The 144179-nt window shown below is 39.8% G+C and overlaps 1 protein-coding gene across 3 annotated transcripts; it reads right to left on the bottom strand.

Annotated features, from left to right (window-relative positions):
* Positions 1-35711: 35711 nt before the first annotated feature.
* PRRX1 (paired related homeobox 1) lies at positions 35712-110016 on the bottom strand. 3 transcript variants are annotated; one of them, XM_032622734.1, is made up of 5 exons: positions 108720-110016; positions 53414-53589; positions 48596-48777; positions 44757-44828; positions 35712-39031 (listed from the first exon to the last, which is right to left on the bottom strand). In XM_032622734.1, exons 1-4 carry the CDS (start codon positions 108958-108960, stop codon positions 44774-44776), a joined length of 654 nt encoding a protein of 217 aa, XP_032478625.1. In that variant the 5' UTR covers positions 108961-110016; the 3' UTR covers positions 35712-39031; positions 44757-44773. The 3 variants fall into 3 exon arrangements, with proteins under 3 accessions (XP_032478625.1, XP_032478617.1, XP_032478634.1); XM_032622743.1 differs by having other exon boundaries at positions 38889-43901; XM_032622726.1 differs by lacking the exon at positions 44757-44828.
* Between the last annotated feature and the right edge of the window lie 34163 nt (positions 110017-144179).

The following is a 144179-nucleotide window of genomic DNA, read 5'->3' as shown; positions in this document are numbered from 1 at the left end:
TAAACAACATATTTTTAATATATAACTATTCTTTCTAAAGTAACTAAAAACTGTTTTCTCTTTTAAATTCCAATACATTTCCACAGGCTATAATCCACCCCTCTAATCTAGCAGATAGACATTTATGTATGTATGTACATGTATTATGTATGTGTAAATATCCCTTCTCTCTTAGCATGACAGGAATCTGTACTTATTTCCCAGATTATGGCACTGTCCTACCCACATGCATTTATAGCTATCAGAGCTGTGTAGAGGATGGGCAGGCTCCCCAAGCCTCAGCACGAAGCAGCTTTCCTGGAACACCAGATTCTCTAGCATTAGGGATTCCATTCTGGCTGAGTGACAGCCATGATAGCTACAAAACAGAAGTAAGGCGATAAGAACTGGATTCCACAGGACCTTCCCCTGGAGTCAAGTCTGCTGGGTTAAACTATAACAAACTACTAAGAAATATTAGTCTTTCTTCAATTAATTTTCTATATAGTAAATCAGAAATTGCTTTCTTCTGCTTAAATTAAAATGCTAGTGTACTGTAAAAGGTCACACTTATTCTACAGCTATAAGGAATGTTTCATGACCCCAAAAGTAATTCTACCAGAATATTTGCTTCCCTGGAATTGGACTTCTGGCCACTTATATACCACATGAATATCTTCAGACTCATTTGGAATTATATAGTGATGTAGTTGTATCACAATTATATAGTGATGTAACTTGCCTGTATTTTGCGCCTACTTGCTCATGGGAGACCTCTGGCTTCCATTCTCTCCCAATTATGTCTAAGAATCTCCAATCAGTGATGGATAGGCTCACAAGTCAGTCTCTCCACTACAGCCACTGTCACACAGCTGCTGGGTTTTTCCTGCCTAACTCCTTTCCTTCCCCCCGGCTCCTCCCCTATCAGTGGATGTCTTCTCACAAAGCCATGGATGGAACAGTTCTCCTTAGCTGCTCCCCCGGCTATCCATGGTGCTTTCACCTGTTGCTCCTCAATCTGTGCGTCTTCAGGGTTTCAGGGCTGGTGTGTTCTAAGTAAGCATGAGTAGAACACCTTTCTCCTCTATCTGAGTCTAGCTAGCATATGAAAGTCTACTATCCTAAAAGCTGGCACCAGATTTTCTCTTACAGAAAGAATTTTCTTTGTTTAAGAAAATACTCTAATAAGCAACCTGGAGTCCAAGGTAAGACTTTACAGTCATGGGGGTTGACTGGACAGAAGCCTGGAAACAAAGTGGCTAAATTCTTCTGCATGAGACTGTTTTATTCTGGAGAAAAATAATATTGACATGATTGATATTTGGGGTCAGATAATTCTTTGTTGTGTGGGAATGTTCTATACATTGTAAGATGTGTAGCAGAATCTCTGACCTCTACACTCTAGATGCCAGTAGCATTCCACCAATTGTGACAACAAACAATGTCTCCAGACTTTGCCAAATGTCTCCTGGTGGCAAAATCATTCCCAGTTAAGGACAACTGTCCTAGAGGAAGTTAAAAGAAAGATAAATTACTATTAAAATATAATTTGGGAAAGGCTAAGGAAGTACCAACAAACAATTGTCCTTATTGCCATTCTAGAACTTTATTTGTAAGAAATGAGCACATGTAATAACAGTATATGTTCTCTGAACAATATAGCTCTTGCCTAGTTTTCCAGAATCCTCACCTTCTACTGCACCATATATATCCTACAGGGCTAATTTGCCTGGAACCATCTTCCCACCATTGTTCTTACTCATCTTTAGGATTCTACTCAAAGATCTATTCTCTGTATCAATATCATTCTTTCATCAACCCCAACAGTAATCAAATGCCTACTCCTTATCCACTCGAATCTAGTCACTCCATTCTAGGTTTTCCAAAAAACTTTTATACTGGCTCTTTTGGCACTCATTTGTCTATTTCTAAATTATCTTGCATAGGTCTTCCATCACAAGTAGACAGTAGGGTCTTCCAGAGCAGGATATTTTTCTAACTCATCTTGTGTCCCTGATAACAGTAATAAGAGCAATAATTCTTAATATGAGTACAACACTTCACAATTTTCAAAGAACTTCCATAGACCGTGTCTCACTTTATTCTCACCACTTGATGAAGTATATATATTTAGAAGTTGAGGTCCAAAGGCCTTTAAGGAGACTCACTTTATAGCATAAAACTAATAAACTGTGGCTTTGCATCTAAAACATAGAATTTTTACTCTTAAAAAGGGAATTTGTTAAGAAATTGTTATAATAACAAGATTTTAAAGTCCATAAATTTAATGATTACAAAGTCATTGGAGATGTTCAAGAATATATTTGCTTTCTGTAGCATAGTTGGTAATAAGCCAGTTTTGAAAGTTCATAGTATGTCTTCACAGAGAAGCATTAGAAGGAGAAAGTTAACTTGACAATTTTAATAGTAAAGTGGAGAAAGATAAAAGATTAGGTTGATGGAGTTGCAGGTCAAGGGAATATTTTCAAGTCATAAATCTATTAACATATTGATATGTGTTAGGAGAGATTAAAGGGACAGGCTGAAAAAATTATATAAGCACAATGCAAGATGTATCTTCCTGAAGAGGTGATATGACAGAAGATCAAAAGAAAGAATAGGAAGCATATACAAAGAGAAAGTTTTAATATTTTTTAAAAATTGCATTTATGAAAAAATACTGAAGATACGGGTTTCAAAATGGAAAATACAATAGCAGATGTTTTACAGATGCATCTTATATTCATTCAACAGATATCGATGAAGTATCTGCTATATACTGGGCAGTGTTCTCCCATGAACTTATCTTCCTGGCAATGACTCTTTGAAGTAGTTATTTTGATCTTCACTTTTTCAATTAGGAAACTAAGTCTAGTAAGTGTATAATATTCTGAAGGTCACACAGTTAACCCTGGAACAGGCTGGTGTCTCACAGAAGCTCTCTCCAATATACTAGCCTGCCTTTCAGAGATGAAAGACACTGCCCTGTCCTCAAGGGATTTACCATCTCCTGGGTGAGAAAGACAAGTAAAGTGGGTGATTATCACACACCCAGTGCTGTGAGGCTCCTACCCATCTGGGGGCTATCAGAGAAGTTTTCATAAAACAGAATAGTTTAAAATACTTCTTTGAAATATTTAGGAAGCAATTTCTGATATTCAGCAAATTTCCTATTTTTAATTGCATCTGTTTTGTGAAATTCTCACAATGCCTTGGAGAAAGAGGCTGCTGGGGGGAAAACTGGTTGTAGACATTTTGTCTTCTCAGTGCAGTTCTTTCCGGAGCCACCATGTGGTATCGTTGTGCAGTTAAAACAACTGCTGCTTATAGCAATCTGGCCTTTCCCTGGACTAGTTCTAATCGAAAGAGTATGTTTCCTGAATCTTATCTGTCAGTTCTGTAATAACCATTTATATTCTCCCCGTGATGTAGGACTTTTCAAATATCTATGTTCTGAAATTCCTCTAGAAGCTGAGGGAAATGGGTGGCCAAATGTGTTTGTTCAGAAAAACCTGCCAGGCACATTTACCCATGTCATTGCTTCTAGGAGGAGCGACAATTCTATATTTGTTGGCTGCCACCTTTTATCACAGCACCACACGGAATAGCAGTGCTTGGCCCCCATTGTGAGAGACCCCCATGGCCTGTGCACAGATAGCACCGCTTGGACATACTGGATAGAACTAGTTCTTTGACGCTCTGCAGCTCTTCCATCATGAAAGCCACATAAAAGCACATGAAAAATTGGGTCTCACTTTATAACTCCCTAAGGGAGAACTATGGCTGGGGGAGGACAGTACAGTAGAAGGAGCACACTGAGCTTTGGAATTTGCATCAGAAGTCATGGAATCTCTTTGGAAACTTCTGGAAAATTCCAGGCCTTGAATTTCCCATCTGTGCTTAAAAGATTATCCGTCCTACCGATCACAATCACTATCATTACTGTTTATTACGCTTCATTTGACTTTTTTTTCTTTGCTGTTGTATCTAGACACCCTCAAGGACCAATGCTTAGACACCATCTAAGCTTGTTTTTGAAGAGACAAAAACCTCAAATCAAATAGAAAGGTGCACTTAAGGCAACGAATAATAACCCTGAATACTTTTATATTACTTGGGAATTTTCAAAGTGCTTCTCATACATTATTTTATTCACCCTCACAGCAGCTCTCTAAGGCAGGTATTACTAACTACAAATCAGGAAACTGAACTTCTGAGAGTTTCAGTGATTTTCCTCAAATCCCCAAATGACAGAGACAAGGTAGAAGTTGGGCTTCTGATTCTTAATATGTTGCGTTTCCACTGTACCTCGTCTAGCCACGCTAAGAGGCAGAATATAACAAACAAATGCATGCTCAATTATTAGAGTTTGGGATAAAAGACAAGGACAAGGGCATAACAAAGGGCAGAGAATTGGGGAAACAGAGGACTTCCATGACATGAGCGCGATTTTAAAAATCAAAACGTAGTACATGCTCTGAATCCTTTAGGCAGAATTTTTATAAAATAGCTTGGTAGGCGGCAGGAAAGCTGATTCTGTGGCTTAAAAAAAAACTCTCATCAGCTAATGTTTGTCATGATGTCTTTCATTTGAAAATGTGCTCTGCACATGCGACTGCCTAATAAATGCTAGCTGCTAATGACAATGAGGACTGATGAACTGAAATCACTTTGGCACCGAACTTGTCAGCTTTCACATGAGTAGCACATGATGAAGAATGCTGCATCCCATTAATAGCTTGCTGAGCATTTGTGTCTGTAATAGTAACTTTTTGAACCCACTGTGGTGGGAGTACAAGGGCTGATAACACAAGGCCCTATATACACAATGCCAATCATTCCAATGAAAATGGAAAAGTTCAGTCAATCGTCTGGGGATTTATCCATATGACACCTAACATCTGGATGACTGAATGTTTCCAGTTTTCACCAGGATGGTGCCATGTAGATGCTCAGGTCTACTCTTAGAGACCGGTAATGCTCTAAGATAAACAAACTTTTACATAGCATGGCACATTTGGGGGCCACAAGAGTATATTTCATTCATTTATTCTCTCAGTAAATATGTTTGTAAGAGAGAGTACTGTGTGTCACTAGTTCCTCTTTTGGTACAGAGACCAAACATGGACAAAGCACTCACAGTCCAGTGGAGGAAGATAGTGATTACAATGCAAGATAATAAAGGCCATCATAGAGACACAAATAAAATGTCAAGGGACCGCAAAGCAGAAATGAACTATCTGTGCCTAACAGAGTTTGCAGTGCTTCAAAGATGAGGTGGCATATGAACAAGTTCTTATGATACTCAACAGAGTGGGTGTGGGTATTCTAGGTGAAAAAGAAAGGCAGAGTGGTATGTATAAAGACAAAGATACTTAAAAACACTTTTTAGGGAAAAGGAGAAATTAGGCAGTGGGTAGTACATAGGATATATTGGCTGTACCTTCCTGAGGTTCTGTGTATTGCAGGACCAGGCTTCAGCCCTCCTCAACTACAAACCTTCCATGAAACAAGAAGACCATGAGCAAGAAGATATGCCCACCCAGAGCCCATGCCCACCCCCTATAACCTTCCTTCCCACCACTGCCCTTTGTAGACCCCACTCTGGTTTCCTGGAATCCAGAATTCCTTGCCCAAATGGCCCCAAACCTGCTTGAGGGCCTGCACAGACTTTTTCCCAAATTCATCTTCCCAAGGCAGATCATGCTGCTGATGTGAACTCACCTACACTGAAGTGAGGACAGCAGACAGGTATCTGGGGGGAGGTGTGGATGAGCCTAGGTGTATGAGCTAGAGGCCACATGGTATGTATGAGGCCCCTCACATTGTGGGCTGGAAATGGGATACAGTAACAGAAGGGGAGTAGGCTGCAAGCCTGAGGCTAGGAGCCAGCTGTTCCCACCCCACCAAGCTCAAGAGTGAAACTCCCGGGAGTCCAGGAAACCTAAATTAGAACCTAGCCTTCCAGATTGCCATAAAGATAGGATAATCAGTGCAGGATACTATGACAGATATTATTTAACAGTTTACTACTTTGCCTTATAAATTTTAAACATCTGAATACATGGTATGTGAGCCTCCATTAATACTTTTGACCTGGGTTTTTTTAAGTTTTAGGGACAGATCTGTATTTGGGGAAACAGGTTAGAGAAGAAGCTGGAAAGAAAGGTTGGGACTAGACTGTAGAGGATTTTACATGACAGTTTAGCACAGACATTTCTAAAACTAGATATTTGAGATAAGTGGCTCAAATCTTTCCCTTTCACATCTTCTCCAACTGTTCCTACTTTGAGATGTCTTTCTTTTCTAAACTACTATTACAGTTATACACAATATTCAACTTAGCTCTTCATTATGGAGTAGCTAATTGATTAATGAATATCATATTAACTCCCCAACCTGACTACAAGCTCTACTATAAGGTAACAAATATCTTGCTTCTTTTAAAAATCTTCCATGGATGTCTTGCATAATTTTAGGGTAAATAACTACTTAATGATTGATTGCAAAAAGTTGTTAATGAAAAACATTATGAATGAAATTAATGAAATTTCAATGTTACATTTGAGCTATGTTCTGATGCCAATCCTTTTTTATTCCTCTATCCCTTTGGGACTGACTATATAAATTGCAGCACGTGGTGCAAACTGAAAATGTGGGTCTTCTTGTTTAAAAATTATTCAGAGGAGACTTCTCTGGTGGCACAGTAGTTAAGAATCCGCCTGCTAATGCAGGGGGACACGGGTTTGAGCCCTGGTCTGGGAAGATCCCCCTTGCCACGGAACAACTATGCCCGTGCGCCACAACTACCAAGCCTGTGCTCTACAGCCCGCAAGCCGCAACTACTGAGCCTGTGCCTAGGACCCATGCTGTGCAACAAGAGAAGCCACCGCAGTGAGAAGCCCTCACACTGCAATGAAGAGTAGCCCCTGTTAGCCACAACTAGAGAAAGCCCATGTGCAGCAACGAAGACCCAAAACAGCCAAAAATAAATATTTTTTTTTAAATTATTAAGAATTTTAGGAGGGTGTCAGCAGAGTATTAAATCAAACATGAGACCCTTCTGAGCGTGGGGTCCTGTGTGACTTCACAGGCCTGTTTCCATTTACTCATTTAAGACAAAATGCCTTTCCTTAGGCTTTGTTAGTAAACTTAGTGAAAATGGTCTGTAGAACTCTTTCCCAAATTGTGGTCCAGTGGTAGGCAATATGATTTGAAATGGTACACAGATGGCCATTTGTTTACCATAATAGTTATGTACCAATGTGTTATGATATATGTAATAGTTATGCAAATGTGTTTTAGGGAAATAAAATTTGCACATCAATCAATAATTTCATGTTTATTATTGTTTGGGACAAGACTAAGTTAAAAATGGACCAAATTAAAGAAAAATATTAAAGAAATGAGTACGGATGGTATGCAGATGTTGTAGAAAGTATAATATAGTACTTAAATGATTGAAGTTGGAAACAGTGGAAAAACTGGTTGATTAAGGTGTCCTAATGACCTTAAATATTTGGGTAGCATTCTTGGGTCACATTTTTTTTCTTTATTTTTAAACGTTATTACAGAATACTGAGCAGAGTTCCCTGTGCTCTACAGTAGGTCCCTATTGGTTATCTATTTTAAATATAGCAGGGTGTACCTGTCAGTCTCTTGGGTCACATTTGATCTTTGATATTTTTGTTCTGGCTGATTCCTTTTTTGTGTTTTTCCCATTAGACTTTTTCTAGTATTGAAAAAGGAAGGACACTGAATCTGGAGCCTTGCTGGAGGCAGTCAGCAGAAATCTCCAGTATCTCAAAATCCATCAGCCATTCACCACACCCATTCCTGGTTCTATTTTGCAGATAGGGAAAATTATTAGGAGAAGAATACTTGGAACTAGCCACAAAGCTCTTTCTACCAATTTCCCAGTCAGTCTTGCAGTCCAGTTTTGGGTCTTCCCAATTTTATAGGGAGCACGCAAATTTTGGCAAGATTATTTGAGATAATTGGCTGAATTTATCTGAAGTGCGTAAAAGGGTACAAAGTGAAATTCTTAATCTTATTTGAGCTCATCAACGACCCAGTAAAGCGTTAGTATTTCCATATTGCCAGTGGCTTGCCCAAGGCTGTCTAGAGGACAAGCCTCTGAAAGACGGTTTTTAATCTAGCTCTTCTAATTCCCAAGTTCAAAACATTCTCACCACTCTTTGCTAAGGCACTGAATAGTGGAATTCAGTATTCTATTCGCGAATGATGTTTCCTCCTAGGTTCACCAAGGACTAGTGCTTCAAATTCCCGGCTAGTATTAATCTTAGGATTTGGGAACAAGAAATTAGAATTCCTGGGAATTCTTGAGAATAAGTCATAAGTTATTCATAAGTTATTCTTTTAAGTTATTCTTAAAAGACTTTTAGTACTCTGTACGCGCTTTACTTCTTATTATGGATATCTAAAACACATTTGTTTATAAATACATTAATTATTAATTATGACTTTATTAATCTTCATTATTAATAAATCATAGATAGATATTAAGTTTAATAGTACTAAAATAAACTACAGTCTATAACAAATATGCAAACACTGGAAAACACCAGAAAACATTATCGGGTGGGATTCAAATAATGTAACATTTACATCTTCTAACAAGGTTAATGGCAGTATACAAAATCACATGTCAACGTTATCAATTTAAGGACTTATTTTGTTTCTAAAACCTGTTATTTCCAGAAACACTACTCATACCAGTTGTATAAAATATTCCATGTGATTAAACTTACTATATTTATTTTATTTACAAGAAAGACTCACTCTTAGCAGCACACAGGGCCACGGTAACAGCTACAAGGAAGACTGATTAGACTGTGATCTCTCCTACGTGTTACTATCCTGGTACCAAAAATGCTGACCTTAAACTTCCACTCTGCATGTCACAATCTCCTGAGATTCCTTTGATTCAGCAACTTCTCTATGTTGTTTATTCAGTGTAATTCTCTCAGGAGATAATATTTTTCTTCCCATTTCCCAGATTATGCTTGGGATACAGAATTTAGAAAAGAATATAAAGGTAAAAGAGAGGCTGGAAAGAAATATCCACTTGGAAACACTACCTAGGACACAGGGATCGGGATCATGAGCGTTAGGGTGGAAGAGTTAGGTCAAATTATTTGTGTTGTGAGAAAGAGAAGGGCAACAACGAAGTAAGATTTATAACAGAACCTCCTCCTTTTTGAAATAAAGAGCCTTTTAAACCTTAAATTAGGTACTGAGTGTTCTACATAGATTTAAAATCCACTATCTTCCCAGGAAGAACTATTATTTAGGAGTTAATTGCTAGTTGCTTGTTTAGTCTTTCTGTGGCTGTCAGATTATTGCTGAGTGGGGGCCTCGTAAACAAGAAGCTCCTAGCTTGTCCTCTCCAGACCAAATGGACATGTGTTTCCCATTTAAACATTTCATTGCCCCAACTAAAAACAAATCAGCTGTGCCTTTGGGATGTTAAGGGGAGAAAATTGGGATTTATTCCTGGACAAGCCTGAGAAAAACATTAACCTAATGGATGAAATATGTTTGTACTAAAGACTTCTTAAAAGTGTTGAATTGGACTTTCCCAACTTGATCTCTCCCTCCTTGAAAAGAAAGAAAAGTCCATCAGTATTATCCTAGCTTTGTCATTAAATGAGGAGTAATGGATAAACCTTGCTTTGGTTTAGATAAGCATCAAAAGGAATAGTCACTGCCTCTAGAGATTATTCACACACCTTTGACAATGTGGTCTAGAAGTCCTTCTATCTTGGCCTTATACAGTAATAGAAACCCACTTCCTGTTTTCTAAAGCCAAATTCCTTCTTCAATTCAGTTTTTCCCAAGAAGGCGCTCACTGATTTCTCAATGCTCAGTGTGGTCAGCAAGAAAATTGGTTCTGGAAAAAATATTTGACTTTCTGCGTTGAAAATAATGGTCTCCTTAAGACTGCAAGCCTACTGTGGAGAAATTTTGGCTTATTCTGTGTTTTGTACCCTGATGGAGCACAGGAAATAGGAAAATAGATTATTTTCCTTGGCAAACCTGGGGCGTGTTTGGTTTAGCAACTGAACAATTTTTAGAGTTCAAGCTAGACAGTGCAACATGAAGCAACTCTCAAAACTGTGTGTTAAGTTCTCAAGCATAACTAGGAAAATTCATCAACACTAATGATTTTATTCTGAATCTGTGTGATAGGACTGCCCAGCAAGCAAAATACGTGAGGGTTGTTTTTTCTCCTTTTTGAGTCTAACTTTGCCACAAAAGGTTTGGAAACTCAAACAAACTTGAGAGCTGGCATACTCCACAGTGTACCCAAAGAACAGCTAGCTAACCAGAAGCTGGCATCTTGCTGGCATCTTACTCATATTTGTGCCATGCCACTCAGGCATTGAAAATATGTCATAATACTATTAAAAAGTATATTTTAATATTATCATCATGTGGATACCTAATTCAAAATTGGAATGAAATGTAGAAGTCACTTTTCCATTACCCAAATTGGTAAGCCTCCATCTGGAGAGAGTACAATATATAATTCTTGATTTAGGCTTTTGATCCTAGAACCAACCTGACTGTGTCTCAGCAGAGAACATTTTAGCATTAAGGATCAGTCTGTGGTTTTACCTAAGTTACTGTCAGGGCTTTCATATTCATAGTTTGATGTTCATCTTTGAATTTTGATTTTTTAAAGTAACACCTTACGTTTTCCTTATCGTCCTTCTGTGAGTTACAAAATGATTTACATTCATGTGAAATGGAAGCACACTATCTCATATTGGAAAATCATGTTCAGTTTGTATTTGGTACCAACATTATTATCTTCCAACAGTAGATTGTGTTTAAATTTCAGGAAAGTTTCATGTGAATGTATAGATATATTATTCACCAAGGGAAGTACAAATATAATCAAAAATAATAATTAAGGGGCTTCCCTGGTGGCGCCGCGGTTGAGAGTCCGCCTGCCGATGCAGGGGACACGGGTTTGTGCCCCGGTCCGGGAGGATCCCACATGCCGCAGAGCGGCTGGGCCCGTGAGCCATGGCCGCTGAGCCTGCGCGTCCGGAGCCTGTGCTCCGCAACGGGAGAGGCCACAATAGTGAGAGGCCCGCGTACCGCAAATAATAATAATAATTAAGATCATGATGATAGTTGTCATTGCTTGTTTGCAGACCCTAGTTCTGTATGCCTTCAGAGCAATTCTGAATACATAATATTCTCTGAAGTCACAATGGGAATTTTCTTTTGGTATGGATGCCCAATTAATTGAATTAACTAACACATACCAAAAGTTTGTTCATTGCTCTGCAGCTCAAGCCATTGATTAACAACTGTTCTTAGATCCCCCTTCCTGCAACTTAAACTTTTCATCACACAGTCATTCAAGGAGCTTCTACTGCTGCATGATTTATTGATATCTCCAACATTTTCTTAGAGTTCTACAATCATACTATTTTTTAATCTTTTTTGAAGCATAATTTACATACAAATACATAGTTTATGACTATGGTTTGATGAGTTTTAACATATGTGTGCCGTCATGGAGCCATCACCCCAGTCAGGGTAGAGGACTGTTCCATCCCTCAGGAAGATCCCTTGTAACCTTTGCAATCAGTCCTCCCAAACCCAGCCCTAGGCAACCCACTGAATTTCTATTCCTATAGATTAGATTTGTCTTTTCTAGAGTGTCATTTAATGAATTCATACATATATACTTTGTCTCCATCTTCTTGTACTCAACGTAATGTTTTTGGTATTCATCCATGTTGTTGCATGAATCAGTAGTTTGTTTCTTGTCATCACTGAGTAGTACTTAATTTTATAAATATACCACACATATGTTTGTTTATCCATTTATTGTGAGCATTTAAGTCATTTCCATTTGGGGTTACTATGAACAAAACTGCTATAATCATTTGTGTATAGGTCTTTACGTATATTTCTTTTCTCCTGGATAAATGTCTAGGAGTGGAATTTTTTGGTCTTATGGTAATTATATTTTCTTCTTGATAAGAAACTGACAAACGGTCCTCTAAAGTGATTATATCATTTTTCACTTCCACCAGCAAAATGTGTAAGATTTCCAGTTGCTCCACATCCTCACCAACAGTTAATATTGACAATCTCTTTAATTTTAGCCATTCTAAGGGGTGTGTAGTGGAAATCAGACTAAAGAAAGACGTTGCTTTAGGTAGGGTTTTTTTTCTTGAAATTAGGAGCCTACTAATCCATTATCTAATGTTGAAATGAATCCATCTTGAAATTAATCCTGTGACTCAAGTGTATTAGCTATTCTTTCAAGGCTTAGGTCATTTGAAATTTTGATCAGCATAACATTTTTCTTGCCTTTATACTAGCAATTGTTTAATATATTGAGCAAAGGTGAACCCACAACAAATTTCTGAAGTGTGCTAATGAAGAAAACACAATCTTTGGATACAATTATTCAGCCAGTCAAAAATTATATCCAACTCTACTATATCATTATCTATCTCTTATTTCTTTATATTTTTTCTGTTGAAAAATGAGAAACTTACTCAAAAATTCTCTGGGACATTTTCAACTTTCTAGCTACCAGTCCGAGGATAAAGTCATCAGGTGAAAGGTATAGAAGCCCTGCCATAATAAGTTTCCTAATTTTTAAAAGGCTTCCAGAAATGAGGATGAACAAGTACTTTGGAATATCCCAAACTACCAGTCTACAAATCCTGCCTATTTTAAAGAAGCATAAAGTACATGACTACATCCTGTCCTCTTGTGGCCATACTCTCTCTTTTTTTCTTTTTCTGAAAAAGCATTCACTCAGTAGTTTTCTGGGAAGCAAAGTCAAACAGGACTTATTAAGTCTTATTAGGGGGCTTAAACTGACAAAATATCAAACACAGACATTGCTCTAGGAAATCAAGCTGGATTCATTTTTCTAAAGGATCCTTAAGGAAGTTAGCGATGTCAGGATACACAGCACATTTTCCAGGACAGATGGAAGGGCAAATTTCTACACCCTAAAATCCTGCAGTTATGGATTATAAAGTCTAAGTGAATGAGGGTAATATCACTGTTCAGGAAACCCAGCATTCTGTCTTATACAGGCCAGAGGAAGTCTGAGCGTAGGCTAGTCGGAATATATGCCTGAGATCATCAAACTTATTGTTATATAATATATAATATTATTACTGAGAGCAGTTCAATATAGTACATTCAAGCATCTCCCTCAACCCCTGTAGGCCAACATGAGTTTAGTCCAGGTATGTCCCTGAACTCAGTACAGTGGGATCAGTACAAGGATCAATTGCTCTGATGTCTCCAGGAGCCCAGCTAACAGGACCTTTGACTGGTTGTAGGGCTTATCCCCTATACCCATATAAGTATAATGCCTGTTATCTCCCTTCCTTAAAATGTTGAAATATCTTCCTGAGCCTACTCTTCTGGAATACTGTCTGCTGTCTATGAATTTCAAAAATGGCCTATAATGTTTTCCCCATTATATTTCTTTTGCTAATGATATAGCATTTAATTAATTTACAATAAAAAGGTAGTTTATATGAGTTCTTTGAGATTTAAAATCTATCTTATATTATCAATATGTAAAAAGATGAAGCTTGTTCTTGTTCAACTCTTCTATAAGCTTTCTAATTTTCAATCTTTATCATTTACTGAGAGAAGTATGTTAAGATTTCCAATTGGTATCGTGAATTTCTAAATTACTTTTTGTAATTCTGTCAATGTATGGATTATAAATTTTAAGGCTGTGTCATTAAGTGTTGTTAAGTGTTATTTTACATCGTTAAAGTTTCATGTTGTTCTTTTACCATGTTGTGATGATTCTCCCTATCCCTAATAGTGCTCTTGGCCTCAAAGTCTGTATTATCTGTCATTAATATGTATACACCAGGTTTCTTTGGCCTAGTATTCAACTGATTTATATTTTCTTCAAAATTACATCCTTGTGTTTTGTGCATCTCTTGTCAACAGCGTATTTGCAGTATATTTTTAATCCCACCTGACCATCAGCAATTTATATGGTGTTGGGGTGAGGGAAGGAGTTTCATTCTTTCCCTACAAGGGCAGGGGCTGAGTTAGGTACCTAGCGACAGAGACAGCAGGGGCACTTGGGAGAAAGCTCCAGACTTCATTTTTTTGAAGCTTGAAGAAGGACAATTTTGTAATCATTTTTAGGCATCCACGGTGACTGCTGTTTTCCTCACTGACACAAAAATAGTTAACTTCAAGAAAACGCTTTGAAAACTCACCTGGAAACAAGAATGGAAAGTTTGGGGGTCAGGAGGAATAGGGAGTGCTGTCCAGGATGAGACAAGTTGTTCACAGCTAACCAGCATCAAACATTCCAGTCCTGACAAAAAGGGGCATTGCACAGACAAGCAGCAGTAGGGAAAGGGGATGGAAGCAAAATACTTTAGGGAATTTGTCTTCACTCAAAAATTAGCTCTGTGTACTACTACTTTGGAGCTGCACTATTTTGTGTTACAAAAGAGAAAAAAGAAATTCATCAGAACTCTCCTCACTCACTGTTCTGTAGAATTTCCAAAGGGGTGGGGAAAAGAGGCTTCTAAACTTTTCTTTTTCTTTTCTTTTTTTTTTTGAGGCTTCTAAACTTTGAGTTTCATTTTTGTATCCAAAGGAGGTGGGGGAAGCCAACTTCAATTTTAAGAGTAGCTAGACAACAGGAGAAATGTCTTGCATATACTTCTGGGAAAAGTAGGGCAGTCACACACATTCTGTACACTCCCTCCTTTCCTTTCCATGTTTTTCCTTCTCTCATTGGTTACCACACTTCTCCCATCTTTGAATCCCTTCTGCTATGTTGCCACACAGAGAGTCTGGGCCTCCTAGCCTACAAATCATGACTCTCTCCATTGAATCTGAGCTGTCCCTTGGAAGTACGGAAGAAAAAGGAAATCTATAATGTGATTCAAGTAGTATGTTAATCCTTCATGTATGTTGCCTTGTTTAATCCCTCCACCAGCCAATGGTGTAGGTATCACTTTACAAACAAAGAGAAAAGGCTCATAGGGGATAAATAACTTTCCAAGATTACACTGAAAATAAGTTAGTAGAGACTGGAAACAAGGTCCATGCTTTTCCCATTACATCATGTTATCCGCTAAAATTCCCCTCCGTAGAGTTCCCATCAATGTTTGCTATTCTGCAACAGGATTCCCATACCCCACACACATACTTCTCCACTGCCCCCATCACATACATCAAAACTATGCCCTATGCTTTCAACACCATGCAGGAGTTATAATGGCTAATAATAACTTCAAGGTATGGGTTACTTCATACAGCCCAGATAATGGGAGACTCCTGGAAACCCAAACAATAAAGGCAGAAATTTAGGTTTACAGTAAAATCCAAGGAAAATATTTTTGATACAAATCTTTAAGGGGCATTGCCTCTTCCATGCCTAGAAGCTTGATTGGGTGAGATAAGTTCTATGTAGGATTTTTTTTTTAAGTCTTCTTTAAAATGTATTATAGCATCTTTCCTCCCCCTCTTGGCTAGAGCAAAGTCTAGGATTACACAAACACACCCACCACAATCTTGCATGCCCCCCTGCTGAGGTTGTAAGATATACATGCCCATTATTTTTTCCCCACATTTAACAAATTTTGAAATATAATAAGCACAGAAAAGTACAGAGATCAGTATCTTGAACATACTGTGCTTGCCAGCCAGCTTTTGTCAAACTTTAATATTTGTCATATTTGCATCTCATATTTTTTCAACATCTTTGTTGAAGTATAATTGCTCTACAATGGTTCATTAGCTTCTGCTGTATAACAAAGTGAATCAGCCACACGTATACACATATCCCCATATCCCCTCCCTCTTGCGTCTCCCTCTCACCCTCCCTAACCCACCCACCTAGGTGGTCACAAAGCACAGAGCTGAGAGCACACACAGCGTGCCTCAGGCTGTTACAGCGTCACACCGGCCTCTGCTGCCACAGGCTCGCTCTGCATTCGGTATTCCACCTGGCCCCTCGGCCTGAGTGAGCCAGAGCCCCCAGATTAGCTGCTCCTTTAACCCCGTCATTTCTGGGCAAAGAACAGAAGCCCTCAGGCAACCTACACACAGAGGCAGGGCCAAATCCAAAGCTGAACCCCAGGAGCTGTGCGAACAAGGAAGAGAAAGGGAAATTTCTCCCAGCAGCCTAAGGAGCAGCGGATTGAATCTCCACAATAAACACTGCATCAGTGGAATACCTGAATAGACAACAAATCATCCCAAAATTGAGGAAGTGGACTTTGAGAGCAATGACATATACATATTTTTTTCTTTTTTGTGAGTGTGTATGTGTATGATTCTTTGTGTGATTTTGTCTGTATAGCTTTGTTTTAACCATTTGTCCTCGGGTTCTGTCTGTCCGTTTCTTTTGTTGTTTTTTGTTTGTTTGTTTGTTTTAGTATAGTTTTTAGCACTTGTTATCATTCATGGATTGGTTTTTTGGTTTGGTTGCTCTCTTCCTTTTTCTTTTTTCTATTACTTTTTAATTTTTTTTCTTTTCAATAATTACATTTTATTATTTTATTTTAATTATTTTATTTTATTTTATTTTATTTATTTTTCTCCTTTTCTTCTGAACCATGTGGCTGATAGGGTCTTGGTGCTCCGGCCAGGTGTCAGTCCTGTGTCTCTGAGGTGGGAAAGCTGAGTTCAGGTTTACCAGAGACCTCAGAGCTCCATGTAGTGTCAAATGGCAAAAGCACTTCTAGAGATCTCCATCTAAATGTCAAGACCCAGCTCCACTCAATGACCAGCAAACAACAATGATGGACACCCTATGCCAAACAACTAGCAAGACAGGAACACAACCCCACCCATTAGCAGAGAGGCTGCCTGAAATCATATTAAGGTCACAGACACCCCAAAACACACCACCAGACACTGTCCTGCCCACCAGAAAGACAAGTTCCAGCCTCATCCACCAGAACACAGGCACCAGTCCCCTCCACCAGGAAACCTGTGCCACCCACAGAACCAACATTAGCCACTAGGGGCAGACACAAAAAAAGACAGGAACTAAGAACATGCAGCCTGCTAAAAGGAGACCCCAAACACAGTAAGTTAAGCAAAATGAGAAGACAGAGAAACACACAGCAGATGAAGGAGCAAGGTAAAAACCCACCAGACCAAACAAATGAAGAGGAAATAGGCAGTCTACCTGGAAAAGAATTCAGACTAATGACAGTAAACATGATCCAAAATCTTGGAAATAGAATAGAGAAAATACAAGAAACGTTTAACAAGGACCTAGAAGAACTAAAGTGCAAACAAAAAATGATGAACAACACAATAAATGAAATTAAAAATTCTCTAGAAGGAATCAATAGCACAATAACTGAGGCAGAAGAACGGATAAGTGCCGTGGAAGATAAAATAGTGGAAATAACTACCGCAGAGCAGAATAAAGAAAAAAGAATGAAAAGAATTGAGGACAGTCTCAGAGACCTCTGGGACAACATTAAAGGCACCAACATTCAAATTAGAGGGGTCCCAAAAGAAGAATAGCAAAAGAAAGGGACTGAGAAAATATTTGAAGAGATTATACTTGAAAACTTACCTATTACGGAAAAGGAAATAATCAAGTCCAGAAAGCACAGAGATTCCCATACAGGATAAATCCAAGGAGAAACACGCCAAGACACATATTAATCAAACTATCAAAAATTAAATACAAAGAAAAACATTAAAAGCAGCAAGGGAAAAGCAACAAAAAACATACAAGGGAATCCCCGTAAGGTTAACAGCTAATCTTTCAGCAGAAACTCTGCAAGACAGAAGGGAATGGCAGGACATATTTAACGTGATGAAAGGGAAAAACCTAAAACCAAGATTACTATACCCAGCAAGAATCCCGTTCAGATTAGACAGAGAAATTATTATCTTTACAGACAAGCGAAAGCTAACAGAATTCAGCACCACAAAGCCAGCTTTAGAAAAATTGCTAAAAAAACTTCTCTAGGTGGGAAACACGAGAAGAAAAAGACTCACAAAACAAACCCAAAACAATTAAGAAAACGGTAATAGGAACATACATATTGATAATTACCTTAAATGTAAATGGATTAAATGCTCCAACCAAAAGACATAGACTGGCTGAATGGATACAAAAACAAGTCCCATATATATGTTGTCTACAAGACCCCACTTCAGACCTAGGGACACATACAGACTGAAAGTGAGGGGATAGAAAAAAATATTCCATGCAAATGGAAATCAAAAGAAAGCTGGAGTAGCAATTCTCATATCAGACAAAATAGACTTTAAAATAAAGAATATTACAGGAGACAAACCAGGACACTACATAATGATCAAGGGATCAATCCCAAAAGAAGATATAACAATTCTAAATATTTATGCACCCAACATAGGAGCATCTCAGTAAATAAGGTACATGCTAACGGCTATAAAAGGGGAAATTGACAGTAACAAAATCATAGTAGGGGACTTTAAAGCACCACTTTCACCAATGGACAGGTCATCCAAACAGAACATTAATAAGGAAACACAGGTTAAATGACAACATTAAACAAGATGACTTAATTGATAGTTAAAGGACATTCCATCCAAAAACAACAGAATACACTTTCTTCTCAAGTGCTCATGGAACATTCTCCAGGATAGACCATATCATGGTTAAAAAACCAAGTCTTGGTAAATTTAAGAAAATTGAAATCCTATCAAATATTTTTTCTGACCACAATGCTAGACTACATATCAATTGCAGGAAAGTAATCTGTAAAAATACAAAAACATGGAAGCTAAACAACACACTATTTAATAACCAAACATCACTGAGGAAATTAAAGAGGAAATCAAAAAATACCTGGAAACAAAAGACAATGAAAACACGACAACCCAAAACCTATGGGACGCAGCAAAAGCAGTTCTAAGAGGGAAGTTTATAGCAATACAACCCTCCCTCAAGAAACAAGAAACACCTCAGATAAATAACATAATGTTACACCTAAAGCAATTACAGAAAGAAGAACAAAAAAAAACCCAAAGTAAGAAGAAGAAAAAAAAATCATAAAGATCAGAGCAGAAATAAATGGAAAAAAAAATGAAGGAAACAAGAGCAAAGATCAATAAAAGTAAAAGCTGGTTCTTTGAGAAGATAAACGAAATTGATAAAACATTAGCCAGACTCATGAGAAAAAAAGGGAGAAGACTCAAATCAATAGAATTAGAAGTGAAAAAAGAGAAATAACAACTGACCCTGCAGAAATACAAAGGATCAGAGAGACTACTACAAGCAACCATATGCCAATATTATGGAAAACCTGGAAGAAATGGACAAATTCTTAGAAAAGCACAACTTTCAGATACTGAATCAGGAAGAAATAGAAAATAATAAACAGACCAAAAACAAGCACTGAAATTGAATCTGTGTTTAAAAATTTTCCAACAAACAAAAGCCCGGGACCAGATGGCTTCATAGGTGAATTGTAAAAAACATTAAGAGAAGAGTTAACACCTACCCTTCTCAAACTGCTCCAAAATATAGCAGAGGCAGGAACATTCTCAATCTCATTCTACGAGGACACCATCACCCGATACCAAAACCAGACAAAGATGTCACAAAGAGAGAAAACTAGAGGTCAATATCACTGATGAACATAGATGTAAAAATCCTCAACAAAATACTAGCAAACAGAATCCAACAGCACATTAAAAGGATCATACACCATGATCAAATGGGGTTTATCCCAGGAATGCAAGGATTCTTCAATATATATAAATCAATCAATGTGATACACCATATTAACAAATTGAAGAATAAAAAACAAATGATCATCTAAAAAAGATGCAGACAAAGCCTTCAACAAAATTCAACACCCGTTTATGATAAAAACCCTAGAGAAAGTAGGCATAGAGGGAACTTACCTCAACATAATAAAGGCCATATATTACAAACCCACAGCCAACATCGTTCTCAATGGTGAAAAACTGAAATCATTTCCACTAAGTTCAGGAACAAGACAAGGTTGCCTACTCTCACCACTATTATTCAACATAATTTTGGAAGTTTTAAGCACATCAATCAGAGAAGAAAACGAAATAAAAGGAATCCAAATCAGAAAAGAAGAAGTTAAGCTATCACTGTTTGCAGATGACTTGATACTATACATAGAGAATCCTAAAGACACTACCAGAAAACTACTAGAGTTAATTAATGAATTCAGTAAAGTGGCTGGATACAAAATTAATGCACAGAAATCTCTGGCATTCCTATACACTAATGATGAAAAATCTGAAAGAGAAATTGAGGAAACACTCCCATTTACCAATGCAACAAAGAGAATAAAACACCTAGGAATAAAAACTACATAAGGAAACAAAAGACCTGTATGCAGAAAATTATAAGACACTGATGAAAGAAATTAAAGATGATACAAATAGATGGGAGAGATATACCATGTTCTTGGATTGGAAGAATCAACATTGTGAAAATGACTGTACTACCCAAAGCAATCTACAGATTCAATGCAACCCCTATCAAACTACCAATGGCATTTTCACAGAAGTAGAACAAAAATTTTCACAATTTGTGTAGAAACACAAAAGACCCGAATGGCCAAAGCAATCTTGAGAAAGAAAAGCGGAGCTGGGATCCATGACTTCATACAATGCTACAAAGCTACAGTAATCAGGACAGTATGGTACAGGCACAAAAACAAATATAGATCAATGGAACAGAATAGATAAACCCAGGGATAAACCCACACACATATGGTCACCTTATTTTTGACAAAGGAGGCAAGAATATACAATGGAGTAAAGACAGCCTCTTCAATAAGTGGTATGGGGAAAACTGGACAGCTAAACATCAAAGAATGAAATTAGAACACCGTACACAGAAATAAACTCAAAATGGATTAAAGACCTAAATGTAAGGCCAGACACTATAAAACTCTTAAAGGAAAACATAGGCATAAATGTTTTGACATAAATGACATAAATCACAGCAACATCCTTTTTGACCCACATCCTAGAGAAAGGGAAATAAAAACAAAGATAAACAAATGGGACCTAATGAAACTTAAAAGCTTTTGCACAGCAAAGGAAGCCATAAACAAGACTAAAAGACAGCCCTCAGAATGGGAGAAAATATTTGCTGATGAAGCAACTGACAAAGGATTAATCTCCAAAATATACAAGCAGCTCATGCAGCTCAATATCAAAAAAACAAACAGCCCAAACCAAAAACGGGCAGAAGACCTAAATAGACATTTCTCCGAAGAAGATATACAGATTGTCAACAAACACATGAAAGGATGATCAACTTCACAAATCATTAGAGAAATGCAAATCAAAACTACAATGAGCTATCACCACACACCAGTCACAATGGCCATGATCAAAAAATCTACAAACAATAAATGCTGGAGAGGGTGTGGAGGAAAGGGAGCCCTCTTGCACTGTTGGTGGGTATGTAAATTGATACAACCACTATGGAGAACCATATGGAGGTTACTTAAAAACTAAAAATAGAACTACCATAGGACCCAGCAATCCAACTACTGGGCATATACACTGAGAAAACCATAATTCAAAAAGAGTCATGTACCACAATGTTCATTGCAGCTCTATTTACAATAGCCAGGACATGGAAGCAACCTAAGTGTCCATCGACAGATGAATGGGCAAAGAAGATATGGCACATATATACAATTATATACAAATTACTCAGCCATAAAAAGAAAAGAAATTGAATTATTTGTAGTGAGTTGGGTGGACATAGAGTCTGTCATACAGAGTGAAGTCAGAAAGAGAAAAACAAATACTATATGCTAACATATACATATGGAATTAAAAAAAAAAAAACGCTTACGAAGAACCTAAGGTCAGGACAGGAATAAAGTTGGAGATGTAGAGAATGGACTTGAGGACAGGGGGAGGGGCAAGGGTAAGCTGGGATGAAGTGAGAGAGTGGCCTGGACTTATATATGCTACCAGATGTAAAATATATAGCTAGTGGGAAGCAGCCACATAGCACAGGGAAATCAGCTTGGTGTTTTGTGACCACCTAGAGAGGCGGGATAGGGAGGGTGGGAGGGAGACACAAGAGGAAAGAGACATGGGGATATATCTTTATTCATAGCTGATTCACTTTGTTATAAAGCAGAAACTAACACACCACTGTAAAGTAATTATACTTCAATAAAGATGTTAAAAAAAAAATCAGCCAGCTGATCTCCCTGTGCTATGCAGCTGCTTCCCACCTGCGATCCATTCTATATTTGGTAGTGTATATATGTCTATGCGACTCTCTCACCTCATCCCAGCCCAACCCTCTCCCTCCCTGTGTCCTCAAGTCCACTCTCCACCTGTGCATCTTTATTCCTGTCTTGCCCCTAGGTTCTTCAGAACCTTTTTTTTTTTTTAGATACCGTATACATGGGTTAGCACACAATATTTGTTTTTCTCGCTTCACTCTGTATGACACATGCTAGGTCCATCCACCTCACTACAAATAACTCAATTTCGTTTCTTTCTATGGCTGAGTAATATTCCATTGTATATACCTGCCACATCTTCTTTACCCATTCATCTGTTGATGGACACTTAGGTTACTTCCATGTCCTGCCTATTGTAAATAGTGCTGCAATGAGCATTGTGGTACGTCTTTTTTTTTTTTTTTTTTTTTTTTTTGCAGTATCCGGGCCTCTCATTGTTGTGGCCTCTCCTGTTGCAGAGCAACAGGCTCCGGATGCGCAGGCTCAGCAGCCATGGCTCACGGGCACAGCCGCTCCGCAGCATGTGGGATCTTCCCGGACCAGGGCACAGACCCCTGTCCCCTGCATCGGCAGGCGGACTCTCAACCACTGCCCCACCAGGGAAGCCCCATGTCTCTTTTCGAATTACGGTTTTCTCAGGATATATGCCCAGTTGTGGGATTGCTGGGTCCTATGGTAGTTCTATTTTTAGTTTTTAAGTAACCTCCATACGGTTCTCCATAGTGGCTGTAATCAATTTACATTCCCACCAACAGTGCAAGAGGGCTCCCTTTTCTCCACACCCTCTCCAGCATTTATTGTTTGTAGATTTTTTGATGACGGCCATTGTGACTGGTGTGAGGTGATAGCTCATTGTAGTTTTGATTTGCATTTCTCTAATGATTTGTGAAGTTGAGCATCCTTTCATGTGTTTGTTGACAATCTGTATATATTTGGAGAAATGTCTATTTAGGTCTTCTGCCCATTTTTTGATTAGGTTGTTTGGTTTTTTGATATTGAGCAGCATGAGCTCCTTGTATATTTTGGAGATTAATGATTTGTCCATTGATTTGTTTGCAAATATTTTCTCCCATTCTGAGGGTTGTCTTTTAGTCTTGGTTATAGTTTCCATGCTGTGCAAAAGCTTTTAAGCTTCATTAGGTCCCAGTTGTTTATTTTTGTTTTTATTTCCCTTGCTCTAGTAGGTGGGTCAAAAAAGATATTGCTGTGATTTATGTCATAGACTGTTCAGCCAATGTTTTCCTCTAAGAGATTTTTTTTAAGTATCTGTATTGGAGTATAATCGCTTTACAGTGGTGTGTAAGTTTCTGCTTTATAACAAAGTGAATCAGCTATACATATATGTATATCCCCATATCTCCTCCCCCTTGCGTCTCCCTCCCACCCTCCCTATCCCACCCCTCTAGGTGGTCACAAAGCACCGAGCTGATCTCCCTGTGCTATGTGGCTGCTTCCCAGTAGCAATCTATTTTACATTTGGTAGTATATATAAGTCCATGCCACTCTTTCACTTCGTCCCAGCTTACCCTTACCCCTCCCCTTATCCTCAAGTCCATTCTCTACGTAGGCGTTTTTATTCCTATTCTGCCCCTAGGTTCTTCAGAACTTTTTTTTTTTATGTTTAGATTCCATATATATGTGTTAGCATATGGTATTTGTTTTCTTCTTTCTGACTTACTTCACTCTGTATGACAGACTCTAGGTCCATCCACCTCACTACAAATATCTCAATTTCGTTTCTTTTTATGGCTGGGTGACATTCCATTGTATATATGTGCCCCATCTTTATCCATTCACCTGTCGATGGACACTTACGTTGCTTCCGTGTCCTGGCTATTATAAATAGAGCTGCAGTGAACATTGTGGTACATGACTCTTTTTGAATTATGGTTTTCTCAGTGTATATGCCCAGTAGTGAAATTGCTGGGTCATATGGTAGTTCTATTTTTAATTTTTTAAGGAACCTACACACTGTTCTCCATAGTGGCTGTATCAGTTTACATTCCCACCAACAGTGCAAAAGGGTTCCCTTTTCTCCACACCCTCTCCAGCATTTGTTGTTTGTAGATTTTTTGATGATGGCCATTCAGACTGGTGTGAGTTGATACCTCATTTTAGTTTTGATTTGCATTTCTCTAATGATTAGTTATGTGGAGCATCCTTTCATGTGTTTGTTGGCAATCTGTATGTCTCCTTTGGAGAAATGTCTATTTAGGTCTTCTGCCCATTTTTGGATTGGATTGTTTGTTATTTTTATATTGAGCTCCATGTGTTTGTATATTTTGGAGATTAATCCTGTCTTTTTTTTCATTTGCAAATATTTTCTCCCAATTTGAGGGTTGTCTTTTCGTCTTCTTTATGGTTTCCTTTACTGTGCAAAAGCTTTTAAGCTTCATTAGGTACCATTGGTTTATTTTTGTTTTTATTTCCCTTTCTCTAGGAGGTGGGTCAAAGAGTATCTTGCTGTGATTTATGTCATAGAGTGTTCTGCTTATGTTTTCCTCTAAGAGTTTTATAGTGTCTGGCCTTACATTTAGGTCTTTCATCCATTTTGAGTTTATTTTTGGCTATGATGTTAGGGAGTGTTCTAATTTCATTCTTTTACATGTAGCTGTCCAGTTTTCCCAGCACCACTTACTGAAGAGGCTAACTTTTCTCCATTGTATATTCTTGCCTCCTTTTTCAAAAATAAGGTGACCATATGTGCGTGGGTTTATCCCTGTGCTTTCTTCCTTGTTCCATTGATCTATATTTCTGTACCATACTGTCTTGATTACTGTAGCTTTGTAGTATAGTCTGAAGTCAGGGAGCCTGATTCCTCCAGCTCTGTTTTTCTTTCTCAAGATTGCTTTGGCCATTCGGGGTCTGTTGTGTTTCTATATAAATTGTTAAATTTTTGCTTCTAGTTCTGTGAAAAATGCCATTGGTAGTTTGATAGGGATTGCATTGAATCTGTAGATTGCTTTGGGTAGTATAGTCATTTTCACAATGTTGATTCTTCCAGTCAAGGAACATGGTATATCTCTCCATCTGTTTGTATCATCTTTAATTTCTTTCATCAGTGTCTTATAGTTTTCTGCATGCAGGTGTTTTGTCTCCTTAGGTAGGTTTATTCCTTGGTATTTTATTCTTTTTGTTGCAACAGTACATATGAGTGTGTCCTGAATTTCTCTTTCAGATTTTTCATCATTAGTGTATAGGAATGCCAGAGACTTCTGTGCATTAATTTTGTATCCTGCTACTTTACCAAATTCATTGGTTAGCTCTAGTAGTTTTCTGGTGGCATCTTTAGGATTCTCTATGTATAGTATCATGTCATCTGCAAACAGTGATAGCTTAACTTCTTCTTTCTGATTTGGATTCCTTTTATTTCTTTTTCTTCTCTGATTGCTGTGGCTAAAACTTCCAAAACTATGTTGAATAATAGTAGTGAGAGTGGGCAACCTTGTCTTGTTCCTGATCTTAGTGGGAATGGTTTCAGTTTTTTGCCATTGAGAATGATGTTCGCTCTGGGTTTGTCATATATGGTCTTTATCATGTTGAGGTAAGTTCCCTCTATGCCTACTTTCTCTAGGGTTTTTATAATAAATGGGTGTTGAATTTTGTCAAAAGTTTTTCTGCATCTATTGAGATGATCATATGGTTTTTATCCTGCAATTTGTTAATTTGGTGTATCACATTGATTGAATTGCATATATTCAAGAATCCATGTATTCCTGGGATAAACCCCACTTGATCATGGTGTATGATCCTTTTAATGTGCTGTTGGGGGCTTCCCTGGTGGCGCAGTGGTTGAGAATCCGCCTGCCGATGCAGGGGACGCGGGATCGTGCCCCGGTCCGGGAGGATCCCACATGCCGCGGAGCGGCTGGGCCCGTGAGCCATGGCCGCTGAGCCTGCGCGTCTGGAGCCTGTGCTCTGCAGTGGGAGAGGCCACAACAGTGAGAGGCCCACATACCAAAAAAAAAAAAAATGTGCTGTTGGATTCTGTTTGCTAGTATTTTGTTGAGGATTTTTGTGTAAATGTTCATCGGTGATATTGACCTCTAGTTTTCTTTTTTTGTGACATCTTTTTCTGGTTTTAGTATCAGGGTGCTGGTGTCCTCGTAGAATGAAATTGGGAGTGTTCATCCCTCTGCTATATTTTGGAAGAGTTTGAGAAGGATAGGTGTTAATTCTTCTCTAAATGTTTGATAGAATTTGCCTGCGAAGGCATCTGATCCTGGGCTTTCGTTTCTTGGAAGACTTTTAATCACAGTTTCCATTTCAGTGCCTGTGATTTGTCTGGTTATATTTTCTATTTCTTCCCAGTTCAGGCTCGGTAGGTTGTGCTTTTCTAAGAATTTTTCCATTTCCTCCAGGGTGTCCATTTTATTGGCATATAGTTGCTTGTAGTAATCCCTCATGATCCTTTGTATTTCTTCAGGGTCAGTTGTTACTTCTCCTTTTACATTTCTATTTCTATTGATTTGAATCTTCTCCCTTTTTTTCTTGATGAGTCTGGCTAAAGGTTTATCAATTTTATTTATCTTCCCAAAGAACTAGCTTTTAATTTTCTTGATCTTTGCTATCATTTCCTTCTTTTCTTTTTCATTGATTTCTGATCTGATCTTCATGATTTCCTCCCTTCTACTAACTTTGGGGTTTTTTTGTTCTTCCTTCCCTAATTGCTTAGGTGTAAGTTTAGTTTGTTCATTTGAGATTTTTCTTGTTTCCTGAGGTAGGATTTTATTGCTATAAACTTCCATCTTAGAATGGATTTTGCTGCATCCCATAGGTTTTGGGTCATCATGTTTTCATTGTCATTTGTTTCTAGGTATTTTTTGATTGCCTCTTTGATTTCTTCTGTAATCTCTTGGTTATTAATAGTGTATTGTTTAGCCTCCATGTGTTTGTATTTCTTACAGATTTTTTTCCTGTAATTGATACCTAGTCTTATAGCATTTTGGTCAGAAAAGATACTTGATACTATTTCAACTTTCTTAAATTTACCAAGGCTTGATTTGTGACCCAAAATATGATCTATCCTGGAGAATGTTCCATGAACACTTGAGAAGAAAGTGTATTCTGTTGTTTTGGATGGAATATTCTATAAATATCAATTAAGTCCATCTTGTTTAATGTGTCAATTAAAGCTTATGTTCCCTTATGTATTTTCATTTTGGATGATCTGTCCATTGCTGAAAGTGAAAAGTCCCCTACTATGATTGTGTTACTGTCGATTTCCCCTTTTTTGGCTGTTAGCATTTGCCTTATATATTGAGGTGCTCCTATTTGGGTGCCTATATATTTACAATTGTTATATCTTCTTGGATTGATCCCTTGATCATTATGTAGTGTCCTTCTTTGTTTCTTGTAATAGTCTTTGTGTTTAGGTCTATTTTGTCCGATATGAGAATTGCTGCTCCAGATTTCTTTTGATTTCCTTTTGCATGGAATATCTGTTTTCATCCCCTCACTTTCAGTCTGTATATGTCCCTAGGTCTGAAGTTGGTCTCTTGTAGACAGCATATATACAGTCTTGTTTTTGTCGACATTCAGCCAGGCTATGTGTTGTGGTTGGAGCATTTAATCTATTTACATTTAATGTAATTTTCTATATGTACGTTCCTATTACCATTTTCTTAATTTTTGGGTTTGTTATTGTAGGTCTTTTCTTTGTCTTGTGTTTCCTGCCTAGAGAAGTTCCTTTAGCATTTGTTGTAAACCTGGTTTAGTGGTGCTGAATTCTCTTAGCTTTCGCTTGTCTGTGAAAATTGTAATTTCTCCGTCGAATCAGAATGAGATCATTGCTGGGTAGGGTAATCTTGGTTGTAGGTTTTTCCCTTTCATCACTTTAAATATGTCCTGCCACTCCCTTCTGGCTTGCAGAGTTTATGCTGAAAGATCAGCTGTTAACCTTATGGGGATTCCCTTGTATGTTATTTGTTGTTTTTCCCTTGCTGCTTTTAATGTTTTTTCTTTTTATTTAATTTTTGATAGTTTGATTAATATGTGTCTTGGTGTGTTTCTCTTCAGATATATCCTGTATGGGACTTTCTGTGCTTCCTGGACTTGAATGACTATTTCTATTCCCATATTAAAGAAGTTTTCAAGTATAATCTCTTCAAATATTTTCTCAGTCCCTTTCTTTTTCTCTTCTTCTTCTGGGACCTCTGTAATTTGAATGTTGGTGTGGTTAATGTTGTCCCAGAGGTTTCTGAGGCTGTCCTCAATTCTTTTCATTCTTTTTTCTTTATTTTGGTCTGTGGTAGTGATTTCCATTATTTTATCTTCTAGGTCACTTATCCATTCTTCTGCCTCAGTTATTCTGCTATTGATTCCTTCTAGAGAAATTTTAATTTCATTTATTGTGTTGTTCATCATTGTTTGTTTGCACTTTAGTTCTTCTAGGTCCTTATTAAACATTTATTTTCTCTATTCTATTTCCAGGATTTGGGATTATCTTTGCTATCATTACTCTGAATTCTTTTTCAGGTAGACTACCTATTTCCTCTTCATTTGTTTGGTCTGGTGAGTTTTTCCTTGTTCCTTCATCTGCTGTGTATTTCTCTGTCTTCTCATTTTGCTTAACTTACTGTGTTTGGCGTCTCCTTTTCACAGGCTGCTACTTCGTAGCTCCTGTTGTTTTTCGTGTCTGCCCCCAGAAGGTAAGTTTGGTTCAGTGGGTTTTGTAGGCTTCCTGGTCGAGGGTACTGATGCCTGTGTTCTGGTGGATGAGGCTGGATCTTGTCTTTCTGGTGGGCAGGACCATTTCTTGTGGTGTGTTTTGGGGTGTCTATGAACTTAGTATGATTTTAGGTAGCCTCTCTGCTAATGGGTGGGTTTGTGTTCCTGTCGTGCTAGTTATTTGGCATGGGGTGTCCAGCACTGGAGCTTGCTGGTCATTGAGTGGAGCTGGGTCTTAGCGTTGAGACGGAGATCTCTGGGAGAGCTCTCTCGTATTGATATTATGTGGGGCTTGGAGGTCTGTGGTGGATAATGCCCTGATTTCAGCTCTCCCACCTCAGAGGCTCAGGCCTGACAGCCAGCCAGAGCACCAAGACCCTGACAGCCACATGGCTGGAGAAGGTGGGCTGTGAGTTGGGTGTCAGCCCTTGCCCTGTTGTAGCTCTGTCCCAGCTGTCTCCAAATTGTACCCAGATACATTGGGTTATTCTACCATTCCTCAGAACTTGTACATGCCAGTCTAGGATTTGTAGATGTCCTCCTGATACTCTTCCTTGAAATACCTTGCATTCATGGTGGTGAGAGATATGCTAACAGTGTTGGTTCTCTTCAGTTCAGAGACTGGGACAGTCTGAGCCTTCATGTGGCCAAGGCAGGAGCAGCAGGCCAACGGTCCCAAAGTGATAACATGTCAGATTCCAAGAAGGCTTTCTACAGTGCCTGAGCAGTATTCCCAAGCAGCCGCTCTCCTCAGCTACAACACTCTGACCGGGGAACTCAGTGGGACCCTCAAACGAGATTTTCTGTCGGCCCTAGAGCCTGAATGCCAACCCAGGCAAGAAGGTGAGCAGAGCGTCTCCCGGCCCCATTTCACCAGAAGAGCAGACACCTTCATATTTTTTAAGAAATGAAGTAGTTCTGATTTACTTGAAGCACTCAGTGTGCCCCTTCCAATCCTATGCCTTACCTCCTTACTCAGAAATTGCCTTTTCTGAAATAGTATTCTGAAATTGTTTTTCATTTCATCTTTTTATTTATTTATATCTATGTGTATTTTTACCACATGCATCTGTGTTTATAAACAATATATGATTTTAGTGTGCATTTTTAAACTTTATATAAAGTGTCATATATCCTTCTGCAACTTTTATTTTTTCTTCTCACAGTTATGTTTCTGAGAGGTCCCCAAGTAGATATGTGTAGCCATTTCTCATTTATTCATTTTTTATTTCTGAATAATATTCCATTGTCTGAATATATCACAGTTTTGTTTATTCTCTCTTTGATGGACATTTTACTTGTTTCCAATATTTTATTATTGCAAACCGTGCTATAATGGACATTTCTGTTCACATCTTTCTGTGCACATGTGTGAGTTTCTCTAGCTGTCCAGGATTGCTAGCCTTATTTTACCTCTGAGTAACTGAGTGACACTAAGCAAATAAATATGTGACTCTAAGAAATAGTTTTCAGATGTCTTCAATTTGTAGATGACCTGGCTATCTTACTTTCAAGAATGCTGCCTTTTTATAACTAGAATAACATTTTGAGATATTTTCCAGGAACTCCAGAGTGTCCGGCACTAATTTATTGAAAGTGATATTTAGTGTACTCATTTACTACAATATTCAATTAATTAGGTATTATCCAAAGGGCACAAGATGCTATAAAACTATATATTATAATATTCAAATATCCAGTATGGGAGAATAAGAATGTGTGCTCATGGAAAACAGTAAGTCAGTGAGTTACAAGGATCTTGAAATGCATGTGATATTGAAGGAAGGAAGAATGGAAAGGGAGGAGAAAAGGGGAGGAGGTATTAGGTTGGGCTGAGTTGCAGTTAACAAATAGACCTTGTCATGTAATAGATTGACAGAACAAAACTTTGTTTCCCCACCATATAACACTCCAGAATGTTTCCAGGTCAGCGAGAGTTGCACCGTTGCTTCCTGAAGTCACTTTTCCAAGTCCCAGGTTGACTGTTGCTTTACCATCCTTAAAATGTGGTTCCCAGTGTTGATCAGAGGCTGTCATATCAGGCAGCCAGAGGGAAGAAGAGCAAAGGAAAGCATAGATGGGAGCTATGAGCCAGGACTGAAGTTGTCAAATACCACTTCTCTCATTCCATTGTCTGAAAATTAGTCACAAGACCACACCTTACTGCAAGGGATGCTGGGGAATGAGACCTACCCATGTGCACAGAAAGAAGGGTAAATGGACTTTGTTGAAATGCTAGCTGTCTCTTCTACAAGAATGAGGAAGGGAATTGGTATGATTTTAACTGAAGTATTTGCAGCAAACATTTGCCAACATTAGTGAGAAGAAAGAGTTAATACCAATTGAGATGGAAAGCAATTTACAGTCAAAAATGTTTCTCTCTCCTTCCTTGCTCGGGACAACCTGCCTGTGTTATTTTTTTCTGCCTACATTTCATTTCCTTCTCTTTCATCTGGTAACAGCAGGTCCCCAATACTCAATCCACATCGTTTTGGGGAGGATGCCCCTAGCAAAAGAGAATAGAGCTTCGTATTAGTCAGAGCCCTCCCCCCACCCCACCCCCCAAAAAGCACAGATGGAGGTAATGGCTGACATGCAGGTATTTTATTTGGAAAATGATCCCAGGTAGCAGGATTGAGGAGCTTAGGGAATAAAAAGGAAAAAAGGGAAACCAAAACAAGGATCCATTATCAAGGTGGCCACCACTGCTATGGGGACTGATGTCCAATAATTGTATGCCTGAAAATGAAAGTGGGGAGCATTTATACATTGGCTTAGTTTATGTTCTGTCTATAAGACTCTGGAAATATGCTGGAGACTGAGTGTTTCAGTAGTGACTAGAGGTAGAAGTGAGGACAAGAGGAGTTGCACTGATGCTCAAGTGGTGCCTGAAAAAGGCAGACACCCCTGGTCTGGAGGCTCAGTACACCTCCACCCCCAGGGCACAATGATTGGGTCATGAGTGTGCATAAACCAAGCCAGGACATTAAAGTCCTCTCCCAGGATATTTATAACAGGAGCTGGTTTCTTAGATCTTTCTGCTAAAGCTGAAGGGATGTAAGTCTGCCTCTGCCAGCAGTCACTTTCCTTACTCCATGGAGAAAATTTGCCTGCAGAGATGAGAGACAGAGGGTTCTGGTGATGTCAAGTCTCTTCTGGTAGCTGAGCTTCTCAGAGCTACCCTGATTCTCATGGCTCCTCTTTTCTTCCTCTGGCCTACCTCCCATCCATCTAATAAACACCCTAATTAAACTGCCTCAACCTAATTTCATTTGGGTTTCTGCCACTTGCAACAGAAATGTACCTAACAATATAGAAATGGGTAAGTAAAAGAGGAGTGTCATTTATTAGAGGCCCTCAAATCTAGAACTACATGACCTGAGGTATTCTGTACAACCAGGAGGATCTCAACCCATTGCCAGATCTCCAAGACTCCCGAGGGTCAGACCATAGCAAACTCTGTGAACTGTAACAGAAATTTCCCCTTTTTAAGCAAAGTCAGGAAGTTTGAAACACAGTGGAAAGTACATGGGCTTAAGAGGAGCTAAAGCGATAACTGAAATCTCCCTTCTCGGCCCCTTCTCAAAGCTCTCTGCTGTTTTCTCTCCCCATAGACCTGATGTAAGGTATCAAACCCCAACCCATGTAAATGACAATAAATTGGGATGTTGGTTGATAGGGGGCAGATTAGCTCTGTTCAGAACTCTCCTGTGACCCTGTCCCAAGGAAGATTTGAAAGAAGCCTTCAAGCTGAAGTCCTACAGATGCATAGAACTCTGAGTCCTATTTCTAAGAGAAAAAAAAAAGTGGGGTCAGGATGGGTTCAGATTCAAAATTTATGACTCAAAAAGCTTTCTGGCACTGATTTCTAGTTAATGGAGTCTCCAGAAATTAAATCAAAAGGCAGCCAAGCCAGGTATCTCATCCATGGGGGTGCTAGAGCCATACCCAGGCAAGAGTACAAATGAAGGTCCGCATATTTACATCCACACACTTATATTATAAATCAGGCTAACAAACCGCTAAACAATTATGTTCCACTCTCCTCCATTAATGAACCCCTCCATAATGACCAGAAAAGCCAGGTTCACATCCAGAATTCTCAGACTTGTTTGCTTTGTAATTTCTTTCAGAGCATGGCAGTGTAGGGAAGGGCCAGGACCGAGCCCCCAGCCTGTGGCCTACCCACTTCCCTTCTCACCTCAGCCCCATCCCACACCAAAAGTAGACATGCGCACACAGGTGGCAACTGCAGCACACATATCCTTGGACAACATACAAACTCCATCCCCCAAAAACAGTGGTCCCAGGAAAAGAGGCCTATGGAAACCCTGAAAGCAGGTTCCAGATCATTCTGACAGGAAATTCCAAATCCCAAGTGCCGGAAGGATGGTCTACAATGAATGGTGCAGATTCCAGGTGGGCACATCCATCTGGCCCCATAGACTATTTGCACAGTCAGAGGAGTGCTAGTGAGACCCAAGGCAGGGTGTGTGGACTTTGCCAGGTCTAAGGGTATGGGCCTCATTACAGTGTCTGGGATCCCAAGGGCTACTCTGGCTCCAGCAGTATTTTTCTGGGTTCAGTGGGCAACCCTAGTGTCCTTTAAGTAAAGCTCTTTGTAATTTGAACTAGTGCGATAGGTTTCTGCCACCTGCCACTGAAAGGATCCTTATTAATACACTTTCAATGCCAAAAGTCTCAAGCAAGTGGTCTATAGCCACTGCTTCCATTTTTTAAAGCACTTCTTCTTACCATAACTTGCCAAAATGTACCTTCTTCTTTCAGCACTCTAGTACACTGTACTCTAGAAAATCACTAATCCAATGGCCTTTTCCCCACCCCCAGTTAGCTGGTCTGCTCTACAGCATTTGAGTATATTAAGCATTCCCTTCTTTTTGAAAACTTCTCTTTCCTTAACTCTGGGATAACAAACAAGCTGACCTCTCTCCTATTTCTCAAAAAGCTCCTTGTAAATTGCTTTCAGTAACTCTCTCCCTAATTGGAGATGTTCTTCAAAGTCCTGTCTTTCTCCCTGGGCTAAACTACTTCCAAAAGCCACTTATTAAAATATTTATTTGAGTCACAATGACACTTTCTCTTCTCGGAGAACTTATTCACACTTGTACCTCAAGGTGTCACCTCCTTAAAGATGAATCCCAAACTTCTATCATCCTTGACCTTGGTTCCAAGCCTTACTTCTTCACTTACTGGACACTTATATTTCAGTTTTTTGTTTTGTATTTTTGTCCATGCCACTCAGCATGTGGGATCTTAGTTCCCTGAGTAGGGACCAAACCCATGCCCCCTGCATTGAAAGCGTGGAGTCTTAACCACCGGACTGCCAGAGAAGTCCCTACATTTCAGTTTTCAAATGGTACAATAATATAATACATCTAAAACTGCAATTATCTTCTCCTGTAATTGGGTCTCTCCCATTTTTGTTGATTTTTGTCAGTTTTGTCAGTGATTCATCCCCCTAGTCCCCAGGTTTCAAATCAGGGTTGTCTTTGATTTGTCCATTCTCTTTCTCCCATCATAAAGTCCTATTGATTCTTTCCTTGCAAGATATTTCCTATTCATCCTTTGTTTTTTGTTCCCCTTCTCTCTGTTCTGCTTCCAGTTTCTGTTCTGCGCTAGTTTACCTTTATTCTTTTACCACAACAATCCTGCTAAAGAAGTACTTTTTGCATGGCATTTTTTTTTTCCTGCTTTATAATTTTCAATGAATCTCTATGGCCTGAGGAAAAGTCCACACTCTTTTGTCTGACAGATAATACCTTGCAAGATGAAGACTCAGCTTCAATCTTCAGTGTTTTCTTCTACTCCACTTGAAAATAAACTCTCCATCCCATCTAGGCCCATCTTTTTTTTTTTTTTTAACATCTTTATTGGGGTATAATTGCTTTACAATGGTGTGTTAGTTTCTGCTTTATAACAAAGTGAATCAGTTATACATATGTTCCCATATCTCTTACCTCTTGCGTCTCCCTCCCACCCTCCATATCCCACCCCTCCAGGCGGTCACAAGGCCCATCTTGCCGTGCTCCTGAAACAAATTCCTCATTCCCGTATCCCTACCTTCATCCTTTCTTATGCATACCATTCCCCCTACCTGAAAGCCATCACTTTCCCTTCTCCTGACCAAATCCTTGCTGATGAAACTCAAGTCCCAGTTCCTCCGCGAAACCCTCTCCCATTCCAGTTCACAGTGTTTTCTTGCTTCCTCTTCTGAACTCCCATCTGCTCTATTTCTTTGACAACATTAATTTATTGTCTTGAACTACTGCATAAATTTGTTCATGCTGTAGTTGCCTTTTAAATCAGATTTCAGTTTGTATGAAAAAACTCGATTCCTATTTAGTTTTTCTATCACGCCTCCACCAGTTACCACACACAATGCTATAACAATAGGTGCTTAAAAAATGTTACTTTGTTACTTCTTTTTTCTAAAAGAAAAGGCTGTGCTTTATAAAAAATCTGTTTTGTCTAATGATATCTGTTATTGTGGATACTAAAGATGTGGATGAAAAATAGCAAAACTCTCCTAAAAGATCCACTTTACACTTATCCATTATACTAAAAAAAAGTCCCCTCTTTCTCCCACCATTTGTCTTTGTTTGTGAGAACAATAGATTATTTCCCTTTTTTAGAAAATATTATTACACTCTGATAAAAGTTCTCTTGTTCATAAATCCCTCTTACCTTCACTCTTTTCTGAGTGCAATCTTAGATCTTAGCAGGTGTTTCTGAAGGTCAAAAAGAACCAGCAGACTCAGCAGACATAGTAGTATCCTTCTTTCTTTTTATTGAAAAGGAATCATTTCTATTCTAGCGCAAACAATGTATATTTTACATCATAAAGCAAGATATAATTTACATATTACATTTCTTATGAGATCTTTATACCCTAAATGTCATTCCCTTTTTTATCCGGTCACTTCTTCCTGCTTGATCTAAACTGCCAAGTACCCTACAAATCAGCGCCTTGTTTTGGTGGTGGGGGGGACTGGGGACACAGACAGATAGTTTGTATGTATTCATCTGTTTTCTGTGTATAGATGATAAGGAACAGGGATATGCCTTTGAATTTTGTGTCCCTGAGGCCCTCTGTTGACACCTGGTTTAGGAGCCAGAAGGCTACTCCTCCAAATCACATATCAAACTTCTATTTTTTTAATCAATAACGAATGAACAAAATTGAATGCGTGTACCCTGTGTACATTACATAATAGGTGTCTGTGGTATTGATTCACTAACAATAAAAGCTCCTGTGGCGGACAGCATTGGTTACTCTATGATATTCCTGGACAGCACTTGCCCAGGTGTTGGGTAAAATTGCCTAATTTCATCCAGCACTGGGGTTATGGGTTCAGGCTTTTCTCTTCACCACTGGAAATGAATGTCAGGATGCAAGTTTCAAATGACCTTGTTTTACATGATCCTCTATTTACTCCCTCTTCTAAGATTTCCCCCATTTTAGCAAAATCTTTTCACCTATGATGTCTCTTCCCTGCACTATATAACCCAAATCCTCTTTCAGCTGTTCTCTCCAAACCCCAAAAGTTCACCAATTTCTTGGACTGCACTCATTTCACAAAGAATGTTTTAATCTGTTAGGATACACTGTTCCTTTGAAACTCGATAATCTGCAGCAACTAGTGGGACAAAAGAATTAGTTGAAGAATACTTTAGGAAGCAAGTAATGTGTGTTGTTCAGCCAGCCTACATAAACCATTCAGTAAGAAATGTTTTAATAGTATGTTAAGAGAGAATCAGCTGATGAAAGCAAAATGCATAAGATGGGCTTCCTTCTTAATAAAAGAAGTTCAAAATCAACATAGGAAATACATTTTCAGATTGGTGGCTGTTTGACTGAAAAAATACCACCATTAGCTTAATCTGATATGCCAGGGAAAATAAAAAATCTGTACTGAAAGTGCATCTTAAATCCCAAATCCTTGCCTGTCACTCAGAGTTGGCATATTTGGCCAAAATCAATCTAAACCTTTTCAAATTACTGATAAAAATTATTAGAAATCCAAGTTGGTCAGGATGAAAACATAAGTCAAAGATATGTCTGTTCTGTGCGTCTTAAATTATTCTTTGGTCAAATGATGTGATTTTTTGAGAGGTCTGCAAATATAAACCTATTTCTCATTTCCAAATACAAGGTTATAAGTATTTACAGCAAGGTAGCATTTCCTTGCTAGAAAACAAGGCTTCTGGGTACAGCAGCCTTCTATTAACATGGTATACTTTTATATTCCCTTTCCTCCCATGGCTACAAAGCGCTGGACATACAGAGAATACAGGAAAGAATGAAAAAGCAAATGATTAGAGCCTCACAACACCCCTGTGAGGTAGGTAAGTATTGTTAAACCCATTTTACAAAAAAGGTAAACCAAGGCACAGAATGAACATGGTTTGGTCAAGTTTACCTGACAAGTTACAAAAGCACGGGTGGAAACAAAGAGAAAGAAACAAAGAAAAGGTCAATCCTGGCTCCCAGCCCTAGACATGAAACTTTATTTCAATATATTAGAAGATAAAAATAGCCCACAATTGCCTTTTAAATTTTTAGAATTTAGATAAACCTTTAAGTATTCCACTTAAAGACGTATCTTTCAGATTTCTGTTGAGTGGAAAAAGGACAGATGACGAAACGGCTTTCCCTCTTCTAAGTGTAATTCCCGTTATCAGAATGTATCAGCATTCCACCAGAGTTCAGGTGCCAAACTCAAGGACATTTTCATAGCCTCAAATAGTTTCTAATTTATTTAAAACCCTAATGTGAAAATTAGACCTGTTTTCAAACAGCTGCCCTATCAATTGCTCTGTGGCCATAATGAGAATTTTGTGTAGAGAAAGAAAGGAAATGAGATCCCTAATAAAAAGTCTTATCACCGTAGAAATAAAGACACTGGTGATGGTGTGAAATTTGCTCTTTGTAGTGTTTGAGAAACTGCAAACTCAAGCTTGCAAGAATATTTTATATATATATAATATATAAATATATACAGTATATATATAAGTGTGCATATGACTACCCTTAAGGCACCAAAGAGATATAGGCCATGCCTTTCACAACAACTTAGTCTTTGTTTTCCTAGAGAAATGTCTCTCCCCCTCTCAAGTGAAAAATGTATCTTCTATCAAATAGCCTATGACAGCAAATCATTCAAGAAACAACAAATATCTTTAACTTAGGATGGCTGATTGATTGGATAGGGGTGAGGGGTGGTAGTGATGGTAATATTATCCTCTATAGTTTAGAGCTTAAATCTAGAGCTTAGATCTAGAACTTAGAGCTTAGAATTAGCCAGACATAGCCAGTCACACTGGATCAGACAGGCCAGTGACCAGATGTTGTATACAATTGCTTTTTCTTTCCAGTAGCTGATGGAACAAGCTTACCATGACCAACAGAGATGGAGACAATGAGAAAGGGAATTATGTCTGGCACAGATTCTTCAGAAAGACTTTGGCTTTTCAGAAGTTCCTAGAGCTTCTGTACAGAGAACTAGGAAGAAGGATAGTGTAAGACACTGAGGTTCAAACAGGTCAATGAGGAGACTATAGGCAATTATTCTGAATATATATACATATATGGTTTCTTTGGCTGCTGTAGATTCTTTTAAAACCCATACAATCATGGGGGTGGGTGGGCTGAACTTAACTGAAGAAGCTCAGAGTATATCAAGCAAAGCATATGAATAGAAGGAAAAACAAAATTAACACACACAGAAACAAGTGGTGGTGGTATCCCAGAGGGAGGAGGAACATTTGTTAACTAATTTTCATTTTGCTCCTCTCCTGCTTTTCTCTGCCATGGTCCCAATAGTTTATTTCTGTGTTTGTTTGTTTGTTTTTATTTTTTTCCAGCAGATGTAGAAATGACAGAGCAGGATAGGTGTCTTATGGTTTTTGATTTCTTCTTAGGCCTGTTTAATTATTTTTTTCCTCAGTTGACTGTTGGCACCTGGTTCCTCTGTAAACTATATTCCTTGGCCTTCAGTCTCAGGTTGGCAATGCTGTTGGCCATGTTGATGCCCTGTGCAGGGCTATTGTTGGCACATGTGGCAGAATAAGTAGCCATGGCGCTGTAGGGACAAAGGAGAGAGCAGGGAGAATAACAGGCATTAGTTTCATAAAGCTGCAAGTCTGTGCCCCAGATGGGTACAAGTCTCAGGATGGGGGCAGGTAGGGGCAGGTGGGTTGGACTACATGACCTCTGAGGTCCCTTACAGCCCCAGATTCCATTAGTCTAAGGCCCTTGGAAAAGGGTGGCAGTGTTTTGAAGGGCAGGGAAAAGCAGTGGAGCATGGAACAAGACGAGGGGAAAAGTATTTTCTGTGTTGGATACAGTGAGTAATGATTTATTTCTGGGGTGAGAGAAGAAAGCTGCTTATGGTGGATAACAGGTGTTTCATCAGTTGACCAGTTAAAACAGTGTTTAATCTTGTCCTGCCTACATCACCAGCTTGTGGGAGTGAGGAGGAAGAGAAGGAGGCATTTGAAAAGAAACTAAGGGGCATTTTTCATTCCTCATTCTAGGTAGCTGACATTAATCCTAACATATTTTAGATAATCACTGAATACCATTATTAAATAGTGTACTTGGAGAACCAGTTAAATAATCTAAGATGACTTCTCTGCCTTTGTTGATCCACTGGTTGATAGTACCAAGCACTGCCAAATCAAGAGGTTTCCACTCCAATTGGCCTTGATTTTATAACTTATTCAAAAGTACTTGAGCAGCTTACACTGTCTTTCGGGTCAGTTATTTTGGAAATGTTTATATCTCTTAGATAAACTAGCAAATGCTCCAGTTTCAGTATTCCTGACCTCAGAGGTAACTGTTTCTGACTGTTCTTATTGCTGAGAAAAACCCAAAGTTGTTTTTCATTGTCAGAGACTGTAATTAAGACCTAGGAATACCACTGGGCAGAAATTTGTAATTGGTGGTTTTCTGTTAATTGTATCCATGAATTTCTTTTAAAGGAAAAGTAAAGGTTTCTTAGACTTGGATGCAAATTATCCATTACTTGATACTAAACAGCTATAAGGGAACTCATTTTAATTCAATGAAAATGTTCCTAGTTGTTTCTAAGATTAGCAAAATACCTTTCAACTGAGGGCTGGAATGAGATAGACTTATAAATGGAATGACATGTGCTCTTCTGGTGCCTGCATTCCGATGCAATTTTGTCAGCCACACAGGAGTTTGTGGTTCTGGGGATCAAGTGACAGACCAGAAAGAAAAAACTAAAGCTACTCTACAAATAGAGAGACTGTATCATTAATACTTATTTGGGACACCACATAGTCAAGATTTACAGTCAAGACGTATAGTCAAGACTCACAATAGCCTATATCAGCTCAGTTACTAGCAATTAACCCAGGAAAATTGGGTTAAAAAGTATAATTAGGTCTTTCCAGCAATATGATCCTTAATTTAAGACCCTTATAACACTGGTATGTGTGTGAGTGTGAGTGTCTGTGGTTGTGTCCTATGGCAGGGGGAAGACTCAGAAGGGTTCCAAAATAACCCTACACTCTTCTATTTCACTGTTGTGTGTTTCACTCTTACTCATTTCTGGGTGCATGGTCTTAACTGTCTACACAAAGATTTATCTATAGCACCCTGTACTTTTCCTTTTAGGACTTATTTTAATTCCTCATACTATAAGCCCCATAGATGAGATACCACATCTGCCTTGTTCACCACCGTGTCCCCAGGTAGGGCTAGCACCATATCTAGCACATATTTGGCATTCAAGAAAGTATTTAATGAATAGATAAGTAACTGAAAAATATCTAGATACTGTATGATTAAACTGATTCCTGCTCAGTATCAGTGATCTCTGTCATCCTGCTGTGAGTAATGATTTCTAAAAATATTTTACCAACATGCTTTTATTTTAAGGAACCAGTCCTTCCCGTTAATTTTGCTGTCTTAATCGAATGTGCAAAATCAAAAGGGACATGACAAAAGCAAGACTGATGATTGCATATTCTTACTCCACCATATATAGCTTTTAACAGTAAAAAGTGAACAAATATTGGTGCAGGTTAGACTTATAGAATAGACTATTACTTCTACTACTGTCTACCAAAAGATAAAGACAGAAAGAGTCCCAATTCATGAAGGTTTCAATTAGGAGTGAGATAAATAATCAGAACAACCTGTTAAAATGGGACAAGTTTTTTTCTTTGTTACAATATACCAAGAAGTCTCATTTATTTTCAAAACCCATATACATATTATCATTTAAGTTCTGTATGAATTACATGCTTCCATTCAAGACCCTACCAGAAATATATGCAAATCCATAAATCCCATACTCAAGAAATTTCTAGGATATACTGAAATCTGAGATTTCAAAGAAATAAAAGATCTAAGTAGCTAAGAAAAAAGATAATTGGATTTGGGAAATGTACCTAAGTTATAGATTATGACATCAACCAAATCAGCCTTTCTCAGCCAGATTTCTGTGAGAGAATTAAGTCCTAAAGATGGTATATAGTACAATTTTAAATGCATAGGAGAGAAGCTGAGATTTTGAGTTATCTGTATTATTTAAGTACTGAGAATAAAATTAAATGGCTTCTGAAAACAGGAGGCTAAAGCTTCATGAGAGAGCGAAAGAAAAAAAAATATTCTCTGATGGCAAACTGTAGATTGTCATGGAGTATTGTGCTTTTATGTATTTGGCCCAGTTTCTTGGGGGACATGTTTTCCATCCTTTGAGATTCTGGACAAGCAAAGTCCTATTTAGTAGAGATTCTCTCTTTTTGTGATGATCAAAGGTGTGGCCAGTTTCCTTAGCAGACAAAGGGAATTAGAACTATGGAGAATTAGTTTACTAAAGATGCTGTTACTGTTTTCTAGAAATGTCTACTGTATTTGCGATTTCAATTTTATCTATTATATAACCATTTTGCTGCAGTTACTTCATAATTTGCTAGTATCATCTGGTTTTCTAGTCTGAAGACTTAGTATGGTAACACATATCTTGGAAACACTGAGATTTTCTAACGCAGGCCAGATGTTAATATCCCAGATGAGATGAATGTTGATCCACTTCCCATCTCAAAACCAAATTAATGAAATTAGAGTTATATTTTACACAGGAGATTGGATTTTCACTGAGACATTTTTCCTTAAATAGCAACCTGTGTTTGCAGAGTTCAGAACAACACCCTTGTCTAATTGTACTGTGGTGCCGTTCTAAGGACACCACTGTGTTAGTGAGACCACGACAATGACTTATATGTAGCTCTCAAGTTAGAGGGATGTGAGAATAAAAAAGCAGTTGATATTAATGAATGAGTTTTGCAATATCCTATACACTTGAAAAGTGATAAGCTTTTCACTCTATAAACGTTTAGGAAAGCTATAAACTTTCAAAAATCGGTCTAACTTATTTCAGCATCGCATAGCCATAAGAAATAGGATAAAAGAACAGAGACCATCTTAATTCACAGCCTCTAAACAAACATTTAGAGTACATAACTTTATAGGTAGAGGCTAAAGTGATATTGTGTGCACACACTAAAGAAAACGAGTATGTTTTCCCTCCAGTAGTTTGACATAAATCTAGTTTCTCAACTTAAACTAAAACTACCATTTAGGCAAGTAGGGACCAGTCCTTTGACATACCAGTAATAAGCAAGACGTGTTACAGGTCAGAAAAGACAAAATTAATCCAAGCGCAGCTTAGTCATGCTTTAAAAAGGCATTTAGAAGTATGATGGAGAGGACCCACTTCCAAAAGTGACAACAGATGCAAGAGAGCCTTGAGTGGCTGTCAATCTGAAAGATTGTTCATGACCACCTGTTTTCCATGTCACCAAAACTTCTAAAGCTCTGTGTTAGGAAAAGAACGAGAACCCTGAAATGTTTTCTCACAAGACAGAAACCAGTGAGGTTAATAAGCTGTTTTCAACCAAATTAATGGGGCCAGTCGCACCATGTAAAATGACCTCTCCTTCCTAAACAGGATTAAGCTTCCTGGGCTAAAAAGATGAGGTTGAAACTAGGTAATTTATTAAGCACATGATAACACCAAGAGCCTGCTTTCCAACACGTAGAGATGCTGCCCATTGGTCTTGCCTTCTGCCTATTCCTCTAACAGGAGGCAGACATGAGATGAGTACTAAGACTGGGCTTATAGGGTTTGGCCAAAGCAATATTTCTATTTAGTTTTGAAGAATGTAAAATTCTCTGTGTCTGTGACCAAGAAACGACATTGCCGTGTACAGGGCATTGAGGAATTAGAGATGAAAAAGAAATACTTGTATCCTATCTGTTGATTCAGCAAATCTGCTCTGGGACTTGCACAGAGCTGACACATTTAAGTAAGCTTGACATTTTTCCCTCTCCTTATTTGGGGATTCCTAACAGTTGGAGCCCAGCCACAGACAGCAGAATGCTAACCACCAGCAGGGTTAGAGTTCTGTTTTCACTGAGGACAAATCATTTTTGATAATTTCAACCTACCTTGAGAGGTTGTCGTGAGGGATAGTGTGTTAAAATGACTGCCAAACACCAAGGAAGTATGGAAAATACTATACATGGTATGGTTTTAAAGCCAGGAAACTTATGACCGTCTCCCCCTCTGCTTTCTAATCACCCGGAGTGTAAATCCCACAAATCACGAAACAATTGAGGAGAGCTGGGGGAAAAATACTACCTGACTCAGTTTTCAAGTCTAACTTTGTTTTCTATTTGGCCCTTTTGGACAAATGATGACAAGCTATGGAAAATTTCACCCCAAAGACAGATCTGTCAGCCCAAGAAGTCTATGTGTCTTCCTGAGATCCTAAGGCTTCCCAGCTTGGGATTTTTCGAAAGGCTGTAGAGCTTGAGGTCTTCATGACTCTGTCTGTGACGTGTAGAGGTTGGAGATCATCTCTTTGGTTTGTTCTTTTGTCAATGCAAGAACAGCAGAGGTATACTTGCTTCATCTAAGAAAATTCAATATGAGTTTTCCTAGGGAAAATTTACTTTTAAAGAGAGACCCGATAAATCCTTTTGGAAGTGATCTTTTCGTGATTTAAATAATCATTTCCAACTTCTGTTTTTAAAACTCAGAAGTTGATTTTTTTTAAACGTACATTTAGCTCTTAAAGTGGACACATTTGGGCCATATTTCATTACTAAGCCTTCAGTTTGCACTGCATGTGCAGTGATGCTTCCACCATTTTAAACTTTTCTTTCTAGAAATGTTTTATATATGAAGACTTGCATCTTTCTGTTGTCTCAATGATTTTTGTTTCTCTTTTTGAAATGCACATTGCTTAACATAGGTTCCAAACGCCCCTGTGTGATATATAATAGGGAAACTATTACTAGCTCAAGCTTAGATACAAGGTTACGTAGATTCACGACCCAACCGGCCTGAAGAACAACAAGAGCCAGGACAAGAACATAGTTCTTCTGACCTCTGTCCCATCTCCTCTAAAACCTCACTATTCAAAGTGTGTACCAAGTGTCAACAGCATGGGCATCACATGGGAGCAAGTTAGAGGTACATTTCCCAGGTCCTGCCCCAGACTTACTGAATCTCATTCTGCATCGTACCATGATTCCAGGTGATTCATACGCCCAGTAATCTTTGCAGAGCCCTGCTCTAGGCTATCAGACTACCCTTAACTCTATGGACGTATTTTCTTGCAGTTTTGGTTTCCAATGGTGTTCCCCACTTGAGGACCTCACTGCTTTCATTTCTAGGACTGTTAAGCCCCACTTTCTTGAATATACTTGATTCCCATTTAAACCCTACCCCCAGCAGCCGCCCTCTTCCCCCTCTGACAAGTTACCTTTTCAGTGTCTTCCGTTAGAATCCGTTATGAAGCCCCTCGTGTAAACAACATCTTGGGAGGGACGAGGATCTATTTTTGAAAGTGTGAAAGGGAGAAATGAGCCAAATGCGTTCAGCAGATGTCAGGCAGCACCGTGACCACGATCAAATGAGGGGAGGAGGAGAAGGTGGGGGGAGGGAAATTGTGGATAAGGATCGCTGGCCTCTCTTTCACTTGTCATTAGTTTTCTTTGAAGCCCAGCCCTCCCTCTGAAAATGGCACTCCAGACCAACACTGCAGAGCTAGGCCATTCTTTATCTATCTTTCATAGGAAGGGATGTCTCTGCAGAAAGGTTTCTTAACTACTTCATCTAGAACAACAGTCAAAAGTCCAGGACTTGGTAAATCACTGCCACCCGAAAGGCAAAGCAGTACAAGCTAATGAGTCTTAAATAACTCTAGTGCTTGTGTGTGCTTTCATTTGCATAAGGAAACAGTTCTTAGCTAAGCAGTGAGCATGTGTGCCAAAGACAAGCTTCTTTCAACTGTCTAGGGGTAGATAAAGAAGACACCTGCCAGGACAGTAGTGTCCTGTTAAGGAATGCTTTGTTCCTTCTGGTGACTCAGTTTCCTACCTGATAGCATCACCTCTAACACCCTCGAGGGTATGAAGGAGGTCATGACATGCTATAAATAGAGTGAACCATAAGTCTCAGTTTGCCAGGGACAATCCCAGTTTATGCCTGTTGTCCTAGTGTCATTATTAATAGCACTCCCCTTTTACTTCAGAAGTGTCCCATTTGGATGATAAATTATACAGCCACCACTCTAGATATAAAAGACACCCAGAAAAAAATATGTTGGCTGTTTCCCATCCCATCATTCTGACCATATGCACGCTATCTTCTTTGAGTCTTGCTTTCCTCCTGTCTTCTTCCACAGTTTGCTGTGGAAGTGAGCAAACTGTCCTCTTTGGCAAAACTGTCTGCTCCGCTGTCCCTGGGTTGCATGACCAAGCTGCCTCACTCATCCCAGGGGTTACCCACACACCCCAGAAGGTGGACCTCAGTCACAGGCATGCTTCACAGATCTGAGACAAACCCTGAATCAAACAGGCATGTTTACGTAGTTTCCTAGTCTTATACTATTTTCAATGTCGTGTAAGATTTAATTTGAATGAAAATAAGGTTATGTGGCCTAATACTTTGGACAGAAACAGGGATCATGAGCCCTCGCTCTAATTCTGCTTGCTGAAGGCTTAAACTTGGGCAAGTGTTGGGTCTGTTCTTTGGAACCAGATCAAGGACAGAGCTGCCACACAGGTGCATCCAAGGATTAACCAAGAGAAATGCCTTTTAATGAATGTCACATGTGAGATAACTAATTTGACATAATAGTACCAACAGAAATAGCAAGTTAATTTTCCATAACACAAAAGGTCTATCATTTCCTCTGCTTTTCATCACTTGGTTTTCTTTTATATTTCCTTAACAAGACTTATATTTCCTACCAAGCTTCAAAATGTGAAATCATAATGTATTTTGGTTCTAAACATAGCAGAAAAATCTCTAAGAAACAAAATAGCTTTGTGCCACTTTTAGAAATTAATCAAAATATAAACACTTCAGTCAACATTGGGTCAAAAAACATTACTATTGCTTAAATTACTGCTTAAACCATCATTTTTCTACTTAAATCTGGAGATTAATTAATTCTTCATACAGAATATGAACAATCAGATTCTATGAAATTTTTAATTATTTTTTACAAACTCTGTGTCTAAGAGAGAAATGATATAAAAGTATACCATGAATTGAGTAAGAAGTACTAGGTTATATGCTTTTTAAGTGAAAGGAGCAGAATACAAAATAGTATTTATACTAAGTCTATACTATATGAAATACTGAACTCTAATTGCAAAAATAAACACTAATTATCTCAAGATGGTGGAATTATGAGTGTTTTTTTAAAGTGTATCTAGTATTTCTACATAATCATTCAAAATAAAATAGAACACTTCCCCAAATAGCACACATAAATTGCATAATAATTTCAATTAGATGCCCATATACATAATATGTATAATGCAGGCACAGGATTTGAACTTCTGCTGAGGTCCAGGTAATCTAGCCATTAATTCAGGGAAGATTTCATCCCCACTCATGCAGTGTACTGCCCTCCGCCTCTCACTGGTAAGGACCGCGTGACAGCCATCTGGGTTATTACAGCTGGTATGAAAACTTCCTCACTAGGATCCAGGAAGAAAAAGGAGCTGAACTTCCTGGTTGTGACCAAATTCAAACCAGAGACCTTGAAACATCAAGCTCTGATCCACATCCATTTCCCAAGCCATTTAATGAGTCTATGAACTATCAATATTTATCTGAAAAACAAAGCAGTCTTCCACTTATTTAAAATACTAAATATATGATTTCACGATGGTCTTCAAAATATGTTTTTAGTAAATCCTATGGGAGAGGAGTCTAAATTTTAAATAAGACACACAGATATGACTAATCTTTTGAAATCAACAAAGCATACTATGTCTGAGAGCAATAGAAATTTCCAGTTTCCTATGCATAGAGTCTCCATGTACTAAGACCAAAGCAATTCAGGCTAATTTCACAATGGGGAATTTAAAAGAAATTTTCAAATCCATTTATGGTGTTTCTTTCAAGGAACTGATTTGGAACAGAGAGAATATTTAGTTGAGGTTTTTTGCTTTGATTAGAGTGATCAACTTTCGAAAGTATCTGCATTTCACTAATGTTGCATTTCACATCAGTAGCTTCAGCATCAACTGGGAGATAATCTTATAATTAGTTTAAAACCTCTCTTTAAACTTTTAATTAACCTTAGCAATAGAAAGGTAAACAGAAGCATAATAAATGAATTCGTAAATACTTCCTCCTCCACTGCAGTCGGCCAGAGAACACATAGCCTCGATCTGGTTTCTAAGAATACTCAGGTTTAGGTTCAAATAAAGACACTTTAGACTGATGACAGTGCATTAGGCACATGTGTCTCAGCTTCCCTCTGGCGTTAATCTGTATTTTCTGGACAGCATACGAAATGGAGGTTAAAAGCCTTTCCAAGCCATTGAAATAATACTCTGTTATTTGCTTCCTTAATATTTTTCACCTTTTAAATATAAAAATTTAGTGTAAATTATACATTGTTTTTATATATTTAAAAAAAAAACGCACACAAACTAACCCCTCAAAGAACTTCAGATAAGTAGACAAGAATTAGCAATAGATCAGGAAGGCATCTTGGATCATAAGACTACTAACAAAGAACTATGGCCATGAAAGTGATCTGGATGATCTTGGGTTTTTTCCCCCTTCTCTCTCTCTCTGTCTTTCTCTGTCTCTCTCCTTCTTTTTTCCCTTCCTTACTTCTTTTCTTTTCATTCAAAATCAGTTTTATTGTGAAGTTTGCCTTTGGTCCTACACTTAGAGCCTTACATGTTAAATTCCTACTTGCATATAATCAAACCAATCTATCAGATTTGGAAATGGAGTGAAGTTTTGTTCCAGAATGATTACAAGAGGGACTCTGGGCATAGCTTAAGGATCTTTTCTTTGAGATTCTTCCCCATCTTTGAAACCTTTGCAAGAGTTCCTGAGTCCAAGAGGAGATTGCTGATGGCCTGCCCCTCTCTCTTCTGCCCCAAACCCTGCTCCTGGGGCAACTAGTAATCTCCTGTGAAAATCTGGGGATGTCAGCAAGTTGAATGTCTCTGAAGAGGTTAACCCAGTAAGAAATGTCAGCCAGCTGCACAAGCAGCTTTAAACGTGACCAACCGCTGAGAAACGTGTGGAAGCGGAGCAAGGGAGAGTGGGCCAGTCATTCACCTGTACGGAGAGGCAGTTCCCCAGGAGAGATAATCAGTGGGTCTTGGGGCAGGACGAGGTACGATGGGCTGCTCCACAGCAGTCACATCTCCTGAGTAGGATTTGAGGAGGGAAGCGTTTTTATTGGCCAGCATGGCTCTCTCATTCCTGCGGAATTTGGCTCTTCGGTTCTGAAACCACACCTGGAAGATTGTCGGGAGGAGAGAAGAGCATGAGGAGGGAGAGAAAAAAACAAAGAAGAGGTTCCATGAATAAAGTCCCGGTTGGTTTTTACCATGCAATACCTTCCCATGGAAGATATAGGCTAAGTATGGAATTCTTCCCAGAACAACAGAAAACATGCCATAATCCTTCCCTGGTGGGCCATGTTCCAGGGCTATTAAGCACAAAGACTATTAGAACAGGACCATGAGGTACTTCCAATAATCAAGCCACCGGAGATGCGATCCATGACTAACCCATGTGACAGCAAAATATGGATTATATTCCTTGTTGTAATTGTAATAAAAAAAGAAAAATCTCGTTAGACTTCGGCACAGATACAATGGCATCTTAAAAGAAGTTTTTTCAAAGTTCTTCAAAAGGCAAAAACTTCAACTGCTTTCATAATACTTTTTGGATATGGAAAGAAAACTCTCCATCTTCCCAAAAGTAGACCCTGCGACAAGGATTTAAGAAGCAAATAGTTTATCTGGGAGGTGCAAGGAATATCAGTGAGAGAGGGAGGAAGTAACAGAAGAAAAGCAACCTCTAACTGTGCTACTGAACCAGCTTCCTCTGTGGGAGCTCAGTCCTTAAGGGGCTCTAAGGACTGATGCAGGGCACACACCTCCCACCGGAGGGGTGAGAGAATTGTGGATTTGTACACTGGCTCCTGTCAGTCATTGATCATAAATGTTCCAGCACTTCTGGCGTGACTCCCGAAGTTCTAGAAAGAAACTTGTGAAACAGAAATGCAGATACTGAAAATTGGAAGTTGGCCGGAGTATATTTAATTGTAGGGTTCCAAGGAAATGGGCAGTACTGATATCATCGACTACAGCTAATAATAAACCTACCACTTATTAAGTGCTATTAGGGCTAGGAACTTATATAAGCACATTACCTACATTATTTCTAGTTATCATGACAATTCCACAATTAGGTATTATTATTTCTATTTCAGAGTTGAGGAAACCGTGAGATTTCAATGAGATTAAGTAATCTGTTAAAGTTCTCACAAGTAATAAATGGCTGAGTTTTTGAGCTTAAGAACATCTGACTCATGACACTACAACTCTTCCAGACTGCCGTGGTATTTGATTCATTCATTTACTCATTCAAGAAGTCTTTATGGCGACTGTGTTCTAGACCCTGGCCTAAATACTGGGAATGGAGAGGTGAGACTTATTCTCTGCTCATAAGCAGCTCACAGTCTATTAAGAGAAGATAGACATGTAAATTTGAAAAATTACAAGAATTTTAAGTGCAATTATGGAAACGCATGACCAGGTGTGGGAGAAAGAAATCCTGTGGCGAGGAGTGAGACAATTTCACAGTTCTAGTTGGTTTCATTCACATAAAATACCACGAGATTGGTGCCCCATGGAAGACCAGGGTGCAAATCAGTAGAGGCAGAATCTTTTCTGGCTTCACCTCTTTTGTTTCTAATGTGTCCTTCATATTGCTATTAGAGTTATCATTTTAAATGCAAATATAATTGTATCAGGGCTTCGCTTTAGCTTTGTATCATCCTCTGACTCTCCATCAGCCACAGATTAAAATCAAAATGTATTACCATAGAACAAAGACTGTTCAAGAATTAGCACACTGTCCACCAAGTCGGCCACATCCTGTATCACTTGAATCTCATGCACTGGCCCTTCATCATTTCCAATCCTACCTGGGCCTAAGGCTCCCAAATATATTTGGTTATTTTCCCACCTACGTGTATTCACACTGAATGTTCTCTCTGCCTGCGATATTCTTCCCTTTTGTCCACATGCCAAAGACATGTTTTTTAAGATTTAACTTTAATATCACCTTCTTTGTGAAATGTTGTAGTGGAAAGAACATAACTTTAAAGTCTAACAGAGTTGGATAAAAACACTGGCTCCATGACTTTAAAGGTTTGTCCTTGGATAGTTATTTAATTTCTCTGATTCCTTGTCCCCCAATCAAATGAAGATAATTATACCTACTCACAGGTTGTTGTGAGACTTGGCTCAGAATGGCTGCTTAATGTTCATGTATTCTCTTTTCCCCCAGGCAGATTTAATCATTCCCTCCTCTGGTCTATCACTCATTCTTGAACATTCCTTTAGTGTAGGAATCATCTTACTCTATGATAATAGTATGATATGCACATCTGTCTTCTCTGCCCCCAGTCTGTAACAGCTTTAAGGAGAGAGGCCAGTGTATTATTTATGCCCAGCAAACCAAAACCAGTTCCAAGCGAATAACAGATGCTCGATAAATATTGGAGGGAAAAAAGTGAATTTTGCAAAGATGATAAGATATGGCTTCCATCCAAGAGGCCTTCACAGTCTAGTTGGGGAAGTTGGCCCACATACAACTCAATATGATACATGTCATGTTGTGATAAAAGCCATAAATATAAAGAAGGCCAGAGTCAGAGGGAGTGGTTCACACTGGCAAAGGGTAAGACTTCACGGAGGAAGAATAAAGTCACGGAGGGAGAATTCTGTCCTGCTCACGTGGGAAATGTTCACAGCTCTAAAAGACATTAGAACATAGTAGGATGGAAAAGGTGGAAGATAAAATAGTTTCAGCATATAAGAAAGTCATTTGCCCGTTGTTGTGATGGGGCCAAAATAGCTCTCAACCCAAAATTGTTCTTCCACATTTTTTTTTTAATTGCCAGCATTGCCCTGTCCAGGTTTCCTTATTTAAAATTCAGATCGCCATGGCAAAAATGGTACTTTCAGGAATTGTGGGTTATTGGCCTAAAATTATTTATTAGGCCACTGCAGGCCAAGCCTGGGGTATAAAACATACGGGGTTTTTGAAGGAGAGGAAGGGATTTAAGAATAGAAACAGAGAACGTGTTTGGAGAACTGTGGTGAGCAGCATGGGGGAAGAGGATGTGGGAAGGCAGACCTCCGAGTTCTGCTTTGGACTGCAGGACGGAGAGAGCAGAACTGAGTTTGTGCCTGTGGATCACTCATCTGAGCCCTGAGAGACTGCCACGCAGTAACATACGCATCCTCACGTATGCCTTCTCCTCACCTATCCTCGGGGGCACCACAGTGCCCAGGCAACTTTCCCCTTTTGTCAATGACATTTTTTTTTCTCGTGGGGAACACTTCTAGGTGAAGTCCCTAGTTCCCATGGGGAAAACTCTTGCACTCTCTCTTCAGGCTGAAGGGACCTCTAGGACCCTCTCCCTCAACTCAACGAATGTCTCTCATAGCATAGGGTACTAGATACAGTTCCTACTCTCCACACCCTTTGAGTCTAGCTCTAGTCCCCATTATTTGCAGAAAGAAACCCTTTAAGCCCAGACTGAACACAGATATGCAAACAATAACTCATTCGGGAAGACAAGACAGATTTGGCCCACAACCCCTCTTTATCAAAAGAGCAGCCTACTTGGGCTTCCCTGGTGGCGCAGTGGTTCAGAGTCCGCCTGCCGATGCAGGGGACACGGGTTCGTGCCCCGGTCCGGGAAGATCCCACATGCCACGGAGCGGCTGGGCCCGTGAGCCATGGCCGCTGGGCCTGCGCGTCCGGAGCCTGTGCTCCGCAATGGGAGAGGCCACAACAGTGAGAGGCCCGCGTACCACAAAAAAAAAAAGAGCAGCCTACCACTGGCAATATGGAAAATAATAAAATCTTGACTCTCAGCAAAGACAGCAAAGCACTGCTTGAAAAAGCATTTAGCCAGAAGACTCTTACTTATTTAAAATTTACTGTAGTGCTTAAAATCATGAACTCTGAATCTGCATATCTGTCTTCAAATCCTAGTTCAGCCACTTCCTAGCTGTGTGACATTGGGGAAACTACTTTAACCTCTGAGTCTCAGTTTCCTCATCTGCAAGATGAATAATGTTATCCACCTCAGTGAATTGTTGCGAGGATTAGACAGATTAGTTTATGTAACTACAAACACTAGTTGGCATGTAAGGGCTCAACTAGTGTTAGTTATGATTATCATCATTATCATTCCTAATCACAGGTGGTATTATTTCTAGATGTCTGGCTTGTAGTTGATGTCTCATGGCATTCATATTAGAAACACATGTGATCTCTTTCCCCTGTCTTACATGCCCTTATCCTTCTTTACTTCATAGAAACACAAAATCATCTATTTGAATGTGCTCTTAATGCAGTTCCTATGGGCAAGGTCTTTGGTGTGTTCATTTCTCACTCCCATCCATGTCCATAATTTTGTGTATTTATAATACATTTCCTGAAGATTTAGATATTCCCAAAGTCTGGGGAGGAAAACTGAGATGGAGGACAGAGAGTTCATCTCTCCGGCCATCCTACAGCTCAAGCCGAAAGCTGGGGTGTGGACGAGGGAGGGTGCAAAGTCAAATGCTCCAGTGGACAATGTTTATAACATGGATCTGGAAGGGTGAGAAACATTGGGAGGAATGAGACCTCTAGCAAGGCATTTTCTGCCCTACTGAAAGGCATGCGCTTCAATTTTTAAAAATACTCTGCTGCCAAAAGAAACACAATTAGAAACTGATTCTGTTCTCATGCTGTCCATTTATAATTCTTTTTAGTATCAGCTCTGGTCTGAAACCTACAAGTTGTGTTTTTCAACAGTCTTCAGAGATGTGCCTCTAAGGAGGGGAATACTCCGGTTACCTGCACTCTGGCCTCGGTGAGGTTCACCCGGCGGGCGAGGTCTTCTCGCACAAAAGCATCCGGGTAGTGTGTCCGCTCAAAGACACGCTCCAAAGCCTGCAGCTGACTGCTGTTGAAGGTTGTCCTGTTCCTCCGCTGCTTTCTCTTTTTCTTTTCCTCTGAGTTCAGTTGATCATCTGGAATAGAAGAAATTGATGATAAGGAGCTAAAAAGTCGCGTTGGAGGTCCCGGTTTACACTTCTTTACTGTGTACCTACGGTGAGATTGTTTCCTTGGCTCACATGCTTCTCAAAGTGCTATAGCCAAATGCCACTTTCAGTGTGCAAATGCAGGCATTGGTGCAATCAAGTTCACCTGCCAAGAGCACGCAGCAGTTCTGATGCTTGGTTTTTGCTTCTAAATCTGGGACCAGACCTGAACTGTCAGAGGGATATTTTTTGAATGCTGAAAAAAACATATTTTTTTGAAGCCTGTTTTGTCAAAGAGGGCTAAAGGAAAATTTAACTCCTCTCCATATTCTCTGGAGATGGGGGAAGGAAAGTAGATTGCTTTGTACCTCACTTGTCTTAGACAATATTAGAAGGATCTCTGTTTTACCATGCATTTTCCTGGAAACAGCAAGTAACTCGTAACTGTATTTGCTCAAGGCTCCATGCCATTGCTGAGGCAGGCTTCAGGGGCCTCAGCCTAGATCAGAGCTAGTGCTATAACACCATCAAAAGCTGACACTGACCTGAGACTCACCCTCTAAGAACTCAAGAACAGCCCTGAAACATCTCTGAAACAGTTTCACTCCAAATTTGAGTTCTAAGGCTTTGAGCTCTTGGGAACCTTCGGAGAATCATTTCCCCATGTTTTCACCTATCAAGATTCCTCCTTGGTTTTCTCTGAGTGCCCCCAAAGGCACCCTGGCAAGCTGATCATCCAGGTTGCCCATGGCAGTCAGAGAGTAGTGTGCTCCTGTCCTGCCACCCTCCTTCAGCCCAGACAGGAATGATGGATGTGTGAAGCTGAGCGGAATACCAGTTGTGCTAACGCCACCATCGAGCCCTCACCCTGACGCCCAAGCCACTGCAGAGCCCGTGTAGCACTCAGAGATTTACAGCTCAAGCTGCTCAGGCCCAAGTCACATGCTTAGCCTGATGAACTGAACTCACACTTCCAATCACTTTCCCCACTCAGCTCAAAGAAAAATATGAGTGAGAGTGAGGATGGAGAGAAAGAGGAGCATGGCCGCTAGCTCCACATTCAACAGAAAGTAGCTCTCAGCCATTTTTTCCAACATGTAAAGTCTCCTGATCCTCTCTGACTATAAACACACAAAATACTCAAAAAATTACTAACATGAATTCTAATGCCCCGAGGAGAGTGACCCACCCCTGAGCTATAGTAGTATTATTACAAATTGAGGGCATGTTCCAGATTTGGGTGGGGATTCAAAGTGCAGCTTAAATCTAGGAGTTCCTAGCTCAGATCTCTCAGTGCCTAACTGAGGCCTCCAAGACTTTTTGATGAGAGACCCCTTCTTCATGAGTACTGCTTCAGCAGTGGTGCCCTTGGAGCTCAGAAGAGAGACTGCTCATCCGTCCCTGACAGTTAAAGCACCTAGATATAGTAAGTGCTTGTTGAATTTGTGTCCAGGGAAAATGTGAAACTTTTCCTGTCTGTAGAAAATTGTTTCTGTAGGAAAAAAAAAAAAAGCCGTATGATCTCAACCACATTCCCCCAGCTAAGCAGCTGCTGACACCCATTCTCTCAGCTTTACGGTTGTGTTCGGAGTTGACCACCTCTCTAGTTTCTTCCACTGTGGTACCTCAACAAGGAGCCCTGCTTTGAAGGCAGTTTTGTGACACTCTCAATAAGAAGGTCAGATCAGTGGCATCTTGAGAATGGAGCCAATTTAATTATCATGATTTCTGGGATCTGTCAACGCCTGGAATATTCCATCCAACAACCCTGATTTTACCACTATTTAGCTATTAGCAAAATTAGTTTATAATAATGTCAACACTAGAGTTCAAACACCTAGGATCATACATCTTTCAGCTGTTGCCTTGCGTTTGTATGCTCCTTCCTATTTGAATATTTGAAGGCACTCCTGTTGCTCCCATTCTCTTTCTAAATCTTTTTACAGTTCTATGTCTTGCACTTCAGGTCTCTCTCAGTCATTCAGGCCTTTTGACAGCACCACACCTGTATTTCATGCTCCTATTAAACAGAAGTCTGCCAAAAATATTTAGCTTCCATACCAACCCTAGACTGAGATCAATTAGACCCTAGGCTATTTTAATCATATAAAGGAAATCCCTTGTTAAGCCAATCCCATGATTTGCTTTCTTTCCTCAAAGAAAATGCTTTCTCAGGTATAACCACAAATTATAAATCCTTTACGCTGTTTGGTAAGCCCATTTCTTCTTGTACTGCCAAACTATGATAGAGAACAAGAATTTTTTATGTTTTGTTGTTAGTACTACAACCTGCTCCATAGCCTTTCTGTAGTTCTTTGAAATCTTCCCCTCTTCACTCAAATTCCACTGCCTGTCCACCATAAACCACCAACTCCCCTGACATGGGAGCAAGGGAAATGGAGAATTATAGTTTATGACAGAGAATAAATAGCTATGATGACCTGAAATGATTCCAGCAAAAGTTTCCCAGTGAATGTTCTTGTTGTTTTTAACAAATGAAAACACCAGTCCAGATCATGCTGAAGGTGAGAAAAGACACACAAATAACAGGGGTCCAAGGAGTGTATCTGGCAAACGTCCTTCAGAGCACAAGTATAACAGAAAGAGACAGTGAGGAGGCAACAGAGACAGCTTGAGCGGCAGCCCTCCGGCTCGTCTGTCTTTGCTCACCAATCACCAACTATGAGCTCCCTGTTTTCCCCCAAGAACACAGAACAGGATCAGTACAATCTCATCAGCGGCATGAGAGAAAATGTGAACATCGTACGGGTTTACAAATGTGGGGTTTTTGAAACACCTGGGATAAGGACTGTTATCAGATTTTGAACTCTGGTTGAATACAGGGTAGAGAAAGTAGTGTATTTTTATCATTGCTGGAATATCATCTTTCTTGTAAAAACAGCTACTGTAAAGGTTGATTTTGAAAGATGCTGTCCAAGGATGCTGACAGCCAACTGGCCATCAGGACATAGCTAATTCTTTGGAATTCTGAAATGGGTAGGATTCACCAAACTGCAGGATAACCACAGGGTACATGGATACATTTTTATCAAAATCATGTTTCAAATCCAAGGTGTTTACAGATTTTATGGATGATTATGTATGTTATGAATGATTGAGTAAATTGTAAGTATGCAGTTACTGCCACGCTTTCTAATAAAAATAAGAACAATGATCTTATTAGCAGGTTAATTTTCACTTGGATTCATGAGTCATAAAATATTGGTACCACATGAAACCAGAGAAATTATCTAATTCAACCCTTTTATTTTACAGATGAGGTAAATGAGGCTTAGAAGAATGAAGTGATTTGCCTCAAATCACAATACAAGCTGTGACTGAGCCAGAGCTAGAAGCCAGGACTTCTTTTTTTTTTTAATTTAAGGTATAGTTGATTTATAATGTTGTGTTAGTTTCAGGTGAACAGTGAAGTGATTCAGATATATATTTTATATATATATATAAAATATATAAAAGAATATATATTTTTTCTTTTTCAGATTCTTTTGCCTTATAGGTTATTACAAAATATTGAGTATAGTTCCCTGTGCTATACAGTAGGTCCTTGTTTGTTACCTATTTTATATATAGTAGTGTGGAAGCCAGGACTTCTAATTCCACTCTACTTTTAAGTGCCAATGACAATATACACCCTGTGCAGGAGAGGGGCAATGACTCACCACAGATATAAATAAAAAACCACTACCCCAGGAAAAAATTTTATGGGAAAGGTAGGTTTAACCAAACTAGCTGTATAAAGAGGGTCTCAGGAAGAGGGTCCATGTGTATCACAAGCTGTTATTCCTGCCAGAAGAGCCATTAAAAAAAAATGCAACCATTCTCATCTAGGACAGCAACTTTGATCCAGATGTCCTTGGATTTCACTTTTCAAAGGCCTCTGTAAGTGCTTGCTTCATCAATTAAGTGTGTGCAGGGTTACTTTAGCACAGTAGTAAACCCTCACCTTCCATCTTCTCCTCACACTCACATTCATATTAGTACTTCCCTTTCTTTCATTTTAGGACACAGTTCAAAATCTCTGTCTCCTATGACACATCTTAATCCTACTTTCTCTATAAAACTTTGCTGATAATGCCAATCCATATTGATTTCTCCATATCTAAATTCCTAAACATATTTTAGTACATAATCAAATACTTTTTAAAAATTATGGTTCATTTCTCTTTATGTAAATGTTTTGTCACCTCGCTGCGCTCAAGTATTCCTATATAAAAGACATAAGGTCTTTTGATACATTAAATGACAATAAAATTTGAAAGAGTTATAGTAGTATTGTGGTATAGAAGTAGTCCCAGAAAATTAGAACCTTGGTGATTTACGTAAGGTTTTGGAGGGCTGAATAACTTCTAATTCCAATTATTATTTTTAACAGTGCATAGTAAATAATTAGGTTAACATTATCTTTTGTCCCTGGATAATTTTACCTGTGGAGGAAAAAAATCTTTTTACCATGTTTCTTTTTCAAACAGGTTCACCACCAGATTTAGAGAGATGGGAGAAAGCTGGGTGGGTCTGACTCTTCCGTAAATGAAGGAGCTGGTCCTTCTTTTTTAGTCCCTACAAGAAAAGCAGATCTAAGATAAATGAATGATTTCAACAAACAGGAACACCAGGGGGAAGAGCTGCTAAAGAGAATGGTGTTTCCTATGGAACAGGATGTTAGAATACTTATCAAGCACTTCTTTAGGAAAGAAAGCCATAAATTGTAGGGAGGAGACCCCTCAGGCTTTCAAGTAGAAGTTAAAGAGAACAATAGCTCTGTCCTTGGCTCTAGCTTGAAATTCACTCTGAACTTCACTCGTGGCTGCTTAAGTTGCACTGAAGGGAGGGTGGAGAAGACAGGGAGGAGCGCCATCCTCAAGCGTGAGGAGAACGCAGCACACCGCTGTTCCTCCTCACTAAGGTTTGCACTCACTGTGCAGGCTCCAGTTAACTCCCAGAGGCCCTTACCCTCTCCTGCTCTGTACCTTGTGGGACACTTGAGATTCCAAACTCAGTCAGCCAAATGTAATTTAAAGGTACAGCAAAAACATATTTTAGGAATAAAATCTGAAGAAAAAAATGTGTTTCGTATGCCTGAGTCACATCAATTTGAGAAGAAATCTGATGCGAGAAGATAAAACGGCAGCTTCAGTAGCAGAAACCAACCATCACATCAAAGCTTGTCATCTGCCTTTTGGCTGAAAACATGGCAGGCAAGCGGATCTAAAGAGCAGCCTGTTGATCATTTTATGGGCATCGAAGAATGTTTTCAAAGGAACTTATATTGCACAACTACTTACTTTAATGGGATTTGTGTGGTTCAGCCCCTGTAACCTTTGGAAAATTGAAGGGAAGTATAATTGTAAAAGCCACTAAAAACTGTTTAGCTTTTACTGCAAGGCTTATGAAAAGCAGTGAAATACAGCTATGGCATTCATTTGAGTTTCTTTGGTTACACTAAGCTCCAGTTGTAATTAGGACAGATCCTTTTAATAAGTGCTCCGATAAATGGCACATAGGTCCTCACCGGGGTGAGTGCAGACTGACTTTAGCACATCCCACTGACCGAAGCCAAATTCAGCAGCACGTCTGCATCTTCTCTGCAGCATACCTGGTATCCTCCACTGCTGAATCCCAGCAACTGTCAAGAGTGACCAGGTTTCAGCCAATACAAATGCCCAGCTGTACAGCTCTTACTCACCTTAGGGTCATGGTTGCCAGAACCTGAACTTTGCGTGATGGTTTTTGATGAGTATATTTTTTCCTTTACTGTCAACTTGGCATAGACATGGTTTATTTTTGGTCAGGTATGAGTCTTAAACCTTAGAGAATAGCATTAAAACACATTAAACAGTTGGGGGAATATATGTTCTTTGGAGAATAAAATGCTCTAAAAAGTTTGAAATAATGTTATTTTGAATGGTTTTCACCCAAAAGATGGATCAATGGCTCTGTGTAAAGCTACAGTGGTCTCAAGCAGATACAGCTCAAAGTTGAGCTCTCTGAATATAACCAACTCTCATTTGAAATAGAAAATACTGGAGAATATGAGGTATCATAATACAGTCTGTACTGCTTTTCACTTCTTCATCTCACATATTTGCTTTCACCTCTGTAGGACCAATACATTTCCATACAGTCAAAAATATCAACACGATCCATATCATCTTATCTACTTTAACTCTCGTAAGACATTTTTCTGAAAGGATTCCTGACCAGAACCTTGAGGATATCCGATACAAAGCAAGCCCTCCAGTGCAGCCCTATATTGGAACCCTAGCTTTCTTCTGGGACTATATTGACAATTTTCCCCATGCTATCATTTTTCCATGTGACTCTGGGTCTATTTTAGACTATAACTTCAGAATACAAAGTTTACATGTGTATTTAATTGAAGCTCTTATCAATGCTCAGTGAATACAAATTAATAATCAGACATAAAATATTCATATATTGGAATTATTATCATAGGAGTTCAGTTACTGCACAAAATACCTTCTCTTCGATAAAGACATAAAATTCCAGCTTCAGATATGTAACCTACTCCCAATTCTCTACGGATGAATCACTTATTTACTCATTTTTCAATTCATTTCTGGATGTCGAAAATAGTGGAAAATGAGAATGTTTTACTCAGAGCCAACTACACTATAATCAGGAGGGAGTGCAGTGGAGTAGAGAGGAAAGTTCACTGGCTTGGCAATCAGAATGACCTGTGTTCTCCTATAGGCCCTGCTACTTTAGTAGCTGTGTGGCCTTGAGTAAGACACTTCACTTCTCTGAGCCTCAATTTTCAAAACAATAAAATGGAAGTCAGACTGCCTACTTCCTAGGGTCACTTGAAAATATAATGAACACAGAGCAGGCAGATAGTCTGGCACATAGCAGTTGTTTTGTAAGTGGTGGATTTTAACAGCTACCACTGCTGCTGCAATTTCTCCTTGGAGGTGGATTGTCAAAACCACTGCTGTTCTTCCTTTTTTCTTCTGCTTACTGTTTGTTCATATCTAACTATTCACTAAGATCTCTATCACCGCATAACTGGGGAGATAGAAAAACATTCAAATATGTTGATCTGGCTTAGTTAGGTTTGATGGAGGGCATAGTTGAGGTCTAGGGAGCATGAAAAATGAGTAAAAACTTTATAAATTAAAAAAGAACTGAAACATGACAATAGACCCAAAATTGCACATGGAAATCAGTGCAGTTTGGGTCACTTTTCTACTGCTAGTCAATTCCTGGCTTTCTAACAGGCAATCAATTTTCCTTTCTCAATTAAAATTTTGAAAAGAAACTTTCAGAAAGCAGGCAGATTCTAAGACTCAAAGACAGCAACCTTCTCCTTTAACAAGTAATCTCACTAGAAACAAGTTTATAAAAAGAAAAAATACAGGAGAAAGGAAGAAGACAACCAAGGGCTAAACCCAGGCTATGAAAATTCAATGATTTCGCAGCCTGTTTGCCTCGGGTTGACTAATTTGGTTGCCACGTGTCTAAAAACACAAAAGTTGGGTCATACTACTCAATATTTATTCAGTGACTTTTTTTTTCTAAATGTCTGAGCATTTTGGTGAATTCCAAAGGGATAAAAAGAAACCAAGGAAAGCGAATTCTGGGAAAAGAGTGAGTTCTGATGGAGATTTTTTTTTTTTTTTAAACATCTTTATTGGGGTATAATTGCTTTACAATGGTGTGATAGTTTCTGCTTTATAACAAAGTGAATCAGTTATACATATACATATGTTCCCATATGTCTTCCCTCTTGCGTCTCCCTCCCTCCCACTCTCCCTATCCCACCCCTCCAGGCTGTCACAAAGCACGGAGCTAAACTTGCAGTATTCCAGGTGTGTGATCCCCTTGGAAGTGCCCTGTATTTCAGTAGGATTACAAACAAAGCTCTAGAGGAGTTATAAGCTCCTGTCTTCTTTGGGTAGCATTTTCCCTTTGTAGTAAGACTTGTTGTTATTTTGTAAAAGACACAACATCAGTCTTAACGTTAGCAGTGGAAATTGGTGTCTCCATGGGAGGCAACCGCTATAAGTCATTTTTTTTAATGATTCATTTTTCGGGTAATAAATTTTAATGTCCTCAAGAAAAATATGGTAAAAAATACATTTTTTATAAAAACAAACAAACAAACGTAGCTGGCAGCAGATAGTAATGAAGGAGATGTACATGATTAATGAGTCAGCTCAGCTCTTGAAAGGACAGTAGTGGTGGAACAAGGCTCTTTTACTTGGATAAAAAGACAATTATGAGGCTTGAACACTTGAGAATAGAAGCATGACTAGTCTTTCCTTATGCTTTTTCATCTCAAGTTCAAAGGACAGATGCCTATAGCAGAGAAAGCCACAGAGAACAGAGAATTAGCTTTTCATCACAATAAAGATGCAGCCAAGGATAACTCTGTTAACGCTGTATAGAGTAAATGAAGAGGGCTAAAGAGGAGATTAAAGCCCCTCTCAGGTGTTACTCTGGCCTCTGACATCAAACTAATATAAAGACTAAAATATGCCAAAATGGTCAACATAAGAAGCCTGGTATCTTTAAACAATGTTTAAGTGAAAGGAAATTAAAATTCTCTTTCAAGAATTAGAAAAGCCAAAGTGTAAACGGTGGTTTAAAGCTTGACATATTCTGAGAAATGTATCACACTGTAACATCTCTGGATTTCAACGTTCTTATCTGTAAAGTGGGGTTGCTTTAAGACATAAACAATACACGTTTTTTAAAAATTATAACAATTAGGTATATACACATTTCCTTCTATTTTGCTTTAAATTCTGTTATGGAGCAATTGTGGAAATTGGCAATTAGGGTGTTAGATTGGCAATCAGGAGGTTCAGATCCTAATTCAGCAGGATTGCTGACCAAATATGTGATGTTTGGCCTTAGTGTTCTTACTGGAAAAATTATAGGTTGGACTAGGCAACTAAGATCTCTTTCAAATCCAGCACTGTGGGTTTTTCGGATTGTTTTTATATTTTCGGTATCTAGCCCAATAGAAAACTTTTAATAACTGTTTGCTTAAGGCAATGACTGAGTCATGTCCTTTGGTTTTTGTTGTTATGTGTTTGGTTTTGCTTTGTTTTGTTCTTGTCTATGTTTTGGAAAACCTTTGGCTAGATGACATATTGGATGAAGACTATTCTGTAATTACTCATGCCTGGAGGAAGCTGAAGTGATTGACCCATTCCTCTATGTCCAGAGTACTCTGCAGATATGTCTCCAAACTGAAATTTATGTGAATCTTTATTCTAAGAGAAATTAATTCACCTATAATCGCAGTCAAGAAAAAGAGGAAACCTGAGAGGTTTCTAAGAAACAGTTATTCTAACATTTAAATTTACTTAACAGAAATGAGAATAACTGCTATTTCTATTATTACTTCTACTAGCTTTGACCACCTAACTGTGGGTTGGGTGACAGTACACTTGCTGAAAACACTGTCTATGTCGACCACTTTAGACTAATCCCAAAACTGGTGCCACTAACAATGGTCACACTTATTCTTGACCTTCACATCCTGTCTCTATCACCTTATTCATTCATTTGAACAAATATTAAGTGTGCATCCACTACACACCAGGCAAGTAGGTGCTCTGAGAAATAGACAAATATTACATGTAGTCCACCTTCAAGGAACTTTATAATCGATCTGGGAAATGAAGCCATGAGCACTTGAAAAGTAAGGTAAAAACAGAGAAAAGAGATTCCAGTAGATGTGGTGGCCATCAGAGCCAGTAATGGGCGAGGGAGGAGGACAGAGACACCAAAGTGGGTGGCAAGTAAGAAGACACAGTCAGCATGAGCCTCCCTCTGTCACATGTGAAGTTCAGCATCCTTTTTTCAGCTGCATTATGACTTGTCATTCCATTCACCGCATTCTGGTTGTTCAGCTGATGATGGTGACAAATCATGCCTTCCTCATGTGTCATTCATACTCTTCTTTGACCTCGTCTGTCTTTGCCTAACCACACATACTAGGCCTTTCCCCTATCCACTGACTCTTTATATTGATGGCACCTTCTCCTCCTCCAAGTCTCAGTCAACCTCCATAGTTAACCTCCTCCTGTCAGCTCTCCATAGGGACCCTCTTTGATCACCAAGCAGAAGTAGCCTTCCTGTAACTATTCCCCTTCCAGAATCGGAATGAACCATCGGCTTTGCAACTTATGACAAACTAATAATTATGACGAATCATTATTGCTGTTGATTGGCTCACACACTAGAATATGAGTTTCGTGGGGGCAGGAACCTTTTCTGACTTGTTAACTGTAGTATCCCAGCCTCTAGCATTAGTGCCTGGCATACTTGAGGCTCTTTTCTTTGAATGACTAATGAATATGTTAACTGTGCTTGGTGAAAATGCCTATTCTGTACACCTGGTTGATTCACACTCAGCCACCAAACCTGACAGTCCTTTCAGGGATGAGTTTCTATAAAGTCTTGGCACAGAAACTTTCCTGTTATGAAGTGTTACTGCAATCTCTACAAGGCACATAAATTCCAGGAGCATGCGTTACCCAGGTCTTTCATGCACTTTCTTTGCACATGACTTTGCATCAGTAATTATCACCCCAGTTAGAAGAGAGCCTTGAGGCAGGTGAATAAGTGTGTAGAACAGAGCCCTATATATCTCAGTAACACTCATTAAATCTTTGACTTTGGTAATGATGACATATTATGGAATTATTGAACATTTTAGTTGTGACCTGATACAGTTATTTCTGTTCCAAAAATATATAGTTTTAGCTTTAGGTTGTATTCTCTTCTAGTTAGTTATTTCTGTGTTTTCTGTTCCTTTTCACCGGTAAAGAAGCTTGGGCAAAAGCATGACTAATTCATTTGCCAACATACAAGAACATTACTGTCTGTCAACCACACCTAAACCTTAATTATATGGCGATTTCCTCGCCAGGGATATGTGACTTTTAACCGGTAAGAAAGCTGATGCACTAAGGTCATATGAGAGAAAAAAGGTTTTGGGCGAAGCACTCAAAAATCCATGTGGGATAATCTTATTCCACTGAATCATGTCCCCTGCTGTTGAACAGCCCTAAAGAACTCCTTGTGAGTAGGTGATTCTGTCTGCCTAGAGTGGAAACCTATGAGTAATCTGTGTGTCACTGTGAGTCATGTCACGGCCACCACTTCCAACTCCGCATCATCTGAAAGTTGGCGAGAAGACTTTATACTGCTCAGCTCATAACAGGAAGAAGCCAGGATGGAGGAAAGACCTAATAACAAGTTTTATTGATTAAAAAGAAGGTAACTAGAAAAGGAGAATAACCAAGGGTAAGAACAATGGCTTTTTAGTCACCACCTAAATCATTCTCTTCTTTGACACCTGTTCCCAATGTGCATCCATTGCCAATACAGCCATTCTTCCTTCCACATCCTTGCGTCTTTTTACAGATTTTCCCTACCTTTAGATTTTTTTCCAACCTTTAAGTTATTTTCAAGAAAGGACTCTGATAGCAATATGTTGAACCAAGAGGAAGGATAAACCAGGACAAACTAGTGTTTAATTCCACTACAAAACCATTCTTCAACTTTCATTTGCTGGCTTTCTTCTTATTTCTTCTCTATTCCTCTGCAATGTTGATAAAATGGCACAGGGTTTGACGATGTGGTTAGCTTACTGGGAAGGCAGCACCTTTAAAATAAAGCATCTTAGGAATAAACTGGAAGATTTTATGAACTCAGGTGACTCACAAAAAAGACATAATATGGATTAGGTGTAGGTGGGAGAAGAGATTTTAGAAAATAAGATTTTATAAACATAATGTTTGCCATAAATTGGTTGAAGGAAGTGTGCATACGGTAACTGATCTGGGAAAAGTGAGACCATCCCAAGCTGCAGTTTTATACTTTTTTATCTAGCCAAAGAGGGAGTTACCTACAAGGAAATCAACTTCCTTCTTGCTCTCCAGTTGTGTTTTGCAGACCCCTGCTGGGCTCCTTCACTTTGTTCTGTTTGGTTGTTTTCATACTAAGGTTTTCCAGTAGTGGTCATACCTCCCTTGAGAGCATAGTTAAACTTCCTTCTTTACTACAGGTCTGTCAGTTTGGAAGTAAAGCTCCTTGGCTAGAGGATTATCATGATTTTCTTTCCTGGAGACTTCTAGTTTTAGCACCAGTCTCAGATCTTCCCAGAAGCCAAAAGGGCACTAACTTTCTTTGCCACTAAGCCTAGGTGGTCACCGAATGACATCAGTATAATTAACTTCTTGACTTGAGAGAGTCTAGTTTTATATCAAACTTTATCTCTAATTAGTCATAGCCCCAGATCAGATTTTCACGATAGTGATTTTATACCTTTCCCCAGCAATCCAATATTTATGTCTTTTCATAGAATTTTATTATAAAGACAACTTTATATAATTGGTGGGGGCAGGGGTGGGGGAGGTACTCCAGTGGATTAAAAGTCAGACAACCTGGGTTCTTGACCTGTCTGGTACTAAAAATCATGTGATCTTTTTCCCAGTCATGTAATCTTAAGCATGTAACTTTGCCAAGCTGGGTTTCCATTTCTGTTGTTATCAAATGTGGCATGTTATTAGATTTTTTAATATCTTTTCCTGATTTTAAATTATAAATTCTTCTTCAAATACTTGACCAATGAATAAATCTGTGCCCTCAAAGAGGTATATAGTAAAGAATAATATATTTACTTACTACTTATCTCCAATTTTGGAATCTGTGACTAACTAGATATTATATAACTCCACGGATACACATTTTTGCAGTCAAATCTGCAGTGTTCTTGATGTTTTAGATAACATTACTGATGACCTTTGTGGATATCAGGGTTATTTCAGCATTGCATAGATGCTTATTTTCTTTTAGATAAACTTTAAAGAAAATGTTCAGATTTAGCAAGTATTCAAACAGTTGAGAAGAGAGCAAAGATGAAAAACCATTTTATAAAGTTCTGGAATTTTAAAATAATCTGACATTTAGAGGTGGGGGACATATTTTTTATAAAAAGTCTGTGTGCATGTGCGTGGTGTGTGTGTCTGCATGGGTGTGTGTGTCTGTGTGAGTGTGTGTGTGACAGCTCAGAGAATCCTGGGTTGAACTGCAACAGTGCTATAAACATGAGAACCAGAAGCAGATCCAACTGCCCACAGTGGAAAGGACCAACCTTTGGCATTGTGAAAGATTTTACTTGTTTGGGCTTTCTGTGTAGCCCACTAAAACTGTTAAGACCTATCATCATTACCTAGTCTCATGTCAGCTATATCTGGTAACTCACATTGACATATTAGTTTCTAGGTAGGAGCTCCCCGACAATGGCTTATGTGATATCAGTGCCAGCTGGACTCAGCTGTAAACTAAAAAAAAATCTTAAATAGATATTTCAGATGTTTAAATTTTTAAATTTAAATAAACCAAGGCAGAGTGTGTAAGGTTCCAAGTAAGTCAATTGCCAAGTTGTGCTGGTTGGTACAACCAAGTGCTATATCAGTGGGGTCTTAAATTGTTGCATAATGCAGACATAGAGGAGGGGAAGTGGCACAAAAGGAGTAGGAGTGCATTAACGATGAATCACTAAGGATGCTCTTCCATTAGACTGTGAGTGTTTATCCATTAACACTATCCCACTAGGACCCAAGTAATACGCAAGCCTTTGGAACCATTTGCAGTATATGTTTCAAAATCCAGACCAAAGCCTCTAGGTAGATTTTATGGGTCCCTCTAGAAAAGCAGTTTCTTGTCAGGGCTGGAAAAATAATGTTGCAAAGGATCCAGTAACAACAGAATTTAGGCCTGTTAGTTAGATTCCAAGTTGATGCCTCTTCCAAAAGGAGAGCATTCAGAAAAACAATTTACTTCCCAGGCTGAAAGAAAAACTCTGACATTTAGGATTAAGAAGAGTTTGGTGTATAGTCTATTATACACGGGGTGCAGATCTGTTGGGGCAAATCTGTCTACCATTTTATTTGTTTCAACAAAGACTATCACGATGGCGAGTTCCTCCAAGATCATCCCTTGTGGGAGCTCAGGACAGGAGACAGGAAGATGTATGTCCCTAGCTTTCCCAAGTCTAGCTTGCTTCTCAAGGTGCCTTTAAGAATATAGTACAGCTAAGAAGGCGAGTTTGCATACAGTCCTATACAATGACTCCAATGACCAATGGCCAATAAATCAATTACATCTTTGTACCCTACTTAACCTTTGGATATGACAAATATTTGGAGTGTGTTTTTTGTGGTCTCAAGCCAAAAGTTAACCACAGCCTAGAGATTTTTAAACCTCAGGAATAGAACTAGAAATCTGTGTCCCCCACTTTATTCTCAGTGCAGTTGGAGAGAACAGAATTCCATTAGAGAGAGACAATGTAATGGTATTCATAACTTCTGAGGGTTGAGAGGTTGCATTTTTATGATGCCTTTCTTCCAAAGATCATAAAACACCTCACATATGCTATTTCATTTATATTCCAAATGTGTTTACAGTATAAGAAAAGAGCACTTAATACAATTTTAAGGAAAAATATATTAATAATTTAACACAATTTAGCAAAACTAAGTAAAGTAACATTTACTTAATTTAGTGTACAAGAGAAACCAATGTTCAGTAACATTCAGAATTTAAAATGGTTAATGGGTGAGTTCATTGTTTTTATTTCTAATTAAAAATTTTATTTTACTTTTCCCAACTTCTCAAGATCATATGAGTTATTCTCTTTTCTTAACTCTAATTGCACTAATGCTTGATTCACACAATTTAGCACATTGTTATACACTGCTACATTGTCTTCTTTGTTTTCTATGTATTTTAGTCTCAATAGCTACTCAAAGGGAGAGACTGGTGTGTATTGGAAATGACACTAACTCAAGACAAGAGCCTTGAGTGCCCGACCTGTGTCTGCCCCTCACTGTCATTCAACAAACTCGCAGCCTTACTATGCTCCAGTTTCTTTACTAACAAATGAAAAAAAATCTTAAAGGATTGTTGTGAGGTTCAAATAAGATTTTTTTTCTAAAAACTACTATGCATACAAATAAGACATTATTATTGTAAACTCTGTGAAGGCAGACACAATATTTTGTAACTGCCTTACCTACTTTCCAGGATCTAATGCGATGTTGTGTTAATATGATTTCCCAAGTAAGTACTTAATTAATATTTCTTAATAACGAACAATTACTGAGTACTTACTATTTTCCAAGAATCACTGTTAAGTACTTTACATGGAATATTTTATATTTCATTACCTTAATAGGTCATGTTATTATTATGCTCATGTTGCAAATGAAGAAACCAAGGCTGAGAGGGATTGAGCAGCCTGACCAGGGGCACATAGCTGACACTTGACTCTTAGTAGTTTGGCTACAGAGCCCAAGTTCTGAAACTCTTTACTCTTGTTTGTCTTTCATAGAACCAGCATTCCTTCCTGAAAGAATGCAGAGGTTATAAAATGTCCTTCCTAAAACTATCAAAAAAATGAAAGAACTTTTAAGAAGTGCATAGGAATTTGTGAGCGTATGTTGGATATAATTTTAACTCAGAATTTGAAATAAATAAATACACCAACTTCTTGATATATATGATTGGGTTGCAATCATATGATTTGTATAAGAGGTGTTTCTTTCAGAGAAACACTTCTGAGCATTTGATTTGGCAAAACGTTAAACATTGAAGTTACAGCCTACAAGATGTTTCTATTCTTCTCCTGATCAACTAGTTACAAATTCTTCCCAGAATCATGGGAGCATAAATCCGATTATGCACAAGGCCAGTGGGAACAAGATAATTGCATAGATCTAGTACCCATCCGTTACACTCAGCATCATCAATCACTGAAGTGCCACGACCTCAGCTTTCTGGAATCCCCACGTTGTTTGAAATACTCTACTATTGCCATTTATGGAAGAACCATATTATACTGTCTTTGTCTTAAGTGCTATCAAAATAAAATTAAAAATTTAAGTGTTTATCCTTCAGAGGGTGCTCATGAGATAGAACGGAAAACATGAGAAAAAAACAGCAAAATTCAATATCATCTGATGTGAACGTAGATAAGCACCTCAATTTAAGGATCCGGTGAGCCCCACTAAGAAATTAAGTTGGGTAGTTCTCTTTTTAGTTCTTTTGTGATGGAAACTACATTTGTTAGCAGAAATGTGCCTCTGCTTTTCCCTCACACGCACCTCACACACAGGCCAACTCCACAGGGGGAGTCTGACAGATGAGCAACTCTTGAACAAAGCAAGCAAAGCATTTGGCCTGAGTAGAGATGGAATGATCAGTAGCCCACAAATTAAACTGAGTTCATGCCCAAGGTGTATACGAGCCTTTAAACCATGGAATTAAAATAAAGTTGCAATGATGAATCAGTTCAGGTTTCCTATCTTGTGTTTTCTTTCTATTCAATGTGACATATGTTTACTGAACACCTAGGGGCTGGTGAGTATGAAAGGTCGATGGCCTTCACCCCCACAAGGAGCTCACAGGTTAGTGAGAAAAACAGATCTATAAACAGGTAACTTCAAAAAAAATGAGCTAAGTAAAATAACGGAGGCATACATTGCAAAGCTGTGGAACAAAGGAGGGATCAACTGCATCTTAACAGATGAAAAAAAAGAGTCACAGGGCTTCCCTGGTGGCGCAGTGGTCGAGGGTCTGCCTGCAGATGCAGGGGACACGGGTTCGTGCCCCTGTCCGGGAGGATCCCACATGCCGCGGAGCGGCTGGGCCCATGAGCCATGGCCGCTGAGCCTGCGCGTCCGGAGCCTGTGCTCCGCAATGGGAGAGGCCACAACAGTGAGAGGCCTGCGTACCGCAAAAAAAAAAAAGAGTCACAGAAAAGGAGAAACAAATTGCACTGGATTTTCAAGGAAAAAAATTACACTTTGACCAGGGGGGATGACTGCTTGTAATGGATGGAGCAAAGTGATAGAAAGCAGTATTACTTATTCCTAATAGAGGATTTTCACTTCATTTATTCCTCATTCCAGCCCCATGAAGGAACATGTCATTGTCCTAATTTCAGAGTTCCGGAAAAGTAGACATCTCAAGAAGGCAGGGCTGGCAAGTGATATGATCTTGACTTTCCTGTGTTGCTGAAGCTGAGCATTGGGATCTTTGAGAAGAGGAGAAAGATGGAGCTGTAGGGAAAGCAGGGCCAGATGGTGGAGGGCCTCCTAAAACATGCATTTGGACTTCATCCTTTAGCGCAGGGGAGTCAGTAATGAATTTTTCAGCAGGGGAATGGGTGACAGGAGCAGTTTTGCCTTTCAGATAGCATCCTGCTAATTGCATAGAGTGTGGTTTTGGCTGGGCGTGAGGCAAACATCGACACTTTATATATTCAAAAAGTCAGTACTAATGATGTGGCCCATCCCGCTGCTTTTAATGCTCAGGATGCTTTAGGCATCTCTGATTCTTAAACTTCCACCATAATATCTCTGTCCATCATCTCTCACTACCTCTCCGGTATGTACCTGTTTTTAACTTCCCTGCTCATCTTTCTTTCAATCTATTAAGTATATGTGTATCTGAGTTACAAAAGATGCAAAGTACAAATTCAGGACATGAAGAAGTGAAATTTTTTACTGTATGGCAGAGCTCTGAAGGACTTTCCAAATGGTCCAAATGTATATCCAAAAAGTCCACGCACCCCTCCACTAGGAACCATCAAAGGCTCTATACTACCTGGTATTGCCTCCACCCTCCAACATTCCACCTGAGACCTACTGAACTTCCCAGGCTCCTGAGGAGTCTCACTTTAAGCAATTTGATTTATTAAAAAAAAAAGAAAGAAAATTTCCAAAAATATAATATCAGATATGACAAAATATTGACCACAGGGTATTTTTAAATTGCTAACTCTATGGGTATATTTTAAGTATAATTATATATATATGAAAACCCCAGAAGTGCATGCATTTGTACTTTGAGGCAAACTGGCATTTCTCATCGTATTTTTGTGTTGCTTTGTGCGATTCAAATCCAAGCAAGCCTGTCTCCTTCTGAGCCCACAGGAACCCTTATTTCTCTTCTCTTTGCCATTCTCCAGCCCTTTTTACTCTAACTTTTCCTTCAGTCTTGAAATGGGCAGACCCCCTCAAGATCCTCACCCCCAACCCCATTGCTCATAATTCAGTTTTCTGTGAATTGAGAAAGTTGCCTTCTTGCCATTTATCTGGAGGAGCTATGTGCACACCACGGCTCCAGAATGGAACAGAGAAAGAAGTGAGACACATTCAGAAACTCAAAGAATCCCTCTCTTTTCAAGGAACTAAACATTTAGCCCTCTGAAAGTGTTTTATACAAGAATAAAAATCAGAAGTAAAAAAAATAAAAATAAACAAGCCTTATTAATGTTTGCTGGAGAAACAGAAAAGCTTTTTCCACAAGAAAAGTCCTTTCTGTACTGAAATTGGCAGCCAGACGGCCTGAGCATTTATCTCCTGCATAGAAAGTGCTCTGTCAGGCAAGCTGTGATTAACAATAAGCTGAAAAACACGCCCCAGACTTCCACTGTATTTTATTTGGCAGAGAGGAATTATTCCTCAGCACAAAGTATTTGCAACTGGCATCAGTTAAACAAGAAATTATAACCTTTAAAAGCCCTATTTATCATTAGCTGCAAAAGTGCAGGCTTCACCATCAATTACTCTGACAAAGGATTACAGACCATCAACACTGAACACAGGATAACACCAGCTTGGTGGCCAGTGGGCCACTCTGAAGGGAGGATTAGAACATTAAACACCAAGAGCCCCTTCCCCAGAGACCCCCCTCGACCCTTCCTCGCCCACCCTCTTCACTTTTAAAGGCTGACTCTCCCATCTCTTGCACTCTCTCCCTTCACCAGCAAGCTTTCAGCAAAAAGATGCAATGGTTGTGAAAGGCCTTACTTAAGAATCTTTGGCCAAATCAAGTCAGCAGCAACTTTGCTCCAATTCTGCTCTGAATGAGCTCTGTTGATAAAAATGGAAATGACAAGATTGGTTTCTGAAAACTGAAGAAATAATATGGTCTTATTCCTCTCAGCTGCTTCATTTAGAGGCTAACTGGTCAGAAAAATAGTCAATTTTAATAAGCAAAAGGCCTCTACTGTGATTCTAAAACACCCTCCCAAACCCTGAATGGTGCCTATGTATTCTCGGAAGAAGCCTTTTTGCATTTCACTGAGGCATTAAACCATCTTTAAATGATTTCATTCCTTAGGAACAGAAAAACAAAGAGATGCTTTGTTTTCCAGACTTTAAAATTAGAAAAAAAATTTAGTCTCAAGTGCATATATGTGGTACAACATCTCTTTTTCAAGAAACATATGTGTATATCTTTATTTAGATTTAACTTTCCAGAGAAGTATGAGGTCATTGTCAGTATTACTATCACCTTGTTGCCAGTTAATTTAATTTCAATGGTCCTGGAGTTTCTCTCAGAGGCTCACAGATTAATATTATTATTCCCTCCAATATTTTGCTTTTATTGACTATATTTGTCTCAGTATACAAACATCAGTATTTTATCAGAAGGAAGTAAAATAACAGAATATATGTAAACCACTTATTTTTTGTTTAGTATATAGTGATCAGTAAATGAAGATAACGATGCTGTTGGCAATAATGCTGATAAAGATGAGGGGGAATATGCAGTATTAAGATTTGCGTTTATAAAGCCTTTTTAATGTTATGAAAGAACGCTTGTGAACATATATATCCATATATATACGAATGCAAGTTATACATCTGGTATATTCTCAACTGTGTGAAACAATACTCAGCAAAAAAAGACTGGAAGGAGATAAAGTGTTAAGAGTATTTACCTCTGAGTGATGCAATAATAGATATTTTTCTCATATTGTTTTTTTCTATACTCTTCTTTAATTTTCTATGATGAGCTTGTCTTACATTTATTATGAGAAAAAAACAGAAAAGGTACAGGCAAGGAAAAAAATCAAAACTAAAATATTAGGCTTGCAAGGTGATTGTGTATGTATATACTTTTCACAACCAATATGATAACCTTTTGACTGTTCCCATTTTTACAATAAAGTAACTGAGTCTTAAAGAGATTAAGTGATTTGCCCGATGGAAACCGGGTAGGTACCACAGCCAAAGCTGAGACACGGTTTATTCTACTTCTAGGCCTATGTGCTTTCCCTTTCTCCTTGCTGCCTCCTGCACTGATTGTGTGTGTGTGTGTGTGTGTATGTGTGCGTGTGTGCGTGCACACTCAGGCACACTTGCACATTCACATTCCATATCTTTCCCAGTTAATGTGGGTTTAAGAAGCGGGTCTATTCATATACGAGGCTCCTAATCTCTCCAGATTAGAGCATGTTCCTTCACATTTGGTCTGCTATGTTCATAAAAACTATCACAGGGCTATCACTTGTGGGTGACCTCCTCCAAAAATCACAGGAGTTTGGATGGCTTTATTTAGCTCTATTAGGTTCAAAGAATGTACCAGGCAGATTCTCAGTCCAAAAGTAATCTCCTTTTATTGGTGCTCTAAATTAACTCATGGAGGAGTGAGCCGAGCTAAATTAAAGCTTTCATACAGCGAGGCCCCAGGATTTTTACTGAGTGGTAAACGTTTTCTCTCCCTGTGAGAACTTTACTATTTCCTTCCTCTAAGAGAGGCTGTGCTTAGATGCAAAGAAAGTTGCTCAAAGCAGATCTCAGAGAATTCATTTTATTTGACAAAGACTCTTAGTTTGAGTCCCCGGTGTGGAATATTTAAGATTTTATAGGTTTTCCTAGTTTTTTAAGTAATTTGCATGTAAATAAAGAGATACTAATCTCTAGCACAAATGGCAAAATGTGTTCTTTGCCCTTTTTTAACTGGAAAATTGAATCATAAGAGCAGCTCAATATCAAAAAAACAAACAACCCAATCCAAAAATGGGCAGAAGACTTAAACAGACATTTCTCCAAAGAAGATATACAGATTGCCAACAAACACATGAAAGAATACTCAACATCATTAATCATTAGAGGAATGCAAATCAAAACTACAATGAGACATCATCTCACACCAGTCAGAATGGCCATCATCAAAAAATCTAGAAACAATAAATGCTGGAGAGGGTGTGGAGAAAAGGGAACAATCTTGCACTGTTGGTGGGAATGTAAATTGATAGAGCCACTATGGAGAACAGTATGGAGGTTCCTTAAAAAACTAAAAATAGGACTATCATACGACCCAGAAATCCCACTACTGGGCATAGACCCTGAGAAAACCATAATTCAAAAAGAGTCATGTACCAAATTGTTCATTGCAGATGTATTTACAATAGCCAGGACATGGAAGCAACCTAAGTGTCCATCAACAGATGATTGGATAAAGAAGATGTGGCACATATATATAATAGAATATTACTCAGTCATAAAAAGAAATAAAATTGAGTTATTTGTAGTGAGGTGGATGGACCTAGAGTGTGTCATACAGAGTGAAGTGAGAAAAACAAAAACAAATATTATGTGCTAACCCATGTATATGGTATCTAAAAAGAAAAAAAAAAGGTTCTGAAGAAACTAGGGGCAAGACAGGAATAAAGACACAGACCTACTAGAGAATGGACTTGAGGATATGGGGAGGGGGAAGGGTAAGCTGTGACAAAGTGAGAGAGTGGCATGGACATATATACACTACCAAACGTAAAACAGATAGCTAGTGGGAAGCAGCCGCATAGCACAGGGAGATCAGCTCGGTGCTTTGTGACCACCTAGAGGGGTGGGAGGGAGGGAGACGCAAGAGGGAAGAGATATGGGAACATATGTATATGTATAACTGATTCACTTTGTTATAAAGCAGAAACTAACACACCATTGTAAAGCAATTATACTCCAATAAAGATGTTAAAAAAACAAAAAAGAGCCATTAAGTGAGGTATTTTTACTTATAAAGAACTTCAAGTGGCTTATATCTTAACCACATCCTTTCTGGACTGCCAGCTGTACTTATGCTATCTTTTCATAACCATTGGAATACTATGGCACATTCCTCTCTGAGAACTGCACACTAGGGAATAGGCAAAGTAAGACAAAAAATATGATATTGAGAGCCAAGTTTGCCTCTTTTTCTCTAATACAGACAGGTCACCGCTGGCCATGACTAATAATGCATTTAGCACCCTTCCTGCTGTGGAGGGGTAACACCCACTGAGTTTCCAAATGGCTCTAGAAAAGCATGCCAGGCTGGTCTTACTGTCATGTGGCCCTGGGACTTTTCATGTGTCACTCTCTCCTTTGCTCCTGCCTAGCTGGCACCTTGCATGAGTGACCCGTGCAGATGTGAGGTGTGGATGCTCTCTGTCTCTCTTTTGTGCTGGATTTTGGACACGTACCACTATAGGGAGAGGAAGCTAAAAGCTCAAGCCTTTTATGTTGAAGTCTAGAGGGAAGCACATCTATATTTTATTTCTCCACACTGAACATCTGGAAGGTCCCAGAAAAATCATCCTAAATCGCTCTAAGCCTATGCTACATTACATCAACTGGGGTTCCAGATCAGGGCCCAGAGAATAGAGCAAAAAAGAGTATATCCAGAAAAAGAAGTGAAAAGAGAAGACGCAGTTAGGATAGCTGGAGGGAAAGGTGTGATTTCATACCTCTTATAGATTTCTTGTTGACTGGAGGTGTGACTTTCTAACAGGAACTAACGGGAAGTTTTTTTCTTTTTACCTTGAATATATATGCATTTTATTAAAAAAAAAAAAGATCAAATAAACAAATAAATAAAATAGTTTCAGGACCTTAAATACATCTAGTTTTATGTTTTCTTTTTATTATTTATCAGTAACTATTATTCTTATAATATCTAATGCCAATATGAGGCTATAAGTTCACACATAAAGACTTTAAAAATGATTCCTCACTGAATAGAGCAAAAAAGCACATCTATAATTACTAGCCACTATTAATCAAATCACTGATTATGTGTTGCAGATTTAATATTTTAAAATAACGAACCAGCACTACTCCAGTGGCTCTTTTTTTAAACACAATCCAAATCTAAAAGCTTTGCAGCAAAATTTCTTTGATGTTTGACTCTTGCCAGCATACAAATCCAAAAATGTTGGTGGCAATAGTCTCTACTTTCCTTTTTGAGTTTTTTATTTTTATTTATTTTTTAATTGAAGTATTACAATATTGTGTAGTATTGAATATAAGTATTACAATATTATGATAGGAAATGATTTGAACTAATAGGAACTATAATTGACTGGGAGTTGATAATGTCCAAGTGAAAAGAACTCAAGCACAGCTGGCAGTATAAAGGCTTCTGATCCTGACTCTGAAGAAGGAAATATTCTCCTCTATCTAACTGTGGCTGAGAATCTCATGCATGTACATATTCCCAGCATGAAAGAATGACCTTTCCACCCAAAGACAAATATTCCTTCACTAAGCGTATGTGAACAGACACATGACACTAGCGTCAAATATATTCCAGAAAGGTTTTGCTAAAAGGTCGGGGTGGGGGGGGACAACAATTGATTGAATATTTAGGTATGTAGTATTTATATAGCATCTAATTTTGAGTGGTTACAACCAGAAGGCAGCTTTGGAAAAGCCACTGGTGGAACCTAATGGGCATTAAACAGGCACTCCAGTTGCAGACACAGTTCTGCCACCAGCGACCTGATCTTGTGTAAATCACCTCAGATTCCTCATTTTGCAAATAAGAGGTTTGGAAGGACGCCCTCTCCAGACCCTTGTAGCTCTAACCGTCCATGGGGGTAGAGTTATTGCATTTAGCCATTCTAATATCAGATATCTTGTAAATCAGGCCACCAAAGACATCCCAGTGGGTGAACTAGACTCTTCCATTGCAAATTCTTGCAACTACACGCAGGTTCAGAGAGCTCCGGCCTCTCTCCCAATGCACTGCATTGTTAGACTCTGCCAGTTCCTAATTTACTTCATGAAGAGGCTGAATGACAAATTAGAAGAACTGATGCCCTTAGTCACCACTTAGTTTCCCGCATCTATTGTTATTCTGACAACAACAAAAAATCCTTAGATGTTATCATACTTAAAATTTTTTATCTATAGAAACACTTCAAGCACAGCTGTTATTCATTAGACTCCAGTGGCTGAAAGCATTTGGTTACTACAGGAAAAGGAAAAAAGAAAATCAGTAACGTTTTATTTACAGTCTGCTTTCATTGTGAAATAGTAGAAGTTCCCGAGTTAATAAAAAGATGTGCTTGGTACTAAAAGCCTAAATATGCTTTCTTAAAAGAGTGGTAAATACTGCGGGCACATTTCCCAGTTTTTAAGCACTATTCCAGTTCTCTTATTTTCCCCATAAATATGCTCACACTTTTTAGCCCATGTGACTAGCTTTTGAATAAGAAAATGAAGTTATATAGGGAATATGCCTCTTCTAAATGGGCATATGTATAATACATGCACACAAGCATGTACATGTACAAAATTTTCATATAAATTTTATAAAGATAATTTCCACCCCACAAAGAAAACAGCTGTTCTGTGAGATAGTGCACTCCTTAGCTGTGAAAACCACTAAACAAGCCCTGGATTTTTTTAAATCCAGGAATAACAGAGGAGGAATTCCAGATCCCGGAATAGGTTTGATTCAGTCACTTATAAACTCTCTTTCAACTGTGAGTTCAGAGATTCTGTCAGTTACCGTTTTCTCCTTAATTCATTTTAGAAATTGACCCAACCTTTTTACTGTGTTTCATTTGTTGGCAGGGACTACAACAAACACAAGTGAGAAACTAAATCCTTGTGGTGCTGAAATCTGGATACATTTGCACCTGGGATTTTGGACACATTTGCACCTAGAAACCAAAGTATGTGGTAGTAACATCCTTTGTGGCGGCAACCTTCTTCCAAAAAAACCTGCAAAGTGCTATATAAAACTAAAACTCTATGGTATCTATGTGTGGTGAACAATACTATTCCCATTTCTCACAGGCAGAAAACATGGAAATTAGGAATCAAATGTTTGAAATAAAATGGAACTATTACTCCCAACCATTTTATTTTGTAGACAAAAACTCACCTGCAATTTATACTGTGTAGACTTGTTTCTTTGCTACTACTGATACATCTCACTTTCCTCCAATTAGATCAGATTTCTGATTGTCTCATCTCAAAATTTAGTCCAATTCAAGGTCTGATCTTTTCGTCTTTTTAATTCAATTTCCAAGAAATTCCAGGTAATAAATGACCCCATCAACCCCATTACCCATCCTCCATCATACCAACTGTACTATCAAACGTCTCATTCCTAAAAGTTCTCCTTTTAAGAGTCTGGCTGAGCAAGTTCTACCTAGCAACACCAATTTTTAAATTATTTACAATGGTAATTGTTGAATTTAGTGGGGGTTAGGGGTAGGGGAAGAGGGGGATCACAGCCCAGCAAGAAAGTTAACTGTTGTTCTTTCCTGGTCCCCTTCGTAAGTAAGGCACTGCTGTCATATCAAATATCCTGTTTCCTGAAAACATGACTCTGAGATTGGTATGTGCGGGAAGTTACATCATAGCAGAATTCAGTCTTGTTGACCCTAAGTGCACCCATATTCCAGCTTTTGCCCTCTGGCCCCACCTCCTTAATCACATTTGCATGCTGTCTCCACTCTTTATAGTAATATTTAGAACTTTTCTACAGCATATTTTATTGTGCAAGTCATTTATCAATGCTATTTCATCTTTTCTCACCCTTGTTCCTTTGAGGTAGAGCCCCGTGATCAGTAATAATAACAAAACCACGCTATTTGGCTTTTCTGTTGCTTCTGTCTCCTGAGAACTCTCCACGTATTAACAGCACACACTGTTCTCCCAAATGGCTTAGGTCACAGAAGGAGCAGGGAAGAATGCTATGACTAGCCTAAGTGAAATAAATTGAAGGTTGGGTTGGAAATGAATCAAGATGCTGGTGTTAATATGCCCAACTGTTTAAGAAAAGTTCCAGGATCACTAAATGATGAAAAGCAATAAGGCTGTCAACATTTGCCTGGAATATATATAGGATTAAGCAAGCTCCTAAAGTTTCCCAAGGTACCTCAAGGTCAAGGGCTTTCTGCAGAAGGTAAGGCTTTTTGATGATATACAAATTCCAAAAGCCGCAAATGCAGAAAAATGTAAGAGAGGTAGGGGTGAGTGTGTGTTGGGGGGGGGGAATTAATTAGTTAAAGATTCCTTTAACTTATTTCCATGAAAGTTCTCTACTGAACCCATTTAAATCCTCAATACTTGTCACAGACTCTCATTTTTTATCTTGAAAAAAAGTGATTCCACAGCTAGGACAAATCTAATTCTTAAATAATAAGAGAATACTAGCGATCTGAAATAAAAACCGGTTTGATTTTTCATCAGATACATGTAATGCATAACTTAATAATAAGGTTATAATGCTCATTATAATGTAGGGTTATAATAATAATGTAAGGTTATCTTTTAACTACATTCTAGAAAGTTAGCTACATTCTAATATATAATTAATTCAACAATGAATCAAGGAAGACTATTCCAACAGTCTTACTAACACCATTTATTGGGATTTTTAAGGCTCTTCTCTTGAGTTAAACCCTTCAAATTAAGAATTTAATCAGAAATACTGAAACTATGGAAGAATAATTAGATTTTTAACCCATAAAAATTGTCAGTTATTAGGAAGAACTTCCTGATCTTGGACAATCATTAATATAAATGCATATTCTTTCCCAGAAATATAAATCCTACTCCAATTTTGGACTTCCAAGATAAAAATAACTCCTGTATCAAATAATTTGTTCCTCTCTTGTAACATCACTTCCATTTAATATTATATTTATTTTGTGTTTATCTAATCTAGAGCCTAGATTCTAGACCCATCCATCAACTCAAGTTTCTTGAGGGACAAAGCACTTTGTGTTCTCAGAGTGCTTAACACAGTACCATGTACATATGTTGGCGCATTAACTATTTCTTGAATTAATGTTGCAATAAGGTAGGTTTAAGTGCTGTAATAAGGCATTGCTTCCCCCACCCCAACAGAAGTTCGAGTGGTCTGCTGAAACCTGCAGCTAGAACTCTGTCAGCCACCAGAGCACAAGGGTTAAAATATTTCCATTTTACATTAAACCCTTGGGGCTGTGCTCCTTTAGTTTATTTATTTTCAATTCTGTGTTTGTCACTCACACAAGAATAGGGGAGGAAAAAGAGGGAGAGGAAGGAGAAGGGGGAAGGAGGAAGGAAAGGAGGAGAAAAGGAAGGGTGGGGGAGGGAATGCAGAAGAAAGGGGGGAGAAAAAGAAGAAAAGGGAGAGAAAAAGAAGGAGAGAGGAAGAAAAGATGGGAACTGGGGAAAACAAAATAATTCAATGTACCTGAAATAATAGCAAAAACATGAGAAAGAAAAAAAAAGGAAAGAAGGGAGGGAGGGAAGGAGGGAAGGAAAGAGGGAGGAAGGGAAGAAGAAAGAAGGAAGAAATGAATGTAATTTCTTCTCGAAGTCAGAATTCATTTGAATGGCAACTCTATAAAAACAAGTTGGTTCTCATTACTTGGGTTAAATTTGACCTGATTAAATCCATTGGCAATGTCTCAGACATTACTTTATATTTCATGCCTAAATTGGCTAATAAACATTTTTTAACCCAATCTGAGTCTGCTTGCTGTCACCCAACCCATCTGCTTTATTTCATTTATTCAACAAATGCTTTTTGAGGAACAATTTCCCAGGTCTGTGATGGGCATTGGAAAAATAGTGGCGAACAAAACATGTCTCACTTGAACGGATTATCTGACTCTCTCCACAGCCATCTGAAACCCAAACTAGTGCTATTATCCATCCCCAAATTTTGTCAAGCAGCCATCTTTTTCATCACATTATCCTCTCTAAATTCTTTCTGTCTGCCCAGACAAAACCATTAGTACCTTCTCCCTGCGATCAAACCTTTTCTAATGGACTATCTCTGATCAATCCCTGCAGTCCCTGGTTCTGACCCCAATGGCAGTGCTTGCATCAAGCCAACTTACTATTCTCTCTCCAGGCTCTTACATCTTCTGAAATTTCCGACTCTCTGAATAGTTTCTAAATTTTTTTAATTCAAACTCTTCCAAGAATCACACGTCCAGACCTTTCTGACACAAAATCCAGGTGGCCCATATTTAAACCATCCTGACCCCGTAAAAACATTTGAATGTTTAAACCCAATTTATATTACAATTACTCTTATCACAAAAATTCTCATATATAGGAGGAGGTGGCAGGTTTTGCCAACAGTGTATTCTCTCACATTTTCAAGTCCAAAAACTAGGTTACTAATGTTAACTACCAAGTTTGCTTTTGGGTATGACTATGACTAACTGCTAAGACCCAACCAACTTTTCTTGTACATACCACACATACTTGAACTGTCTGTGGTGGCAAAATGGACTGTTATGTATAAAGGGAATTCCCTTCCCCCAATCCGTTCTAAGTGATTAACATCTGTTCATCTTTCATTATTCAGCCCAAAGTTCGTATCTTCCATGTAGTTCTTCCTTAGCCATTTATTTGGTTGACAACTTCATCCTTTGTGACTCTTCTTTATCCTGCCTTGATCCTGACTCCATCCTAGAATCCATGACATGTTGCTGATTTAGGATTCATATGTCTGCCTCTTCTAAACTATGCGGTCCTAGGGGCAGGGCCCAGACCTTATTATACAACACAATATTTCTAGTGCTTATAACAGTGCGTGCAACACTGTAGGTACTCTGTAAATGTTGAATGAATGTGAGAGATGGGAGGAGGGCAGGTCTTGTATATTATGAAATACTAATCAAAAATGGCTAGCAGAGGATTTCCCTGGTGGCGCAGTGGTTGAGAGTCCGCCTGCCGATGCAGGGGACATGGGTTCGTGCCCCGGTCTGGGAAGATCCCACATACCGCAGAGCGGCTGGGCCCGTGAGCCATGGCCGCTGGGCCTGCGCGTCCGGAGCCTGTGCTCCGCAACGGGAGAGGCCACAGCAGTGAGAGGCCCGCGTACAGCAGTGAGAGGCCCGCGTACCGCAAAAAAAAAAAAAAAAAAAAAAAAAGTCTAGCAGAAGCTACAGACCCTCTGGTAGCTCCTGAATTTTCCAAGTGAAATATTGCCTGAAATCTGGTGAGAAAAGTGTTTCATACAGATGATGAATGCCAACCTAGCCTTTCTCAGCCAAAATACAGCCAAATCATTAAAACGCCTTCCCTTTTTAAATTTATCTGTCTTGTGACATAATCCAGCCTAAGGGCCCCAAGCTCCCCACATCTCACCTCATATCGCCACCTGGTGTCCGAAAGCAAGAAAAATATCTAAGAAATGAAAAGGATTTTTTTTGAGCTGATAAATATCAGGACCTTAGAATCATATACTGAAAGTTTTAAAAAATCACATGCTTCTTGGCATAGACTTCTGGTCACAAACATAAAGATTAAGTGCACAAAACTCCCTCAAAGCACAGCCTGTTTCCACTCACATCTTCACACAAGAAAAGAATGCTGTCAATCTTTTCAGTTCCATGGACTACCTTCCACCCACCATAGATTCCATGTTTTAAAAACCTTACCGGAAAATAAACTATCATTTGTTATTTTCATTAAGTAAACTCAAAATTGTCAGTCTAAGGTGTCATTTAGCCTGTGATAGCCAGGAATATCATCATTCATTATGCGTTCAATCAGCTCTTTAATAAGTCCCTACTGTATTCTAAGAGCTATACAATGTTCCACAGAGTGACAGTAACTTAATATCAATCCAATCAAGAAATCGTAAAGTTTTTTCTTTGTCTGTAGAGAGTAAACATATATTTTCATTAGGTGTTTTGAAATAACTGAAAATTAGTCAAGTTTTCCTGTCACTGTCCCTAAGAAGCTGGGGAATCTGAACTTGGGTACCAGTGGATAAGGAAAAAATAGATCCTGATGGATTGAGTACAGCTTCAAATCAATAATTCCTGAAAAAAAGTCTCAAATGTCTATTTATTCAGATTATCTTTCATCTGGTTTTAAATATGTAATTGGTTGTTAAGGCATATTGATGATAATTTTATTGTCACAGAACTAAGAACTGAAAATGCATAGCTAAAGAATAATATGAATTTTACTTGAACTAGGGTCATCACGAAATCATCAAATGAGTTTCAATAACAAAATCAGCAATTATATAGTGAAGATATAGGAGGCAAAAAATACCTAGATCAGAGATTCCTAGTCAACAGTCCTCAGAACAAAGCTTTCAAGGTTCCCATATAAAATGGGGAGGAAATAAGTACAAAGCAGTGAGTTTCTTCATAAGTTAAGTGCACCCATATGTTTTATTCTGAGATTATAGTCATTTTATTATTTTGGTGTTACAGTATCCTTTTCTTTATGAAACGATATAGTCAGAAAAGAGTAGGAAGTTTATATAAATGTCCTTATGTGGCTAAATAAGAATGCCCAGAATTTTTTGAATAAAATTTTACAACTAAATAAATTTCTAAAGTCTAGATTATCCCGAGCATGAATCTGAAATTAATTTTGAAGGGCTAAAAGTTGGGAACCCTCAAAACACACCTGGCTTTGTGTTATCTTTAAGAGCAAAATTTAAAAATCCGATTGCTTTTTCAAATGGATAGGTTAAAAAAAAAAGGCAATGTCTAAGAAAAGTAGAAAAAAACCCAAATACCTCCATTTTTGCAAGTATAGCCCGATTCCACAGATATCTCTTTACACTGTGTGACATTACATTTTTCTGATCCACGCTGTACTCTGAGTGCTAATGTTTCCCTTGAGTGATTTTACACCGCTTCGAGGTCCAGATTCAGCAGGCAGCTCTAGGCTTTATCTCCCAAGATCTCTAGGTTAATAGATTTAATAATAATAATAACAATAATAATTTTTAGAGAGGTACTCCACTGGATTTAGAGGTCACTCAGCAAATAGATATATAACCTAGATGCTTTGACTTTTAAGTCATAGAGTAAGCAACAGGGTGCTTCTCAAACAAAATATGCTTGATCCTTAGCTTTAAGCAAAATCTATTTCTCTCCCACCCGTCCTCTTTCTCCCTCCTTCTTTTTCCCTCTCTCTCACCACAAAGCTTTCTGGATTGAGTAGAAGTATTCGGTCACTTGCTCTCTGACCCCAGAGTCTCCTGAGACTATATATTCATTTTAAGAATGAGTCCCTTTAGTTACCTAAAGTGTCCTCGGACTAAATTGTTTCCAGATGTTTACAAATATTTCAAGGAAATATTCACACAGTTTTTATGGCTGAGTGATAAAGGACTCCACAGTGTCTGCTCAATTGTAAAATAAGGATCAAGTGCTTATTATAAAATAACTTCCATTCTGCAAGTATTTGCTACATGCCAGGCACAGCGCTAACCACGCTCACTACCTTATCTCACTGGATGCTCACAATAGCCCTATATGGGAGGTTTTGTACTCCTCGTTTTGGAGAAGAGGAAGGTGGGGCTCAGAGTGTAACCACAGAACATGAAGTGAGGGAATGGGCTGCTATACTAAGTCCACATTCTTAGCCGGTGGGCCCTGCCTCTCTCTCAGAGCAAAGCTCTTCTCCTGTTGGCTTAGCACGGGATACAGAGGAAAGAATTCACAGAAGTTGTGGAGCATCCCTGAACATCCAAATAAATTTCCTTTAAGAGGTGAGAGAGGAAGGTTTGTAGACCGAGAGTCCTCCTTGCTTAATATCCATGAGCAGTTCCTACAGACCAAATATAGCAACAGACTGTAAATGTATGACGCCAACACTTTCTCACTATTTAAAAACCAGGGCTTCCCTGATTGCGCAGTGGTTAAGAATCTGCCTGCCAATGCAGGGGACACGGGTTCGAGCCCTGGTCTGGGAAGATCCCACATGCCGCAGAGCAGCTAAGCCCGTGAGCCACAACTACCGAGCCCACGTGCCGCAATTATTGAAGCCTGTGCACCTAGAGCCCGCGCTCTGCAACCAGAGAAGCCACCACAATGAGAAGCCCGCGCACCGCAACAAAGAGTCGCTCCCCCCTCGCTGCAACAAGAGAAAGCCCACGCGCAGCAACGAAGACCCAACACAGCCAGAAACAATAAATAAGATAAATAAATTTACTTAAAAATAAATAAATAAAAACCAGCTTTCACGTATGGAGCTTGAAATTTGCCTGTTTAGTGTTTATATTGTTCTTTACTCACAATATTCTGACCTGTAAAAAAGAGAATCCTAAGTGGTCAAGGTGACCTTTCTAAAAGAATCTCTTAATATCATAGAAACTATGCTTTTTGTTTAACTTTGTGTTACTCTGGAAAGAGCCTAGTATTAATTAAAAAACGCTTAAATGACTTGTATTTGGGGTGGGGATGAGGAAGTGTCCAATCAATTATTGATTGTTCTAACTAATGGAGAGAAGCAAGCCATGACCATTTACAAGGTACTCAATGAATGTTAGTTCCACTCCCCAAAACAAAAGGTAGTCCAGAAGCCTTCTGTATTTACGCTTGAAAAATATTATATAGTTTCTTTGTTTTCGTTTACCTAGGAGGTATACATTTCTAACAAGTTTTGCCTAGGTTTCGTTTCCAGATGATTTTGGATTCTCAACGTGCAGTCTCTGGGATAATGAAATGAAGTACCTCTGGAGTGGGCAAGTTAGAGACAGCAACCATCGACATTAAAAGAATCCACCAAGTGGGAAATCCACATGCAGGCGATTAAGAGGTGAGGCTGTTTGCTCTGGAAATGTCTCTCCTGGAATTGAGCACACAAGCTGCTGCAGCCGCCTGTCTCCTACCGATGTTAAATGTCATGTATTCATACCACCTCTTCCCCTGTTCTCATCAAATAGCTACCCTCCTAAGGCTAGAATTTGAATGAGTGTCAGAAATTGCTGACCTTGCCAAGTCACATTTTCCTTAGTCCCACTCCCCAAGGCACCACAGAACTCTCAGACTTTTGACCTTGCTGAAAACCATGGGATTATTTGAATGCGTTCTCTTCCCCACTTCTCTCCTTCCCCCCTTTCCAGGGTCTCCAATAGCTCCTTTTAAAGAAAAGCTGGGTTATCAAATGCAGAGCTGCCCGCTTTTGCCCTCTTAGGTTTTCTGGTCCTCTAAAAGCCAGCATGTTTTCCAAGCTGCCATTCTCCACTCACCAGACCATATTTTTTAAAAAGTATCTGGAACACAAACAGCAACTTGTTTTTTGTACCCTTGACTAAAAATCTACCAGGCTCTTTTTTTTTTTTTTTTAAATGTAATGTTGTTTCAAATCATTTTTAAGTGAGTTTAATGCTGGTGAAAGGTGCCTAGATTGACAGCCTGGAGGCGGAGGGTCTATATTTTTAACTATAACAGAGTGAAGCAATGTCAGCTACTGCCAAGGAAATGCACAGGCCTCACCCTTCTGCTTGCAAGCGTCCTTGTGGGATTGAACAGGTCCATGTCCATTTGAAATTTGCTTCCCTAGTGCTTATATTGTTCTTAACTCACAATGTTCCAATTTGTAAAAAAATTCTACTACACCCAAGTCCCGTTCAAATGCTGCTTTTTCCAGGAAGCCTTTCCTCATGTATCCCTGCTAGTTTGAAAAATCCACCGTCTGATTCCCTAGCAGTTTGCTACCCTTCTGTTATACTAGAGTTTTATAGTAGTGCTGATCAGACCTCAAACCACATACATCTTTTTTCTTTTAATTTTTATTAGGGTATAGTTCGTTTACAATGTTGTGTTAGTTTCTTCTCACATACATCTTTTCTTCCATGTTGTGCCCTCTTCAAGACTCCATAAAAAAAAAAAGAAAGACAAATCAAGCATGCATTATCATTCCATTTTACAGATGGGTAATAGAGGCCAAGAGTGGCACACATAGGCAGGACTGAAATCTAGATGTTCTGATTTCAAATTCCATATTCACCTGCCAAAACAAATATTTTTTAAACTTCCTAGTCTGGATGAAAGCGCTGTAATTCCCATATCATCTTCCCTCTTAACTGTGTCTTGCAGACTGCCTCCATAAATCCTCTGGCTTGGAATCAGCCTTCTGAGAACTGCTGAGTTGTTCCCTAGTCAGCTACTAGTCAGGACTTGAATTACCCTTTGACCAGCCTTCCCAGGTCTGAGCTGACGATGACCAGCTTTGTCAGGCTGCAGGGCTTCCCCACCTCTGTGTCCCCCTGCATCAGGAGATGTGCAGGGCTAGTTCCAGTCACCACTGGTGTAAAATGATTTATCCTGACCCAATTTCCTCTGCTCCTTTTTTCAGATCATTAATAAAGACATTAGTGGAAGCTCAGAAGAAATGAGAAGCCTAATAAAACCTCAAATAAGCCCTGTTGCAAAGCCAATATTTCCGCCTCAGGAAAAATATTGTCTAAATTCCCTGTGTTAAGAAATTAATAAACTGTCTCTGAATTCTAGTCTCAAAGTTAGGGGACTGTCATCTTGTTCCAAGGTTCAGTTTATATGAAGTCCAGTTTTTCTTTCCAACTACTGAACTTTTCTGTGTGGTCTGTTTAATTGATTGCATACTTGTACATTTATGCTGACTATAACATCATTTGCCAAATAACTTGAAAATCATGAGAAGTGTTAGAAGGTTTAGAATGTTGAGGAAGATGAGATAATGAGGCATTTCTTAACTCTCGTGGTACTATAAGCTGCACAATGCTTAAAGTACTGGAGGTTCAAAATATTCTTTAAAAGCAAGAGGAGATATTGAAAACATATTTGTAGTATTTGTAGTTACCAGGGGGTAAGGTGGGGGGAGGATAAATTGGAAGATTAGGATTGACACATACACCCTACTATATATAAAATAGATAACTAATAAGGACCTACTGTATAGCACAGGGAACTCTACTCAACACTCTGTAATGGCCTATATGGGGAAAGAATCTAAAAAAGAGTAGATATATGTATAACTGATTCACTTTGCTGTACATCTGAAACTAACACAACATTGTAAATCAACTATACTCCAATAAAAATTTTTAAAAATAAAAAATAAATAAAAGCAAGATGTGTCTATGCAAAGTTTCTTCTTTCCAACTCGTGGTTTCTTACATGCTTGAAATTCTTCCTCCAGTTTAGAATCACTTCCAGGTCATAGAAAATTCCATCTGTAAAGAACTGTAAGGAAAGATCTGATCAAGCCCCTGTGAGACAAGATGTCTGCCCCGAGAGACAGGCATGTAGAACAGAAGACAGGAAGGAGTTGCAGTTGCTGTTGAAAGTTTGAGCTGGCACCACCTGGTAGCCTGAGATACCCTTGAGTGATGGGGAAAAGAGGAGGAAAGGTATGGAGGACTGGTGATCTCAGGATTGGACGTGTTAAAATTACACTGAAGGTGAGCTATGTGAGGGCCAGTAGTAGATTCATCTCACCAATGAGATGATTGGCTTTTTTTGGCAAAAGCTTATGTCACATGCATCTTTAGTATCCTCCAAAGTGCTTGACGTGGTGCAGAACACAATAAATACTTGTTAGCTGGATGACCAGTGGTAGGTAAAATGTTCTGATTTGAGCTCATCTGAATTCTGCGTACTATTTCATTGCTTGGAGAAAAGACCTCACTGGCTTTTGACCTTTGACTGCATTAATGCACACACACTAAAGGGGAGGAACTCCAACGGAGGAAATACAAAGAACGTCTCAAGGCATTTCAGTTATCACGTATCTGAATTGTGGTTGTTAGTCACACTACATTCTGATGTTTTGTTAAATTACAAAGAGGCTGCTTTTGAACTTAAACTTAAAACAGAATCCTTCCTTTCTGGGAAAATTACAGGCAGTACCTGAATTACAGGCTCAAACTTTTCAAATCACAAACTCGAGAAAAAAATTGCCCACATTTCACACTGCACTGCACCCAACCACTCCCTCTTCTTTGTCAACTGATTCCAGGGAGCTCCCTGAGAAAAGGCTTGCAAGTTGGAGAGAAAACCTGGGTAAGGAAATACAGAAAAGATGAGGCTAAGAAAAGTAAGCACCTGGGGTCAGTCCTCCAGGCAAGGCCTCTTTTATCTACTAAGCCAGCTGGCTCCCATCAGCCTCCTACTCCCCTATAGTAAGCGCAGTCTGGGTGAATGCCACCGATGCTCAGCTTTTCATCCATACAGCTGGTTCAAAACGCCATCGCCCCCGACCTGGCCTGTTGCAATAACCTCCTAATTGCTTCTCCTTTCCCCTCTAATATCTATTTTCCATATAGCAGTCATATTGTTCTCTTAAATTCATCAATCAGATTACAAAACTCCCCAGCTTAAATCTCTCCACTGGCTTCCCACTGCCATCACACGTAGAATATAAGCCCAGCTCCTCACTGTGACCGACAAGGTCACTATCACCTGGCCCCTACCTATGTCTATGATCTCATCTGCCAAACTCCTATCATTTGCTATCTTCCAGTCACACTGACCTTTCTGTTCCTTGGACCCATCAAGTTTGTACCTGTTGGGCTTCCCTGGTGGCGCAGTGGTTGAGAGTCCGCCTGCCGATGCAGGGGACACGGGTTCGTGCCTCGGTCCGCGAAGATCCCACATGCCGCGGAGCGGCTGGGCCCGTGAGCCATGGCCACTGAGCCTGCGCGTCCGGAGCCTGCGCGTCCGGAGTCTGCGCATCCGGAGCCTGCGCATCCGGAGCCTGCGCTCCGCAATGGGAGACGCCGCAATGGTGAGAGGCCCGCGTACCGCAAAAAAAAAAAAAAAAAACAAGTTTGTACCTGTCATAGGGCCTTTGCACTTGCTGTTTATTCCCACTGCCTGAGAGGCTCTTTACTCTCATCTCCTCATGGTTAGCTCCTTCCTTTCATTATATCCTTGCTCGTATAATCCTGTTCATTTCCTTTATAGGACTTAGCATCATGTGTAATTGAATCATTTATCTAGTTGTTCGTTTATGTACAGGTTTATCACCTTTCTTTCCCAGGAGAATGTAAGGTTTATGAGAAGAAACAATTTGTCTTTTTCACTGCTTCATCCCCAAAACCTAGAATAGTGACTGGTACACAGCAGGTACTCAAAACATAGTTGTCAAATATGAGAAAATGAGTGAGAGGAACAGAAAAGACAATGGAATGGGAGTCTGTTCCACAATCATGACAGACTTAAACTTAGGCCTCCAAGTTTGTTTCATCAGCAAATCTCAGAAGATGCGGCCTTGGGCTGCCCGGGGTTTATTGAGTGTTGGTCCAGATGATGAAAATTCAGTATATCATTTCCCATTAAACTACTGTTCTGTGTGTTTATCACTGGGAACTAAGAAAGAAGAGGGGTGAGCAGGAAGGATGATTGAGGCACCAAAACCTCAGTCGCATTCTTAAAGAAACCAGGCAAAGAGACCACACCATAAATGACATGAGAGCACCAGGAGAGAAGGGCTGAATTCATACATTGGTGGTCAGAGGGTAAGTGCTAAAGAAGGCTGCTAGAGATAAAATTCATCCAGTTGTAAACTTTTCCCAGCACTGGTCTATACCAGTAAAGAGGGAAAGACAGCCCTTTCCTCCTCACTATTGAGCCCCTGAGACACTTCCTTCCAGGACACAACCCTCTGGATGCCTCCATCATCACTACTGTTCATCTATATCATACTTCTACTAGTCTGTTGGAGGCTTCCTGGGACCCTAATCACCACTTATAACATTGCATCTGAAAAAATGAATTTCCAATTCCAAACAACCAAATCAGACTGACTCTTTCAAATAAAACCCTATTCTTTGCTATATAAAAAAATCATTTCCATAGCAGGAAAGAATATAACCAGAAATTTTGGACCTGTCATTTTGTTTCAATATTTTAATCCAGTATTTAATCCAGTATTAGACCTGACACAATTTAAAAGATGTGTACCACTCGTGAGATAAGGTAAAGAAGATCCATATATACCTGATTTAATCTTCAATGGACTTGTAAAAACTATGCCGATACGTTTTCTATTTGAGAGGATTATAGCTCAGAGGGGCTGGGTGGCATGTTCAAGGTCAGAGCCATGATCAAAATCAAGTCCTTATTTTGAGGAAAGCTCTCTGGCTCTCCTAATCTCTTCTCTGGTACTATCTTCACCCTTCCAGTCAAGTTCACTGAGCCCTGTAATTAACCTCAACTTTGCTGCTTAACTGTCATTGAAGTATCCAGTGACACGAGGGGTTTTCTTTGCAAAACTATAATTTTCTAAAGGACTATTTGCATTTTTTTAACTTGTAAGCCCAGTGAACAGTCCAGTACCCCAGTTACAGGAGTCCTGTGTTCCACGGACTAAACGTCACAGAAAAGCCATTCAACTCAATCATCTTCTTCCACTTTTCTAGCCACTGGAGGATAAGTGATAGGATAACAGAATATGGGTTACCAGAGGGGTCAAGACAGGTTCTGGTTTTGTCAGGATTAACTCTGAGGCTTTAGGCAAGTTGCTCTGCCCCTTCGGAGTCTCAAAACCCTATTTGTAAAGTGGGCATGACAATATCTACCACTCAACATTATTGTGAAAATTGAAACAGTATTAAGTAGTATAGATCACCCAGCACAGTACCTGGTCATGATAAGTGCTCAATAAATCCTAATTTCTTTCCCTTAGCTCCCTTCCTCCATTGAAAGATCCAAAGACATTAGATAAGTGGTAGCATCTCTGAGCCGCAGGGCCAAACACAGAGAAATATAGAGACTAATCCAAATTCCCTTTGCTAACTCAAGAACCTTCTTTGTTATATCATTGATACATTTAACATTCTTTTGGGTTAATAGGAATAGAAACACATTTTACAATTACATCATAGAAGTTGATATCACATAGAGGATTATCTTTCTATGGAAGCATTACGCTTGCTACTTAGAAAACTGTATTTAAACCAGGAAGCCCAGCTGTCTTTGGTAACTGTTCAGCCCAAAGAAAAACTCATTGAGAAGGTGAGTCAGCAGGGCTAACTTTCGGGACGATCACAACCAAGGCCAGCATCTGCAAGACCTGAAATATGGGATGTTATGACACTGGGTGAATTACTTCTTACGTACTTAATTATGCAACAAGATTTGCAGGAGCACAACCACATAGTTTCCCTGAGTATACTGCCAGTATGCTCCACAAATGACTAAATATAAAATAAACAACAGCTAACTGTAAATTATGAAGTTGTAATTCCACTAAGGGGGTGCCAGTGATGTCGTAAACCACTAGAGCAAAGTTTAGGTCACCAAAGGATCCCAGATGAGCTTAGAGGCCTGTAACCCAGCAGTGGTCTCTGCTGCAGATATGGCTCCAGGAAAGCCTTTCCCCTTGTTTTTTGCCCCTTCTCATCTCTGCAAAGGTCCTCCTTTCTTGTTCTCTTCCTCTGAGCTTTCTAAAATCACACTAACCCTGACTTTCTAAATGCAGTTCCTTTTTAGCTGAATGGTCTGTCATTTAAGAGGCTATCCACATCTCCTCCACACTCTTTGAACGGCAAGCTATGAATTAGATATACTTCAGTAGAAAAAAGCTAAGCCTGATATTTAGCAGAAAAATCCATTTAGGGCAAAAGCCCTGGAACACACCTTAAAAGGAGATATTTGAGATGTAACTTTAGTATGTGCCAAGCTAATGTATGTGCCCACTAATGGAATAAATTTGTCTCTAAACATGGCAAATCTGGAAAAGTTATGTTGAAATTTCAAAATACAACCTTCCCACAGTCAGTGTCTGAAAAAAGGGTAAATTAAAACTTGGCTTTCTCAGACCATGTAGAAGATAAGTACACAACATTGCATAAATATTAGAAAAACTGTACTTTATCCACCATCAGAAAGGAAGGACTTTGTAAAAAAAAAAGATACAAAATACTGAACTATAACTTTTTAAATGTGGCATGCTTTCATCTGAAAACTTACTTAAAACTAAAGTGAAATTGCAAATATTAGTATCTGTGTGATAGATTGCCCCTTCTTTAACATTTTTCTTCTAGAAGAAGAGCTGAGATAACAATCACTGAAAATTTATCATAGGATTTTTACAACCCCCAATAATTGCCTCAAACTGTTTTTCTTTGTTTTGTGTGAAGCATTTAACACAGTGCCAGGCACCTAGTGAGTGCTTTATGTGTGCTCTTTTTATCTCCCACTTTGTTCATGCATTCATTTATTTAATAAATGCTTTCTATTAAGCCATCTGCAACATGAAAAGCACCGTGACAAGCACTCTGAAGTTAGAAAATACCTGCCTCTCTGCCCTTGTCTTCAAAACTTTATACACCTGGTTGAAAAGATAAGATTGACACCTAGGGAGAGTTAAATAACAATGGAACACATAAAACACAGTGGATGTCACAAAGAAACATCATTCAAAACCAATTACTATGAGAGAAAGTGGTGTACGTCAGTGTTTTCAAACTTTGCGGTATCTAAAAATCATCCAGGATATTTAGAATGTACATGATTGGTAGATTCTGATTCACTGGGTGTGGGTGGGGCCTTGGAATCTGCATTTTAAGGTTCTTCTTTGGGATACACGCGGGTGAGTTAGGGATCACACTTTAAGATACCCAGGATTAGATTGCAAGTGCATTAGAGAAAGAATCCGATTACCTGTTATTTCTCTTTATCCCTTTTCTCTAAATCATTAGAAATGAACTGCACATGGGAGAGATGTATAGAGGAGAAAGAAAGGAAGAATATAAGGACCAAAGGATAATTTTTCTGGATGAGGAAGGACTCCATGCTCCCTAAAGGAAAGCAGTAACCCAGTTATCTACACCTCCAATTAGAGACTACATAACACTGTAAAGCCCACAAAGCATTTTTAACAAACACACAAACACTTTTCCATATGTCGGAACTGATATTCCCAACAAAGCTGTGCTCCTAATCTCTGACTAATACCCACTGAGCGTGTTTAAGAGATGATCTGCCTCTCATCTATCATGTGTAGAAGGTACATGGTACCCTGCTTCTCTAGACAACTAGCACACGTCTTGCAATAAACCGTCTTCAGAGTGCCTCACCCACAGTGACCCATTCTCTCCACATGCACCGCAAGCATTAGCCATGCTGTTCTATTACAGAAAAATGCCAGGAAGATTTCATCGTTAATTGCTTGGCAAAAAATAAATAAAGAGTCCTGGATGCTTCATGATATAGAAATGCAGTCTGTATGTCTTCCAGGTTCATCAGATTTCAAAGCCATACATATGAAAGCAGGTCACATATCAAACTGAGAACAGAATGTTTATCTTACTCAACTGGTTAGGAAATCTAAGTTGGCAAAAGAATGGCAACTTTATATATAATCACATTTAACTTAGTATTATTCATGTACAAAAAAATTAAGTAAACCCTACAGAAATCTCAGAGGAGTGGTATGACAGTGCTATGTTAGAGATATTATACTACAGAGAAAATTTAACGTGATTGGTCTCCTGGAAACTTACTGGCTGTGTCAGGTCTGGGATAAGAAGTCTTGACAGCTGGTAGCCTAAGCATATGTCATATATTCTCCATTCAATTCAGTGTCTAAATTGGGGATGGGTGTTTGTCTGCTTCAGTCATGATAAAGTCTTCAGTGATGGATGAAGCACGTGGAAATATGAAATGTTGGTCCCATCTCAAAGTTTAAAAAGATGTGCAATACTGTTTCATGCTAAAGAAGGGGAGGGTGGCCTGAAAGAGGTGACCGTAGTCAGGAACATCTGAGCCAGACTCCTGGCTCTGCCAGGAACTTATGGTGTGGTCTTAGGAGTGTCACTAAAAATCCTAAGGCATCAGCTCTGAACTGTTGATCAAAAACGGATGTCTCCCTAGTCACTCGGTAAGTGACATGCTGTAAGACTGTGACTTTGGACGATGGGAATATTCCTAATTTCAGTGACATTAAATGACCTCCAGCATGGATTGGGAAACCGTATTGAATACATAACTGAGCCTGAACTTGTCAGAGAGGTTGTAGAATTAGAGAACAGGGAAAGGGCAAGCATTCAGGGTCTTTGTTTACATCATCTCATCATTCCAAACAATAAACCTGTGTGATAGATATTAATGTGTCAGGTTTTCAGATGAGAAAATCAAGACCCGGAGACGTGTCTAAAGTCAACCAGTAAGTAAATTGCAGACCCATCATTTAACATGGATTTGTCTAAAAACAAAGTAAAATGCTTTGAACCTCCTAGCGCCCCTAAATCTAAATTAAGTATTCTTGCTTTTGAGAATTGGATATAAATGTATTGAAATACATTCTTGTTTTTTATCTTTATTTGATAACTTAATTTAGAAAAGCCTTCATTTGATTCCTTATGGTATACTAATGCACATAAATTTAGCCCTTTATTTCTCAAATATTTTCACAAATGCAATGTCTCTTTGGCCTGCTACATTCCCATGAGGAAGATGGGCAGTTTATAATGAAGTTATATGCCCAGTTTATAACGAAGAATAAGAACCAGAGGAATTAAAAGAGATTTGTGCAGCACGGCAGTGTGTCATGAAGGGGCATGCTGGGGTCCCTCTTCCTAACTCAGTGTTGTTTCTCTAGATAATAATGTATCTAAAAGAATCTGGTTGACATCAAAGGTGGTGGGATACAATGAAAAAAATTTAAATGGGATCAGGAGAGATTCCTGATCAAGATTCAAGTCACTCAACAGTAGCTCACTAAAATTCTCCAAGCCACAGTTTTCTTATCTGTAAAACAAAAATAATTATGCCACCCCTACCTACTTCTTAGAACTGCCTTTATAAAACATAATAGCACTGGTACATGTTCTTAGAGTTTGTGAAGCAGTTTCGTATTTTATCTCACTTTATCATTCCTATTATTAATGTTATTAATCCTTTAAGACAAGTAAGGCATCAATTTATACAAGTAATAAGGGAAAAGAATTAAGCAAACCAGCAGCCTGAGTATATTAATTCAGTTTAAACAATTGTACTTTTAAGGCTTTACCCAAGCACAGCTGGAATTTCCTGGCTGTGCAAGGTAGCCCTGAATCTTCAAACACACACACACACAAAAGAGAAATCCAAAACAGTGCAGACAACAGATATTCTCATCACCCTGAGAAAGGAGAATGTTAGGGTAAAGGAAAAAAAGATATAAATTTAAATAACACTTCATATATTCTGAGTAAAAAATGATCACGCACGGAAAAATCTCTTCTTCCCTGAGGGAAGCTAGAACAGACGCATAACAGTCAAACGTGCAGTGATATTATTTTCTTCTTCTCTTGTCAAAAGGGATTCAGCCTTTGAAATATATGTAGCGAAACTGCAGATTTCAGTTTCGTGATTAATGAACCAAATTACGTTTTATTTCTTAAATGTGTTAAGATTCATCCTGTGTTCTTCCCTCGAACTTGAGGATTAGAGCAGCTGAACAGCACATCTGGTTATAGGCAAAGAGCTCTCTGGGTGGTTCTCCTTCTTTTCTCCTTAAAAACTAGGCAATGTGGGAAACTGCAGAAACTTTTATTGGGGAAGAGTGATTTTTAATCCTCAAAAATGATGATTACTCTCCCTGTTCCCCCTTTTTCATGAGAAAGAGAAAGATTAATTATTTAGCTATATCTAATTTATAATTTTAAAATTTTGTCCTGCATGATGTTATATCATTTGTTAATACTTTCCCTAAAGAAAATATTTGCATTCATCAGGCAAATGTTTCAACATCATTTTGCCTGGGAATGATTTTTACATAGACTTCATAATAACAATTTATATTTTCTCTGCAATTATCACTTTAAATAAGGGCTAGGGGACTGCAGACTTTCATATCTGGATAAATGCATTGTCTTTGATTTTTCTAAGTGCTTCTTCTTCTGCCAAAAAACACTACCGTGTCCTGGAACATGTTGCTAATCCAACCTGATCATCATTCTACAGGGTACAGAGAAATATATATCATTTTCCTCCTCTTTTTTCTACAAAAGCTTGTATGAGTCTTAAAATATTTAATAAAAGAAAATTCAAGATCCAGGGATCTACAATAATAGAAAATTTTCAGTCCCTTAAGATATTTTCTTCCCAACTTGCTTTGTGGCACTTTTCTTACTAAATCATGTAAAAATGATTTTTTTTGAGCAGTAGCTCTCCAACTGTGGTCTTGGAATGTCCTTTAGGTATTATGCAGGCTTTTCCAATTTCAAAAGGAGACATGTGCTCATGTCTAGGGAAGGTTCCCAGCTAGAACAAGCAGAAAAGAAAAAGAAACTGTTTACTCTGAAGGTCTTTACTGCTGGAAATGTACCCACTGGAACTTGAGAACGCTGGGAAATAACTGTGATGTCACAGCTCTCATCATTCTTGGAGAACTTTTGTTTGTTGTTTGTGCGTTTGTTTAACTTTTCTGATGAGAGCAAGTGGGTTCAACATGTGTGTGTTTTCGTAATTTGGGGGAAACACAGTCTTTGAAAAATTAAGAAAAATCAGCCATCAAGAATGTTGTACATGGGTTTGCCTGGTGGCACAGTGGTTAAGAATCTGCCTACCAATGCAGGGGACACAGGTACGAACCCTGGTCCAGGAAGATCCCAAATGCCGCAGAGCAACTAAGTCCGTGTGCCACAACTACTGAGTTTGCGCTCTAGAGCCCGCGAGCCACAACTATTGAGCCCATGCGTCACAACTACTGAAGCCCACGCTCCACAAGAGAAGCCACCTCACTGAGAAGCCTGCACACTGCAACGAAGAGTAGCCCCCGCTCGCCTCAACTAGAGAAAGCCCGCGCACAGCAAAGAAGACCCAACGCAGCCAAAAATAAAAATAAATAAATTTATATAAAAAAAAGAACATTAATACAAACATTGTGTAAAAAATAAAAAAGAAATACTTTAACATCTAACTGTTACCTGTGTCTACCTCAGGGTGGTGAAATTTAGTTCACTTTCCCATTTAAACTTTTTAATGCAAAATAATACATTCTCTAAAATAAGCATGTATTGCACTTTGGTATTACTCATATTTTAAAAATTACTTGCATTAGAGATTGCATAAACAGAAGAATCATACAATACCTCCCTAAAATTATCTATTTGATTTATTTGCTTACCACAACTGTGGAATAAACCCCGCCCAAAAAGTCTCTAATCTTAAGAAAATTCTCAAGGTAAATTAATTTAAAATATTTAGAAAAGAATTAAGCAATACTTGTAGAGGAACTGATTATTTCTACAGTAAGCATTGAGAAAAGGGATTTGCTTGGTCTAAAAGAAGCAGACAAAGAAGATGTCACAAGGAGGTGATGGAAGCAGAACCTTGAAAGGTAGCATGGGTAGGTTTGTAAAAAAGAGGCATGGAGCAAGGACATTTCAGATCAGAATCAAAGAAGCAGAAAAGAGACTAGAGCGCATGTACTAGCTTAACTGGCATACTAGGGAAAAGTAGGGGAATGGTTCGAATCAGCATTTGTGTGTGAATGAGCAGGTTGCTGGGGCAGAGATAAAAATATAGATTGTAAAAAAAAAATATATATATATATAGATAGATTGTAGGGCTTCCCTGGTGGCGCAGTGGTTGAGAGTCCGCCTGCCGATGCAGGGGACACGGATTCATGCCCCGGTCTGGGAAGATTCCACATGCCGCGGAGCGGCTGGGCCCATGAGCCATGGCCGCTGAGCCTGCGCGTCCGGAGCCTGTGCTCCACAACGGGAGAGGCCACAACAGTGAGAGGCCTGCGTACCGAGGAAAAAAAAAAAAAAAAAAATATATATATATATATATATAGAGAGAGAGAGAGAGAGAGTAAAGAATGATTTTAAAAAAAGAACAGGACAAAAATTTGGTCAAGATAGAAAAGAATGAAAAGCAATTGTGAATTCTAAAGAAGAGGAGAGCCATGATTTTTTTTAAAATATATTTGTAAAAAATGCACTAGCATTCACTCATTCATGCAACCAATATTCTTTGAAGACCTATTATATCCACTCTGCCATCATGTACACATAGAGGAGGATAAGCATGGATGCAGACAGATCCATTTAGTTAGGAGGCTGGCTTAGCAGTGCAGGTGAGATATTGTAAAGATTTTAAAAGGAAATGAATTCAAGTGATTTTAGAAGGTAAAATTGTTGGGATTTGGAGTTGGGTTGGACAGAGGCATAAAGGAAGGAGTCAAGGATGAGTTTGAAGTTTCTGAGTGTTGCACCCACGTGTTTTGATACAGGAAAATAGAAAAAGTTATGAGAGGATCAGACTGGGAAAAGGAGCTCATTAGTGCCATGTTCAGGTTGTTTTTGAGGTTGAAGCGTTTTGTGCTGTTCAAATGGAAATGTCCAATAGGTAGATGCATATATAGATCTGCAGCTCCAAGGCGGGGGGCCTTGAAGCTATATCCTGGGAGTCATTAGTATATAGATGGTTACTAAAATGGTGAGCCTAGAGGAGATCTCCAAGGCAAAGGGTTTAGAGTGGGAAGAGGAGGGGAGGGGGCCTAGTACTTATGCTAGGTTAGAAAGGGGATCCACTAAACTTAGGGAGCTCATTCTATCACTTACTAAGCTTTTACTGAGCACAGACAACAGTCTGGCACCTGTCCCAGTGGTATGTGACTGCTGTAATCCAGACCAGTATTTAGGGAAGTAGCACTGGTAGAAAATGGAAAGAAAAGTCACAATGTACATAATTATTTAGTGTCACCTCCCAGTTTGGATTAACGGTGATGTATGTCAATGTCCAGGTATAAAGATTTAGATTCAATGCCTGTTCCCACTAGAACTTTCAACTTCATATATTTATGAGTTACTTGGAAAAGAAGCAGAATAGTAACCAGTTTCCCAAACCTCAATCCCCAAGAAGTCTCTAACTGGCTATTATAAAATGAATCATCAGAGACGACAAATACGTGAAAATACCTAGTACATTACATATTTTGCTCAAAAGCCCTCTCCCTTTCTGAGGATTCTAGAACAGCATTTAAGAGGCTTCTGTGGCCTTTAGCATCAGTTTTCTCCACAGCAAACAGATCTTGGACAGCCAGTTGGGGCACAGGGAATGAATGCAAAGAAGAAAAGGATGGTGGACAAGCTCAGGAGGCCGGGGCACTGACTCCCTATCACTCAACAGACCCAAGCCAATTCTACCAAGACCTTTGCAGACTACCATGAATTTGTGTGGATAAGTACAACGGAAACTTGAGAAAACGTGTTCTCTGTATATATCTGAAGTGCTGGCTAGGCCTTTCACTTTGCCCATAGTCAAGCTGATTGAACTTAGCATATCCTGGCTCAAAAATTGATTGAGTTGAGCCCCTTGGCCTTTAAGTTGTATATCTCAATCGTCTTTGAATAGATTTGGCCTCCGCATGTATATTCAGAGTACTGGAAGAGTACCTATCTGTTTTTATGCTTATTTATAACTACACCACCTTCCAGCACTGTGAGGTCCTTTAAAATATAATGACATACTGATGATGAGAAATTAAGTGAATGGGGTGAATGTTCTCTCAGACAAACGTTTGAGGGAAAGCAATTTCCCTTCCAGTTCTGGCCTCACGCTTCTGTTTCTAGTGAACGCCCAAGCTCAAGATTATCTTGGAAGGTGTGTATAAACTACCATCGAAGCTACAAAGACAAAATATTCATTCTGTCAGTTTGTTGTTCCCAGCATTGCCTTATCCTGTTGACCCTCCAATGTCAGGGTGAGAAACAGACCAAGAGAGAAGTAGAAGATCCCAAGTTGTACAAGGGTGTATCCTCATCTGTCCTGTAAGTCTCTTGAAACTCTTGCCCAAAAAGGGAGGACCAGTGGAGGCCAGGAGTCAGATTCAGGGGTTGGAAGTGGTTGTGAGTGCCCAAGTTGCAGGCACACAAAAGATGGCGGGGGCAGCTATTGTTCTTCCTTTGAGGGGAAGAGGCTTACCCTAACCCTAGGGCCTAACTCTAAGGTGGCCAATGTTCTGCCCTATCCAAGGACTTCAGGTACTGAGGGTTTCTGTGGCAGTTTTGCAGCATCTCACTACTACTGCCAGCTTTCCGTCTCTCAGAACTGCCCCTCTTTCTTTAAATACTTGGAGTTCGTCTACAGAAATGTCTCACCCACCTCCACAAGGACAAACCTTCTCCTTCCCACTGGAACCCAGGCATCAGCCCTAGCACCCACCTATCCAGGGTCATCTAGTCCCACTCTTCTCCTGTCCCTTCCTGCTAACCCTGGAATACTGACCACCCTCGTTTCAAAGTAGAGGAAGGCACAAAGCCTACCAGCTGTTTCCACGTTTCCGTTAAAACGCATGTGTAGCATATATTTACGCAGGCCCCGCAGTGACTTCACGCTATTGATATTTCCCATCTTTTGCTACTTGTGTAGAGGGGTCTTCCAGCACATCTCTCTCTCCTGCGGGAGTCCAAGGGTTTTTGAAGGCCGGGGTTAAGTTCCAGCCCCGACCTGGGAGGAATGCGCCCCCTTTCGGCGAGAGAGAGCAAGGAGAGGCGCGTCTGGTAAGGCTCGCGAGTGCGTTCCACCTCGCCGAGCGCTGCGCCCCAGTGCCCCTGGAACTGGGAGGAAAAGGGCGGAGGTGGGATGGCGGTTTTCGCATCTTCGTCCCGGCCGGCAGAGATGGAGAACATTAAAATCTAAGATACTGTGTCTTTATTTTACAAGTTAAAATTCTTCACTGAATTACTGAATTAATTCTCCCTCGCCCAATCTACTCCCTCCCCCACGTCTTCCGCCCCTCTTCCACCAAATAGATGAGCGTCGAAGAGAGCCTGTGGTTCTGGCCGGGTGCGACCGCCATTCCTGCAAGAGAGTTTCGGTGTAGTCTCTCCTCATGCGGCAGTTAAGAGCATTTCCAATCGCTTGCAAATAACTCCTTGAAAGTAGACAAAATAGGAACCAGAGGACCTGTCCTTGTCCTTTCTCATAACTCGGGCCTTGGGGATTCAAATTAATACACATTTTTCAAATGCATTCCTCATTTGGAGCTGAGTCTGGGGAAATCAATAATGGCAAAAATGAGGACCAAAGTTCTTGGGAATTAGAGCTCCCTCGTTACGTGGTGCAGCAAAGCGACTAGGCTATCCAGTGCCCGAGAACTGCATTCTGGTCCTAACTCAGACCTATATAAATTCCTGTATTTGAGAACTCCGGGAACAGCAGAATCCTTGATTCTAGTCGTACTCAGACTCTTCTGAGAAGTCACTTGTGTTTGTGATTGATTTGTTCTGACGTGTTTTCTTTATTTTCTTTCATAAAATTTCCCTAACCCACCACCATTTGTGCCTTTGTTCCCCTCCCCTCCCCTAAAGTGGCTTGCCCCTGTAATCGGCTTCCCAGATATTTTTTTCACCAAGAAAAGTGCTTCCAGGACAAGTGAAATGTAGTGATTTTTCTTTTTTGTCTTAAACCTAAAATTGATAGGCCATAATTCTCTGTACGACTACTTCCTTGAGGCTGCCTCACTAAATTAGACAAATGACAATGCCAAGAATCTACTAATATCCAGACCACGGTGGAGACTCCTTACTCAAAAACGTACGTGTGTTTGGAAAACAAACCCACTGACCCTGAAACACCGATGACTGTCCCTCCTCAGACGTCTCAGCAGTGTTTCTCCGCATTTACTGATTTAATAACAAACAGCATTTCGAGAAAAGGAGTTCGTGGCAGTTTGTTGACATTATTATTACTTTTTGAGATGGTTGGTTTTTAACTGAGTGTTGTTAGCCTGCTCACCAAACTATTGGATTTTACAAGAATCCAAATTCTTGTGGGTAAATAATAATGCTGTTGACATATGCATCTTCTTTGAATTGTTGAAAAGGGAGTTAAAAGTGTACCAAAACTATGAGAGTGGCACTCGCCCCGCTTCAAATTAAAACCCAGAATTCGACAAAGAGCGTCCAATCGGATTACAATGGCGCGCAATCACAGGTAGTTCTGTAAATGTTTGGACACGAAGTGGCAACAGGGAGTTGGCCCCTTATCCACCCTCAGGGGGACAAAAAAAAGAAAAAAGGAAGCCTTATATCCTATTCTACAAATACACTCCCCCGATTCCTAAAAATTGTACTTCTTATGGCTTTTGCTGACTCCATCTCTCCTAAAGGGTAAAAAATAAATACATATTCTCAGAGCCATTGAAAGTCCGCACCGCCAGGAGCGAGAGGCACGCGGGGTTCGCCGCGCACGCACAGGCGCGCACGGATTTGCAACTTCCTCGTACCCGCGTCCCTGGCGCCCCCGCGAAGGAGAGGGGTTCTCCAGGAGGTGGAGGTCTGCTTTGACTGTCGGCCCTGCTGAAGGAGGGAGCAGGTAAACAGGATATGGGAGAGGAACTGTAAAAGAAACACATCTTTTAAAAGAAAATTCAAATGGGTCTAGGGATCCTCATCGTTGAAAATCTATAGATGTTATTTAAAACTGAAAAAGGTTCCCGGAGGTGTCTGCTGACCAGAGCGGCGTTCAAAATTCGGATCTGAGCTGATCTGAGCCTGTGGAATAGGAAGATCTCCTTGGCTCCGAAATTGCCGGGGTTTTTTCGCAGGGGGCTGGAGGGGGGTGACATCTTGTTGGTTTGGAGATGATTTATTTACTCGTGTTGTAAAATCTAAAATGACGCCCCTGGGAAGACGAAGGAACTGCAGGGACCCGAGTGACCTACTGCTCCCTGTCTGACGCCCCTACGCTCTGACCTGAGCTTGCCCGGGGAAGGTTAAGGTCGCCGAGCAAAAATGCAGGTTTGCGCGACGCCCAAGGTGCGGGGAAGGCGCTCCGGAGTCTTGGGCAGGGCCTCCTCAGTGAAGTGAACGGTGGAGCCAGTGACTCACTGTCTTCTAGACCTGGGGGATCTGGAGCCCCAGGGAGTATTGACAGCCGGGGCCTCGGACTTTAGAGGCTCCCCTCCCCGAAGCTTCAAACTCCAAGCGCCCTTCGCTCCAAAGCGGGAGGGAGTCATAGGTGGTCAATTTCTCGGAAACGGTAAGAGGAGGCCATTAAGCCCCTTGCTTCTGCATGTAAGGTAAACAGGATTCTCAACCTCTTTTCTGGACTTGACATTCAACCTTGGGGACTCAGTGACCTCCCTTGATCCTGGATTTTACTGCCTCCTCTAAAGAGAAAAAAATTCCAGGCTACGCTTAAAACGGTATATTTCGTTCGCTCCCTCCCTTGAATCGAGATAACTGAGGCCCAAATTCAGAGTGGCGGCACCGGCTCCTGGGCCCCAGGATCGTGCCGCATAGGAAAATTTCTTGGCGCTGTAGGTGTTGCAAATATTGAGACTCCAGTGGAACTGATGTTCCGATGTGAATTCCAAGCAGGGAGCGCCCTGGAGAACGATCCCGCTCTCCTGGGCGTTTCTCTGGCCTAGAAGAGTCGGCAGAGATGGGCCCCCGGGAATGTGGCAGGCGCATTGGGCGGGTGATTCCTTCGCGCCGCGTTTACACCTCTCCCTTTGTGACAAATCGATTTCCCCGCGCCGCTGTTCTGCATTTGCATCCCGCCGTGGCCCGCGGTCCAGCTGCGCCCGGTGCACCCTTAGAACAGCCTTGTGAATGTGTGCTAGTGTACACGCGTGTCTAATTGACTTTCCGTCTACCTTTTTATGACTACATGTGTTTCCAACGAAAGGTCTTATTAGGACAATCTGGTTTCACTAATTTAGAGGTTGGGAACGTGGAAGGCAGGCGCTTTTTTTTTTTTTAAGAGTTTGCAGAAGTTCAGATTAAGAAATGACAGCGGGATGCACCGTCCTCCTAGAAGTAGGTCTGCCTATTTTTATGACCTGTTTCTCTTTCCTCTCCCTGACTACCCCTGTTCTACCACCACCCCCTTCTCACTCCACACTCCCCCATTAGCCACTGGATTTCTAACCGCGTTAGACAACTGTTTCCTTAAGCACTTAAGATATTTGAACCGAGAAGTTTGAGAAATTTGCTAGGCTGGGAGTATCAGTAAAAGGAGAAAGAAATCCTTCAACAGAGAGGAAAGTGAAGTGAATAAAAAAGGGGGGAGACAGAATTGTGGTGTGGAGTGCAGGAGATCAGCGGGAAGCCTTCACTTTGGACAGTACGTGGCTCCTCTTTGCTAAGATGGGTCCCGTTTGTAATTCAGAAAAATTTGCAGTATTAATGATCTAACGTTGCAAGTGTAAGTAGAGTCTGTTTTACTTATTTCAGCTGAACAGAAAATTTAGGAAGGACCTGTTTCTATATAGCTCTAAGAGGAAAAGGTGTCTTTTAAATGTTCCTCATCTCTGCAAAGGAGATTATGATTTTTCACTCTGGAGCAGACTCCCAGCAGGCTGCTCAAAGCGCCTGACTCTCGGTGCCCTCCTCTGTCCCTTGCCGCTGGCAGCCTAGCTCTAACACCCTGCCTGGAGACTCCTCTCTTCTCTGATTCACAGTCTGACCCTCACTGTCCACAGTGGACTGGAGGCCCAGCAGGGCTCCACTGGTCCTGACTTCTAGGTAGCTCATGACAGGTTCCTTGGCATCTCCTGGTTGGGGCCCAAGACTAAGGACAAAGGTCCTCCTGGACACTTGCTATCACTCAACTTACCAAACCCTCTTATTCTCATCCCAGAGATGGGGAAGGAGGTTGAGGAAAACATTGCTTCTAAAAGCAACTACTATTTGTTAGGATAGGCCCTGGTCATCTCCAGAAAGCAAGGCCTGTGGCGTGTGTGTGTGTGTGTGTGTGTGTGTGTGTGTGTGTATGTGTGTGGGGGGGGTTGGGTGTGTGTGTTTTCTCAGCTACTTTCTCAGCCCCAGGTGTCTGTCCATCAGCTCATTCCCATCACCTCGCTCTGCATTCTGCGACCTCCCTCTGGAACTGTTTGTCTACCATTCTTCCTCAAACACCCTCTCCCCCAGAATCTGTTTCCTTTCTGGGGTCACTCCCCACTAGGCCTCCTTACTACTAGAAACTCTGTGATGTGCTCAAGTATCAAGCAGGCAGGTTCCCACAGGTGTCATCCCTTTCCCTCAGGACAAACGGTCCCCAACTCTGCCTGCTGCCCTTTGCCTGTCCCCAACCATCCCGCGGTAGTCACGTGCTCAACGCAGCCTTAGCTGCGCCAGGCCTGGGTCTTGAAAGAGCCAACCCTGGGCTGCCTCCGCACCACTGTGGCCTAGCCTCAGCTTGGGGGTGCTTCCCAGCTGGCCTCCTCAGCCCAGTCTTGCTCTGTACCCACTAGAAGGCCACCATGAAGTCGAACTCCCCTCTCTTTGTGTCCACTTAAAGTCAAACGACAGGAACCGTCAGCATCTCTCCAGCCCTGGCCTGCGTGGGCCCTGGGCTTGCTGCGGCCACTGACCCCGGGCCTGCTTTACACAGCCCTCCGCTTGCTTTTGGGGCAAAGCAGCCCTGGCTGATCTCCCTTGCCGCACCCTGGTTTTCTATACAGCAGTTTCTTCACAATGTTGTTTTCTGTTGTGGCTCCAGCCTTCAGTTCTCCGAATAGTGACAAACGTTGTGATTAATAATTAGCCATGGCAAAACAAAAAAACGGCAGAATTTGCAGAATTAGTGAAGCTGGGTAATAGGCACATGGAAATTCGTAATACTATTCGCCCTACTCTTTGTATGTTTAAATATTCCCTAGTAAAGTGTTTTAAAATAATACTATTTTGCAGTACATTTTCTTGAGCTACAAGTGCCTACACCTTCGGTGGTTGAGTCATGCTGCCTGGCTGTGCTGGGCCTGAGCAGCTCCCCAGAAAGCTCCCCAGAAACCAGTAACCTCAACAAGGAGGCCTCTGCACCTAGGCATTATCTGGGACTTGGGGACACGGGGTCTTCACTCCTCAGAGTTGCCCAGTTTTTCCCTAGTGTCAGGCCAGGTCAGATTCCCCATCACCCTCTGCCTCTGCGTGTCGTAGGGTGGATCGGCCCCAGTTTGCTTTTGGCTAAAAAACTATAAGGGGAGCCCAGGCCTGGACCAAGGATGCAGGGCGAACAGCAGGCAGCCTGCGGTAGAGATGGGCTCTCCCTGCGGCCTGTTTCAGCTTGGCCCTCCCACCATTTTTCACAGGCCTTGCTTCCAGGTGTTTCTAAGTCCCGTTTGCTTTGCTATCTGTTTTCTGAGAATCTGACCTTGGCACTGTTTTTGGAAAAGCACAGAATTCCAGTGGACCCCCTGGTTCCACAGGCTCCAGGTTCCAAGACGAAATAGCAGTCAGCAAATAATGGCATGGAAAGGGATCAGCCTCATTTAAAACCTTCCAGCCAAGTTCTGACTCTAACAACCTTGTTTAGGAAATATCCAACCCCATGTCACCTGTGATGAGCCAGGTGACAGGTCTGTTATAGACTCCAGGACGTATGGATACACTTGGAGTCACTTTTTTGAGGTACAGCTAATAACGCGAGGTGAGATTTCCTTGGGGGCACGATACCAATCAGGTAGGTTGCGGAAGGGAGATTATACATGGACTTTTCTGGAAATTTTGGGGCCAGTAGGGAGAGCTCCTTCAATGCGACACAGTGCTCCGCGCTTCCCCAGCGCATCTCTCCCGTGCGGGCTCATGCGGGGCGGCAGCTCGGGTTTCACCCCTAAAGGACACTACCTTTGCTTCGCCTGAGTCTCCCCGTGTCATTCAGGCCTTTCATTCTACCGGGGGTCTCAAACCCTTATGCAGGTGTCCGCAACAGCCGGGGACAGAGAGTGGCTCCGGGGACAGAGAGCGGATCCGGCTTTCTAGCCGGGCGCTCCGGCGCCGCCTCTCCGGCACACCCGGCCTTCGGAGCCCGCGCGCGGTGCCCAGCCAGAGCAGCGCGGGTCTAGCTCGATTTACGCGGTGCCCTCTGCCACCTCTGTCCCGTCGGCCCTCCAACCCGCTTACGCCACCCGGAAGAAGCCCTCCGGACTCGACTCAGCATCTTTAACCCAATGCTTTCCCAAACAGGGCGGGCTCCCCGAATTTGCACCGCTCTGGGACCCTTTTCCAGCCCAGCCCCGTCGCCCCGCAAGCGGGAAGATCCGGCAGCCGCACTCGTTCGGGACGGAGAGGCAGCGCAGTCGGCTTCGGCGAGAGTCTGCGGCCGGCAGAGTCCCTGACCCCAATCGCAGGGCCTCCCTCCAGCGTCCGCCCTGGCTCCGTCCTCCGCGGAGCCCTCCTTTTCTCATCCTTTTCCCTCTGTCTGTGACCGGCCATTCCTCCGGCCACTGCCACCAACCCCTCCTGGTTCCTGACTTTCTCCCCCTGGCCCCAGGCGGGCTCCAGCCGCCCAGCCCGGACCCCCGCCCTCGACCCGGGACACACACCCCCGCGGGCATGCGCCCGTCACTCACTGTCCTGTTGCGGGGTGTCACTGCCGCTGGTGAGTCCCGGCGACTCCAGTAGGCTCCTGCCGGCCTCGCCCACGCTCTCGTCCGCCTGCGCCGCCACCATGTCCCCGGCTTCCTCCAGGTCTAGCAGGTGACTGACAGAGAAGTTCTTTTTCGCCTGCAGGGTGTCGAGGTTGCCCGGGCTGTCCAAGCGGCCGCCCAGCGCCGGTTGCCGCTCCAGAACGTGCCCGTAGCTGGAGGTCATGGTCTCCCCCTCCGATCCCACCCACCCCCCTCTTCCCGCTCGAATCAACACCAAACGCTGTGGGCGCGAGGGGGGAGAGGAGAAGAGTGGGGAAGAGAGGGGGGGAGTGGAGAGAGGGAGAGAGAGAGAGAGAGAGAGAGAGAGAGAGAGAGAGAGAAGGAGGGGAAGAACAAAAAAAAAAGTGGAAGGAGGGCGGGGGACCCCCTTGTGTAGAGCAGAGCGTTCTGCACCAGCAGCCTTCGACAGCCTCGGTTGCCTTCCTGAGGCCAAGTCCGGCGGGGTCCAAAGAGATAATCCACACCAAAAAATAAAATTAAAAGTCACCCTATGTTCAAGTCAGGAGAAAAAAACCCCTTCCAGCTCTCCAAAAGCGTCCACGCGCACACACTAAAAATAATAATAAGGGGGAGAGAGGAAAGGGGAGGCCAGCAGGGCGGGGGAGTTAGGCAAACAGAAGAACAGAGAAGAAGGGGTGGGAGAGAAGAATCAAAGTGGGATTTTTTTTTTAAGGTTAAAAAAGTTATTCCCAGGCAAGAGTTCAAGCACCAACAGAAGAAGGCTTGTTCCAGCTTTAAAACATCTTCAAGAAAACGTGTTCCCCCTCTCTGCACTCCTGTGGATTCTCAGGAGTGACTAAAGTTTCAGGAGGAGAGGGTGATGTCTTGCAGATGTATTGGAGAGCAGGATTCTCACTTTACTTTTCGTAAGGAAAAAAAAAAAAAAAAAGGGCTCCAAGAGTCCGAAGGAGGGTGGTGGTGGGTTTCCCCGTTCCCTTCTCCCTCTCCCCCTCTTCTTGCTGAGCTCCTTTTTCCTTCTCAGTTGGATCAAGAAGCTCTCTGGCACTTCAAAAGGCACAAACTGGCATGCAGAGGAGGCTTTGTAGGGAATACAAGAAAATTGGAGACCCCTGGGAGGGCAGATCTCGACTTAATAGGAGCCTGTAATTACGTGGCAAAGCCTTTGTGTGGTGCCTGACGTTTTACAGACCCCTTTTCTCCATCACAATCTCCTTCTTCCTCCTTTCCCTCGGACCAAAAAAACAGTCTGATTAAGAAAACCCCCTTTGCCAACTTCTGAGCAAGAGAGAAGGAGAGAGGGAGGGAGCGAGAGAGGGAGAGAGGGAGGAGGGGGAGAAAAGGGAGGGAAAAGAAAGCGAGAGAGCCCCTTCAGATTTTTTAAGTAAAGGTCTAATTATCATTCCCCTGCAATAGTATCACGGGGAGAAAAGACAAACTGAAACCCATAGTCACTTCAAACGGGCTGATTATTTTGCTTCGGCATTAACTCCTCCAGATTTGTTTAAGATCCTGCTGGAAAATCTCATTTGCATGTTTTGATAACAGCTGCGGGGAAACTTGTTGGAAAAAATCCACAACTATCTCAATCAAATTTTCTTCTCCCTCTGCCTTTTTTTTTTTTTTTTTTTTAACGTTTCCTGCTGTTCTACCAATTTTTGGGTGGTGGGGCTGGAAGAGCGTCTGAGAACAAGGGAGACAGCAAGCATATTAAGGCTGCATTTGGCCCTGTAGAGGCAGCCTATTAAATAATGTAATAAAATGACAGGAGTGATCATAATGGAAGGCTCTCCCACGCTTCCTCCGTGGACTGAAGGCAGGTTGGGGGAGATCTAGAAGGCACTGAATCGATTCGAGTCTTTCCGCGCCGCTAGGAATCCCGGGGCCAGGCAGTAGGAAATTTACATATTTATTTAGCTGGAAGAAAGGACTCTAGGAGTTTGTCATAGTTGCTCCCCTTCCCCCCACGCTGGCCAATTTCGTAACCTCTTTGGTGCAGCCAAGGTCGCTTCCCCAGGCTACGACGCTAAGCCGAGAGGGTCGCGCTGCCCAGATGAGGAGGAAGCAGGGGCACTCCTAGAGCCAGCTGCGGGCGGAGGCTCCAGCGGAGGTTCAGGGTACAGTCCGGCTGCCCTGGGGGTGGAGGAGGGAGGAAGAACGGAGAGGGGTGGACGAACCCCCATCTAAGTCTACGGATAATGCTTTGTCGTTCTAATGCTGAGCCCTAACTTGACAGAGGACAGGGAGGTGCTTAGCGATTTTTTCATGACCTGTTGGAATTTGGTACAGCTTTAATAGTCTCATTAGAAATGAGTTACTATATGACTAGTAAGTAAAATATTAAGTGTTTATTTGTGGCGTTTTATGTTCGTTAAACACACACACACATACACACATATTCCCTCACTCCCTTGATTACTAAACTTTTTTTTTTCTTTTTTTCCCTTTTTCTCCTATAGCCCAGAGGCTCGACTGGAGAGAAAGAAGGGTCCGAGTGTGTGTAAATGGTTTCTGGGCTCCAAACGGCCACAGTTAGCCCAGAACTTCCAGCCCTGATCTAGGAAAAGAACATTTGATGCCATCAAAGGGCTGCAGATTGAAACCAGATGTGCTCGCCTCGGTTCTTTCCATGCATTTAATTAAGGAGCCGGGATGGAGGAGACTTTTTCATCATTAGCCCACCCACTCCCTCCCTCCTCTTTCCATCCCTTCGCCCTCCCCCGCGGCCCGCTCGCACCCGGACCGGGAGCCCCAGAGCCCAGCCAGCGCCGCATGGTGCGCAGAGCCCGTCGCTCAGTCTCCCCAGTGGTCGGGGCTCTAAGCAGTAAACATCTGTCCGCGTCTGGGCTGGGGCGAGCTGCGCGGCAGGGCTAGCGGGATGCCGGTGGGAGACGGCCGAGCTCCCAGGTGGGCCCGCCGGAGTGGGAGCGTTGCAGGCGGGTGCCTTGCGCGGAGATTTCCAAAACCGTTGGTTGCGCGCGCCTAAGCCGAGCGCACATGTGTCAGTGCCACCGGCTGGAATGGACGTGACATAATCGCATAGAGAGGTTTTCAGCCGGCGTCCGGCTGCATGAGCTTAGGTGAAAGGGCTGAGGGGCCGGCCGTTTCTCCCTTCTCTCCACGCCCCGCGAGGCACGGCTGGGAATGTCCCCGCAGCCGAGTCAGCCTCTTCGAATCTTCTCAGAAATGGAGCAGGCCCTAGCCTTTCCCTCCTTCTCCACCCTCATTACACAGTTGTATTTTAATGTTTCTTTTCGTCCTTGATACCAACCGAACTGCCTTTTGTGACAAAGGTCTGGATAAGGGACTAGGGGCTTCTGACACCCCCAGGACTTGCTGCTTCCCCTGAAGACACACTGATCTCAGTCATATGAGGGGAGATTGCCCTTCGGAGGAAGTTGCCTTGTCCAGAGTGTGCCGTCAGCCTGGTTGGTGACCGAGAGGTAGCGACAAGGGAGATACGGGCAGTTGGAAACAATCAGACGTCTCCACTTGTGTTCCGCTGTGTTTTCCAAGGGGATCGGGCGCTCCCTTTACATCATCCACTTGTCATACTCATAATAATATCAACCAATTATACCAATACCAACTAAGATGCTAACGGTTTCAACAAAAACACTGGGCACATTTGCTTAGCATTTGTCGACCAAATTACATATACACGCATATATATATGTGTGTATATGTACACATATATACATCTATAAATTTCTATGCACAATATTTTCCCAAAATGTCTTCTGGAGTGAGAGTTCAAATACCAGCAGACTGTGTGGGGTTGGCCCAGCTGCCACAGCGCAGCTCTCGGCGCTGCGCTAGTCCTGAGGCCCCGGAGTCCCCCTCCAGGGGTGGCATTTGAGGACTACGTGGCAGGAGAAGGGCTGACAGAGTGTCCTCCAAGCCCAGAAGAAGTTGGAACTAGGGGTCAGACTCCCGGGGTGTCCAAGGGAAGGGAGATGCCAGCTTGAGACAGGGTCTGGAGACAGGCGGCAGGGCCCCTCTGGCAGTCCCGGCATGCTTATTTTGGAATCCTGCGGAAAAGGCTCCGGGGACTCTTCACCGCTCCAGAAGGCCATTCCTTCCCAGGGTATCCGTAGTTCTCACCGCAGGGAGCTGGGGCGGCGGGGTGAGTTGGGAGGACGCTCTGGGAGGGTCCCCAAGAAAGCAAATCCTGGAGGCATAGACCCTGCAGAATTGATATTTTTTTCTTGTTTAGGTCTTTGTGGAGTTTTTTATTTTTTTCTATTAACAATTGCTAGTGGATTGGATCCACACCCTTATTATGTTTACACAAAACATTTGTAATTTGTTGAGATTCTGGACTGTAATTAAAAACCAGCTGGGGGGCTTCCCTGGTGGCGCAGTGGTTGAGAGTCCGCCTGCCGATGCAGGGGACGCGGGTTCGTGCCCCGGTCCGGGAGGATCCCATATGCCGCGGAGCGGCTGGGCCCGTGAGCCATGGCCGCTGGGCCTGCGCGTCCGGAGCCTGTGCTCCGCAACGGGAGAGGCCACAGCAGTGAGAGGCCCGCGTAACGCTAAAAAAGGAAAAAAAAAAAAAAAAAAAAAATTAAAAACCAGCTGGATAACCCTACAGGGAGATTCATGAGCAAGGAGCGCATTCACCCGGTAAATGGTGAAAGGCGTCGGTTCGTGCTGCTAGCTGGCCAGGCGGGAGAAGGCTGAAGTGGAACCCTCGGAGCCAGCACAGACGCTGTACCTCGGGCACACAGAGGCGGGCCACGGAGCTCCTTCTCAGAGTGCCAAGGGTCTCCACGCCTGGCCTCTCCCTGCGTCCAGGCGCCAGGCCCTGCTCGCCAGAGGGGTGGAGGGAGGGGGAAATTGGTGGATCAAAGTTCTCTCGGCTCAGGTTGCAGGAACCAGGAGGGCCAGGCACCTCTAGAATTAGAGAATGACCATCTGGCAGAAAGATGTCAGGGGAGGAGAAGCTGTGGCTGGGAGCACATGCTCATCTCCCAGGCAAGCGGCAGGCCTGGCCTGGGAACTTAGAAGTCCTCAGAGAATGCTGTGGCCTGTTTAGTTACCAAATCACTACTTTGTTTTCACCATGTGACTTCCTTTTGGGAAAAGTTAGAAGGAGAGCATTTCTAACTCAAAATCTCTAAACATGTGTAGATCTTTCCCTGGCTTTTGCTTTGACTTCCATCCATCAGTCAATGATTATTAAAATGTGAAGCCCTGGATCATGTAATTAACCAGAATCCACTTCTTCATGATCCCTCCAGGATCTGAGAGTGGCTTTCCAACCCTTCCTTCTGCCCTATCCTTTTTAAAAATAACTCCTGTTTCTAGATTCCTCCCCAAGTAAGTGGGAGCAAAGCTCGGACTAGCAAGGAAACTTGCCAAGAGATCAGACCAAAGTAGGAAGGAGGTTTGGTTCCCAGTTATGTGCCCTTGTGTGGTCCTATTCATAGTTAGGTTTGGTATTGATTATTGTCCAGGATTTCCCTGGCACTGGAAGCTAGCAGAACTCTGCCTCATCTGGCTAGCAGAATGCCCCCCCGCACACACCCTAAGCAGTTTCCCCTCTGAGGTGGAAGCCAGGAGTTGTACTCTCTGACATGTTAATAAGCTGACATGATAATCACGTGTGACAGGTCGTAGGTTCCATGACATGTAAACAAGACAATACCACCCTCATGCAAATAACATGCTATAGGGGTGGAAATGCTTTCCTGCTCATGGTTGACATTCTAGTATATATTCATTAGCAATAAAAAAGGGGAAAAGAGTAAAATGCTAGATATATTCTTCAGGGTTCTCATATTTTAGTGTTTCCGAGGAGATTTTATGCCAGACTTGAAAAAGACTCTCCTTTGCCCTCCCCGTTCTGGTTCTTCTTATCATAAGTGGCATCTCAGGAACATTTCTCCTATGCATGGGTGAATGCTCTCTACCCACACCCACCTCCATCCAATAGCCCTATTGGATTATTTTGGGATTTTGCAGTAATCAAAGGAAGTAGGACTAAAAACACATTTCCAGGTAGCAAGCTGGTAATAGGTTCATTTTGTTGCAGTTTGGGAGGGCCAACATATTCATGTAGGACCTAGTGCACTGGAGCTATCTCCTCCTCAAACCACTGGACACTGACTTTGCACGTGCTACTGAAGACACCGGGGACCTGCACATTGGCAAATGCAATGAGTACTCTCAGACTTTCCTTTGCCAAGTGCCTTTGCTCTAATTGACAGTATTGAGCACTGTCTTTTTGAAATTTCTTCTCCTGGTTCTCTGTTTCAATGACCACTTCTTCTTGGCCTTCGTAGAGTGTTCCTTTTCATCAGCTTACTCCTTAAATATTGATATTATCCAGAGTTCTGTCCCTCATCCTCACTGTCCTTTCCAGTAAACAGGTCGTTACTAAAAGATCTCATATACTTTCATGGGTCAACTACCACTTGTTCATCAATGAGTCTAATATCTAAATCTTAAGCTTTACCACCTACTCACTGTCACCTTGGGCAAACTGGGCAAGTTACTTACCTCCCTATGCCTCAGTTTACTCATCTTTCTAATGAGATAAACCATGCTCCTACCACATATATTCATGAGAACTAAATGAGAATGCATGCAAGCCATTAACACAGTGCTTACCGTACAGTAAACCCTGGAAAAAAAATAGCTTTTTTCTTGATGGACATGCACTTCATTAAGGAACCTTAAACTCAGCATGTCCAAAACTGAACTCAACCTAATCTTCCCATGCTCCGCCTTTTTCCCCAGTAGGAAACCTAGGAGTTACCCCAAATTCCTCCCTCTTTGACATGACCTCCAGCTTATCCAGGTAACCACTAAATTCTGCCTGTGTTCTCTAACTAGCATCAATCCTGTCACTAAGTCAATAAGTGCTTGTCGAATTGCAACTGAAGATTAATTAACACTGGAGCAAATGAATAGGCAACATTACGTGGGAGTGTGTAGCTATAATATTAGAGTGTGTTCACATTATATTAACATAATAACAATTAGTAGTCAGGATGACTTGCCAAATGCCCTCAGAGGAAATATGAATGTGCAGACGCCATACCTTCTCTGTCCTGAGGAACTCAAGCCTTACTCACCAGGCAGATTCAGACAAACCACAAATGGCTGTTGGGAGGATTAAGAAAGAAAAAAAACATAAAAATTGCCCTATCATGATCATCATTTAACAAATGTAAATTCCCTTCCTCTGCTCTGTTAATTCCCTTCTTCAGATGGCCCTGGTTACAGATTCCTTTGAGTTCCATGGAAAAATAGGATGTTAAATTCTTGCTGTTTTCCTATTTTAGAAAAATCCTGGGCAAATGCATGTGACTGAGAAGCATAAAACTGGGAGTGGTTCTAGGCAAACGGCAGCACACAGCGCTACCAGGGAAACCATTGCTGACCCTTCAATACTGTGCTGGAAATGCTCAAGCCTGGTGGATTTTTTTTTTTTTTTTACCACACTCTGATAGTTAGAGAACCTGCATGCTCATTGGATTCTTGGCCCTATGTAAGACACCAGAGCTGAGGTCCCAGGCTGGCTTATTGCCTCTGCAAGTTCCTAAACGTTGGGCCCCTAGAGCTCTGTTTCTAAGCCAAGCAAAAGTGGGGTGGAATCTTACAGGATAGATACAATACGCCTTGGGCCTGGGTAAATTTGGCCAATTTAAAACTTATGAGGCTCTTCAGCTGACTTTAGTGCTTGCCCAGTGGGCATGACACTTAGGATTACCTTTTTGGACTTGCTGCTCTCATAAATCTGGAGCCAAGCACAACCCATTCTCCCCCTGCTTTCCTCTCCTCAGTCCTTCCATAAATCTCTAATTTTCTAAACAGGTCTCTCACTTCTTGTCCCCCAGTTCTCCACTTTTCCTATAGTACTAGCTCATAGGCCAAAAACCAAGCTGGTTGTACCTTCTATTGTCTATTTACACTTGTTTGGTTAGGTATATTATTGTTTGGTTAGATAAAAATTTTTTTATCTGTCATGTTGAACACATCCAGATATGCCTTACTTCAAGTTTTGCTCCACAGTAAACAGTGGTAACAAATTGCAGTGACATTTTTTTCTTGCCTGCCTCAAAAGGATGCTGTGAGATAATGTGTATGTATAATACCAGTTGCAGTGATTATTACCTCCAGTTGTCACATTTTCCTGCCATTCTTTTCTTGCTTTTCATCACTACAGATAAGAAGAAAGTATTTACATAATGGAAGTTAGAAAACTGATTTTTTTAAAGTCTAAAATAATGTAGTGTTTCAACACTTTGCAGATCATGAACCTAATACTTCAACACTTTGTTAAGTCACCATTCACCTCTTTTATACAAATACAGCTTTGCTTTTCATAAACCTGGTGTCCAGCTCTGCATTTAAAACACCAGAACCACTTCTCACTAACATACATGATTTAAAAACAAAACAAAACTTCCTTTTGCCACTCACCTTTTATCTTTTCCTCTTTTTGTAATTTTTCTTTTGAGCATCTTCTGCTCCTTTAAACCAGAAGTTTGAATTATTTCCTTCAAAATTTGAAGGGTAAGATTTAGTGATCTCTCTAATTTTCATTACTGTTGGGTGTCTTGCTTTCCTTATGAAAATTATGATACAGGATTTCAGATATCCAATTTTATGTTATTTTGGACCAAATGGCATAAAGCAGGAGTCTGCCATTAACCTGTAACCATTACCAGATAGTCTATTATATTCCATGTTGAGTTTATTATGATGGAAAGAGTAGAAGCTTTAAAAACCTTGGAAGTATATTTCTTGAGTCTGCCTCTTAAAAACTTTGAGCAAGTTATGCAGTCTCTTTGAGTCTCAATATCTGAGTCTCAGCATCTAAGGTACTGCTGAAAAAAAAAAAAGTAGCATAACATAGTAAGGATCTAATAGAGTGCTTGGCAAATAGTAAATACTCAATAAAAGTTCAAAATTTCCACTTTTGTTTATTATATAGTAGCTTGTAGCAGAACAGCAATGCTCCCTCTAAGAGCAACTAGAAAATCTGAAATATTTATATCCTCCTCACCCCAAATATCAAAGAGCTTCCAAGACAGTCAGGACTTGAAAATCGTGTTCCAGAGAAGAATGCTTTTGGAAGTAAATCAAACTTTCTCTATTCCTCCTTAATTGTTGGGTAGTCTGCCATTTTCTGCCACATTTTGGACTGGACCAAGAGACTTAAAAAAGAAAAGAAAAGAAAAGGAAAAAAATGTACCTGCTAAGAAATAGATAATCCAGCAGAGCTTTATGCATTTGTATGGCCATGGAGAAAGACAAATTAGAGTTTGGGGCAGCTGAGATTTCATAGAAAAGTGAGGCTGAGACAAATAAGAACAGTAATACCATTTTTCCCTCAAGGTGTTTGCTAATTAAGCTGCACAAGGCAAAAGGCTCAGTATAACATGATGTGAATAAAAAGCAGATCAGGGGCTTCCCTGGTGGCGCACTGGTTGAGAGTCCGCCTGCCGATGCAGGGGACACGGATTCGTGCCCCGGTCCGGGAAGATCCCACATGCCGCGGAGCGGCTCGGCCCGTGAGCCATGGCCGCTGAGCCTGCGCGTCCGGAGCCTGTGCTCCGCAACGGGAGAGGCCACAACAGTGAGAGGCCCGCGTACGGCAAAAAAAAAAAAAAAAAAAAAAAAGCAGATCAGCAATTTTGGCAACCCAAAAGGGCCAGGAAGACCAAAATTGAAGTTTATGACATATCAAGGAGGAGAATCCACAAGAACACTTCAGGTCCTCTGTTAGGAAACATAGAAAGCTACATCCCTAAGAATGCAAGAAACTTAGATGAAGACTGAACCTTACCAAAGACTGACTTCAGTCCTAGATTAAATTGAGCTGATTTGCCTCTCTCTTGCCTTTTAAAATAGGTTGAATCCTCTCTGGAGGAATATAACAGAGTCACTATAATTTTCATATAAAATGCCCGGCATTTGAGTTAAAAAAAAAAAAAACAGGGCTTCCCTGGTGGCACAGTGGTTGAGAGTCTGCCTGCCGATGCAGGGAACACAGGTTCGTGCCCCGGTCCGGGAAGATCCCACATGCTGCGGAGCGGCTGGGCCCGTGAGCCATGGCTGCTGGGCCTGCGCAGCCAGAGCCTGTGCTCCGCAACGGGAGAGGCCACAACAGTGAGAGGCCCGCATACCGCAAAAACAAAAAAAACCCCAGACATATTAAGAAACAAGGCCAAGAGAAAACATGCGCAACAGAAATAGGTGTCCCAGGTATTGGACATAGCAGACATGGACTTAAAATTAACAATGACCAATATAATATCCCACTACTGAAACTATAAGAATCAAGTGGAATTTATAGAACTAAAAAATGTAACAGGTGAACTCAAAAATTCAGTAGATGAGTTTAACTGGATATTTGATACAGCTTAAGTGAGAAATAGCTGAAAAATAGATCAGAAGAAAATATCCAGACTTAAGTATGGAGGAGAAAAATAATGAGAAGCAGAGAGAATTCTGGGGAAATGGGGGAGTAGAAAGCACCAAGAAACTGTCTCTCCACCTTGACAACAATTTTGCTGGCAGAATCTGTCTAATATAATTAATTTAAAACTCTGGAGTATATTGAAGGCTTGCAAGTTTCAGGGGAAGGTTTGGACAGTAAATTGAGGTTAATTTCAGTCAATTTTAGCTCTTAGCACAGTAGCAGCTACTACTCATACCTTAGCCTCAGCCCTCTGGCACGCAGCTGTGCACACATTGCTGGAGCAGCTACACACAACACACAACTTGTGGAAGCCAGGGTAGGCAAAAAGGACCCTACTCTCCAAATATCAGGAATCAGTGCTCTAATTGCTGATCACTGATTCTGATCTCAGAAGTGCAAAAAGGAGGATGGTAGTTGTTGTAACATTTCCCCCATTGTTCAAGCTCCTCCCCTCAAGTGAAAGTGATTCTAAGGGAATTAAATGGCCAGTGCCCTTTCTCCCCACTTCATTTTTTCTTTTTTCCCTTTTGGGAGACAAACACTAAAGCCTAAGACATTCAAAAGCAAGTGCACATACAGGGAAAATTAGAAAGTGACCATGCATGGGAAAGGTGAAGGCTCAGAAAAGACCTGAGGAGATTTTAGGTTTACACCTCAGGCTGATCCTTGGAACAGAGATTGCCCCAAATAAATAAATAAATAAATAAATAAATAAATAAATAAATAAACAAAGAAACACATACATACCTACAATCATGAAAACCAGCAAACCCTAGGGAAAAGGGAGAATCTGATTTCCAGAGTTTTCACCTTATTAGATTCAAACATCAAGTTTTCAACAAAAAGTCATAAAGCAAACAAAGAAACAAGAAAGTATGGCCTATTCAAAGTAAAAGATAAATAATCAGAAAGTGTTCCTTTAAAATACCTGATGGAAGATTACCTGGGTAAAGAAATTAAAATAACTGTCTTAAATATGCTCAAGAAAATGATATATAAACAAAATGAAAATACCAATAAAGAGATAGAAAACAAAAAGAAACCAAAAAGAAATCCTGGAGCTGAAAAGTATAATAACTGAAATGAAAAATTCACTAGAAGGATTCAAAGGCATATTTGAGCAGGCAGAAGAAAGAATCATCAAACTTGAAGACAGGACAATGGAAATTACCAAATGTGAGCAATAGAAAGAAAAAAGATTGAAGAAAACTGAATAGAGCCTAAGTGACACTACCAAGCAGACCATTTATTCAGTGTTAGAGTTTCAGAAAGAGAAGAGAAAGAAATGGGCAGAGAGGATATTTGAAGAAATAATGGCAAAGAGCTTCCCAAATCTGATGAAAGACATGAATATAAACATCCAAGAAATTCAACAAACTCCAAGTAAGATAAACTCAAAGAGATCCACACTGAGGCACATTATAATTAAACTTTTGAAAGCCAAAGAAAAACAGAGAATATTGAAAACAACAAGAAGAGATTCATTACATACAAGGGATACTCAATAAGATGATCAGAAGATTTTCTCATAAGAAACTTTGGGGGCCAGAAGACAATATATTCAAAGCACTCAAAGGAAAAATGAACTATCGACCAAGAATCCTATATCCAGCAAAACTGTCCTTCATAGTGAGGGATACATTAAGACATTCCCAGATAAATAAAAATTAAGAAATGTCTTTACCACTGGAACTTCCCTGTGAGAAATGCTCAAAGGAAAAGTGAAATGAAAGGAAATTAGACAATAAATTGAAGCCATGTGAAGAAATAAAGATCTTGATAAAGTTAAATACATGGTGATTATAAAAGGTAGTATTATAACAATGGTTTGTAACTCCACTCTCTATTCCACATGATTTAAGAGACTAATATATTTTTAATTATTGTCTAATAGTTAGTATTATTGTAACTTTGGTTTGTAAATCTACATGTTGCCTTATCCATAATTTAAGAGATGGATGCATTTGAAAGAACTATTAGTTTAGGTTTTGGAGCACACAATATGAAAGATGTAATTTCGTGACATCAGCAACTGGAACAGGTAGTGACAGAGCTGTAAACAGCAGAGTTTTTGTATGTTATCAAATTTAAGCTGGTATAAATTCAAATTAAGGTGTTGTAACTTTAGGATGTTAAATACAATCCCCATGGTCACCACAGAGTAAATAACTATAGAATATATACAAAAGGAAATGAGAAAGAAATTTAAATGTCTCACAAAATATCAACTAAACACAAAAGAAAACAGTAATGCAGGAAATGAGGAACAAAAAAGCCGTAAGGAATACAGAAAACAAATAGCAAAGTGACAGAAGTAAGCCCCTCCTTATCAGCAACTACTTTAAACGTAAATGTACTAAACACTCTAATAAAAAGACAGAGATTGACAGAAAGGATAAAACTACATGATCCAGCTATATGCCATCTATAAGAGACTCACTTTCCAAAGACACAAATGGGTTGAAAGTGAAAGGAAGGAAAAGGACATTCCATGCAAATAGTAACCAAAAGACAGCAAGGGTAGCTGTACTAATATCAGAAAAAATAGACTTTAAATCAAAATAAGTTAAAAGAGACAAAGAAGAACACTATATATTAATGAAAGTTTCAGTACACCAAGAATATGTAAATATTATAAACATTTGCATACCTAATTACAGACGTGCAAAATATATGAAGCAAAAACTGATGGAATTGAAGGGAGAAACAGACAGCTCTACAATAATAGGAGGATACTTTAGTATTCCACTCTCAATAATAGATAGAACAACCAGAGAGAAGATAAGAAAGGAAATAGAGGACTTACCACAATAAACCAACAAGATCTGACAGACATACAGAACACTCTACTTAACTATAACAGCATATGCATTCTCCTCAAGTGCACCTGGGGCATTTTTCAGGTTAGTTTCAATCGATTTAAAAAGACAAATATTATTTAAATTATATTCTCTCACTACTACAGGATGAAATCAACAGCAGAAGTAAGGCTTGAAAATTCACAAATTCGTGGAAATTAAACAACACACTCTTTGAATCACAAACAGTGGATCAAAGACAAAACCACAAGGGAAATTAGAAAATAGAGATGAATGAAAGTGAAAACACAACATACCAAAAGCCAGACAAAGATACTATGAGAAGAGAAAACTACAGACAAATATATCTTATGAATATGAATAAAGAATTCTCAATAAAATACTAGCAAATCAAATTCAGCAGCATATCAAAAGGATTGTACATGAGGACCAAGTGGGATTTATTCCTAGAATGCAAGGATGGTTCAACATATGAACATGTACCCAAAGAAATATTTTTAAAAAGTATAACAGTACTATTTATGACAGACTCAAAGAGCAAATAACCCAAATACTCAACAACAATATCATGGATAAGTAAATTGCTATATTTATAGAATTAAATACTTCATGCAACAATATGGATGGGTCCACAAATATAATGTTGATGGAAAAATGCCAGCCACAAGGAGCACATTTAGTTTGTTCCATACATTTTTTAAAAAGTTGGTTCCCTCCATTTCCATGTCACAAGCTGAAGACATATCATATTACGTTTCTTACAGAAACTATAATTCAAGCAGGGAATTGGAGGCCCATTTCTTGCCACTCATTTACCATTTGTCTTCCACAGAGAATTTCTGTAAGAATAAGTAGCAGCATGAGAAAAAAATGCTTAAAATATCACTTGGTCTAAGAAGCATTAAATATTTTCACAAATTGCCTTCTGATATTTAGCAAAATCTTAACTATGCTTTTACGTGTTCAGTTGAATGATATACCAAGTATATAGCACTGAAAACAGATGTCTGAAGTATATAAGGACATGACAATTTTCTCCTAGCTCTACAGGTGTTCATGATGATCTCAACTTCATAACCTCAGAACTGTAATAATTGCTACTATTTCATGAATATTTACTATGTGCCAAACACTGTGCAAAGTGTTTTGTACCCATTATCTCATTTAATCTTTACAATAACCCTGGAAGGTAGGTTTTACTATCTCCTTTTACAGATAAGGAAACCAAAATTAAGTAATTTTCCCAGGAGAGTCACCCAGACATGATTAGTATCTGGTTCTCTCTGACAGTCAGGCATGTGCTCTTAACTACCTTGCTAAATGGTGTGTTGTGCAGGTGTGCATCAGTGACATAAAGAAATGCCAGTTCAATGGTCTGAAACTGTAAATGTAAGATTTAGTGTAAATTTAGTCCCAAGACTCCCTCTGTTTCCCTACCTTTAGCCTTCAACTTACCCTCCTGAGTCGCCCTACACCACAGTGGCAACTGAAAACCTAGAAATATCATGAGGAAGAAGAGAAAGTCTTTGCCTGTCCCTTTGCCTGTCTCACCAAAGTGTCCATATTCCCAAATAAGATACCACTGAATGTTTAGGGCCCTGTCTTTGCTTTTTTTTTCTGGGGATGGAGTTAAGAGAGAAGTTGTATTGTAGCATTCAGGCTTACTATTTTTCTTGGTAGAACAATGGAAAAGAAAGAATTATGAAATGTATGCTTAGATATCCTACAAATCAAAGGATAGTCGTACTTAGATTATTTTTTCTCTACATTCACACCCACCCCATTTTTGAAAGTTGCAATGATTTTGTTTGCAATGAAAGATTCCTTTGCCATGTCACATCAGGATGTATATTGTCATCAGCATGCCCTTCAGCTGCCAGGAGCCAGATTCCTATTCTTAGACCATAGGGAAGACTTGTTATTATGACTCTGCCCTTGGATTGTGTTGGCGAAATATGTTCTTTCTGGAGATAACAGCTTCAATTGAAAAATGAATCTGTACTTGTACAGGTTGAAGAAGAATTTCAGCTACTGCACCCTGCTGCAGCAAGAAGACTAATAAAAACCTTGAACCCATAACTCATGTATGAGGTAAAGGGAGCCTTATTGAAGATCAAATAAAAAGTATAAATAGTGAGTCAGACAGCGCATGAAGTGAAGATTCCAACATTCTTTTTTTGCTTACGTTGCTTTCAATGGCATTTGGGATTAAAGGTCAAATAGAATTCAACACAGTAACCCTTGTAAGGCTTGATTTTCTATATTTGAAGATTCATCTCTTCATCCAGAACTTCACTTCTCAACAAGATGTCTGTCTTCATTGCACTTTTCATGCCTGTTTACCTCAAATCCTAATCAGGAAAATGGGTACTTGTAAAACAATCCCCCAGGCCTTTCTGCACTAGATACTCATTCATACACTAATTCACTCACTTAACATGTGCTGAGTGCCTACTAACCCTGAAGATTTAAAAAGACCAAACAACAAAACAGGTCTTCCCACAATACACTCACTATCTAAGAGGGGAGATAAACAGATATTAAGAAAATGTTCTGTGTGGCAGAGTTGATGATTGAACGCTATATTTTTCAAACTGAAAAAAGTAATTTCTAAAATTGATCTATTCCCCTAGTCCTTCATCCAGTAGGACCAAAAGAAAAGCTTAAATTCAATAAGTAATGGTATCTCAGACTCTTGGGGATTCAATAGTTTCTCAAAGATAATTCGTTATCCTTGAGGATGTTAATGATCAATCTTTCAGCTTGTTTTCCATTCCCCTGGCTTTCTTCTAGGTTAGCATCTGAGAATGTTAGGAAGGGGTTTCAAGTCTCAAAGAGGCTGGGAAGAGAGAGTCTAAGAACCACAAATAAGATCTATGGCCCTGTGTTGATTTCTAGGTCCTGTATGACAAAGCTTCTGGTTGGAATTTATTCCTGGCCTCCCTTTCACAGGTATTATTGATGAAGGTGTGCTTTTGCTTCTCATAGCTGGTTAGGCCGCAGTGGTCCCCCCTGGCTCATTAAGCTCCAGTTTGACTCTAGCATTGCACAACCCTCTCGGTTTTAGCTCACTGTGTTCAGATTCCTAGGATTAGGATCCTTTTGGTTAAGTCCTCTCATCTCTTGTCACAGCAATACCATATAAGCCCAATGGCTCAACTGCTTTCCTTACCTCCCCTCCCCTTGCATGCAAATTTCTGGATCTTTTTCACACACTAAAGGAGTTGATGGAGTATTTAGAGGGCTAGCTCAAGTCTTATAAGCGAACCAAGCCTTTCCATTGTTTTTTGTTTTTGTGTGTGTGGTTTGTTTGTTCTTTATTTTTGTTTTTGTTTTGGTACAAGACAGCACCCTGTGAGATCATCTCTTTCAAGAGTTGCAAATAGGAAGAAGGGGGAAAATCTCTTGGAGTTGGTGGGAAATGGAGGGGGGGTACTTTGTGGGGGAGAATGACTGAGGAACTGAACCTCCTCCCATGTCTTTTAAACTTTTCTTCCCACAACCTTTTAGGCTAGAAGAAGTAGAATTTGCTCACTTTCCTGTATGGAAAGGATATATGTCTTCTGAATTCTCTCTACCCATGGGAATTTGATATTCAGGTCAGCCTGTCCTGCTTCTTGATGTTTTAAAAAGAGTAGAAAAAAATTAGAGATTTATTTTTTCTTTCCACAATGCTTGGCTTCTATGAACACTGTCATAAAAAAATGACTCAAAAATCCCATTTTGGTAGTCAGTAGTTGAATATCCACTACTCTTTTATTTTCCATTTCTATTTGCCATTTCCAGCAGATGGATATTTCCAAATAAATAGAAAGTTAATGGAAATAGGGGGAAAAAGGTTTCTATTTTAATGTTTATTATATATTATATGTATTTATTTTCTTATGACATTTAAAATAGATTATATATTTGTAGTTTTATAACATATTATAAAACTATTACATAATATTTAAAAATTCATTATCCCTATTTTAGATGCATAAGCTACAATGGAAACACCAAGAAGGAACACACAACTGTAGACATGTTAGGGTAAAAGAACGAGAAAGATAATTAAATTGATATAATTGGCTTTCTTTTGGAAAACTGAAGCAAGAGATACAATCAGGTTTCTTGCTATTATTACTTCTCAGGATTTTCACTGATAGAACATAGGTTTTCCAAGGACATGTCTAAAATGTAGAGTCTATTCCAATAAGCCATTCAGACTGAAGGAAAACCAGATGGGGAACTATAATACAATTTATTAATTAAAGAAGAATCTTTAGAGGCTGTAGGACAATGTTGCTTTATCATCCTTAAAATCAGTACAAATTAAATAGTATTACTAACATTGAATACTTTGGAATATATTTGGAAGTGCACACAAATACATGCACACATACACAGGCCTAGAGAAGCATATTTCAGGTAGTGCTTGGTGATCCATTCAGTCACTGATACCCTGTACATTTCACCCTATGCCCAGCTGACACTGTTCTCCCTTTTCCCAAGTGGAAGGAAACTCAACTATATAGTATGCTGAAAGAAGTTTGACTAATAAAGTTTAAGGGTAGAACATTGTTGAATGAATAGAGTCAGGTTACAATTCTTAATTCTCTTTGATGCTAGTGATAAAACTTCGAGTACCCAAAATATACTTGCTGAAACTTACAGACACTGAAGGCAGACACAATGTTGCCTGATATTATATCTTCTGAATTTAGTTGCCTCTGTATCTCAGGCAGGAGTGAACTAACTTGTTAATGAGTGCAGGATTCTGTTAACAGAAGACATAAATCTTAGACAGTCAAAGACTGGCCTCTGTGACTGATTAAACAAAGAAGAGTTGAACTGATTGTGGTTATCACAATCAAGTGCCGATTATTGCTGTAGTTTATGACAAAAAGAATGCCACAGAGAAGCAGAAATAAAACAAGTCTTTTATGACAATAAGATAATAAAGTTAGAAATTACCTTTTGAAAAGTATGAAAATAAACTACAATAGAAAATTAAAATTTTAAATTTGTTAAAATATATAACCTAGGCATAATTAAAACTATAACTTCAAAATATTTAGAAAATTATATAGACTTCTGGTAAACAAGGCAGGCTGAGTAGGCAAACTCGATACCAAGGAGAAAGAATACTTGGAGTCAGAAAGGAGGCCCTAAAGAAGTCTCATGAAAAGCAACATCCACTGAGTTTTCCTCTGGTTTTCTGATCTTCCCTTTGCCTTAAATTTCCTGAATTTCACTACTATTTGTGTAAATGTGGGCTTGTTTTATATGCACCTTCTATTTTCCTTCCTTAACTTCACTTCCAGAAATCCTTCTTCCGTTGACTGGACCACTGTAGCAATTTCCTAACTGGTTACTTTATGGACAATACCTGTCTACCCTGCCAAGAAAGTAGATTTCTTAAAATGTAAATATGATTGTATTTGTCTCTTTCAACATTATCCAGTGGTTCTGTATTGCCTACAAGAGCGAGATTAGACATCTTAGCATAGTGATGGCATGCACTTCCTTCCATTAACTAGATTAACCTTACCTCCCACCCTTCTCTTCACATATCAGGACCTATGCCATTTACTTGTCTCTAATGGTCATCACACTTACTTTGCTTAAGATTAGCTTTTGTTCATTCTTCCATGTCATTTTAAAAGTCACCTCTCACAAGAGCACTTCCTAGACTTTAAAGAATATTTCTATTCCTCCTCATGTCTCTTTCTCTATATCTATCTTAGCTCTCACTTTTTTCTTTATAAACACTTAAAATTTGTAATTATATATTTATTTACATCGTACTTTAAAAATCTGCCTCCATCACTATAAAGTAGTCTCCATGCAGGCATAGGCTGAACACATCTCGTCCACTATTCTAAGGAACTTGTTTAACGAATGAGTATATGAATGAACCCTTATTCCAAATGGAGCAAGCTTCAGCAACCTGAATGTATCAAGCTATTTCAACTTCTGCCTTCACATTTTCAGTTTTCTCTGTCTAGAGCATTTGTCATTCTCTGAAAAGTCTGGGGAGTATATCGCCATATTTCATGACTCAGCTCAAGCATTATAGAAAGCCTGGTAGAGTTAACCACTATTATCTTTGGACCCTGCTGAACCATGTTCACCTTATCATAAAATTGATCACATTCTATTACTTTTATTAGTTCACATATCTATTTCCCTCTACTGGAATGTAAGCTCCCACTGGGATTTGTCCTTATCTCTATTCTCCCAAGGTTTAGCACACTTCCTTTCATTAACTGGATTAACTTTACCTCCTACCCCTCTCTTCACCTAGGCCATTTCCTTGTCTATAATGGTCATCACACCTACTTTGCTTAAGATTAGCTTTTGCTCTTTCTTCAGCTGTCAGTTTCAAAGTCACCTCAGCAATTAATCAGAGCTGGTTGGATGAATTAATGAATGAGTAAGCTTTTCTGAAATGCTTCAAAGCACTTGTGATTGATATCTTCATATTATGCCAAATGATTCTTCTTAAAAATTATCACAAGATTATTTACTTTATAGTAGGAAGAAAAAGTAAGAGCTTTCCGAAGGGAACTTTGAAGGACATTCCATCTCTCTATAATCAATGGGATTTTGAAAAATAACATCTTTGACCAATACCACCGATAACTACTACAGGAAATAATAGTCAAAAATAAGGGTCAAATTCACTGACATCACCAACCTCAGCAAAACACCTTACTGTATTGCAACTTCATGGCCCTTTGAAAAGGTTTAAGTTGTACATGGTCTGGAATTCACAAATTTTTTGTTTGTGAAATGTAAAAAATAAAATGTATATTTTTAAAAACTGCACTGACTTAATCTCAGGTCACTACCTCTCAACTGGAGTCATTCTTGGCCTTGATGGGACCAAGCTTGGGAAACTGGTTCTATCTCAGTAGGACTGGTCACTTTCCTCTTTTGATCTGGGATCATCATAGTGCTTTCTACCTCCAGGCCCACAGTAGTGATGTTACTTCCTCAGCTTTAAACTTACACAGTTATGCGTGGACCGACTCTGGTGCACAAATGAGCATAAAACAGCCATCACTGCAGCTGCAGGGTTGCTTTTATAATAAATTACTGCCTCCTTACTGGAACCAGGAGAGACCTGCTGTGTTTGTCACTTTTTAGTTATTAGGCAATGTCTGCAAGCAGTCAAGATTTCTACTCCATACTTATGCTCTTCTGGAGCAGAAAGCAAGTGCTATAACAGCTGTGTGTGTATTTGTTTTCTTTGGGGCAGATAGAAGACAAAGAAACCACAAAACAGTCTAAATTACAGCTCTTCCTTCCCTTATGTAAGGATTACAGGAGCAGGTGCAAAGTGTTTGTTTCTTCTGAGCATATAAGGTTTCTAAGCTTTCGTATTAATACTTTATAAGCAGTCTATCATTACTGTTTTATGTACAGTTTGAGTGCTGTCTTAGCTCCGCTATAGAGCTACTTTAAAAGATACACCTGATGGGTATTGTGGCTCTGTAACCTGATTCGTATCAATATCATTATTCTTACTCTGAGGATCTGTGTCTGAGGATCTACAAAGTGAACAGTCACAGCTACATGGTATGGGCAAGATCTATGATGAACTGAAATCCTCATTCTAAATGTCCCAAATTCCAAGGATCCAAGAGGGTCAAACAGAAAATATTTGATGTTTTAGGGATATTTCTCACTCTATTCTACTCTTGATTATTCACTAAGTTGAAGAACAAACTGTCTCAGAAAGATCCACATCTTGAAGCACCTAAAGATTAAGACCGGCCTTTTTCCTGATCTTTAGACAATCCAAGCTTGTATCCACCTTCAGGGCCTTGTGGAATTTCTTAGTCATAGATTATCATTACATTTCTAATTTTCATAGATATTGCCAAATTGTGAAACACTGAATTTCAGAACAAGTTTCTCACATAGGATTCCATGTAAGGATATGGGTGATGTGGTGAACAATATCTTTAACAACATTGGCTAGTAAATACAACAGTGAATTATGTGTTTTGAAAGAGACTGATAATTATTACTCATATATAGGCATAAAGAAAAATGTTCTTGAAGCTCAAGGTGTGGCTATGTTTACTTCTCCTGATAGGGAGCATAAAGAATATTGTTTTGCTGCTGTGTTTTATGCGGTGGGACATCCTGCACTTGGTTTCTGTGCCTGGAGCCAAAGAACAATGATCAGAAGCAGCATTCCAAAGTGATGTCAGATGAGGAGGATCAGTGTATCAGTTTGCTAGGGTTGCCATAATAAAGTACCACAAATTGGGTGGCTTAAACAACAGAAATTTGTCATCTCGCAGTTCTAGAGGCTAGAAGTCTGAACTCAAGGTGTCATCATGATTGATTCCTTTCAAGGGCTGTGAGGAAGGATCTGTTCCAGGGCTTTCTCTTTGGCTTAGAGATGGCCATCTTCTCCCTGTGTCTCTTCACATCATCTTTCTGTATGTTTCTGTCTCTGCATCCAGATCTCCCTTTTTTATAGGGACACCAGTCATATTGAACGCCAGTCATTTTGACTTGATTACCTCTGTTAAGACTCTATCTCCAAATAAGGTCATAGTCTGAGTACTGGGGGATAGGACTCCAACATATCTTTGGTGGGGAGGGGAAGCAGAGAAATAAAATTAACCCATAACAATCAGGATGGTCTGAGGTTGGGTTATCAACAGATGAGCAATCCCAGATCCAAAGGCAAGGGAGACTGGAGATTTAAGAGAACCAATTTGTGAGGGAGTTCAAAGAGTCCAGGATGATAGAAAAAAGTTAGAATAATTACTAAGCTGAAGTGCCAATGATTGCAGCAAATTTTTATGTGATGCCCATAGCAGCTGTAATGTTTGGGACAAGAGAATTTGAAGGGGCAGGAACATTGGACAGTAAGAGGACTACAGTAGTAATGAGGTGTCACAAGGCTAAGTTGTGACACAATTAATAATTAGGAGCTCATAATACTGGTAAATATTAGCATTTTTGACCCTTCTGAGTTTCTTATTTGTTGTAATTTTGTTGTTCTATCTTGTTCCTGTTTAGTTTCATACTGAGTTATTTAGATTGGGTTTAATCCAAAGTGGTTTTTACAGCAATAAAGTCTAGTTTGCCTAAGTCTTCTGTGTTCCATATTTATTAATTTTCTGGAAGATGAATCCTATTAAAAGAGAATTGGAGAAACTTTCTGAAATCATTTGAATGTAGGTATGTACCCTCTGTTTTAAAGAAGAGCATAGGGATCTAATAAAAATGTGAATATGTCTACAAATTCAGGTTGGAAAGAAATGTTTTCTCCATTGTAAATTTTTTTTTTGTGGTACGCAGGCCTCTCACTGCTGTGGCCCCTCCCGTTGCGGAGCACAGGCTCCGGACGTGCAGGCTCAGCGGCCATGGCTCACGGGCCCAGCCGCTCTGCGGCATGTGGGATCCTCCTGGACTGGGGCATGAACCCGTGTCCCCTGCATCGGCAGGCGGACCCTCAACCACTGCGCCACCAGGGAAGCCCCCCCATTGTAAATTTTAAAAAAAGTTGTTAAATTTAATTTTCATTTCATATTGGAGCATAGTTGATTTACAATGTTGTGTTAGTTTCAGGTGTACAGCAGAGTGATTCAATTTTACATATACATATCTATTCTTTTTCAGATTCTTTTCCCATATAGATTATTATAGAGTATTGAGTAGAGTTCCCTGTGCTATACAGTAGATCCTTATTGATTATCTATTTTATATATAGTAGTATGTATATGTTAATTCCAACCTCCTAATTTATCTCTCCCCCCCATCTTTCAGCCTTGGTAACCATAAGTTTGTTTTTTAAGTCTGTGAGTCTGTTTCTTTTTTGTAAATAAGTTCATTTGTATCATTTTTTAGATTCCACATGTAAGTGATATCATATGATATTTGTCTTTGTCTGATTTACATCACTTAGTATGATAATCTCTAGGTCCATCCATTTTGCCGCAACTGGCATTATTTTATTCTTTTTAATGGCTGAGTAATATTCCATTGTATATAGGTACCACATCTTTTTTATCCATTCCTTTGTCAATGAACATTTAAGTTGCTTCCATGTCTTGGCTATTGTAAATAGCACTGCAATGAACATGGGGTGCATGTATCTTTTTGAGTTATGGCTTTCTCCACATATGTGCCCAGGAGTGGGATTGCTGGATTATATGGTAGCTCTATTTTTAGTGTTTTTAAGGAAACTCCATACTGTTCTCCATAGTAGCTATGCCAATTTACATTCCTACCAGCAATGTAGGAGGGTTCTCTTTTCTCCACACCCTCTACAGCATTTATTGTTTGTAGACTTTTTGATGATAGCCATTCTGACTGGTGTGAGGTGATACCTCATTGTAGTTTTGATTTGCATTTCTCTAATAATTAGTGATGTTGAGCATATTTTCATGTGCCTCTTGGCCTTCTGTATGTCTTCTATGGAGAAATGTCTATTTAGATCTGCCCATTGTTTGATTGGGTTGTTTGTTTTTTGATATTGAGCTGCATGAGCTGTTTGTATATTTTGGAGATTAATCCCTTGTTGGTCACATTGTTCACAAATATTTTCCCCCATTCTGTGGGTTGTCTTTTTGTTGTTTATAGTTTCCTTTGCTGTGCAAAAGCTTTTAAGTTTAATTAGGTCCCATTTGTTTATTTTTGTTTTCATTACTCTAGGAGGTGGATCCAAAAAAGTATTGCTGAAATTTATGTCAAAGAGTGTTCTATGTTTTTCTCTAAGAATTTTATAGTATCTGGTCTTACACTGAGGTCTTTAATCCATTTTGAGTTTATTTTTGTGTATGGTGTTAGAGAATGTTCTAATTTCATTCTTTTACATATGGCTGTCCATTTTTCCCAGCACCACTTATTGAAGAGACTCTCTTTTCTCCACTGTATATTCTTGCCTCCTTTGTCATAGATTAATTGGCCATACGTGTATGGGTTTATTTCTGGGCTTTCTATCCTGTTTCATTGATCTATAAATCTGTCTTTGTGCCAGTACCATACTGCTTTGATTATTATAGCTTTAAAGTATAATCTGAAGTCAGGGAGCCTTACTCCCCCAGCTCCTTTTTTTTTTTTTTTTTTCCTCAAGATTGCTTTGGCTATTCAGAGTCTTTTGTATTTCCATACAAATTTTAAGATTTTTTTTTTGTTCTACATCTGCAAAAAATGCCATTGGTAATTTGATAAGGATTGCATTGAATCCGTAGATTACCTTGGGTGGTATAGTCACTTTGACAATATTGATTCTTCCAGTCCATGAACATGGTATATCCTTCCTTCTGTTTGTGTCATCTTCTATTTCTTTCATCAGCACCTTATAGGTTTTGGAGTACAGGTCTTTTGCCTCCCAGGTTTATTTCTAGGTATTTTATTCTTTCTGATGCAATGGTAAATGGGATTGTTTCCTTAATTTCTCTCTCTGATCTTTCATGGTTAGTGTATAGAAATGCAACATATTTCTGTGTATTAATTTTGTATCCTGCAACTTTACTGAATTCACTGATGAAGTCTAGTTGTTTTCTGGTACCATCTTTAGGATTTTCTATGTATAGTATTATTTCATCTGCAAACAGTGACAGTTTTACTTCTTCTTTTCCAATTTGGATTCTTTTATTTCTTTTTCTCCTCTGATTGCCATGGCTAGGACTTCCAAAACTATGTTAAATAATAATGGCAAGAGTGCACATCCTTGTCTTTTTCCTGATCTTAGAGGATATGCTTTCAGCTTTTCACCATTGACTATAACGTTAGCTGTGGGTTTGTCATATATGACTCTTATTATGTTGGGGGTATGTTCCCTCTCTATCCACTTTCTGAAGAGTTTTTAATCATAAATGGGTTTTCCCAATCACAAATTAATATAATTAATATTTTAAGCCTTCAACCCACAAGGCAGAAAACATAAGCATTAGGTTTTCCTGGACTTCTCCATCCTGGGTTATGTCACAGTTTGTAGATTTTACATAGGGTGAAGATATTGGGTAGGGGGCATGTGGTCTTCAGTCTTTCTGCCACATTGATAGCCATTTAAATGTCTGCTGGCTGCATGACCCTTTCAATACCAGTAGATTCCTCCATACATATTTGGAGCATGGAACCCTTTCTTGGTGAGATTACCTGTGCACCACTCAGCCATTTCTTCTTGGAAGTATCAGCATATTCCTTGTAGTTCTACTGAGAAGCAGTAGACATTAAAAAAAAAATTGATATCTCTAAGGAAACTCAAAGACAACAGGGAAGACAACTGTTAGTCCACCATAGGAAATTTTAGCCTCTGACATCTACAGCTACAGCAAACAGTAAACACAGCCTAATTCCTAGTATGATAAACATAAAACCTCACAAAAAGGCCTACTTTCCTCAGTTTCTTTTACCCAGTACACCATTTCTAGCTTTCAATAAAAAGTTATAAGGCATACTAAAAGACAAAAAGTACAGTTTGAAGAGACAGAGCAAGCATCAGAACCAGAGTCATGTATGACATGAATGTTGGAATTATTAGGCTGAAACTTTAAAACAACTATGATTAATGTGCTAAGAAAAATGCCCTAAAGAAGAAGGTGGGTGATTGCAAGAACAGATGGGTGATGTAATCAGGGAGGTGGAAATTCTAGGAAAGAATCAAAAGGGCATACCAGGAATCAAAAACACTGTAGCAGGAATGAAAGGTGCCTCTGATGGGCTCCTCAATAGACTGGACACAACTGAAGAAAGAATCAGAGAGCTTGAAGAAACATTAATAGAAACTTCTAAACTGAAATGCAAAGAGAAAAAGGAATGAAAAGAATGGAATGATACCAAACAGAATACTCAAGAACTTTGGGACAGTTACAAAAGGTATAATATGCATACAATGAGACTATCAGAAAGAAAATAAAGAGAAAGGAACAGATGAAATATTTGGAGCAATAATGACTGGGAATTTTCTAAAATTAGTGATAGACACCAAACTCAGATCCAGAAAGCTCATAAAATACCAAGTAGGATAAAATAAGAAATCTACACATAGGTACACAATATTGAAATGGCAGACAATCAAAGACAAAAATCTTGAAAGAAACCAGAGTTTAAACACCTTACCTACAGAACAGCAAGGATAGAAACTGCATCAGACCTATTTTCAGAAGTCATGTAAGCAAGAGTAGAGTGAAATACTTAATGTGTTGAAAGAAAAATCCACCAAAATAGAATTATTTATTCAGTGAAATTATCCTTCAAAAGTGAAAGACAAATAAAGATTTTCTCAGACAAACAAAAATTGAGGGAATTTGTTGTCAGGACACCTGCACTGCAAGAAATATTAAAGAAATTCTTCAGAAAGAAGGAAAATGATGCAAGTCAGAAACTTGTATCTACATAAAGAAAGGAAGAGTGTTAGAGAAGGAATATATGAAGGTAAAATAGATCACAAGCTATGAGATTCTTCAAAGGATGAGCTTACATACTTAAATCACTAAATATGCAGAATTGGAGTTTTTCTCAGCAGAGAGTCATGAATAATAATGGTGGGGTTTTCCTTTATTCAAAATGTTATTCCCCTATCCATAATAGAGGCCATTCCAGGCAATTCATATATCTGTTCAATAAATAATTGTTGGATATGTACTAAATGCCAGACCCTGGTACTAGGAAAAAGGAAAAAAAGATTAAATGAACTATTTCTGCCCCAAAGAAGTATACAGTTTACTGAAGATTCAGAAATACTACTTAAAATTTAATAATACAGTAAGATAATAGCTGTAAGTGGCATATACACAAAGCTAAGTGGTACTTCCAGGGAAGCACCTGACTTTATCAAGATATGTCTGGCAAGGTTCATCAGAGGACACAGCATTAAAGCTGAGACTTAAATGGTAAGAGAAGTTTGAAAAGGATGACACCAGTGTGTGTAATGTTATAAAGAAGCATGTTATGTATAGAGAATGCAAAGTGATTTGGTATTACTAGAATTTAGAGTGAGAAGAGGGGGAAGTGAATAGAGAGCAGTGGGCAGGGTCAAATATTAAATGTCTTACATGCCTGGCAAAAATGTTGTTTTGTGCTGTGACATATTTTTGTTTTCCTATAAGCAATGCAAGTTCATTGAAGAATACTAAGTTCTAATAAAATAATACTTAGTAACATATATTGACTGTCACCATAGCCCAGGCTCTGTTCTAAATGTTATTATTATTCATTATATTAATTCATTTAAGCCCCACGACAATCCTCTGTAAGGTACAACATGGTTAAGTTACTTGCCCAAGGTCGTGCAGCTCAGTGGCAGAGCTGGGCAGAAGTATAACATGATAGCACTTGTGTTTAGAATTATCCCTCTGATAGACATGTAGAAGATGAAGAGGATGGAGATAAACTAGGTCAATGGTCATGGAGATGGGGAGGAAGGGCAAATATTCAGAAAGTAGAACTGACAAAATTGGGTATGCTAGAGCAAGGAGAAGAGAAAGATTTAGGATGACTCTGAGGTTCTTGGACTAGAAAAATAAAAGGAGATGACGACTCCATTCTGAAAATAGGGAATATTGGGAGGAAAGCAGTTTTGAAATTACTTCATTCATTCTTCTATCCATTTATTCATCTCTTCAGTTGTATATTATGGTGTGAGAATGGTATAGAACTTTAATTAGAAAGACTTGTGCTAGAATTAGCTTTCCAAAGTTCAGAGGTTGTGCAAAGAACACCTGGATTCATTCATTCATTCTAAAAGTATTGAGAATACTATGGTGAAAAGATGAAATCCTTGATCTCATGGAGCTTACATAGTGGTAGGAGGGTAGAGGGCATGAAACAGATAATAAAGAAGCAGTGGTATTGCTTTGATTCTGGACATGGACAAGATGATTTAGGACAGTGATATATGCCTGAAGAAAACAAATCAGGTTGATAAAGATTTAGCATTTGTTAGGAAATTTAATGCTAGACCAAAGGATCTACCATCATGAGAACATGGTACATGAGTTATACAAATCCAGAAAATCTGCATCAGGAAGAAAAGAGCTGAGATGACCAAGGCTGAGTGCTTGGCAAGGGAGCACAGAATATCAAAACCTCTAAGTTTAAATGTCATACAAAAGATCAGATTTGGGGCCAATGAAAGGAAACGGAGTCAAGTGTCAGAAGCAAATTGTATCTGGAATTGAACAAGAATGGGGTTGATAGGCAAGCAAAGTGAAGTTACTGTAAAATTTCTTTTGGGTCATTAACTGTGTATGGTGAATGGAGCTGTCAAAGAATAGAGATGGGGCATGACATTAAATACAGAAATACATAAATAGTTGTAGAAAGAAGTATAATATAAATTATTTGCAAGGCATATAATTGTCAAAGAATTAGTATCTATAACATTTTAAGAACTCTTACAAATTAATTTAAAAAGTCAAAGAACCCACTGGGAAAATGAGCAAAGGCTATGAATAGGAATACCACAGAAAATGAGATCAATCTCACTATAACCAAAGAAATGTAAAATAAAACAACAGGGCTTCCCTGGTGGCGCAGTGGTTGAGAGTCCGCCTGCTGATGCAGGGGACACGGGTTCGTGCCCCTGTCCCGGAAGATCCCACATGCCGGGGAGTGGCTGGGCCCGTGAGCCATGGCCGCTGGGCTTGCGCGTCCGGAGCCTGTGCCCCACAACGGGAGAGGCCACAGCAGTGAGAGGCCCGCGTACTGCAAAAAAAAAAAAAAAAAAGTACAATAAAAATGAAAATCAATGAAATGAACTGTTTTTAAATAGTATTCTCCCCAACTTACACACACAAGTAGACCAATTTTAGTGATTATAATGATTAAACTACACACACACACACACACACACACACACACATATATATACATCAACTTGAATAAATGTTGAAAACAATGTGGAAGGTGAAAACAAGTAGAAAAGAATGTGAACAACATTATACCATTTGGGTAAAAATTTTAAATGTGCAAAATTATGCTGCATAATGGGTTTTGATATAACCACATATAATGCAGTATGAAAACAACAACAACAAACACAAATACACACCAGTTTCCAATTACTGGTGCAGACAGAGGAGAGGAAATTAAATGCAGTGGTGAGGGTGGAGAGTGGTATTCCGTTGTGAGCTTCAAATGTACCTGCCATGTCTCCTTGTAAAAAAATTAGATCTGGAGCAAATATGACAAGAGAGTAAGGTTTGAAAAATGTAGCTGGTGATAATATACCATTTCATCTGTGCTGTTTGAAATATTTAATAATCACTTTAAAACATTTGAAACATAAAAAATATGGTATATTAACATTTAATTTCTCTGTGGAATAATTGGGGAAAGCCACTTGTTCAGATATGGCTGTGGGATGTGTGTCTGTCCTTGTCCAGTTTGAGTCATATTCTCATTTAATAGACTTCTTCTGTATCCAATGAAGTTTTAGTCCTTTACCTTATGATTTAAATGTTTACTTCTACACATCAGAATTTCAATATTAATTACAGAAAATTCTCAATTTCTCCATTTATTTCAAAGTGCACATAGTAAGTGCAGTGTTTTAAAAACAACTACAGAAGGATATTTGCTTACCTGGTAATAGGCAGTTTCTGAAAAATACTGATTACAACACTCTGTCATTTCTCTCATTTGAGTTTTCAGTCTTACTCTCTTCTATGTTGTAATGGGAGATGGAGGTTTTTTTTTTAACTCTGGTGGAAAAAGAACAGTTATCGGTTTGGATAAGTTCTGAAAGAAGGCTCATTCAGAGTTCAGAAATCATGAACTTCATGATATTTTATTTCTAAAATTATTTAAACACCTAGTTCCTACTGCAAAGCAGCATCCTAGGATAGAAGTGTTGGTTTGTCCCATCGCCACGTGGGCTATACAAGACCATCCAAGAACACAAGGACGTAGCCTCCTGGAGCATCTCGTGAAAGAGATACCATCCTTAAAAGAATTAATATGCTTTTGCAAATGATGGGTTGTTAGCTAAGAGCATATTTTGTAGCAATTTAAATGCCAAATCAAATGCTCCAGTATTAAAAGGCAGCTCATTCTTTCCCTGTCTTACTCCCAGCACTCCTAGCAGTAACAGTAATTTTGGAAATTGCTTCCAACATGATTTTGCTCAATTTATTACTAGTAAAGCTTGATTTCTTCTTCTTAGAGACATCACATCCACATCAAGCACGCATGTCTCTGAATAAGCTCAGGGCTTTGGCTAGGGCAACCTGAGCCTTGTTTTCTGCCAGGCACACTGGAATGCACAACTCACAATGGTTTCCAGATATATCAGTTCCCTTCCTGTCTAGGACACTGCATTGCCACATGACCTTTGCCAAGTCACTTCTTTCTGCTCTCCCGTAACATAAGGTTGTAATTATGATGATCTCCCTCATAGAAATGTGATGAGAAGCTATTCATAACAAAGACTGTAAAAATTGCAAACATGATGAGAGAGGCAGATATTAAACGTATGAAAAAGTTCTAAATTGAATACCAATTTCCTCCCTGGCTCAATGTGTTCTTAAAATTTATTTGTAAGGACAACAGTAGCAAGAGTGCCTCATTAGGCCCTTCTATTAATGTTATCCACTAAGTCTATTTTTTTCTGATCCCAAATATGGCCTTGATTTTTAGATAAATGATCTTTGTGTGTGTGAGGTATCTTTTCATTGTTCTCTCATCAGCCACATGGACTTTCTTTTTTCTTTCCCCTCAAAACTGAGATCATTTCTCTAGTTTTAAATTGGCAATGTGATCTTTTTCAGTGCCAGACACATGACGTGTTCTAGTAGCCGTCTGGACTTGGGGTTGGGATCATATTCCTTTCCATCCCCAATATATGTTCCAAACACTTGTGAGTGTGCTGAAGGGCAGAGGCTTAAAGAGGTGAGATGAGGCCAGGCTGGCATCTACTCTGTAGGATTCAGGGACAGAGTCATACTTCAAAGCGGTGTGAGGGAGTGATTGACAATGTACCAGGGCTGCTCATGGTAGGTGGAAGGACAACGGGAAAAAAAATAAGCTGCCTTAGTACATTTTTTCAAGTTTCTGTTAATCTTCCATCTGTAGACTCTTTAAGCTGCCTTCATATTTGGATGTGGACATTGAAGTATTGCTGACCAATGCCAGAGTCACAGGAATATCTTGCTGTGCTTTTGATCTTCCCATATGACTAGATTTCCTGAATCATCATGTTACTGCATGTGTGCACATATGTGCACACGTGAATCTTCTGGCACATCTCCCAGAAGAGTTAGTCCTGGGACAAAGGGTCCATTGGTGCTTTCAGAATGTAATATTGATCACTTTGGCTTTCCTTGGCTCAGAGCCAGATACTTTGTCTTTCACTGCACAAGATGGCTGCCAACTCCACAGGCTTGTCTCAATGTGACAGGGCTAGGCAGTGTTTTCTAAAAAGCAGAAGAATTTTTTAGAAGCTTTGAAAAAAGTTGTTTAAAAACGGAACTTTGTGTGTTGCCAACTATAGGCGGTGCTTGGAGTTTGGCTCTTGTCTTTCAACCCTTATGTTCTGAGGTACATTCTATATTTAGTTACATTATACTTTCTAATATTCAGTCAAGCAGGAAAGTCAATGAGACAGAATAAATCACTAAGTTTTTTTTTTCTCTATGGTTTTGCGCAATTTGCTAACTAGGACTGGTCTTAGTCAAATCCATAATTTGTGGTTCAAACTTAATGATAATCAAAGGTCAAATTCACAAAGATAAGGTAAAGAAATCTCTTCCTAACTTTTTCAAAGTGTACCTTTCATGTATAGGATTATGAAAATTATAAAAGCAAATAGTTCAGAAAAGACCTTGATGCCAGTTCTTGACCTGTAAAATGATACAAATCATCAGTGGTCACTAGAATAGAATAAAAACTTATGAATATCTTCAGGCAGACTTCCTTCACATTAAGAACATGGCTACAAATTTCAGGCCCATTGCAAGCTTCTAGATTATGCAAGAAAGATACACCAGAATCTTATTTTCTCCTTTTTTCCCAAGTACTATGTCTAGCATTTGAACTAAGCAGGAGACAAAATAGGGAGCATTCTCTCATTTCCAGATTTCCATTCTTTTTTTCAGCCCTGCTGCCTTCCACACACCAAAAATGTGTTGACTGCCTTTTCTCTCCTCTCATAAGAAGGCATATCCGATTAGTCACAAAATACCTGGATGTGAATTTATTTCATGTATAAACCTTTCCTGTATTCCAGAGAAGTAGTTCTTTTAAAAAAAAAAAAAAAAAGGGCATAAGGAAGAAACACTCATAGTAGACTTTTAGCTATCGTGGCTTCTCTGAGAGGGAATGGCTGAGAAGGCTTTCAGTCTTGCCATGATTTTGTTCCAAGAGTAAGACCCTGTCCCTTGCTTCTGTGGTGTGTTATGCTTTGTTAGGTGAATCAGCTGTTTTCATTAGCCTCTATTATATTTGACTCCTGAGAGATGTCACAGAGCAGATCTTTAATCCAGGCCAAAAATGGAATTTAATCTGAATTCCAAACATTACAGTTGTAATGGAAAGAGCACATGAAGCGTTGGAATCAGGTAGACATGAGTAAGCTTCCTCATTCTGTCACTTACCAGCTGTTGGGGAAGGTATTTAACCTCTTTGAAATTTGTTGCTGATATACAGAATAAGAAAAATAATAATACTTAGTTAATGGGGTTATTATGAAGTTAAATGAGATAATGGATGTGGAAGGCCTAGCACAGCATTTTACACAGCTGATTCTTTAATAAATTTCCTTCACTGAAACCCCCCCTTTTTTTTTTTTTGCAGTACGCGGGCCTCTCACTGTTGTGGCCTCTCCCGTTGCGGAGCACAGGCTCCGGACGCGCAGGCTCAGTGGCCATGGCTCACGGGCCCAGCCGCTCCACAGCATGTGGGATCTTCCCGGACCGGGGCACGAACCCGCGTCCTCAGCATCGGCAGGCGGACTCCCAACCACTGCACCACCAGGGAAGCCCTGAGCATCCTTTAATGTCAGTAGTCTCTATCAAACTCCGTGGAGCTTATTTCTTAATGACAACTTAAGTAATCCATAAACTCAGCTGTGATATTTTTTAAAAATTATTTTCCATGGTTTTGATATCACCAGTGTCAAATTTAAACTTGTGGTGACAGCGCAGCTGTGAACTCTTTGGGTGTCATATCTTTGGAAGTAGGGCAATGTGACAGTCCTGGAGAAAATTGCCATATTTGGCATTTTTGGGGTACACTTAGATTCTCAAATTCCCAGACAGAAAGGGCTGATTGAATCTCTTTCATTTACTCTGAATAGCCCACCTCAAATCCTTTCTTTGAAAGTAGACAGATTAGAAATAAATGTGTAATATTATTATACACAGTATATTTCTACCATGTAATAAGTGGACCCAATACTCTTTGAGGTTAATAGTAGTATGTTTTCAAACTGTCAGAGAGAAACAAAGAAATTTTACATTAGAGAGTAAAATGAGATGAGTTCAATGATAAATCCAGGATGGTCTGTTGACTCAGTAGAATGAAGCTTTTTTTTTTTCCAGAATAATAACAACAGCCTTAGAAGTCTAGACATTAATATTTTGACCCAGGAAATCACCCTCCATGCTCTTGAGGGAATGCGGTGTTTTGCTACAATTGTTCCGCAGTGTGCCTGTTACTGTCTATTCATCCCACACTTCTTGATGTCATCCAGGAACACCAAAAGCAGGTTGTAATTGGGCATAGGTCTCAGGTTAATAGAAGAAGCACTATTGTGAGTGGACCATCAGAGCCCAATCAAAGATTAAGTAGATTTGCAATTCAAAACTTGGATTTGGGGCCTTTCTCCCTCCAAGTTTAAAATCATGTTTGAGTTCCCATCTCAGACAACCATTTCTTCAGCATTCTATTATTCAGACTCCATGCTTGTATAATATAGAACAATGATTTTCTTGTTTTCCTTTCCTTACAAAGGTCTCATAGAGAAGCATGGCAAATAGAAAAATAATGAAAATCCGTGTCCTAAATTCATCCTCAGACTGCCTTACTAGAAAAAGCTTTGCATTAAGGTGATTGTATGAAATCTTCACATCCACATGGTTGGGACAAAAGTTTCTTCCTTATTCATTAAGCATTGCCCAGTTAACTCTTTGACACGGAAAAGTTGGACAGTTGAAAATATTCTGGTCTTGTATAAAACTTGTGATTGCACATCCAACTTACCTGAAAAGGAATTTCAGGGGATTTGTTTTTCATGACCCCATGCCTCATTCCTCTTACGTTTTCAGTTGTCACATTAGCAGCTTCCGTAACTGCAGTACTGTTTATTTTTACAAAAGCCAGAGCAATGATCCATTAGTCTCTGACGATGGCATCGAGAGTTGTCTTTCTTCATTCCATAAACATGTATGAAATGTCCTGTGCATACCTTATGCTGTACTTGGAACCTTGGGGAATGCAAAACTAAGTAGAGAATGTGGATCTGCCTCAAGGAGCTTGCCTCAAAAGAAGGCATGACAGTTTCCCTCCATGATGCAGAACTTCAAAGTCAGAGATACCCATGTGTTGTCCAGAGTACCATCTACTCCAGAGATCCTAACCTCGGAGGCTATAGGCTAAATTCAACTTACAGACATACTTGTTTTGGCTCACAAAGTATTTACAAAATAACTTTTAACAAGTCATTGATATTTTGAAATGGGAAGATATTACATAAAATTCTGAATTTATGACTGCTTTTGAAAAAAATGGGGAGATTTGGCAACACAGGGTTTTCTTTCCTAGTTGGCAATAATTGAGTGGAGTGCCCAGTTTTTCGCAGTCCTCATCACTCTGTCACTGTGTTCTCTCAATTTCCATAATTTCTATAGAAAATAGTGGGAGGTTTCTAGGAAGGTGGTAACCTGAATGTATCTTTTCTTTTTTTTTCCTGGCCATGCCATGCAGCATGAGGGATCTTGTGGCATGCAGGATCTTAGTTCCCAGACCAGAGATTGAACCTGTGTCCCCCTGCAGTGGAAGCATGGACTCTTTTTATTTATTTATTTATGGCTGTGTTGGATCTTCGCTTCTGTGCGAGGGCTTTCTCTAGTTGTGGCAAGCGGGGGCCACTCTTTGTCACGGTGCACGGGACTCTCATTATCGTGGCCTCCCTTGTTGTGGAGCACAGGCTCCAGATGCGCAAGCTCAGTAGTTGTGGCTCGCAGGCCCAGTTGCTCCGCGGCATGTGGG

This window comes from Phocoena sinus, chromosome 1 (genome assembly GCF_008692025.1).
Source record: "Phocoena sinus isolate mPhoSin1 chromosome 1, mPhoSin1.pri, whole genome shotgun sequence".
NCBI classification, from domain to species: Eukaryota; Metazoa; Chordata; class Mammalia; order Artiodactyla; family Phocoenidae; genus Phocoena; species Phocoena sinus.
This window is presented reverse-complemented; position numbering and strand designations above follow the sequence as displayed.

Bases quoted from the DNA above. Each gene is read 5' to 3' on its own strand.
- PRRX1 (XM_032622726.1), bottom strand. From the start codon at position 108,960: ATGACCTCCAGCTACGGGCACGTTCTGGAGCGGCAACCGGCGCTGGGC. The intron at 53,590-108,719 runs GTGAGTGACGGG...CTTCTATTCCAG, and splicing joins TGACACCCCGCAACAGGACA to ATGATCAACTGAACTCAGAG. The intron at 39,032-48,595 runs GTGAATGACTGG...TTGTCCCTACAG, and splicing joins GGAACTGCCTCTCCGTACAG to CGCCATGGCTACTTATTCTG.